The 120,368-nt window shown below is 47.3% G+C and overlaps 1 protein-coding gene across 8 annotated transcripts; it reads right to left on the minus strand.

The window, feature by feature from the left end:
- Positions 1–24,076: 24,076 nt before the first annotated feature.
- On the minus strand, positions 24,077–88,474 carry CYSLTR2 (cysteinyl leukotriene receptor 2). Of its 8 annotated transcripts, XM_035704453.2 has the most exons (6): positions 88,012–88,474; positions 57,133–57,271; positions 53,985–54,066; positions 37,009–37,309; positions 30,706–30,777; positions 24,077–27,688 (listed from the first exon to the last, which is right to left on the minus strand). In XM_035704453.2, the coding sequence occupies exon 6, from the start codon at positions 27,646–27,648 to the stop codon at positions 26,650–26,652; it is 999 nt and encodes a 332-aa protein (XP_035560346.1). In that variant the 5' UTR covers positions 27,649–27,688; positions 30,706–30,777; positions 37,009–37,309; positions 53,985–54,066; positions 57,133–57,271; positions 88,012–88,474; the 3' UTR covers positions 24,077–26,649. The 8 variants fall into 8 exon arrangements, with proteins under 8 accessions (XP_035560346.1, XP_025334115.1, XP_048955314.1 ...); XM_025478330.3 differs by lacking the exons at positions 57,133–57,271; positions 88,012–88,474 and adding an exon at positions 54,478–54,775; XM_049099357.1 differs by lacking the exons at positions 57,133–57,271; positions 88,012–88,474 and adding an exon at positions 36,430–36,474 and having other exon boundaries at positions 37,009–37,085; positions 53,985–54,238.
- Positions 88,475–120,368: the final 31,894 nt, after the last annotated feature.

A 120,368-nucleotide genomic window follows, 5' to 3' on the forward strand; every position in this document is an offset into this window, starting at 1 on the left:
GAGATGGGGGAAAAGAGAGAGGGAAACAAACTATAAGGGACTCTTAAGGGCAGAGAACAAACTGAGGTTGATGGAGGGGGTGGGCGGAGGAGGGATGGGTGTTAAGGAGGCACTTGGGCCCAGCCCTGAATTCTACTCCTGAGACCAGTATTGCACTGCATGTTAACTAACTAGAATTTAAGTTAAAATTTTGAAAAATAATAATAAAGTAAGAGCCTCGGCCACATCCAGCACACCCTACCTGGGAACGGATGCTGGAGCCAGGGCCGGGGATTGCTCGGGGCCCGTTCGTGCTTTCGAACACATGATCCAGTTTTACAGCTTCAGGTGTGCCAGTCTCTAACCGGGAGCAAATGGGGTACTTGAGAGCCATTCAGTCGGGGCAGCGGGCGCGGGGGACGCAGGGTCCGTCTGGGCAGGTGGCCGGCCGGGGAGCGAGCCAGCGGGGAGCTCCAGCCTCGCCCCAGGAGGACGGCGCGGCCAAGGGCGGCGGGAGGTGTCAACTCGGAGGCTTCCTTCGTGGACCCGTGGACGCCGGGGACACTGCACATCGAGGGCCTCATACATGGTCCTTGTCATTGTTTTTACGTTTCTGATGTCTTCAAAAACTTGCTGCCCTTGCAATGCTTTCCCATTCTGCCTTCTGCACAGGCCCACCCGTAGACTTCATCGAGCTTTCCTTCCGGATTTTTGTGTCACGAAAGCAGTAGACACGTCAGATGTTCTTTCTCAAACTACATCTGCCCCCCGACCCCGGGAAATCCTGACACCAGCTCCCCCGCTCCCCCCATCACTGGTTGAGAGACCCAGGGGGTCGCCGCAGGCTTTGAATCAGGGGAGGCTGTTTGCAATATTATTTGATTATCTTGGGATCGAACTTATGACACGAGGCTTGTGTCCAAGACAGTTTATGAGCCCCCAGGTCTTCATTGTTCCTCCACCTTCATTTCTCATTTCTGGGGAGATTGCGTTCAGGCCGGCCGTGTCCGTCGTCCCACTCTGGGCCCGAAGAGGTTCCGTTTTACACACCGTCCAGATGAGCCCTTGTCACTTTCCGGGCTGACACTCCACGGATGAGTCAGATCCTGGCCCGAAGCAGGCGGCCCCTGCAAACGGCGCTGCCTCCAAAGGTCAGGCCTCTCCTCGCTAAGGGACCCTGGCTCAGATGCCACCTAATGGCGAATTTTGTGAGTGAAAAACCAGCTCTTGAAAAGCACTTGAAAGGCGTCCTTGGAGAGGAGACCCTCCGCTGATGTGAGTCATCCTGGATGAGAGCGTGATACAGATTTACTCGTCTTTGTAAAAGAAGACTAAGAGTTTCTGGCCAATTGGAGCCCGGCTTTGGAAAACAATTCCATTCTGTTTTCTTCAAATATAAATTTCAGGGTTTTCTAAACGTAGGAATGGCTTTTCTTTTCAAAACCCACCCTGGCAGAGATAGGACCGGCCTGAGCCAGGGGAGGCAAGGGTGAGTTTGCTGAGATTTGTCAGGACTGTGGAATGTGCCAAGTTCTGTTGAAAGCACTAGGAATATCTCCCTCCATCCTTACTTCAATCCTGAAGTAGGCACTATAATAAAAGCAAGATCCATCCTTATGATTTGCTGCCGTTGTTGTGATTGTTATTTTGTGAATGAGGGAATCAAGGGTCAGGTAGTTCAATACCACTTAGCTAGTCAGTGGAGACACTGGTATCCTGGCCCAGGCCTGTCAGGCATCATTAACTGCATTCTTGCCCACTCCACTCTGGAATAATGCCTTCACTTCTCTACACCTGCTGGATTCCGACATTAGCTCATCCTGCAAATATCTGTCAGGGCCAAGAATGTGCACTCTGTTGAGTACTGGATGAGCCATGATACAGACACGGACCCTTCCTTCACAGAGCTTATAATCTATTGGGAGAGAAAGGAAAAGGAAATAAGAAATTGCACTATTGCTTGGCAAATGCTATAGTGAGCACGGGGCAGACAGGGCCATATATATAAGTGGTTTATGGCATAAACTTGGGGCAGTCAGGGTGGAATTTCCGGAGATGACCAAGGTAATTCCTATAAAATGGGTAGGAATTAGGCAGGTGGTAGGGAAGTTGGGGATTAGAGAAGGACATTTCAGGCAGAGTAAGCAATAGATGAGGAACCAGAGGTCCCAGGTGGGCACTGAGGAGTGGAAAACACTCTTATGATTGGGGAGTTTCAGGGAGGGACCAAAGAGTTGGCTCATTTGGAGGCTGACTTTTGTCTTCTGTGTCCAGCAAGGTGCTAGCTACCTCATTCAGAAAAGAACACTGCTTTGCAAAGGCTCTGAGGGAGGTAAGAGAAAGCTCCACTCTCCACCCTCCACCCTCCAACCCCCACCCCCACTGTGTGGCCTGAAGTGGATGTATAAGTGCTGTCCCGGGCTCTCTGGAAAGCTCTGAGAAGCCTGGTAATGATGCTCTGTTACAAATCTCCAGGCTCAGCCATGGTGGACCTGGTGGACTGGCCAACATCGTGTGGTCCAGACATCACAGCACCACATGTTATATATATCTTGGTGCAATCTCAAAGCCAAAATTGGGGAAGATGAATCTTGTTTTCTCATTAAACATGACTGCAGAGAAGAAGGAAATCACTTAATGGAACGGCCGAAGAGAATGCTCCCTGCTGTGTGCTGCTAGTACCTTCCACAGATGGTGTGGACGAAGCACGGGCTCTTCTCTAAAGGGTGAGACTTTGGGAAAGCCACCTTTCCCTTTGTTTCCCCGTAGGACTGCCCTCCTAATGGTATTCAGAACAACTCTGTTAGTTGGGTGCTTATTGGACAAAGCCATTTTACCAAATTGTTAGTAAGCCAGGAGGAAGGTTCCTCGCAGACATGCAGTGTATTTAGTCAACAGGGCTTGACTTCACACAATGACTGGGCTGTTGCCTGGTTATTTGGGTCTCTTCTGTTTGCTACCTGCCTAATTAGCTCACTTCACATGGGCCCTGGGAGACACTTTGGACTTTCTTTTTTCTTTTTTTTTAAATATTTATTTTTTTTATTTATTCGTGATAGACAGAGAGAGATAGAGAGAGAGGCAGAGACACAGGAGGAGGGAGAAGCAGGCTCCATGCCGGGAGCCCAACGTGGGACTCGATCCCGGGACTCCAGGATCCCACCCTGGGCCAAAGGCAGGCGCTAAACCGCTGAGCCACCCAGGGATCCCCACCCCCACTTTGGACTTTCTTGTTAGACCTTCCCAACTTCAATCTGGTTCAAGTTAAATGATGGTTTCATAGTCTTCTGAATCCTAGCCTGGTGTTGTTTTGTTTTTTATTTGTTTGTTTTTTGCCTTTTTCTGTGTCTCTTAACCCAATCTCCCTTCCCAGGTCCTTTCTTTCCTCATTGAGAAATTGTCTCTCAGAGATCACATTCCTTTTTTTTAAGTCTTTGTAGCAGCATGGGAGTCTTCCATCAGGGGCATGACAGGGGCCATGTTGCAGGTCCAAAACAGGGAGAATTGCTAAGACATCTGGCTATGGAATGTGGGAGGACCTGGCACCATTTTTCTCCTTCTGACTCATATTTAGCATCCTGCTAAACCGCTTTCACAGTGGGGTGGTTATCAACATGGACTCTAGCTCTGCAACTGTCTAACTCATTGAATAATCTTAGTGACTTAACCTCTTTGTGCCCCGGCTTCTTCATCTGCAAACTGGCATCTTAATGGCCCTTGGTTCATGGGGTTGTCCTGAAAACTAGTGAGCTCCAGCTGTACTGCTCTGAGATAGCGCCTGGCCCAGAGTCAGCACTGCTGAGTGTTTGCTGTCTTTTGGCCAGCTACCATTCTCTTGTCCGATTACTTCCTGTGGTCCCTCCAAACACAAACAAATCATCATTTATTTCCCCCATGTCTTATCAGATAACATTTGTCTACAAAAATGAGTTGCCAAGGGGTTCACAGTGTTTATTTGGGAAGTGGCGTTCCCTCACAGTGACTTCCCCAAGACTCAAGAAAGCTCAGAGACAGTAGGAAAGACCATGCGGGTGCCAGCTCCCCACTCCTTCCTCCTACTTGCCAGATTTACACTCTAGTTTCTCTAAGGCCACCTTCCAAAGGCCCAACCGAAGACATTTCTGGTTATTGTGCCCATTTCATCTTTAGTGTTAGTTCTGAACCCTCTCAAGTAATCTCGAATAGCAGATGTGACTGTATTATACAGCTTTCTATTAAAATTTGTAATTTATGCTCATGGAGACCAATATTCTAGTGTGCTATTTTACAGGTTTTGGTTCTGCAGTCTGCTGCATTCATTTGTGGGTTTCTGACTGGAATTGGGATAGATGTCTTGTGGAGGCTGAGCAAAATCAAGGCCATCCCACCCAAAGTTTAGCATTAGCACAAGTACAGCCATCTTAGGGCCCTGTGAATAAGAGCTGAAGTTTATGGGAAAAACTGCAGAATGTCCTCAATGTCCTCGGCAGGTAATCCCATATCAGAAAGACAACAGAGCCCACGCCCGTGGTAGAAAGTCCCATATTAGAATGAGAACAGAGCTCAGTGCCCTTGAAAGCCCCATATCAGAATGTAAACAGAACCTGAGAAATTCCTCCACCCATTCTGAAAATCCCCTAGACCAGCCTATAAAAAACCCAGCTGTAACCCACTTCAGGGTCCAAGTCCCTGCTACGCTGTGTCAGGTACACTTGGACCCAAGCTCGAGCTTGCTAATAAACCCTCGTGCGCTTGCATCGGTGTTGGCTCCTTGGTGGTTTCTCGGATTCGCAATCTTGGGCACAACAGTCTCTGTTGGTGTTTTCAACATAGTCCATAAACCTGAACAAAAACCTGACATAGCACTGCACACCCATTTCCTTCTCTTCAGAAATGGCTTTGTGCAATAATAAAATGCTATTGTTTCTTAGTGATTTATTTGTGACAAAAGAGCCAAAAAAAAAATTATATCCTGCTGGAGAAAGATCACATTTGCCTTTAAAAACAAGATTCTATTTCTTTCAGATTTAATATCGTTTGATTTGTCATTTTCTTTATGGATATTTGCATTTTCATCTTTGTTTTTCTGAATTCTGATATTCTGGTTCTCTCTGTTTATAGTGGAGATGAGACTTTAAGGCAAAAACTTTCAATACTTAAGCTCAGCTTTACTTTTATCTTTGCAAAAGTGGAAGAGATAAAATGGCTTTTCCAGTTGCTGGCTCCTCCGCCCTATAGAAGGGACCACCATAGACTCAACTGGAATCCATGTCCTGGTGATTCTGCAGGTAAGAAATGATAAGAGTAGGTAATGGCATCTTTGTTCACTGCCACAGCTGTTTGGCAACAAAGATAAATGCTCTGAGCTGTAAAGAGGAGTCCTTTAACACAGTGGATGTGACATCTGAATATAGTTTGCCCTAAACACGCTCTCTAGGATTGAGTCTCCTAGGCATTGGGTGGTTTCAAATTCATGACACTACTTTCTGTCATTGGATGGGAAACTAGGGATCTCATATAGGGCCTCTGTGGCAAAAGGTCTCAGAGGTCTCCTCCTAGTGATATTACAGACCTCTATGCCTCTGCTTGGGGTGGTGGTGGCCCTGGGTGCTCCTTGATAGCACTATGCAGTAGGTAGAAGCCATTCTTCTTCACATCCCTCTCAAGGGTCCTTCGTCCCAGTCTGGCCTCCCCTCAGTCCCTGTAGAGTTGGGGCTGTCCAGAGCTGTTTATTTTTGGGCCTCACCCTTGGCAGCTCTTACTTCTTTTTCTTCTTTCTTGCTGCCTTGGAGAGAAAAGATAAATATGGAACATTTGCTTTGACATTTAGTTCCATTTTAAAATCTCAGTACTTATCATCTACATCAATGATTTAAAAATTACTTTATTGATTTTTTCCAATAAAATAAAATATGCATAGGAATGCTGAAAATTAAAAAATACTAATGAATGAAATCAAACAATATTTAAACTAGTGGAAAGGCATATCACGTTCATGGATTAGAAGACTCAACATAATAAAGATGTCAGTTCTCCCCAGACTGATTGATGAACACAATTCCTATCAAAATCCGAGCAAGAATTATTTTTTGTAGATATAGACAAGTTTATTCTAAAATTTATATGGAAAAACTAGAATTAAAATGACTAGAACAATTTTGCAAAAGAATAAATTAGGAGTCACTCTACTCAAGTCTAAGACTTACCACATACTATAGTAATCAACACTGTGTGGTGTTGGTGAAAAGACAGAAAGATCAATAGAATAGAGAATCAAGAAAGAGACCTATACATATGCTCATCTGATTTTTTTTTTTTTTTTTTTTACAAAGGATACAAAAGCAATTCAATGGAGGAAGGACAGTCTTTTCAACAAATGGTACTGGAGCAATCAGTTAAACATCTATAAGCAAAAAAAGAAAGAGAAGAAGAGAGGAAGGAAAGAAGGAGGGATTGAACCAAACATCATGCTTTAAATGAAAATTAACTCAAAATAGATCATAGATTTATATATGAAACATAAAACTATAGAACATTTAGAAGAAGACATAGGAGAAAATCTTCAGAACCTAGGGCTAGATATGAAGTTCTTAGACGTGATATCAAAAAGCACAATTCATAAAAAAAAAGATCAATAAATTGAACTTCATCAAAATGAAAAACTTTTACTCTGCAAAAGACTCTATTAAAAGGATAAAAACAGAAGATCCAGTCTAGAAGGAAATATTTGCAAGCCACGTATCTGACAAAAGATTTACATGTAGAATAAATAATCTCAACACTGAAGAATACAAAAAATACATTAGGAAAATGAGCAAAAGACATGAACAGACATTTCACCAAAGAAGATATACAGATGGCAAATAAGAACATGAAAATCTGTTTGCTATAATTAGCCATTAGGGAAATGCAAATTAAGTATCACTACACACCTATTAGAACAGCTAAAAAGAAAAAAAATAGTGATATCAAATGTTGGCAAGGAGGCTTAGCAGCTGGATTACGTGAACATTGCTGGAGGAATGCAAATGATACAGTCACTCTGGAAAATAGTTTGATGTTTTTTTTTATAAAACCAAATATATACTTACCTTATAACCCAGGAACACAAACCTAAGGCATTTATCCCAGAAAAATGAAAAATTATGTCCACATAAAAATTTATACATAAGTGTTCGCAGAAACTTTATTTGTAATAGCCCCACATTGGAAACAACCCATATATCCTCAGGTGGGTGAATGGCCCAACAAACGGTGCTTTATTCATACCCACCAGGGACTACTACCCAGCAATAAAGAGGAATTAGCTAGTGCAACAGCTTGACTGAATCCCAAGGAAGTTATGCTGAACAACAACAAAAAGCCAAAAAAAGAAAAAAAAAAAAAAGCCAATCTCAAGAGGTTACATATCATATGGTTCCATTCATATCACATTCTGGAAATGACAAGATTATAGAACAGGAGAGGAGATTACTGGTTGCCCGGTCAGGCCGTGGGAGGATGGGCAGGAAATGGGTGTGGCTATAGAGGGGTAGCTGAGGGATCTTTGTGGTGATGGAACCACGGTGTATCTTGACTATGATGGTGACTACGCAAATCGACACACGTGATAAAATTGCGTAGAACTATACACACACACACACACACACATGCACTTGCAAGTGCATATAAAACTAGTGAGAACTGAATACATGAATTGTGCCAATGTGCAGTTCCTGGGTTTGATATCATACTACCATTACGTCAGATATTACAATTGGGGGAAAGTAGATGAAGGGAACACGGGATTCTCTGTATTATTTTTTGCAACTTCTGATGAATCTGTAGTTATTTTCAAATAAGTATGAAAGGAAAAATACTGGCTCAGAATAACCATTCATACAACATACAAGTATCCCTTAAAACTGTGATAATTTCCTACCTCCTTTCAATTCCAGCCTGCAGAGAAGCCAGAGTCTACTGGGTAAAGCTTCCTTATCTTGTCTCTCAACACAAACAAAAATATATGGGTTTCTGTTTCTTTGGATGAAGGGGGCAGGTGGTTTTTGCTTGTTTTTGTTTTGTTTTGTTTTGTTTTCGCTTTTTGTCTGTTTACGAGCATACATACCACATGCATTATTCTGAAACTTGTTTCTACCCTTAAGAATATACCTTGGGCAGGGGCACCTGGATGGCTCAGGTGGTTAAGTGTCTGCCTTCAGCTCAGGTCATGATCCCGGGGTCCTGGGATGGAGCCCCGCATAGGGATCCCTGCTCAGCGGGGAACCTGCTTCTCTCTCTCCATCTGCCTCTCCCCCTCCTTGTGCTCTTTTGCTCTCTCTCTCTGGGTCAAATAAATAAATAAAATCTAAAAAAAAAAAAAAAAGAATACACCAGGGATGTTGGGTCAATGTACACACGCGGGTCTAGCTGATTATGTTTAATGGCTGCAGTGTTTCGGGCATAATAGCTATGTCACTGTTTATTCAATTGTTCTTTTAACAGTTAAATTTTTAGGTTGTCTCAAGATTCTTGTCTGTAGCAATAGTGATACCTCCGCTTTTATTTCTGGTAGGCCAGATCCCCTACCAGTGATTTTCAAACTCTGTTTTGGTAGTGGAACCTTCTTTTTAAGGTAAATCCTACCATAAAACTCAATAAATTAAACACAGACACCTGCTCTGGTTGAATGGGGGTGGGGAGCTAGGGAGCTAGGGGCCCCTGAAGCACCTTTGAACCAATAGGGTTTAGGAAACGAAAACAGAAAACCGTAGTCTTATACCTGGGCCGTCACCTGCTCTTCTCTGACCTGAATTCTGATCCTGTCTATATCCCCTACTTCTTTCTGGGGTCCTGTTTTCTCTTCTTATTACTACTTTTTTGCCTCTGAGGCTCAGATCCTTTGGGTTCAGCCTTCTGATTCCACGGGTCCTGCCTCCACCCAACCAGCTTGGACAACCCTCTATCATCGTCAGCCCGAGCCAGTCTTCCACTTGCCACGACTCTTGGGCCGCCCTTCTTGGGAGGCCAGCCTCACAGCCAAAAGAGTTCCGTAGCCTGCCTTTCTCGTCCCGACTTACTGCTGTCTCTCTGCCCACCCGCACCCCATCCTGGTGTGACGGGCCCAGCATGCCTTGCCGTGGAGCCCCCCTTTCCAAGGCTGGCACCCTGGCTCTGTTCTCTTCATCCCCTCCTGCGGGCTCTTCCTCGCTGCTCCTTCGATTGCTCTAGTCTCTATCTCCTCAGTCTTCTCTCCTGCCTTAAATCTCACGCAGGCACACACACAGCCTGGAGAAAAGCCAGCAAAACTGCCCCATCCCCTCCGTGCAAATGCCAAACAAGTCGCCTTTGTGGCCCAGAATTCATTCCCAATCCCTGTCTCTTATCTCCAGTAACTTGCCGGCCACTCTCACCTTGGCTTGCTGGCTGTGTCCCCAGACCTCAAATTTCACTTGTTTAAGCAGAGGACACTTCGCCTGCAGACGGGCTCCAATGTTCTGTCTTCACCCCGTGATGTCATTGCTTCTCCTGTCGTCTCTTTAAGTCCATAACTTTTTGTCCTCCAACTGGCATGCAACTTGTCCCTTACTCCTCTTTCCCTCCACGGGCCTCCTAGCTCAGGTTCTTAGGACTGTATACCAGCCCTGGCCACAGTCCTCAAATTACTCTCCAGCCCCCTGCCTCCTCCTTTGTTCCTTGATGACGCCCCTCCACACCTCGCTGCCAGTATCATTTTCCTAAAACACAGCTTTCAGCAAACCCTTAGTCTGCTTGAAAACTTGCAGCCACTTCACCCCCTAAAGGAATAAGCCGGACTTCCCAGCTTGGAGCTCCACCTCCCTTTCACTGACCCCAGTTGGCTTTTGCAAACTGGATCCCCACTCTCCTACAAGAAATGAAGCAGATACAGCGGCATGCCCCCCACACCCTCACATATGGGGCAAATTCTCACCCTGGTGCCCTCGCTTGAGCCTGTGTCCTCCACCTGGAGTCCTTCCCCATGTTGACCTTGGGTTCTTCAATTCTGGGAGATCCTTGAATACCCCTCACTTTATCCTCATTGCCAGATACCGTCCCTGACCCCATGCCTGTTTGGTGTGTCTCTCACTTCCCACAGTGCAAACACTGATGAGGTCTAGCTTCTCCGTTTCAGCCTGTCACACCCGTGTCCACACCCGTTACAGGTTCCTGAGGTCAGGAACCGCACCACGCAGGTTGCGGGTTGACCAGCTCGCCCAGCACGGCCCTCCACCCACAACCAGCGCTCAGGGCCTAGCTCTTGCTCACTTACGTGCCTGGACGGTGGCCACCACCTCAGGGCTGACTGCTTCGTCCTGGTTCAGGTCTCCTTACACGTGAGGCCAAAGTCACATGGACTTTAATGGAACCACGGAACATTGGACTTAAAGGGATTAACACTCGTGCTGATGAGGCTGCTTCCCAGAAGTTACTTACACCTGTTCTCCAGAAGCACGTGGCGCGGCCGGATGGGGAGCCCCATCTGCCCAGCCTGAGACGTGGCGCCCCAGCGTTCACCCGGCCTGTTACAGAAATCTGCTTAACGAAGATGTATGACTAAGGGCGGCACTTTGGGCAACCGAGTAAGACAAAGGCTAAGGAGTCAGCTTACCAGCTGTGAAGCAGGCCGTTGACATTTCAGCAGAGGCGAGGAGGGAAGACCCAACCCCAGACACGAGAGGGGCCCTAGGAGGTGGCAAAGGCCCACCCTAGGGGGGCCTCTATCTGGTCCCGTCCCCCAGTCCTGAGGGTAAACAGCACTTTGGTGTCAGAATCCAGGAGGGGTCACCACACCACAGTGTCTGAATGTTGCTCCCATCCATGCAGGTGGTTCTGGTCATCCCTGGCAGGTCCCTTTGTCGTCGTCATTGGTTGTCCAGTCAGGGTGAAATATGTGGATAGGGTGGACCCAGGCGACTCTTCTAGAATGGCCAGCACCCAGTGAGGAGCCTCTCACACAGCCTTTCTGTGTCTGTTGCACTATGGCCCTAAATGTGGGTATGAGGTAGTGGGGGGGGGGTCCCGGGGAAGGAGAATCCCAAGCCGACCCCCTGTTGGATGGGGAGCCCCATGTGAGGCCTCCATCTCACGATCCTTATGGCCTGAGTCCGATCAAGAATCGACGCTCACCCAGCTGAGCCCCCGGGCGCCCCCGGGCACCTCTGTCTGGATATGCAGGACTTTCTGTGGGCCGTTCGCTGACTCACTTCACCATGGAAATAAGGGCCCTGAGGCCAACGGGGCTGTACCCCAGAAGAGAGCCCAGAGCTACCTCACGGAGGGTGACGAGGTCTGTAAACCCACGCAGGGGGCGACAGGCCTCAGGCCACGCAGCCCTCCGGAAGGCAGCGCCACAAAGCTGGGGGTCGTCACTGTGTCACCCCAGGGCTCGCTCAGAGACGGCAAGGGGAGCCTGGCCTCACCCGAAGGGAGTCAGAAGAGTAGTTGCCCCTTTGGCCCATTGCAACAGCCACCTGGCCGACAAGATCCAGTTGTTTGACCCCCATTTTCCGAGGAGGGAGGCAGAGTCCCCGTGTCAAGGCCGCAGGGCCGCTCAAGGGCAGGCCCACTCCACACAGGAGGCTGCCTCAGGGACTCAGGGTTGCCCTGCTATGGAGATGAAGATGCAACACCTGCCAGAAGAGCCCGCTCCCCGTCCCCCAGCTGTGGGACCTCGGGCCACCGGCCCACCTGCTTCCTGATGCTTGGATGGGTGGATGGGTTGGTGGATGGATGGGTGGGGGTGGGGGGGTGGATGGATGGGTGGATGGGTGGGTGGATGGATAGGTGGGGGGGTGGATGGATGGGTGGATGGGTGGGTGGATGGGTGGATGGATGGCTGGATGGGGGGTGAATGGGGGGTGAATGGGGGTGGATGGATGGGTGGATGGGTGGGTGGATGGGTGGGTGGATGGGGGGGTGAATGGGTGGATGGATGGATGGGTGGATGGGTGGTTGGGTGGGTGGATGATTGGTTTGAAATAAGGAACAAGTCCTTTCATCCCATAACCAGACATGTCACAAAAGGCAAATGTGGAGACAGAGGCAGCAGCTTCCACTTGAACTGCACGGCCGTGGAGCCAAGCCCCCCGTCGAGGAGGAGCGCGGCCTTGGAGGCAGAGCAGGGACTGCACTGGGCCGCGGCTTCGGGGGGGTGCATCCCGCGGGGCAGGGACGCGTGACCCGAGTCAGCGGTGACCCCCCCCTTGGCTGGCGCGGCCTTCCGAGGTGTGGGAGCTTCTGGGACAACCAGCGGGTGTCATTCGCCGCAGGTGGGCACCGGGGACATCACTGACCGCCCGGCCACCAGGAGCTGCCGGGGTATCTGGCCTGCAATTCTCCGTGGGCCCATCAGTGCGTGTAAATCGACACACACGTCCTTGGGCAAGTGTGACACTAGGTCGCAGGACGATATGGCTCTAGCTCTGCATCCAGGCAAGCCAGCGGGCGGCTGGTCTTTTGTCCGGATGCACTTTCCAGCACCACCGTGGGCCCGTCTGGAGAAGCCTGCTGTGTCTGCAGATCACACAGCAGGACGCGGGGAGCGAGGTCCGGGGACCCCGAGGGAGCCCTGGGGTCGGGCTCGCGCCCAAGGCCTCGTCCCCCAAACAGGACAGCCCAACAGCCTCACCTGGAATGGAAGCACCCGGACAGGAGCCTCCTCTGTCACAGCGGGGAGGACACGTCTGGAAAGGCCATTTGCAAGGTGCCCCACAGAGAAAGACCCCGCAGCGCCAAAGGCACCTTTGAAGCCGTTGGCAGGTGCTGGGGGCTCCTTGCGAGTCCCCGGGGCGGGGCCCTGTCCCCCTCACCCCAGCCTTCGCTCCTCCGCCCTCTTCCATCAGCTAAGACGCGGCTCTTCCTGTACATCTGTGTGCCACACATTCCGGATCCGTGTTTTACTAGAGGGTTCTCTCCCCACCAGGCCGGCCTGGCCTGTGGAGCAGTGTCCCTCCAGGAGGCCCAAGTGCAGCCTTTTAAGGTGCAAGTCAACGGGGAGGAGAAAGGCAATTGCTTTCTGGAGCTATGGGCCCGGTGGATGAGGTTAGCAGCCAGCCGGCCCTGGAAGTATGAAAATTAATTAAATTCAACCTATTGAAGGCCAAGAGTCATTTCAGATAGGGCGTTATGGTAAATAACCCCTTACATACGTAAAGGAATTGGTTTAGTGCTACCGATGCCTTATTTTTGAGGATGGCTGAAATGCAAATTAATTAATTAATTAATTAATTAATTAAATAAAACAAAATAAAATAAAATAAAACAAACGAGTTTATGGTGTGAATGGTACTAAAGATAATAAAGTGCTGCCCCGAAGGCCCGGATCGGTGAGACTCCTGCTTCTCGTCGCCGGGTTTGTTCGCACAGTTCAGCCAGTTGGGGTGCTCTGACCCCCAGAGCTACACATGTCCCTGCCTACGCCGTCACTATTGCTGCTGTCACAAATGACCACAAACCCATTAACCACACCGACTGTTGCTCTCTTTTGCTTCTATACATCATAAGCCCCCGAAATGGGTCTCACTGGGCTAAAATCAAGGCAAGGCTGTGTCCCTTTTGGAGCCTCCAAGGGAGAATAATGTCCTTGCCTTTTTCAGCTTCTAGAAGCCATCGACATTTCTGGCTCATGGTCCCCGCCTCCTCCTTCCAAGCCAGCAGCATCACAGCTTCCAAGGTCTCTCTCATACTGACCCCTGCTTCCGGGGAAATTTCCAGCAGCCCAGGCCCGGGGTGGCTGAGTCCTTCTACAGTGTGACAGCTCCTCCTGCAGCCCAGCGGGGCTCCGGCAGCAGCAGGGCTCCTTCGGCCCGGGGTCGGGGACTTCGGGTACTCCTGGTTGTCCCCCGTCAGGCCCCAAATAACCTCACCAGGGAAAATATTAACATTTCCACTTTTAAAATGAGAAGGGTGGGGCCCAGAAAGGTCAAGTCATTTGACCTGAGCCACAGGTTGAAAAGCCCGGATTCTCAAACCCAGGTTGCTGTGGGCCCGAAGCTCATGCATGCCATGCTTCAAAGCAGAGAAGGGCAGTTCTTCGTGGATTTTTGAGGCTCAGAGGTGGGAAATGGAGCAGCAGGATGGGCCCCCAACCAGGAGAGGCCCAAGGGAGGGTTCCCCGTTGAAGGCCGCCTCGTGTGGTCACTGAAAAGTCTGCTGCCACCGGAGGAATCCCGACCCTGTGGGAGGGCAGCAGTGCCTGTGGGTCCTCCCCACGGAGGGGAGCGGGGCCCAGGCCTCCCGGCCAGGGAGAGGGACCCGCAGAGGTCATCCCTCAGGCCCCAACCGCCCCGAGCTAAGCCAGAGAAACGTCCTTCTGAGCTAAATTAGTTCCCTTCCCTTGACACAAAGAAACACAGAGAATATTTTTCAGAAAGCAGTGGAGAGTGGAGTTTGCCTCTTGCAAATCTACGAATTGTGGTTTTCTTTCTCTGACCTAAAATGTCTTTTTTTTTTTTTTTTTTTTTTTGCTATAGCAGATGTCAGGAGGCCGTGCAGAAAAGTGAGCCTGTGCAGTCCCAGATCTGTCTCTGATTAGATGTGTGGGTTTTGGTTTTTTTCTGAAGCTCTTTTTGTTTGCTGTTTGCTGGAAATCAAACCCCTTATCGTAGGGGTCTGTCCTGAAGATTAACGACAGCGTACAGAAGAGGCAAGTCCGTGCTCTTTTGAGCTCTGCAATCATGTTGCTCTTACGATCCCCTGACCCTCCTACAAGGTGTTGAAGACTCAGAAAGCTCTCTTTATGCAGATTCTCTCAACCAGTATTTACCCCATTAAAAACTGTAATTTGCTTTTCAATGAAATTTCTCATTGAAATAGTCAATTCGTTAGAAAAAGATAGCAATAATAAGCCTGTCGCATGCTAATGTGAAAAACAGATTTTTATGACAAATAACTATATTTTCAAAATTAAAAAAAAAAGCCTGGAAGAGTGACAGTGTTTTCCATTTTTGCAAATCTCTTTAATATGTGACATTCACATGCAGGTCCTCATTCAGACTGTTGTGGTGTCGCATATCGTGTAGCATCTAGAAGACTCTTCTGCACAGCCGGGAAAGGACGAGAGTGAGAAATGCTGGTAATGTCTTAGTGTTCTACAGAAAGTTTCAACCTAGACCCTCAGTAAGGGATAGTGATTACACTCCTCCCTGAGTGAGTTCATCCCAAATTTCTGGGTAGCAACTCCGGCCTGTCATATGGGATGCTCTAGGAGGGAACCTGGTCCTTGGAGAAAGTTCTCCCAAGAGGGTTATGGGGATTATTACTCAGCATGTGAAGAACCTGATGAAAAGTGTATTAAAATATGAGATGAGGGGGATCCCTGGGTGGCTCAGCGGTTTGGTGCCTGCCTTTGGCCCAGGGCGCGGTCCTGGGATCCCGGGATCGAGTCCTGTGTCAGGCTCCCCGCATGGAGCCGGCTTCTCCCTCTGCCTGTGTCTCTGCCTCTCTCTCTCTCTCTCTGTCTATCATGAATAAATAAATAAAATCTTTAAAAAAATAAAATAAAATAAATAAAATAAAATAAATTATGAGATGAGTCTGACTTCGCACAGTAGGACAAGCCTGAGTTCAGGGGCCTCCTAGTGTATCCCAAGGTGTTGTCTGTCTTTTGGAGATTTTTAAAAATATTTTGTTTATCTATTCATGAGAGACACCCAGAGAGAGAGTCAGAGACACAGGCAGAGGGAGAAGCAGGCTTCCTGCAGGGAGCCCGAGGTGAGACTCGATTCCAGGACCCCGGGGTCACGCCCTGGGCCAAAGGCAGACCTCCACCGCTCAGCCCCCCGACCCCCCCACCCCATCTGTCTTGCACATACAAAATCAAGAAGTTCCTCAGAGAGCAACTAGTTAACCAAACCCTTTATTTCAAATTTACATAGTCTGTCTTCCAGTGACTTCCAAAATGTTTCTGTTTCCTTCCTGCTTTTGATGATGCGCCGCATGAACCTGTGTTTCCATCTCCTCCCCAGCAGGCATCTGAGCCTGATGAATCCTTGTTAATGAACTTGCGCCTCCTGCAGAGACCTGTGAGACTCCCCTGGGCTCTGATTGCCCCGCGGCTGCCCAGGGGTCCCCAGGCTTCCCCAGGTGCCCAGCCAGGGGTAGGGGTGGGGGGGGCACCAGCCAGCAGAGCCAGCGCTTCGGCAGTGGGCTTCCTCCTCCTCCTCCTCCTCGGCTGCCTCCTGGCTTCCTGACAAAGTCCCCTCTTCTCCTCTTCTCCGAGCCCTTGGAGGCTCAGATCTTTTATTTATTTATTAATTTTAAGATTTTATTTATTTATCCATGAGACACACACAGAGAGAGGCAGAGACCCAGGCTGAGGGAGAAGCAGGCTCCCTGCAGGGAGTGGATGCAGGCCTCGAACCCAGGACCCGGGGTCACGTCCTGGGCCAGGGGCAGGTCTCCACCGTGGAGCTGGCCCGCCCGCTGTGACCCTCAGTGCCCCGGGCTTCCTCACCCAAGTCACCAAGGTCAGGCCAGCGGCCCCGAGGGCTGGGCCTGAGGAAGGAAGAGCCAAGCGAGGGAGGCAGAAGCTAAGGTTAGGTGCCTCATTCTTTCGTAGTCATCCATTTGCAATATGCATTCAGGGGTCCCTTTGTTTCGGGGCCTTTCTTGGGTTGGGCCAAGCCACGAATGAAAGTAGTGAACCTGCCCTGCTGGAGTTTGCAGTATTTTGGGAAAGGCGAGCCACCAACAAATAAATACATATGCTGACACCAGTGATAGAAAGATACTGTAAAGGGGGGAGGGGAGCCGGATCTAGGGAGGGACCTGATGGAAGGGAGGAGCAGGGGCCATCTTAGGTAGTCCAGTCGGAGGAGAGCTTCCTGGGAGGGGCAGCCTTTACGTCAAATGATAAACGAAGGAAGAGAATGGTCCAAGCGAATACCTGAGGGAGAGATTTCCAGACAAAGGGAACAGCTGTTGCAAAGGCCCTGAGGTGGAAGTGTGCCTGTTGGTGTTGAGCAGAAGCAGCCAGCCAGCCAGAGAGGAGGGGATGGGGTGGGGGGTGGGGGAGCAGGAGCCTCCGTCACCAGGGAGCTCTTAGGCCATGATAAGCTGTGGGGATCTGAACCCAGGACTTCCGATTCCAGTCACGGTGCTCTTTAGGTTGCACCACACGGCTTCTTGAAAGAGTTCTCCTAAAAGATGGCCCAGTTTTGAAGGTCAGCAAAAGCGATGGTTTGGACTGTCTTGACATGCACTTCCCTTCAGTTCAGTGAAAGCCAACCAACGCTCGGAGGGAAGGTCACCTACGAGATCAAGAATACGAAGGACAAAGCTTCCTAACACCTCCCTGCTCTCCCCATCAGGGTCCCCCAGGTACCGAGTTCATGTAGCCCATGAGGAGGGAGGAATCTGCCGTGAGGAGAGCCCAGAAGCACCGGGCCGAGGAGGGGCACGCTGCCCCAGATGTCTTGCTGGATTCTTCTATGGACTGACCCACGTCACCCCCAAAATTAATGTTGAGGCCCTAACCCCCAGTGCGACTCTATTTGGAGATTGGGCCTTCAGGGAGGTAATTAAGGTCATAAGGGTAGGGCCCTAATCTGATAGAGGACTGGTATCCTCATAAGAAGAAGAAGGAGCACCAGAGAGAGTTCTGTCTCTGTCTCTCTGTCTCTGTCTGTCTGTCTGCCTTTCTGTACGTGCACACAGAGCAAAGGCCGTGTGCGGACACAGCAGGAAGGTAGCTCTCCACGAGCCTGGAAGAGAGGCTTCATCAGTAACCAACCCGATGGCGTCTTGATCTCGAACTTCTAGCCTCCAACAGTGCGAGAAAATAAAAATGTCTAGGTTTGGAGCTCCCCAGTCCGGGGTGTCTTCTGTGGGAGTCTGCGGACTCGTGAGCTCCTCCACGAGTCACTTCTGCTTCCTGTCGCATCACAGGCCCTCGGCAGGCCTGGCCACGGCCTACCTCCCCCTCATGCCGGAAGAGGAGCGTTCCCCCCGACGCCTGGCAAGGGCAGTGTTGCCCGCAGAAGACTCAGTGTGGAATCCAAGTGCCCGTGGCCCTATGTCGTCATCTGTGGACTGGAGATGATCACACCAGCCCCACGGGGGAAGACTTACGTATAAAGTACAATTGGGTAGATAGTTGCTGACATCATCTACACATCAGGGTTGCAGGGGCAAGGATATAAGGGTGTGCGTGGACGATCCCTCATGGGCCATTTTTCTCAATAACGTACGCACAGAAAAATGGTTGTGAAAGCATTTCTGGAATGTCGCATTTTTAAATGAGGAGGGTTTTCTTCCTGTGACGTTAATGACCTTGTGACCTGTCTGATGTAAATGCACTGATTTTTGTTAATCATTATCACCTCTTAAGTATCGTCTCTTGAGGTGTTAAAATATTTCCAAAACTCTAATACGTTTGTGAATGTAACTGAACATTTAGAAGCGTTGAATTAGGTTTGTGGTGCTTAAATGTTTAGAAAGAATTACTTTATTAAATTTATATATTTGGACTCATTGGTTATGTACGTAGACTGAGGATATTTGGGAGGCCGTTGATTATCTAATGTTCCAAGAAATGATAATCATTGAATAAATGTGAGATTACCACATTTTGCACCACCCCTAACCCTAGCCTCTCGTCTAAGGTTGTGAATTTTAACCATCCCTACAGAACAGGTGGTCAGGACTGAGCTTAGCCAGGTGTGGGTTATTCTTGCTTTCTAGCACACATCTTAGATAGTCTGACCTATATCTTTTGAGATTATGCCTTGGTTCCCATATTTCTGGAAGTAATAACGTATATTTATGTAAGAAGCTGTTTGTAGACGGCTGCATTTGAGAGGTTAAGGAGACCCAGAGTCGCCTTGAGTCACATTGAATTTGGCTTCCACGACTTCGCTTCTTATGCAGAGAATTAAAGTCCTTTTTTCTGACAGCCTCTGGGGGGCCACCTGGAGCCGTTCCAGAATGCTTGCTTGTCCCTCCTCACAACGGCAGAAGCCGTCTTTTGGACTCCGTTCTGTCCAGCGCTGCATCATGCTCAGCATAATCACTTCATTCTCTTACGTAGGAACATGAGTATGTGTTTTCAGAACGCTCAAAATAGCACAATTCAACGTGAAGAACAAATGAGGGACAGACTCATAATTAACTCAAAGTAAATAATTAATGGAAACCCAGTTGACACAAAACATCTAGTAGCACATGATAGCTTGCACTTCTGTAGGGTTTTTATAGACTCCAAAAGGATTGACGTGTGTTTACATATCTTATTTTGTCCTTGTCACTACTTCGCAAGATGGGGCAAGTATGTCACTCGCATGTTACAGTTGAGAAAACTAAGGCAAAGATAGCTAAGTGCTTTGGCCGAGGTCACATAGCTGGGAAGTGTCGGGCCTGAGGCTGAGTCTCAGCTCATTGGACTCAGTGTCAAAACATTCTATCCTCTATAAGCATGCTTCTTTTTCAGATTTGTATTTTCCTTTGACATAGAACTCAGATACTCAAGAGCTATTTTGGCATATATTCAAATCTGAAATAGAAACCTGATCCGGAATAATGATTTGCTTCTTCCCAAAGAGAGCCGTTGGAGGTCTGCGACATTCTGAAGAGTATCTGAAAATTTACACCATCAGGAGCACTAGTGAAGCTTTTAACAAACGCAGATAATCAAGCATAACTATAAAAGTATCCAATAAGAATCTCCAGGTGTGGATTTGTTTGTGTGTGTGTGTGTGTGTGTGTGTGTGTGTGTGTGTCTGTGTGTGTGTTTGAAAAGCTAGAGAATTAACTCAGCCCAAACTAACAAGCACAAGTTCAGATGTGGCCAACCTTAGGCAATCTGAGGACTGGTGAAGAGAATCACCGATTTGCAGTGAATGGCTCCTGTGCTCAAAGACTTATGCCATTTTGGGGTGCGCTTGGGTGGCTTAATCTGGTAAGTGTCTGCCTTCCACGTGGGTCATAAAACAGGGTCTTGGAATTGAGCCCCATGTTGGGCTCCTTGCTCAGCAAGGAGTCTGCTTCTCCCTCTCCCTCTGCTTCCCTCCCCTGGCAACCTCCCCCCCCCCCCCCCATGCTGGCACGTAGGCTCTCTCTTTCTCCCTCTCAAATAAATAAATAAAATGTTTAAAAAAAAAAAAAAAAAAAAAAGACAAGCCATTTCCATGCCGGTAAACCTAACAAAATTAATCTGTACTTATCTCATCCAGCAGCGAAAACAGAATGAATCATACATGATTGAAGATAATCAAAAATAAATTCGGCCTGGCAGTAGGGCATTGTTCTAGATTTATATTGAAGATCTGGCCTACGTGTTCCTTATAGAGTCATGTTCCTCATACGCAGATGACTCTAGTCATTATATTGTCTTCCTCCGAAGTCTTCCGTGAGTCCCCAGTGCCTCTTGAATCATGTTCACAATCATCCAAGATACCACCCAATTTGCGTTTACAGCCCATATGCCCCACGAATCCCACTCTAGGAACCTGTCCACATCAGAGTGCTTTCCATTTCAAAAAACACTAGATTTCATTGGGTTGAGCCTTTATCTGTGTCCCTCAACTGAAATGTCCTTCCCCTTTTCCTTCCTCAATGTCTGTCTGCTAACACTCTGCCATTTCTTTGAGGGTTAAGATAAATAGCCCATTTTCTACAAAACCATCATTTGAACTAGAATTCTTTCTTCTCTGTGTTCTGTTGGTGGCTCACCCTGGCCTACAACATCCATCAGTTTCTGACTTATGTCTCGGAGTTAACGTGGTCTGAAAACAAAAATCAACTAGTGAATTTAACTTAATGTGGTCTCAGGATTGGAAAGCATCCAAAGACCTGGCAGAAAAAGCATAAAACCTCTCTGGAGGAAAGCCACATACGCCTCGAAAAGTTCCCACTCAAAACATTCCAAAGAACAGGGCCCCGGAGTCAAAAATCACAAAACATACCTCATCACCATGGATGAGAAGCAGCAAAAATGATATGCATCAAAGTAATATTTCAGAATACCAGAGACCGAGAGATCTCAAGACCAAGCAGAAAGAAAGTCAACTCACTTACGAAGCAGTATCACACTCCAGGTGAGTATGGTACGTGAGAAAACAAGGTGTAAGTGGCAAGTGTAATGGCTCAGAGCGTGCATCCTGGAAGTGCACTGGTTGGGTTTCAATACCGGTTTGGCCCTTTGCAAGTACATTTCGGCAAGTTGCTTCACCTCTCTGTGACTTAATTTTTTCATCCATAAAATATGATGAATAACATCTTCCACTTCTTATCCTACCAGAAAAATGTGCACATATTTCTTAGAAGAGTATCTAGCATTCATAATGGTAGCTATTATTATTAAAGCAATTAGGCAGCTGACTTCTCATTAGCAACAACAAAAAAGCAGAGGACAGTCAACCTAGCCGTCAACCTAGACTCTTGATATACCCATATATTTATCTATATCTTTGTTCACTATTCCTTCTTGTATTTCAGATTGTCTATCTGTTACCATTTTCCTTTTGACCAAAGTACAATCCTTTAAATTTCCTTCTGTGAGCACTTGTTGGTTGTTAACTCACTAAGTATAAATAATATATGAAAATCACAGTGAAATATGAACACCATACATACGGTGTATGTGTAGATAGATACATGGAAGTTCTCCTACACTGCTGTCTGGGGTTCAAATTGGAAATGCCAGTTTGGAAAAGAGTTGGATATCACGGGATGCCTGGGTGGTTCAGCCATAGAGCGTCTGAGCCAGGATCAGATTGTGACCCCGGGATCCTGGGATCAAGTCCCACATCAGGTTCCCCGCAAGGAGCCTGCTTCTCCCTCTGCCTGTGTCTCTGCCTCTCTGTGTGTCTCTCATGAATAAATAAATGAAATCTTAAAAAAAAAAAAAGTTGGACATCACATAAAATTGTTGATCATGAACACATTCCTAAATATATAATCCAGACAAGTTTTTACATGTGTGCAATAGAAGACGTGTATGCAAGTATTCGTAGAAGCATTGTTTCTAGTAATCAAAATCTGGCAATCATCTAATGTCTCTGTTAACAGAAGTATGGATAACTAAATATTATGCTCTTAAAATCATCAGGATAATGATTGAATTTCAAAAAGATAAAGCTGATTGGGGGAAAAAAAGATTGCCATATTATTCCATTTCTAGAAAGTGCAAAAACATGCAAAACTAAATTCAGTTGACCCTTGAACAGTGTATTGGGGGTGCTGACCTCTTGCACAGCTGAAAATCCGTGTATGATTTTTAACTCTTTTAACTGCCTCAAAACTTAACCAATACCCTACTGATAACCACACCACACTTGGAACACAAAGATCTTTGGGGACCAGGAAGCAGGAGAGGGGCCAGGAGTCCCTGAGCTTAGAATTTAGCTTCCTGGGCATATTCATGCAGCTAACAACCCTTCTGAGACCTTTCCAACTCGCCATGTAAATTAGCCTCCATTCCCAGCTGTGTATCTTTGAACTTTCTGTGGGTTCTTATGTCAGTGCCCTATTCTGTGCTTATTAGAGCTTTCAAATACGCACTAGCTTTTTAACAAGTTCTCTATTGTTAAAATTCTCCTTGTGGCCTTTATTAGCTTTGAGTAGCTGCCTCTATCTACTTGGGGACAAAATGTCTCAGAGGAAGGATCTCTTATCACCATATCTCCCACCTAAACCCCATCCTTCCCTAACAAGGTCTCTATTTTCAAGCCCTTTTCCAGGAAGAAAGCCATCTCCCTTGTCAGTCTCCCCTCCTACACCTGTTTTGGGCCTGTTTGACATCATCTTTGCCTCAGAATAAATTGTGGGTCATCTTAATTAAATTCAAAACAGAGAATTGGTCTTTCAAAATAGTTACAAAATTTACCAGCATTGCTTCTTAGGTCCCCACTGAAGAGGCATGGTTGTCGTACCATAATTCCACTAAAGCTGACACAACAAAAACCCTTTGTCCCAGTTGAACAATTTATGTACGTGTTCGAGGGGCTACTAGTCTCTCAAACAAAAAGAACTGTAACTAAAACTTCGGGACACTCTTGGCTTTCACTTCGGTAAATAGGGGGCTCCATTTTGTTTTCTTCCTCAAGGACAACATTCTTTACCAGATGAGATGTTTCACTCTGACTAGAGAAAGGGAAAGTCTTGGAAAAAGAAAAAGTAAGTCATTAAGCATGCTGTCTCTCTCACTCACACACACACACGCACCATAGGTTTAAAGACACCATAACCCACAATCGCTGCATTACTGTTCAGCCCGTGGATCTTGGTTGCTCGCACCTTTATCTGGGCTATCTTGCCCTTGGAGAGTTGTTGAGATTTCTAATCACCCTTGGAAAATCCCTATGACTTTACAATACAAACTCATACTTTAGCTTTCACCCTCCTTCTAACACATCATTCTCTCACACTCCTGAGCCGCTAAGGCTGCTGCATAGATACCAGCCATGATCGGTTTGGATGCCTGGCTGGCTGGCAGTTCTTCTCCATCTCACTTGAGTGCAAGATATGGGGCCTCTGCAAGTCCCATTTCACCCTTCTCGCAGCTGAGATGACAGTAGGTTTAACCCTACTGCAGGTGTAGACTCTGACCATCCTTGCTCCATCGAAGTAATCCCTTACTTGGTCTAGTTTAGGAGCCGGTGTGTGTAATCTGAGTAGGTCTAGCCAAAAGGCAGCCCAATGATCTTCGTTAAATGCTTTGAGGAGATACCCTGTTTCTTCTCCTGGGTGTAAGGAAGGAAGCATGTAGCCTCAGGCTGCTTGCAATCGGCTTGTTCCCATGCGGGGATTCAGCCATCAGACCAGCCAATACCTAGAGAAGACTCACAGGAGCCCCAGCTGAATGGGGTCTGAAGCCTTACTTCTCTCTGGATGTTACAGTTATGTGAGATAATGATCATTTAAGCCGAGTTGGGTTTTCTGCTGCTCGTGACTAAAATATATCCTGATATACTAAATCATCTCTGATCCCAGGAAGTGACTCCCAACATCCCAAGAGGACCTCCCCTCTCACAGAAGGACTGGGTGGGCCTCCCTCAGTGGCCCAAAGTCTAGCCATTTCCTGCTTTCATTCCTCCTGCCAATGTTCAGTGCCCATTAATGGTGGCCTTTCTTTTCTGTCTCGTTTCTTAAAACAAACAAACAAAAAACAAAACCCACAGAATTGATGCCATTTTTAAAATTTAATTTAAACTTAATTTTTATTTCAGCAATACATATTTACAAGTTAGATGGCTGAAAAGTCCTTAAAAGGAGAAGAGAAATCTCCACCTTATTGTCCCACCCCAAACTTTCCAGAGGCCATCCCTGTCCATCCTTTTCACCGTGTCTTCTGGATGGTAGCTCCTGTTGCTAAACAACATTTTGATATAGCTTTTATCATTCTCTAGCTTTAGTTGTTATGCATTTTCTGTGATGGAAGATGGAGACCTAGATGACTTACACCCCTCCCCCACATACATATCCTCTCATTTCCTAATAGAAATTATATCACAGTATTTTGTTTTTACGTTATTCCACATTATTCACAGGTGAGCCATGTAGTGTACTACGATTACATTTTTGTTCTTAAACAATAGTTTCTTTTTATGAGCATTCAATGAACGCTGTGTCTTTTCCTTTGTTTATTTTTCTATGTATTTTCACTAGTTAATCCCAAGTGCTTCAAAAAAACATATAAATCCCTCTAATGTGGCAAATCAATTAGTTTCTTGTTTTTCTGCTACCACCAACATCCTATGTTGTTCACTTTTCTCCTGTGTTGGATTCCTTGTTTCCTAGATGTCATGTTTTTCTCTATCTTGGCTTAATCACTTATTTTGGAGGAGCACATCCTCCAGTTGGTTTCCAATAAAAAGTGCAAGGGTAATAAAAGCGTTTACACCTTTCTTCCTGAAAACGTCTCTATCAACCCTGTCATTTATTTGTAGGTATTTTGTAGGTATGTTGTGGCCTTTGTCCACCCCACCCCACCCTCCACTGCCCCCAAAGTGGAGTGGTCATTGTGCATAATTAAGAGTGAGGCTCTAACAGGCTGACTAGATGCTCTCTGAATAGAAGGGATTGGTTGCGGTATGGACTTCTCTGCCAGGTAGATAATAGGGCAGGTGCCAGCTTTTGTGTTGGGAAATCCTCAACAGTCTGTATCTGTTAGTCTTTCCCTTGGATTGGGTTGTTTCCCCACAGGAGGATCCTGCAGGCTCCTGTTTTGACAAGATATGAGTCTGACAGCATTCTGACATCTGAGTAAGGGAAGCGTCCTGGGGCTCTTGTTTACTATAAAGATGTTCCCTTTCTCCCTAGCTTGAGAACACCACCTCCCTCCCACACCCCACTCTGCCTGAGGTCAATGACTCCAGAGAGAAAATGAGGAGGGGAAGGTGCCTGATGGGGAAAGGGAACTTTTATTCAAAGTTTCAGCCAATCTCCCAGAAGGTTCGTAGGGGGAGCAGTGGAGTCAGCACCCAGCTAACCTTTCTCCACAGATATCTTTTAAACTCCTACCACCTGTGTGAACTTGAACAAGTTTCTTAATTTCTCCAAGCTTCGGTTTCTTCATCGGTAAAGTAGAAACACAAGGCTTCAGTGTAAGGGTTAAATGGAGTTACTGAATATGAAGTGTCTGGCACAGTCTGCCCAGCATGGAGAGGCCATGCAATTGTTGGTGGTACAGTGGCCAGGGAGGTAGTAGTTGGTAGTCTCACTAGCTCTGCTTCAGTGGATGGAAAGGACCCCTTCCCACTATCCAGTTCTTTTCTATACTCCCTCAAAAGGAAAGCCACCCTATTCACGTGCCACCAAAATATTAGTAGAATTGCAGGGGTACAACCACCTTTGCAACTTGTCCTCTACCCCACCCTCTCTCTCAGTGCCCAACCAAACGCTTAGAGCAACCTCCTCTGTTCTGGCTCCCATCCCAATAGATTAGCATGCACGATTGAGACCTTCAGTGAAGTCAGTCCCAACACAAATCACAAGAGTAAAATTGACCCTCTCCTTTCTACCACTTGACACGTAATCCCTCCACTCCCTAGACAAGGCCCTGGTTCTTCCTCCCACTCTTCCTATTCCTTCTAGCCCCCAGCAAGAGAGAGGCGAAGGGAATCTTCTTGCCTGCAGTGTGCTAGAGCCTCTCTCCCAGTGCAACATGAAATTTCTCTTTCTCCCTACTTTTTACCAGCTCTGTCTTGCCCCAGTCCTTCTCTCCCCTTTTCTCTCACTGTTCTTGTTTGGGACCTTGACTCTGCTTTGACAAAGGGCAGCCTTCCTCACAAAGTCTTTTCAGTGAATTCTTAGGATGTTTTTTTCTGGTCTGCTCTGGAACCTCCATTAGCTTTGTTAACTGGCTATGCAGCTTAGCCAGTTAGAAGAGGAGCTGGAGAAGCTGGGGAAGTTGAGTTTATCTTAAAGTTACTTTAGAATACCTGATGGGACCAAGATCTGGTACAGAAACTGATGAAAAGGAGCACACAATGTGCTGAGCATCTTTTCCCAGTCTGACATGTGAGGTTGCAAGACTAGTAGAGATTTTGTCTGCTATATTTCTCTTTTTGAGTCAATCACTGAAAACACATCTAATGCAATGTTTGAAGTAGGACTTATCAACAAAAGTCATGGTCAGTTAAATGTTAGGAGTGGACCTTTGTTGGAAACAGTTAAATCCATGGTCATTTGGAGACTATGTGATGAATGAAGGTGGGCACAAGGATGCAAGAACAGGTTCTACCTGGCAACCCCTTAAATTTGTGTTTCCCTCTTCAACCACATGCAGACAGGAAGGCTGTACTTTGTCTTCTGTGCCTTCCCTTTTCTGAGTATCAACCTCAGTCTGTCCTTAAAATTTTCCCCAGCAAAGTAATAGAGCAAAGGATTGAGGCAGGTATTGGCTGCTGCCAAGGCCAGTGTGACGACTACAGCTTTATGCAGGTCCTCTTTGCATGTATTCACTTTCCACTCCATCAGGTGGAGAGTTCTCAGTATGTGATAGGGCAGGAAACACAAGAGGAAGATGATCAAGGCAATGATGACGGTGATAAGTGCCTTCTTGTGAGAAACACGCAGCCCTGATTCTGGGACCTCTACTTTTAACAGGGCTCGAATGATCAGCAGGTAACAAATGCTGAGCATGCAGAATGGCAGCAGGAAGCCCATCACCAAGGCAATGTAGTTCATGGTCTTCAGTTTAACAATTTTATTGATATTCAGCTCTAAGCATAATACGGCACTGCCCTTCTGCTCAGAGCCATTTTTCAGAAGCATTACTGAGGAAGCCATGATAAGGATCCATATGATCCCACACAGAATCCAGGCACTCTTGATGCTGGTGACATGGAGAAGCCGGAAGGGGTGAACAGTTGCCAGGAAACGCACAATGCTCAGCACAGTCAGGAAATAAATGCTGCTGTACATGTTGACATACATAGAATAAGACATAATCCTGCAGGCCAAGTCCCCAAATATCCAATTGGAGCTTCTGATGTAATAGTCAGCTCTGAAGGGTAGTGTACTTGTGAACAAGAAATCTGAAATGGCCAGGTTTAGCATGAAAACATTCACAGAAGTGGACTTCTTATAAGATTGCAGGAAAACATATATGGAAAAGCCATTTCCCAAGGTTCCCCAGACAAATATTACCAGGTACACAATGGGGTAAAAATCCTTTTTGAAGTTTTCAATTGTGCAGCTCCCATTGCTGTTGCTACTATCAAAGGTGCCATTGGGTTCCATTTCTGGCATGGAGGTGAACGGAGGCAAGGACAGAAGTTTCTTCTCTATGCTGGATTAAAAAGAAACAGACACAAAAAGTTACTCCTCACTCACTACTTACATCTTTCCAGGTTTTAATGAAACAGGGAGAAATACTGGCTTATCTTTGCAACTTGAGTCCAAAAATATTAGCAAAGTTTTTACTATATCCTCCATTATATTTCATGATAAATTTCTAGAATGCAAAATAAACATTGATTTATTTCATTGAAACCGAAGCCTCAAACTTGGGAGACATTTGGTCCAGTGCTTGTGTTAATACTACAGTCTACACTTACCAGACAACAGATGTCTCATCAGAATATTTGGAAGAAGACAAAAGCACAACATTTTTAAGTGCTAAAACAAAAGTCTACCAACCCAAATTTCTATATCCAGCAAAAATACTTTTCAAATATGAAGGAGAAGTCAAGACGTTCTCAGATGATGGAGAACTAAGAGAATTTATTGTCTGCAGACCTACCCTAAATGAATGGCTGAAAGAAGGCCTCTAAACAGAAAGGAATCAATAAAAGAAGGACCCTAGGAACATTAGAAAAGAGGCAGAAAATGAAAAGCAAAAATATGGGTTAAGTACAATAGGATTGTCTTCTCTTTTTGAGTCTAAGTTACATTTGATTATTGAAACAAAAACTCTAACCTTGTCTGATGTGATTCAATATGATGCAGGGGAATTTTTAAAGATAATTTTATTGTAAATGGGGGAGGGTAAAGGGACACAAAGGAGGTAAGGTTTCCACAACTTCACTTGAGTTGGTAAAATGATGATGCCAATAGACTGTGGTAAATGATGTATGTGTAATGTAACACCTAGAGCAGCCATTAAAAAGCTATACAAAGAGATATGCTCAAAAACACTAGAGCCAAATCAAAATGGAATTCTGAAAAGTGGTTGAATAACCAACAGAAAGATAAGAGAAAGAAAATAGACAATACAAGCAGAAAAATACAATCAAATAGCAGGCTTATCCCTAACAAACCAATAATTACATTAAATATAAATAGTCTAAATATACCAATTAAAATACAGATTGGCAGACTGGAATTATATATATATATATATATATATATATATATACACATATATATATATAATATGCTGTATATAAGAAATTCACTTCAAATAACAGTACTGGCAGGTTGAAAGCAAGAGGATGAAAAATATTTATGTCATGGAAATGTAAATCAAAGAAAATCAGGAGTAGCTCTCAATATCAGATAAAGTAAACTTCAGAACAAAAAACAATATGAGAGAGGGACATTATATAATGATAAAAGAGTCTATCTATCAAAAAGACACACCAGTTCTAAATGCGTATGCCCCAAACAACCGAGTTGCAAACTATATGAAGGAAAAACTGATAGAATCAAGAGGAGAAATATACAAGTCCATGGTTACAGTCAGTAATTTCAAAATCCTGTCTCAATAACTGATAGAACAAATAGACAAAAACTCCGCAAGAATTGGATAAACTCAAGTACAACATCAACCAATGGGACCAACTGACTTACCTTTCACAAAAATTAACTAAAATGGATCATAGACTAAATGTAAAACTATAACGTTTTTAGGAAAATAAAAACCCAGGAGAAAGTCTCTGGGATTTAAGACTAGGCAGAGAGTTCTTGGACTTGACATCAAAAACGTGATCCATGAAATGAAAAATTGATAAATTGGACTTCATCAAGGTAAAACAACTTTTCCTCTGCAAGAGGTTCTGTTGAGAGGATGAAAAGACAAAATATGGGCTGGGAGAAAATATTTGCAAACCACAGATTTGACAAAAGACTAGTGTCTAGAATACATAAAGAACTCTCGAAACTCAGCAGTAAAAATAAATAAATAAAACCCAACCAAACAAAACCAAACAATCCAATTAGGAAATAGGCAAAAGACACGAAGAGATATTTCAGGCGTGTGGGTAAAATACAAGCACATACAAAATTGTTCAATAGCACCAGCCACCAAGGAAATGCAAACTATAACTACAGTGGGATATATTTACACGCCTACTAGAATGGCTAAAATAAAAAATAATGACAACATCAAGACATTCTAGTTACCGGTCAGACTTGTAAATCTGGTAAATAGTAACCATTGCTTCCTAACTTTCTAACACCCATTCTATCACCTATTGTCTTGAGTGTTGTTTTTCTTTAGGAGGAAAAGTCCGTAAGGAAAAGACAAGGGGAGGCCGGTAAGTCTGTCCTCCAACCGCCCCAGGGACTGAGTGTTCAGAAGGACTGGCATTCTTTAGACAAACTCTGGATAAACTTTGTGTAAAGTCATCATTTCAAATATTGGAATGACTTCCTCTGTCATATTTTTGTGATTCCGAGGTCTGCTTTGTTTAGTTTTTTCAAACCTAATTTGAGGCAGGTGACCTTTGCCCAAATTTCACAGATGGAAGAGCAAATAAGCTCCGTCCTTACAGCACCCCAGCACTCGTGGGGTCCATCCAGCTTCGAACTGTACCTCTCCCAGGGCCACGAGGTGTCTTTCAGCTTTCCTCACTGTAGAGCGCCTATGCCACTGGCACAATTTCACCAGGGACCATGTGGAATTGCAGTGGCCACTTTGGGGAACTTGTGACATGAACAAGGTTGTTTGCTTGAGAGGCGCTCTAGGAGAAACAGTGAGGAAACCGTCAAGAGGACATTGTCTAAAATATTCTTTTTGTTGAATGTTGGTGATACCCCCTCCTTTCCTTCCATTCTTTGGGGATTAAAAAGTGCTAGCTCTTTTATCAGGTATTGACAAAATTGACAAGGCCTTAAACCAATTTTAAGGTCAATCCTTTTCAGGTATATATTCAAAATCTGTTTTTCTAGATATAAATGTTTTTCAGGTACATGTTCAAAATGTTTTTCTAGATATAAATATTTTTCTTCCTTTTCTTTTCGGAGGGAATATAATTGTCCTTTCTTAGTGTTGAAGTTATATTCATCTAAAGCAGTTTCCTCCTTCTTTTTTTTCTTCTCTCAATCCCTCTTTCTTTTTCCCTCTCTTGGAAAATGAATGATTACCTGCTCAAAAGAGTCCTTCACTTTTTATGTGCGCATTCTAGGAATGTACAGTCCAGATAAACAGGCAAATGTCTGAAATAAAGGAAGACAGAGTTATTAAGATGTATTTCATTTTGTGGATTTACGTAATAGCTTTTATTATTACTGTTGTAAGAAAAAAGAAAGGGCATTGTTTTCAAGTTAAAAGAAGATACCATTTTTGGCATGATTCAGAGTCTCCAAAAATTAATTTAATAAATTAATAATTTAATAAATTTAATGTCAGCATAATATTTTGATGAACAAGGCAGGGGTTAAATTTCATTTGATTAAACTGAATTTCCTGCATGGGTTTTACAAATATTTTTTGGGGGGGTTTACAATTTAAACAATATTCCACTACTCCATTACTTGTTTGAAGTTTTAAAATATACATATAAAATTGCATTTAACTAAAATAAGTGATAACAATGAATGCCTTTTTAAAAGTTTAATTTTATGACATTCTTACTTGGGACAAATCATAAGAATTTAATGTTTTAACTAAAATTTAAATTTCCTAATTCTTAACTAACTTAAAGACCTTAGACAAATAGTTAATAATCTTTGGATGCTTAAATGATTTCTGAATAAGGAAGAGATACAGAACAGTGGTTATTCAATATAAGGAATTGAATGAATACAATTTTTTACTTTATTTTTTACAAGGGTAATAGATGAATACAATATGCTTTTGAATTATATTTTTTAATTATATTATACTTTAAAATTATTTACAGTGTATGACAAATACTAGTAGACAGATAAATATCTAAATTCTTCTTTATTTTCTTACCTCTAACTGCTCTTATGCTTGATGAAAAGGAAGGGTGATTATTTTGGTCAAAGATGATAATTAATATAGACAGTTAATACAGAGAAATACAAATATGCATACAAGATAATGAACATGATTTTCTCATTTATTCAGAGAATAATTTAATACACACATTATTTTATTTACTAGATTTAATTTTAAAACTATAGTTCAGTACTTTAAATTCATTACTTTTTAGTTTATTTATATATTAGTGAATGTCTAAATGCATATATCTGAGGGCATATTACTAAATATTTTACTATAGATTATTAAACATGAATAACGTACAAAAAGAGTAAAATTAGAATTAGAGTCCTTTTAACATAAAATAATTAGGTTATTTTTTTACTCAGGAGTAAAGATATCTTTTTGTCAATAGAATATTCTATTCAAATTGAACACCAATAAAAAATAAATTTAAAAAAAGCATATTCTGTTTAATTTCAGTGCTTTTGACATACTTTCAAATCCTTTTTTAAAAGCTTCCTTGCATTCAAAATAAAGTTTCTAATAATCTTTGTTAATTGCTGAGTGCTTTTACAATGTTGCCTATAATTATTTCTTGATTCTAGATACTTATGAGTTATATCTTGTCTCCTTAAACAACTATTCCTGATTCTTTCCTCCCCAAATTCAGGTCCCCAAATTAAATATAAGGTTATCAATACATCTTTTGTGCCTAAACCATCTTGGGGTTTTACTACAATGGACAAGGGGTAACACAAGCTTTGTTCCTTCATCCTACGAAAGGAAGGAAAAATGGGAATAATTAGATTTCTAAAAATCCTTTGAATTTTAATGAATCTAAAACCAGTATGAGGGTGTTTTTGTTTACCGAACAAGTAGTAAAAAAGCTGATAAATTAGTCCCCCAAAGTTGATTATACTTAGGTAAAATGTACTAATATAAATATCTTTCAAGGATTTGAAAGGATTTGATACTTTTTAGGTTTAAAAGAAGCATGTTCATGTTTAAATGCAAAGATTCCTGTAACTGATAGGAATAAAAAGATTTCTTTCCCGCAGGGTTCTAGGTTTACAAACCCTTTCTCTGGTGTGGTCATGACAACTGAACAAGCACTAGACTTTCTGACTCAGTTACATGGGAATCATCAGAGACCAACTTCTGATTTCACTCTTTCAGTAGACCTGGTAGCCACAGTATAACGGTCTTGTTTAGAGCGATAACAGCTCTGAGCAAGGCTGACAGAAGCCTTAAGTCAACTTAGTCAACGTAGTTCTATGTTCTCCACTAAATAGTCTCCCTGTTGGAGGCACCTGGCTGGCTCAGTAGGCGGGGCATGGGACCCCTGAACTCCTGAGTTCAAGCCCCACGTTGGGTGGAGGGACTACTTAAAATAAATAGTTTTCCTATTGTACAGACTTTCCTATTGATAGAAATGACTTGGGACTTTTCAGCCAATCACATAAGCTCCTATACAATTTTGTTGGTTTCCCTTAAAACATCCTTTGCTGTAACATTAAACCAAGCTACCTCCTTTCCTCATCTGTCAAAAAATAAAAAAGAAAGAAGAAAGAAAGAAAGAAAGAAAGAAAGAAAGAAAGAAAGAAAGAAAGAAGAAAGAAAGAAAGAAAGAAAGGAAAGAAAGAAAGAAGAAAGAAAGAAAGAAAGAAAGAAAGAAAGAAAGAAAGAAAGAAAGAAAGAAAGAAAAAGAAAAAGAAGGCCATGATTGGTTATCTTAGTGACAGAGGTGTCCATACCTTGCACGGGCCTTCTAGATTCTCCTTTGGATATCCCTGATTTAATTCTCTTGGTTGGTTGGTTCATACTTAGAAAAACCTAAAATCGCCAAGCAGACTATGCTATCGCTGACTTGAATTTACCCTTGAAATATAACCTTTACTCTATATAAATAAATAAAATTAATTCAGACGACAAAGTTAATTGCCTTTCCCCGGACTTGCTGACAAAAGGATGAAAGAACAAATATTTGTACGTGGAATATGATTTTGGATTCATCCCTGAATTCAAAATACCTTAGAAATAGAGATTGCCTGACACTGTAAGACTCTCTATAAAGTAAATAATGAATCAAAGAACCCTGAGACATTTTGCTGTTACCCAAAGAAACGGCCGTAATAAAAGTAGAGTTTAGCCAGGCTCCTTCATGATACTACCTACAGTAGCAGAGATAAACTGGCAATGGTATTAAAACAACACTGGAATGGTCATTTGAAGGCTATTGCTAAGGCTGTTCCCACGCTTGCCCTACCTGCCATCAGCACGATTCTAGCAATCTGTAAGGGCAGAACATGGACAACCACAACCCCAAGGCTCCTTTGAAGATCTCCAGGTCTATGAATGTGTTCTGGTCATTGTTTCTACTCGGAGTGTTTTAAGGCTTTTCTTTGCTACAGAGCCCTGGCCGTACGGCAGGGGGAAAAATTGCTTAATTTGGAAATCCCCACTTTTCTCTTCCGTAAGAGACACACATTTCACTGATTCGGTCATCAAAGAACTGTAAAGCTTTACCTTTTATTTAGAAACATCACTGTCCTTATCCACAAACAACAGGGAAAGTAACAAGAACTAATGGAACCCTAAAACCCTCAAACTTCTAAGGATTGAAGTATTTCCATTGGCCTTGATTTCAGGCAATGAGATCAATCCCCCCCCAGAACCCACAAATCATCTCCTCCTGAGTACGTAACAAGCTGCCTTGTGCCTTTGGGAATTACCTCCAATCCCTGATCCTATCTTATTGTGATCTAATGTGATGACTACAGGAAAGTCGTATTTCCAAAATATTCTCCAAAGCAGACTTTGTGTGGTCTTCTGGAAAAGACGTCAGGAAAAAACATCTCTTGACCCTAGGCGGAGAGGACCTTATTGCTGTCTTTAACAACTGACAGTGCATGAACACTCCAATACTTTAATTTTTGGACTCATGTCTCCCAACAAAAAAAACACATGAACTCCCTCCCAGCTACTGGAAGCCCATTTCTTGAAAGACTTCAAACTGAAGATTTTTAGAAATTCTCCAGAAGCTGTGGATTTACAGAAGGCCAGATTATTTTTTTTAATTTTTTATTTATTTATGATAGTCACACACACACACAGAGAGAGAGGGGCAGAGACATAGGCAGAGGGAGAAGCAGGCTCCATGCCGGGAGCCTGACGTGGGATTCGATCCTGGGTCTCCAGGATCGCGCCCTGGTCCAAAGGCAGGCGCTAAACCGCTGTGCCACCCAGGGATCCCCAGAAGGCCAGATTATTGACTCCCGAAGCAGACAGCTTTCACACAAGACAGAACAAAATTAGTTTTCTGATTCTTTAGCACTCTCTTCTTTCCCTTTACTACTCATTTTGTTCATTACCGTAATTTTACCCTATTAGCTGATATGATCTCTCTTATCTTCATCCTGTGACCCATTACTGTCTCTGCCACTTAAAAGAAAACAAAATTCTCTGGGTTGTTTTTTTCTTTTCTTTTCTTTTCTTTTCTTTTCTTTTCTTTTCTTTTCTTTTCTTTTCTTTTCTTTTTTCTTTTCTTTTTTTTTTTTTTAAGTAGGCTCCACACCCAGCATGGAGCCCAGTGTGGGTCTGGAACTCACAACACTGAGACCAAGATCTGAGCTGAGATCAAGTCAGATACTTAACTGACTGAGCCACCCAGGCTCCCCTCTGGGTTGTTTTTTCCTTAGATCATAGCTACTTTCCTGAATTTAACTGCTCACTGACAAAATTCAGTAGCTAAAAACAAGCACACCAAAAAACAAATAAATAAAAAATCACTTCAAGATGTAAATGTTCTCCTATATATCCCTTCTGATATTTAAGTTTCCCTCACATAATTAACTCCAATTTCAGTCTTATAAAAATTGTACATTGCCCCCTGTCAACAGAATGCTTCTGTTGAAGTCCTTACAACCCTATCAGCAAAACCTAACACTTTGGGAGTGAGAACAGAGATTTCCATTCAACCTGGATAGAAATCATTACCTTATTTTCTTCCACAACCTTCCAGCCTGCTTTGCAGGACCTATTTGACTCCACCAAAGAAATCTATCCACTTCAAGGGACTCTCCACCACAGATGCTCAAATAAAGAAAAAAGCTCATTCCTGTTGTGATAAATGATTCTTGAATTCCAAGTACCACTAGTCTACTTCTTTTGTGGACATCGGGCCTACATCCACCTGCCACACACTAACGTATCCTGTGTATTCAACAAGACCATCATTAGAGGATGTCAGATGTTTAAAATTATCACTCCCACAGGAATCATGTTTCCCTAAAAAAGAATACAGACAGAGACATCTGAAAGAGTCAGGCACAGGCTGATTGAAAGAACTCTCAGGAGAGATAACCGACCCTCTGGCACGCACACTGTGCAAGCAACAACTACCAGAGTGGGAATAATGCAACTGGAAAATATCACTCATAACTTGTCTCCGGCCCTCATAAGAGTCTCACTTATTTAAGGTGTACAGCTTCTGTTCTGGAAGCTGACAAGACTCTCTCCTTGATCAAACTCTAGGCAGGCTCCTCTGAGTCCTCTTCTTGACTAGGCTTCCACGTTGGCCTATAAAGACTTGAATAAAGGACTAACAGTTATTTAACAGCTCAGGGCCACATCTGTAGGATGCCATAACCTCCTCTTCTTATAGAGCCTGAAACAACTCGAGGCTACTGGAAGAATTTACTGTTTGTTCTAGCCAACACCTAAGGGTAGGGCTCCTGTCTCCCAGCCTCTCTGGAAGGGTAAGATCCTAAGCTTTAAAAGTGTCAGCAAACTGCACAATTCACATGGGCCAACCTCCCTTTTCATTTTTTATCATTTTTCACTTCCCTGACACTGCTGAGCTCCTGTTTACCCACCCACCCCACCCATTCCTTCCTTCTTCCTTAAAAATATCCACTCACCTCTGTAAAAATTGAAGTTGAGTTCAGTTCATGCCGGACTCTTTACTGCAACAGTATATTACTCATTAAAATCTGTCCTTCCTTTAACTAGTGCCTGGCTGTGTTTATCTTTGACAGAGCCCAGGTTTAGAAAATTTTATACTAAAGTAAACACTTATTACTGCACCTGAATAAATATTACATAACAGCCTCTGACTGGAGGTATGGGTGAAGGGAAGCTTCCTGGATGTTTAGAAAGGACAGGAGGATTTGGGGGACATGTTTCCATTATCTGAGTATGATAAAGTGGGTCCTTGTTTTTCAGGGTCTGCTATAAGAACTAATAACCATTTTTGTTCCTGTGAAGTCCTGCTTCCTTGATTCTTACCCCCAAATCATCTAATGCAAGCATCCTCTTTCTGAGATGTCCCATTTTCCCTTCGTGCGCATTCCCCCTTGACATGACAAGTCAACAGACCCAACTTTGTTCAACTACTGGTATATTCTCAATGGCCTTCGGCTAGAAGACAGTGACTCCCGAGAATCTGCATAACGATCTAAAGAATAAATCTATATGGTAAAACAGTTAAATGAACCTACCCAAAGAGATGGTTTGTAAATATATTTCTGATGCAGCAAGGATGTTTTTCAATTCTCCTTCAGGCACTTATGTGAAGCTGTAACTCAGAAAACACGGTTGACATGTAAATAATGTCAAAGAAAGAAAAGCTTTTTTTCTTTAATTCAGCACTTCCCAAAGTATCTTCCATGAAATATGAATTCCATAAGATGCTCTGTAAAAGACAAGGCTTCCATGTTTAAATCAGCTTGAGAAATACCGCAAGCTCTAGTGTTCCTCTCTTGGAGATTCGTAATGCACGTTAAAGGCTCTCTGAGGGTCCTGCAAGAAGATAGAACCAAAAAAAAAAAAAAAAAAAAAGAAAAGAAAAGAAAAAAAAGGCTGATTTATACACAGCATCCTTCCTTTTTTTTTTTTGATCCTGAAAACTTTTGTGCACATTAACACATTCTGAGAACTATCAGAACCCTATCAGCAAAACCTAACACTTTGGGAGTGAGAACAGAGATTTCCATTCAACCTGGATAGAAATCATTACCTTATTTTCTTCCACAACCTTCCAGCCTGCTTTGCAGGACCTATTTGACTCCACCAAAGAAATCTATCCACTTCAAGGGACTCTCCACCACAGAGTCTTACTTGGGAAATGTTGATGTTATTATATAATTTTTCTGGAACAAGGTTTGGATAGAAGAGAAAGAGAACTCCCACCTAATGGGCCAGTTCGACTAGCAAGTGTTCTAGTGTTTGAGTCAGAGAGTTCTAAACACTCACTTTTGGATAAATTAGCATTTCTGAGCATCCATTACTTCATTTGTAAAATGGAGATTGTATTCATTTCCTCGGGCTGCCTTAACAAAGTTAAGAACTAGAGCCTTAAACAACAAACATTTATTCTCTCATGGTTCTGGAGGTTAGAAGTCTGAAATCTGGGTATCAGTAGGGCCAGGCTCTCTTAGAAGCCTCCAGGTATGAATTCTTCCTTCCTTTTCTAGCTTCTAGTGGTTACCCATGATATTTGGCATTCCTTGGCTTGTGGATGTCTTATTCCAACTTCTTAACTGTGCCAAGGTATTTTCTTTTGCGTCTTCACATCATCTTCCTACTACATATCCTGTGTTGCTGTGTCTTCTCCTCTTCTTACAAGAACACAAGTTATTCGGGTTAGGGCCCATCTTCATCCAGTATGACCTCATCTTAACTAATTATATCTACAAAGATCCCGTTTCCAAATAAGGTCTTATTTACAAATATCTGGGATTAGGATTTGGACATATCATTTTGGGGGACATAATTCAACCCACAACAAGGATATTATATAACATTGATTTCACGGGGTTGTTGTAAGCATTAAATGAGAAAGAGAGCGAGAAAGCATGCTTCGCACAGTCCTTGGCAGTGGGTAAATGCTCCCCAGCTGTTCCACCCTCATGAATGAATGCAGGAATGACTTAGCTCCAACATCTGTCATCCCACTGACCATGAGGATGAGTTGATGACCTCAGTTCTCATGTTCATACGAAGTGTAACAAGTAGACTCCTCTTCGTATTTGCTAGAAAAGCATACTGTACAGAAATACTGATAACTCTTGGATTATTTTGACATGCTTATGATGAAAATCTCTCAAGACCATTTCCACTACTTTCTTTCGGTCTATTCCTACCAGGCAAGCTTCTAATAACTCATCTGCTTCATCAGGCCTCTCTGGGAAGGTGGACTTTGAATTGTGAACTGGAAGATTACAATAAAGGGAAAGTAGGATCTCCCATTATACGTGTTCAAACCAGAATAACCAGAATTCTGGGTTAAAAATTATTTCCCTATGAGTTTGACTTGTGTAAACTGATTTCTTTAGGCCTAGGAGTAGACTGACAAGATGAGAGTTCTCCAATGCAGAGCTGAGGGCCACTCCTTTTTGAGAGGACTATAGGGCCTTCGTTCTGATTGCATGAATAGTGGCTTTTGATCTGTCTCCACAGCAAGTCTCGGGTTTCTTGCTTGGATTATAGGGAGAATGGTGAGGCCGTTAGCTGGGATCAGGAGCACACACTCTAGAGCTCAGGAGACAGGTCAAGGCTACAGATACAGTTCAGAAAGATCATCACACAGAGGCTAAAAGTCTGTAGGCCTAACTTGGGAAAGGGAATACAGAAAAACAAGGAAATTGGAGATAGCGTGTTAACTCGATCTTATAGAGAATTAAAATTTCTACTGGTTGGCAGGGCTAGGGTAGAAGGACAAAGAGATGAGGCATGAGAAATAGGACAGGTATGTGACCAGCCAGAGGAATTCTCGTGGGTTTCATTACAAATGGCCTTTTTTTTTTTTGGATGGAGTCCTATCCGTATGGCCATATAGAACCTACTGTAGTCTTAAGGTCCCTGACTTTAGAGCCAGGATTCTGATAGAATCTTAGGGAAAGCTCATATCTAAGGCCAGGAAAGAATCTGGAAAAAGTAGAAATGGATCTAAAAGCAATCAAGTCCTTAGACTTTTTGGCCATGAAGACCACTTTTCCCATCTCAAGACCAACAGGGCTTGTGCATTGTGATGAGAAGGGCAGCCGGGGAAAGTTGGGAAGCAGCCTGTGCTCTGCCCTAGGGTGTGGCAAGCCTTCAGGGACACCAACAGCTATAGATGCTGAGGAAAATCTCTTATCATAGGTAGGCATGGAGTCCAGCAGGTACAACCACAGACAAGAAGTCACCAGAAAAGTTGGTAATAGGTGTTCCACTAGAGAGGGGTGTAGTGGGGACAAAAAATGGACCTTACAGCAGGGATTCCTTGAGCAACTGGGGAGCAAGGCAGGACTCATGGGGAAGTCCATCTGAAAGCTGCAAAACCATTTATGGTGAGGCCACCGTGGAAAGACAGGGTCAGTACAGACAGGCCCTGAATCCTGGAGTCCCTGAGTCCTAGGGAGTCCTGGGTCTTAGAGTCCCTGAGTCTGGAGGCCCTGGGTCCTAGAGGCTTTGGGTTTGGGAGGCTGTGATTCCTGGAGACCCTGAATAATAAAGGCTCTGAATCTTGGAACCCCTGAATCCTGAGATCCCTGAATCCTGGAGGCCTGGGTGTTGGAGGCCCTGAGTCCTAGAGGCCCTGGAGTTTGGAGGCCCTTAGTCCTGAAGGACCTGAATCCTGGAGTCTGGAGGCCCTGGGTTTTAGAGACCTTGAATCCTAGAGGCCCTGGGTTTTGGAAGTATTGAGTCCTGGAGGCTTTGAGTCCTTAGAGGCCCTGGGTCTTGGAGGTGTTGAGTCCTAGAGGCCCTGAGTCTGGAGGCCCTGGGTCTTGGAGAGCCTTTGGGCACAGAGACTTAGGCCAAGGATGCTAAGACAGGGGTCCACTTTCCTTAATGAGATGAAGACCAAATCTTAGGAAAAAGAGAGTTGTCCAAATTTAGAGTCAAGGCACAAAGTCAGGATCAGATCAACCCCCAGGGTGACCTGAGTTCCAGAGCTGCTTCCATTCCTCTGCCTGAGATTGGGATTGGTTCTGGGCCCTGCGGGGGCCTGGAGGGGTGTGAGGGTGGTCGGTGGCTGACAAATGGCCTCAGTTGCAGGGATAGAATACCCTAAGGAAGCTGGAGCTTTGATTCCAAGAGCACCTTAATCCCTGGAAAGCTTTAGAAAGAAAACACACGCTACCCTTCCTAGAAGCCTCATGTAGCTGACAGCCACAGGCTAACCGCAGGCCCAGCTCAGTTTCAAAATTCCATTTAGCTCAACACTTTCTCTTGAAAATCCTTTAAAACGTTTTGATTGCTCTTTCCGGCCCATATAAAATACAAAATACGTCCGACCACATCGCACTTCAACATTTCAGACTGTTTAAAAAAAGAAAGAAAGAAAAAGAAAAAGAAATCGCCTGCTATACGTGGTTTTAAAAATCAGCCAGACCAATTAAGTACGTGACAGGAAGCTGAGAAATACACGAAGAAGTAAATTCAGGGAAAACCAGGAAATAAATTGACAGCCTAATTTCCACCGTCTTGGCGGAAGAGGGGAAAGAGCACGTACACAGCTTCCTGTACTGAAAAGGGGCCAGGCACAAAGCAAGAATCAAGGCTTTGTCTCCTGTGGATTCCACGTTTCAGTTATGAAGAAAACCAAATATGTTGCGAGGCCGGTTAAAACCTGATGAGGATGAAGAGCTTCCCCTGATGCGTAGCATGTTTTCAAGGTCAGGGGCGCCTGGATGGCTCAGCAGTTGAGCGGCTGCCTTCGACTCAGGTCAGGATCCTGGGTCCCTGCCCCTCCCTCTGCCTGTGTCTCTGCCTCTCTCTTTCTCTGTGTCTCACATGAATAAATAAATAAAATCTTAAAAAAAACAAAAACAAAAAAAACAAAACATAGGGCAACTTAAAAAAAAAAGAGTGTTCTCATGATCAGAGCAAAGCCGTAAGCGTCTAGAACATCGCAGAGATTATTTTCATCTGAACTTAGATAAATACCTTTTCTTTTCTTTTTTTTATTAAAAGGTTTTATTTATTTATTCATGAGAGACACACAGAGAGAGGCAGAGACACAGGCAGAGGGAGAAGCAGGCTCCCTGCAGGAAGCCTGACGTGGGACTCGACCCCAGGACTCCAGGATCACACCCTGGGCCTAAGGCAGGCGCTAAACTGCTGAGCCACCCAGGGATACCCTCCCCCCCCCCCCCGTTTTCTTTTTTTTTTAAAGAACAATGTATTTTTGGACAGAGCCTAGTGACCCCCGTCACCGAGGACCCCCCCAGCCCCGCCCCTGCCCCCATCCCATCAGCGCTCAGGTGTGCTTCCCCTTCGGGTGCCGAGATCTGGGCCGTGACCTGTCTCAGGACCTGCACACCCCGACACGACAGCCCCTGGGAGGGACAAGCGATGCGCCTTACACCACCAGGTGCTGTGGGGTTGCCATAAAGCCCTCAGGATCAGGGAATCTTCTGGATCGTCTTTACAAGGATTTCATGGTGGGCTTTTGCCCAGCACCCAGGCGGCCAGCACCGGGACAGGAGACTGCCACCAGGTGACATCCCGGGTCCTCCGCTGGGCCCCTGTCTCTGGGGCTCCTCACTCCCACGTGGAAAATCCTTCCAGCAAGCTCCCCTCAGTCCGCTGGCTGCCTGGCCTCAGGGGCTCCCCGCTTACCTGGCTTCCAGCTCCCCACCTTTGCCGGCCTGCCGGCCTGCTCCCCCGGGGTCACTCAGTCCCCAGGCAGCCCCAGGGAGGCCGAAGGGGCTACTTTGTAGAGGAGGAAACATGCAAAGCTATGGGATCCCGGGGGGCCCAGCTCCCGGCTCCCTGGCTCAGGGCTCCCTGGCCTCCCCGGTCTCCCCGGCCTCCCCGGCCTCCCCGAGCCACAGAACTAGGGCCCGCGGGCCTGCCCGGGAAGAGAACACAACCTCAGACCTAGAGGAGCCCCCGGGTGGGGATGAACCAGACAACTCGAGATACGAGCAAGGTGAGGGGGCCCTCGGCACGAGATGCCACAGGGCGCGGCCCTGGGGACACGGGAGGCTGTGGGGTACCCGGGGGAGAGGCTGGCTGTGGGGAGGCCGGGGGCTCGGGCACAGAACAGGACGCAGAGCACAGGGCAAGCTCGGGGAGGCGAGAGATACAGTCCAGGTGAAGCACGAAAACGAGGATGAGGTGCCCCCGGTGGGTTGAGAGCGACCTCCCTCCACAAGGGACGCCAGGCCTATTCTGAGGGCGGTGAGAGCCCTGGGATCGCGGAGGCAGATGGTGTTTTAGAAGCAGGTGGCAGCAGGTGGAGGATAGTCGGGAAGGGGGCGAGCCTGGCTTCCGAGAGTCTGCAAGGGGCGCTCCTGTGATCGTTCAGGCGGAGACAGTGGTCACAGCTGGATGGGACTGAGAGGTATAGAGAAACATGAGAGGTGGCCCGAGTTGCGGATGGACCGGTTACGGAAGGTGCCCCAGTCAGGGCAAGGTGGCGGCGGGGAGTCTTCTAGGTGTTTTCTGGGACAACGTGCTTTGCACTAATAAAAAAGAACATAAGAGAGAGATGCTGTTGGGGAGGGGGGTTGAGGGGGAATGAGTTCAATTTGGGACACTTTGAATGTGAGGCTTTCGTGACACATGTAAATAGAACTGTGTCCTCGTGGTCCAGAGCTGGGGGGAGGCGTGGGGGGACCCTGATGAATTTCTGGGTCATCAGCACTTGAAGGTGACTGAAGCCAGAAAAGTTGGATGACTTCCCACAGGGGTGTGAGGACAGAGAAGAGAAGAGGGTCAAAGACAAGAGCCTGGGGTGGGGGGCACATGGACAATGAAGAGACGGGCAGAGAGCAGGAGCCTGGGAGGGACGGTTGACCAAGGCTGGCCAAACCATGAGAGACCATGAGTCAAACCACGAGTCAAGGATGCAATGTCAAGGAGGCCAGGAGAGAGACCAGCTGAAGGAGCAGGTGGTCAGCAGGGGGAAGAGTCTCAGGGGACCAGAGGGGTCGGGGGAAGCCCAAGGCCAGGAAACCGATAAGGGTGCAGCAGTGGAGAAGGGTGTGGTGCCGGAGGAAGATTTTGAGTCAGGGAGGGAAGATGCACGTCCTCCTTCCTCTGGAGACACCTTGACTGTTACTCTTAGCCAAACCCCCTCCAGTGACTCTTGTCCCTTCTGATCTTCGCTGCTCCTTCCCCTCCAAACTTCATCCACCTGGACCTCAAGACTAGCCTGTACCTTGTACCTGGAGTCCAGCAGACCTGGTCTGACTCCCAATCCACCACTTTCCAGCTGCTTGACCCTTCCTCTCTGGCCCTCACCTTCCTCACTCTCAAAATGAGGCTAAAAAAGATGGCCTGTGGGACTGTTTTGAGTTGTAAATGATAGAGTGTGCTCACACCACACAGCAGGGGGTCAACCAGACGCCAGTTTTCTCTTCTCCTACCTAATAATGTGACCCCATTGGAATTTTTGGTTTTGTGTGTCCTCTTGCACTTAACCCCCCACCCGAACCACTGGGTTCACTGTTGTCATTTCTGTCTCATCTTCCTCTTTTTAATTGACAGCCATCACCACGTCCCCGGTCCCCACCATCTCTCGAAAGCCCCCTCTGAATCAGGCAGGACTAGGATCAGGTCATCTGTTCCTGTCCAACAGGCAGTTCTACTGTTCTTTCTCAGACTTCCTTCTCAGTTACTCTAGAATTTGATCCTCAGATCTTATCAGGGAAACCTCCACTTCTCTGTCTCCTGTGGTTCCGAGGGCTTGCGGTTTTCCATTTCCTGGTTGTTCAGCCCTTCTGAATCCACTGTTAGCTCTTTACCTGAGTGTGGACCACAACTGGAGCCCCACTGTGGCCCTCAGCTCAGTGCTCTCTCTACTCCCGCAAGAACTCCCCCACCGTGGAGACTTGACTAGCCCACCTCTGGGCCTCCGCCTCCCAGATGTCTTTTATATGTGAAAATATCACATTTTCGCCTTATAACTTACAAAGGATTTTTTTTTCAGGTATCTCATTCGCTCCACTTGGCTATCTTTTGAGATAGGCTGAATTGGCATTTTTATCTCAATTCTACAAATAAAGGGAAAAAAAATCTCTGGGATCTAAAAAATTTAAGTTTGTTTTGTTTGTTTGTTTTTTCTGAATTCCAACCTAAGCTATACTCTTACATTTCTAGTTGTCTACAGGGAAGCCTTATTTGGAGCTTCTGTCTCCACCTCAAATCGTACGTGGGTCCATCCTCCCTCTCAAATCAATCCCACTCCGCTGGTGTGATGGACTGGATGTCTATGTGCCCCCCCAAGGTATATAGGGAAGTCCTGACCTCCAATATGACTGTATTTGGAGATAGGGCTTTTATAGAGACAAATAAGGTTAAATAAGGTGAAGTCAGGGTAGAGTTCTGATCCAATAGGACTAGCATCCTAGGAGAAGAAACACACTCTGCCATGTGAGGACACAGCCAGATGGTGGCCGCTTGCAGGCCAAGAGGAAGGGTCTCAGAATAAAATCCATCTTGTCAGCATCTTGATCTTGGACTTCCAGCCTCTAGAACTGGGTGAGAAATAAATTTCTGTTGTTAAACCACCCAGCCTGTGGTATTGTGTTATGGCAGCTGGAACAGACCAATATAGCTGGTGACCATTTGAGGGATGTTTTCTTTAATTTTTCTCTCTCTTTAATATCTCCCATCCAAGCAATGGACAGAGTTATCTCCATTATTTTTATATGACGTGCCTTGAATTCCACGCCTACCCTCTACGTACAAAATCACCACTGTAACCTTGGATTTTGTCTAGAAACTTAGCATCTCCCGACCTTAGCGTACCATTGGGAGATTAAACCAGTTAACACATCACAGAACCATGGGATTTGATGGTTCAGGTGAATTCACAGCCCCATCAGACCCCTCCCTCTCGCCTTCACTTAGGTCTACATCCTCCCACCATGTCACTGTGGGTTTGAAGTTCTTCATGGCATGAGGCATCTGCTTTAATAACCACCCTGCAGGTCACAACTCCCCCCAACATAATGCTCTTTGTTTCCTCTGACAACTTTAGAGTATAACCTGGGTTTTCGCCCTCAGAGCTACGGAATACTATGAAATGGCAAATAGAACCTTCTTTTTATAGCTCATGGAACTATTCAGAGGAGGGAGTTGGGGTAAGGTCATGGAGTCAAATCTGCTACTTATAAGCTTGGGAATCCCATACAAGTGATTTCTCGTCTCTGGAACTCACTTGCCTTGTCTATTAATGGCATGATGAGTGGGAAATATTTCACCCGGTTTGGACACTCAATGATGTAACTATTATGATTTAACTTCAAGTTTGGGGCCTTGAGAAATTGATTTATTTTTTAAAGATTTTTAATTTATTTACTTGAGAGAGAGAGGAGGCGCAGGGAGGAGGAACAGAGAGAGAAGGAGAAGCAGACTCCCCGCTGAGCAGGGAGCCCAATGCAGGGCTCGATCCCAGGACCTGTGACCATGACCTGAGTAAAAGGCAGACCCTTAACCGACCGAGCCACTCAAGTGCCCTGAAAAATGATTTAAAAGGTGAAAAGGCTCTCAGGGCATTGGTAAAAATATCAAAACAAGGCTGAGAGATACTTAATCATATATATATATATATATATATTTATGGCGTCTGTGTGGCAGGGAGGCAATGGCAGGGCAGCAGGTGAGGGCAGAGACTCCACACGTGAGCACTTGTTCTTTCACCAACTGGCGTTGTGACCCTGGGCCAGTAACTTTCTCTCCCTGGGCCTCCACTCCTCCTCCATCAAGTGGGGGGCAGTGATAATACCAGTCATTCCTTCCCAGGGTGCCTGTGAGGATGAAGGTGTGGATGCATGGACGGTGCACAGGCCAGGGCTGGCACGAGAGAGAGCACCACGTGGGAGTCGTTGTTAGGGCAAAGGATCTCCGACTAAGACCTGAATGTGTGCAGAGAACCAACCCTTTGGATCAGAAGGTTCTACAACATGTTTGTCCCTCGAAATCCCAGAGGCCCCACAGTACCCAACGGATCCATTCCTCGAAATAGGGAAGTATCATCGAGTCCCTGATTCTTGACCTGCAGGACTGCTCAGTCCTTCCTTGAAACTGGCCCCAAAAGTCGTGGCCGACACTTAAAGCCTCGTATATGTTCTGGCCTCCTCGCGATGGTCTGGTACTTTTCAGATTTTTTCCAAAGGGTTAAAGTAAATTAAGTTTTAGAGACGCAAATAGAAATACAGACAGAGGGGGGGTCCCCGGGTGGCTCAGCGGTTTAGCGCCTGCCTTCCGCCCAGGGCGTGACCCCGGGGTCCCGAGATCGAGTCCCGGGGTCCCGAGATCGAGTCCCACGTCGGGCTCCCTGCAGGGAGCCTGCTCCTCCCTCTGCCTGTGTCTCTGCCTCTCTCTCCAGGTCTCTCATGAATCAACAAATAAAATCTTAAAAAAAAGAAAAGAAAAGAAAAGAAATACAGACAGAACTGAGATTACCACATCTTTTGAATGAGGAACTGAGCTGCTCCCCAGGCTTCACCATAGATGGGGGGCAGGTGGGTGGCACCCACAGGGCCCCGATTCCATGGAGCCAGCACTTCGGAGCATTCTCTTGCTGCCATCCCTCCTCCGCCCTGTGCCCCCCCAAGGTGCCTCAAAGTGCAAGTCCCCAGAGGCACCTCCAGGCCAACGGGCCTTTGCCTCCCGAAGGCCCCTGGCTCCCCCTGGCCCGGGAGCTGAGAGGTCAGCGCCTAGGCCGATCTGCTGTAACCCGGGAAGGCTGATTAGCGTTTGCAGCTCTGGAAGCTCCCCGAGGGCAGACTCCCCGAGAGGAGGCTCCAAGCCGCTTAGTCTGCTCTGCGGAGTCTGCCTAACGGCCTGGGGCCGGGGGCTCTGGAGCCCAGTCCTGTGTAAGGCCCGGTGATGCACCCCACGGGTGATCGGAGCCTCCACTCCCGGAGCTTTGCTATTCAGGTTTCGCCCTCGGGTCAGGACTCCCAGATTTGGAAGTAGCGAAGCTTCCAGAACCCTGCCCTCCCGGATCCCACCCACCTGAGCCTCAGCGGGCAGGAAATTCAATGTGTTGCTCACCAGATGGCTGCGGGTGTCTGCGGTGGCCTGAAACCCCGAGCAAGAGCCCCTGGGCCAGCCCGGCTCCCAGCCCCGGGGTGGGCCGGCTCCTGCGGGCAGGTGTCGCGGGGCGCAGTGGGTCTCTGGCCTCGCTGGGCCCCCGGGCCCCCCTCATTGTCTGACCTGACTGGCTGCCTTTGTAACCACACCTGCAGCCCCCGTCGCCGTCTGTCCTCGGACTCCAGCAGCCCAGCAGGACCAGTAGGGAGGGTACGGCGGACTGGTCCCTCTCCCTGACTTGCCTGCTCCCTATATTCCAGAATGTTCTGAGGCAGTTCAAAAAACCCCAAAATAAATCCTGCATTTCGTTCATTTGGTTTCTTCTTTTAGCTCTAAAGACCTGACACCTTATCATATTAAAGTCTCCTAATTAGAACATTTTCTTAAAATCATAGCAGTTGGGTTGTCAGCTTTTCGCTAATTTGGCCCAGCTGCCGATCCTCATGTGCCCTTCAGTCTGCGTCTGCCTTCCTCTCCTTCTAGTACTTTCCCCGACTCCTGAGGGCTCAGGGAAGCCACCAGAGCCGTCCTGGCCAGGCCTCTGCCCAGAGCTGCTGGGCCTTCGTGAAACATGGACTGTCAGGCCCGGCTTGGGGATGGGGCTGGGCGGCAGCACCCACGACCGCCGCCTTCTTCCACGGAAAGGGGAACTTCGCTCAGACCTCAGGACGCAGGGAAAAACGACATCCACCACCACAAAGGCACACGGACAGACGGAAGAGGCACCTCAAGAAAATGTGTGTTGCCGGAGCCGACATTAATCAGGGCAAAGGTCTGCGTGGATGAAAAGCGACCATTTCAGAGGAGTCAGATGTCAGACATCAGCCCAAGACACGTAGATTAGCAAAAGTTGTCTTTTTTCTACCCTTTGCCTTTTCTCCATGGTTTGCTTGATTGCTTTTTTCCTCTTGTTTGTACGTTCTCCTGTGAAGCTCCTCTCTGCATGGTTTTCCTGTGCAAAAAGATGCCTATGGATTTTGAACACATTTGGAGATAGTTGCCCCTTAAAACTGGATTTTTTTCACAATTTTGAGGGTACAGATGCTTCCAGAGAACAGTGTATCTCCAGGAGCATAGCAAGAACTGAACCCTAGGAGAAGGTTGGCATCTGAGCATGTGAGGGGGCCTCTCTCTGCCCCCAAAAGTGAGATGCATGGCATTATCTCTGACCTCCTTCTTCCCACCTCTGTCTCTGCTTAATCTCCTTCTCTTGTCCTCCAAGGTTGTCCCAAAGCTAACTTTTCTTCCATGTTCTTTCTCACTAGGGACACTCAACCACTACAAGAGACGAAGACAAAATTGAACACAAAGACCTGAGTGTGTGAGGACTTCTCTGAGCCCCTTGAAGATATGACTTCATTTGTTTAAGGATTATTTTAACTCAGTGCTGGCTCTTCTAACTTCTTAGCTCTGGGTTGTTTTTGGTTTGTTCTTTTTTTTTTTTTTTTTTTTTTTAAGACTTCGGTTATTTATTCATGAGAGACACAGAGAGAGGCAGAGACACAGGCAGAGGGAGAAGCAGGGAGATAGATGCTCAACCACTGAGCCACGCAGGCGTCCCTTAGCTCTGGTTGCAGAGAACATATGAACCGACGTCACTGATTACGGATTGAATTTTATAAACTTATCTCAGCAATTTTTGGCCCCAGCGCACTTCACCAGTGTATCCAGGAAGATTGGCGGTGTCTGTGACTAACCCAGTCTCCGACCTCAGGAGGGCCAAGGGGCCACTCTACGTCTGTGTCTGATTGTCCAGCCTTCTCACTGCAAAGCCAGAAGGCCAGCAAGTGTCATTTCAGGAGCCGTCACCCAACAGAGCTCAATAATTTCTTAGAAGCGGTGTCAGCGTTCAGACTATCCTTGCCCACAAAGTGACTGCACATGACATGACCCAGAGGCTTGTGACTCAGGGGCTCAGCAAAGTGCCCTCATTCAGATGAAGACTCCGTCTCCTTCTCTTCCCTCCCACCAAGGCATTTCATATTCTGCTGTTGAATTCACGTCTTAGAGCCAAGAAATCATTTACGAAGGGGGCTTGTGAAGCATCCTTCGCATCTCGGGAGGACACAGAGGCGCCGTGGTATCACAGAAAAGCTTTAAACCACAAGAGGAGCCAAATCTCAGCTCTACCCCTCCTTGCTCACTGATTGAGCATTAACAAGTACTCACCCCCTTAGAGGTTTCCAGAAGCCCAAGGAGGGGACACCGGGGAAAGCCTCCCACCCAGCTGTGCGGACCTGGCACTCAGGCACATTATTGTGCTTGATGCCACCCTGCCTGATGCCAAGGGGAGAAGAGCCTGAGGACTTTTTAGTGTGCCAGGTGGAGGGTAGCTGTGTAGGGCACTGAGAAACAATAAGAAGAGGGTGCTTTGATGTGTCTGGGAAAACGGGAAGCCGGGGGAATTGTCCGGGAGGTTCCCCGGGAAGCTGCGGGGGGCACGGGGGCCACGGGCATGTGTGAGCTACAGAGGGGAGGGCACGGAGCAGCAGGAAGGCCCGGGCTCACCTCCCTGCCGGGCCTGCCCTGCTGCCCAGGGTCCCCCCACAACCCCGAAGCCCACCTGGCCTCAGTACCCCCCTCTCCCCGCCTCCCACCTCCTTTCATCACAGGGCCCAGTGGACGGTGGCCCCGGGACAGGTTGTCACCTTTCACCTGCACAAGGGACACAATCCCCTTAGTGGCTCCCTGCCACCGCTCTTGCTGTTCTCGGTCCCTTCTCTACCCAGTGGCCAGAGGGACCTTTCCAAACTGTGTATCTGACAACCCTACGCTTCGGCTTCAAACCCACTATCGCATCAGAATCAAGCGTGACTCCAGGCGGTCACAGTGCGGATCTTGTCACCCGGCGTATGTCTCCCACGAGTCCCCTGAGATCCACTCCAGCCCCATGGACCGGCCCTCCCCTGCGCATCCACCCGGGGCTCCGGATCATCTGGCCACCGCTGACACAGCCTCACGCTTCTTTCTAGACGCCACTTCTACGAAAAAGCCTGCCCCGACCCCATCGGGCCCTGGGCCGCCCCCCGCCCCCATGGCCTGTAGGCCCGCACCCCCGGGCACCCATCGCTCCTCTCCCCACCCACCCCTGGGTGGTTCGGCCCACGGCGGGGAGGCCCCCCGAAGGCTGCGGTGCCCTGGGCCTTAGCACAGCGCTAGCGGGTCAAGGGTCATTGGCGTCCCCCACTCCTGCCTCACACTAAATGTCCTCCAGGGAAAAAGACAAAAATTCCCAATGGTCTTTTGCAACAAAATAGTGTTTATTTTTCATCACGAACTGACTGTTTCTGAAATTCAAATCTAGGTTCTGGGGCAGGAGCACAGAGGCCGCGGCCGGGGTGGTGGGCAGCAGGAGAGGGCCCGCCGGTGCTCTGCCCCGAACTCGTGGACAGGGACACTCCGGGCACGAGGAGGGGTGGCAGCGGTTGTCCTCGCAAGTCCAAGCAGGTTCCCGGTAGGGATTTGTCTGCTGCAGGCAACAAGGACAGTGCCTTCCATTGTCTCCAACAATTGGTAAGAGAATAAAAAGTGTTGTCAATGCAAAATGAAAGGAAATCTACTTCCTTTAAGGAACATGCGACGCCCCAGTGCTTTGTGCACCTCATGGCTTGTGTGCGAGGCGAACCCGGCAAAGGCTGTCTCTACGGCCCCAGAGGGGGACACTGACGTGGGACACAGTCTTTTTTTATGATAAGAAATTGTTGTTTCTATAATGTACAATGAAAGGGGTGCCTGGGGGCTCAGTCGGTTAAGTGTCTGCCTTCAGCTCAGGTCAGGACCCCGGGGTCCCGGGATCGAGGCCCGCCTCGGGCTCCCTGCTCGGTGGGGAGCCTGCTTCTCCCTCTGCCTCTGCCTGCAGCTCCTCCTGCTTGTGCTCTCGCTCTCTCTCTCTCTCTCTGTCAAATAATGAACAAAATCTTTTTTTTCTTTTTTTTCTTTTTTTTCTTTTTTTTTAATAAACCTCTAAAGCAAATAGGCTCTGCTCCCCTCCCTCTCCCTCCACTTGCTTCTTTTCTCTGTCCCTCCCCTGGCCTGTCCTCCCTCCGGTCCTTTCTCCTTCCTTCTTGTTCTTCAAATCTGCTTCTCCCTGTCCTTGAAACCTCTCTTTGAAACATTAGAGATGCAAAAAGCTTTCTTTCCTGACCCTGGATCTTCCTAAGGACCCTTCCAATTTGGGGATTTCTTTGAGTCCAACTCAACGGCTCCAGCTTCCGTTATTTTCTTTATCAAACGCATCAGCCCATTCTACTGCCAGGTGATGGATCCGATGGAGTTTTCCTCTAAATACTGTCAGACGTTGTACCATTTGCTCCGTGGATGAGTTAATATAAAGAAGTTAATAGGTGCAGGGACACCTGGGCGGCTCAGTGGTTGAGCGTCTCCCCGCAGGGAGCCCGCTTCTCCCTCTGCCTGTGTCTCTGCCTCTCTCTGTGTCTCTCATGAGTAATTTTTTTTTAACGTTAGTTGATTCAACAGAGATAAACATGAGCCATTAACTAAATTCCACATTCATTGATAAATTAATTTATTTCTACTTTTCCATCTATTCTTAATGGAGCCCATGGACTAGGGTTTCTGCAAGGACTCCATCCTCAGGCATCTTGGTCTGTAGAAGGGTGGAGATGTGCACCTGAGTAACTCCAGTACGAAGAAGGCAGTGGTCAGTGCCCTGAGAAAAATCACGGATGCAGTGCTGGAGGTTCTCACATAAATTTGACAAGGCGCTATAGCAAAGCAAAGCAGAGCAACACAGACAAATGCTGGCCTTTCTCTGCACTATCCAGCTTGGCTGCTGCACTAAGCCGAGCCTACTGGTAACGGTACAAGCCCTTGTTAGGCTTTTATCTTCTAGGCTTAGTCTTGGAGGACTAGTGTGCCTCAGGTGTCTACTGTGTAAGACACACTTGAAAAATGGGAGTTCCTCAGTCTGGAAAACACATAGGGTACTAAGAATGCCCAATGTTGGGACACCTGGTTGGCTCAGCGCCTCCCTTTGGCTCAGGTTGTGATCCTGGATTCCTGGGATGGAGTCTCGCATCCAGCTCCAGAAGCATGGAGCCTGCTTCTCCCTCTGCCTGTGTCTCTGCCTCTCTCTCAGTCTGTCTCTCATGAATAAATACATACGTCTTTTAAAAAAAAATGCCCGATGTGATCCTGACACATAGCCATGAACACATTACAAAAAGATGCTATTTTTCTTCCAGAACAGGTGTTGTTTGTGTGCTGTTGGACCCCTTATGACCTCAGGCCGACAGGAAGGGAGAATATTAACAGATGCTGGGCATAATTTTGATTCATTTGGAACATTCTGGAGCCTCAACCTCTCTAAACTTCTAACCAATGCACTGGAAACAAGTCCATCTCTTCAAAGCATTCGTAAATTGAAATTGGTAGGTAGGTTCTCAACACAAGAGTTTCTGTGGTTACGGTGGATGACAGAAATTCCTAGAGGTTTTGTTCATTTTATACTTCCCACAAATTACTTCTACAGTATTCAAAGGGAGATTTGGGTGGCTTGCCTGAAATGGTACCTGTCCTTCCCTTAATATGTATTAATCTCAGGTATGTGTCAGAGACAGGAAAATATTTCAGGTGACTTAGGTCAGCTATTATTATGCTGGCCACCGGTTGGAACAACCTGGACAATTTTTTGAACAAAACAAAAACTACTACAGTTGACTGGCTCATCTCCAAAAGCTAAGCTTCAGTTATTCTAGGGATACTTTTTGGTTTCCTCAGAATCAGGTAATCCTGGCTGAATATACAGCTAAACCACCGATTTGGGTCCCAAAAGGGGTAATAAACAGATGTGTACATATCACACACTCTCTCCCTCTCATTTCATCTCCGAGTAAAACCACTGACACCTACATTCTCAAATTTAACCTCCTCTCCCCCCCACCAAAACCTTCTCTCCCCTGAATGGGAAAAAAAAAATACATTTTACATAATAAAATGACCCGGTCTGTGAAAGATAGGAAAGATGCTATATGGTCAAAACCAGAGGAATGCTTGAGTGAGGTCTGGTAAATCTCCTCAATGCCACAGTATCCAGCAATTTACAATGATAATTATGAAGAATTTATAGCAATGTACAGTTTATGCTCTAATGGAAACAATGCACATCAAGTAATCGTACTGTATGGACACACGTGTGGAAATCAAACTAAATTATAAGCAGACATGCAAAAAAGAATGGAAAGAACTACCCCCCAAATATGTCAATAGACACTAGCTCAGTAGTGGTTTTTGCTTTCTTCTACTTTTTTTTGTACTTTCTCAATATCTTTCAAATGTCCACGTATCTGGTAGGAAAAAAATTTATAGTAGAACAAAATTAACTTGCTTTTCAGAAGGCGTTCTTCCGACCATGAAGTAATCAGCAAGGTCTGATCCTCAATAACAAATTAACAAAACAAAGATAAAAACAAACGCTCACCAGAGAATGTTTCTGGGCTTCGGCTGCTTGGTTTCTGTCTCCTCTATTCCTCCTGCCTTCCTCTTCCAAGTAATTCAGCTTGCTTATTTAAAAGAAAAGTGAAACAGCAAATTTGTTTTATGAAGAGTTTCAGCTAACAGCAAGAGAATAAGGAACTTTGGTCAGCTGGTCTGTCTGTGCTTTATAGAACTTGGTGTGGGTGTTGGTCTGGCTTCCTTCTCAAGGGAGAATTATTTCAGCTAGGGACCACATCTAAAAGGAAGAAGCCTGATTAACCCTGTCCCTCTAACAACTGTTTTTATCAGCATCTTTCACAACAGATCCTGGAAATGTGATGGGCTAGACTCAGGGGGGTATTAAGTGACTATTAGTTCTCCTAAATGGGTTTTGTTTCCATGACAACAGTAACAGCCATGCTGCCTTCGCTTTATAGGTATGGCATTTTAGAGCTGTTTAGAGCACTTCCCATCACCCACTTGCTTTTCCAACTTACTTGCGCATGGGCAGAGTCCTTCCCCATTCTGCTGCAAGTGCTCTGCTGGAGGTCACCTGTGACCACCTCATTGCTCACATAAAAGGTCCTTGCTCAGTCCTCATCTTCCTTCCCCAATTCATTGCACTATTAACCAATGCCACTTTCTTTAAACTGTCTTCGTTTTGTTTCTCCGGCTCTCCTCGTTCGTTTTCTACCCCTTGGGTTGCTTCTCGTCCTCTTTTCTGGTGCCTTTTCTTCTACTCCTTTTTCTAAATGTGAGTTTGCCCCAGAGGTCGGTCTTCTGACTTCTTGCTACCATATTCTCTTGCTTTTATATAAATTGTCCACATCCATTACCATATTTAATATGGCCCCTCCCAAGCATGTACTCACCCATCTACCCCATCTAATCAAATGGCACCACAATGATTCAGCCAGTTATTCTATCTCTAAGCTTAGAAGTCATTCTTAACTCCTCTCTTTCTCCCACAACCAAAATCCAAGGCAACCAATTCTGTTTCTTCTACCTGCAAAATTTGTCCTAAACCCAAGCATTTTTCACTTCCCCTACTCCCATTAAAATCTTCATCATTTCTTGGATAGAATGCTGGAGTAACATTTGGCTAGAACTAAAAGACATCCAAATTGGTAAGAAAGAAGTAAAACCATGTCTGTTTGCAGGTGATGTAATCTTATATGTAGAAAACCCTAAAGATTCCACACAAAAAAGTTATTGGAACTAATAAATTCATCAAAATTGCAGGATGCAAAATTAACACAAAATTTTTTTCCATTTTTTTTAGCTTTGTAAATGTCAGATTTATTAAAGTATAATTTACATACAATAGAATACAATTGGATGAGTCTGAGAAGTGCATACAGTCTTGGAACCATCACCAGTCGTATAAGTTGCATCACTCCCAAAACTTCCATCAAGCCCCTTGGCAGCCAATGTCCTTCCCCACCCCCAGGCACACAGAAAGTCCAGTAACTAGAACTCAGTCCAGGTACTACAACAAAGAAACCTGTCATTTAAACCACCAGCACAAAATACATTTCTATACACTAACAATGGACAATTCAAAAGGAAAATTTTAAAAATTCTAATTATAACATCAAAAAGAATATATAAATACAATAATTAGGAATTAGCTAAGGAGATGAACGACTTGTACACTGAAAATTACAAAATACTGCTGAGAGATTAAAGAAGACATAAATAAATGGAAAGACATCCTATGTTCATGGATGGGAAGATTTAATATTATTAAATATTAAAATTAAAATATTAAAATACAATCCCTATCAAAATCCTAATGATATTTTTCTAAGACATAGAAAAATCTATTCTAAAATTCATATGGAATCTAAAGGGACTTCCAAATAGCCAAAATGATCTTGAAAAAGAACAAAGTTGGAAGACTGATATTTCCTGATTTCAAAACTTACTACAACACCACAGTAATCAAAACAGTGTAGTCTTGGCACAAAGAGATATTTAGCCTAATGAAGTAGAATAGAGACCCCAGAAATAAACTCTCACATATATGGTCTAAAAACTTTTAATAAGGATGACAAGACCATTTATGAGAAAAGACAATGTTTTCAACAAATAGTTCTGGGAAAACTGGATATTCACATGCAAAAGAATGAAGCTGGACCCTTACTTAATACCATACGCAAAAATGAATTCAAAATGGATCAAAGACCTAAACATAAGTGCTAAAAGTATAAAACTCTAGAAGAAAATATAAGGGAAAGCTTCATGGATTTTGCAATAATTTCCTGTATATCACACAGCCTTTAAAAGAAAAAATAACAGACACATCTGACTTTATCAAAATTATAAACTTTTGTATATTAAAGGGCACATAAACAGAGTAAAAAGGCAATCCACCAAATGATGAAAATATTTGCAAATCACACATCTGATAAGGGGTTAATATCCAGAATAAAAATAGAACTCCTACAACTCAACAACAACAAAAACTAACAACTCAATTGAAAAATAGGCAAAGACTTGACAAGATATTTCTCCAAAGAGAATATATAAATGGCCAAGAAGCACATGAAAAAATGCAAAGTTATATATCGTTACAGAAATGCAAACCACATAAGATACCACTTCCTATGCATTAGGACGACCACTGCCAAAAGAGAAAAAAAAAAAAGTGTTGACAAAGATGTGAAGATAATTGGACTCTTGGGCATTGCTGGTAGGATGTGTGTAGTTTCTCAAAAAATAAATAAAAATAGAATTATACTCCATATGATCTGGCAATTCCACTTCTGAGTATATACCCCAAAGAACTGAAAGCACCCATAGCATACCCAGGTACAGTTGAAGAGCTATTTGTACAGTCATGTTCTTAGTAGCATTATTCACAGTAACCAAAAGGTGGAAGCAACCCAAGTGTCCATTGATGGGTGAATGGATAAATGGATAAACAAAATATACTATGTACGTACGATGGAATATTATTCAGCCTTATAAAGGAAGGGAATTCTGATCCATGCTACAACATGGATCAACCTTGAAGACATTATACTAAGTGAAATAAGACCATCACAAAAAGATAAAAACTGTATGATTGCACTTATATTGAGGTATCTAAAGTAGTCAAATTCAGGAGCCCGGCCCAGCAAGATGACACCATTTGCATTGTTGCATACCTCCTCCAGGCTGGCAGCTCTGACTGGGCTCCCAAGTGGCTCTTCAGCATGATCAAGGTTCTGCATTCAGAAGTCACCACATGACCCACCTGTGGCTAAGAGCTGGATTGACCTTGGTCACCTCCATCTTCTGGCAGATCTATCTCATCAAATGACATAATGAAGATATTATAGAGTATTAAAGATGAACTGAGTTGGAATAAGCTATTGAAATACTAATGCTATTTGCTCCTTAGCATGATTAGAGTTCCTTCGGACTCACCAATCTGTTGTGTTGTAAATGTGAGAGAAAAAGTTATATGTGAATGTACGTCAAATCAGCATCTGTGTTTTGCATCATTGAATGAAAACAAAACAAAAAAAAACTGTATTCTTAAAAAATTTTAATTAAAAAAAAAAGTAGTCAAATTCATAGCGGCAGAAAGTAGAAGTGTTGCCAGAGGCTAAAGGAAGGGAGAACGAGGAGCTCTTTAACAGATATGGAGTTTCAGTCTTACAAGATGAAAAAAGTTTTGGAGATGGATCGTGATTGTGCAACAGTCCGAATGTACTTGATGCCACTGAACCGTACCCTGAAAAATGGTAAATTTTACATTATGCATATTTTACCACACTTTTTAAAAATAAATTTAATTTTTTTAAATAAATTGGAAAAGTCTTTAAAAAAATGTGTGCTGTATAACATCCTACTTGATTGTCTTCCCATTTCTACTCTTGTCATTCTACTGTCAAGTTTTTTTTAAGAGGAAACCAAATCATGTCAGTCTCCTGCTCAGAACTCTGAAATGACTTCCCAACAGTCTCAATAAAAATCCTTGCAATCAACAAGAAAAATATTCCTTAGAGTTGACAAGGGCCTGACCTATCAGCCTGTCCTGCATATCGCTATGACTTCTTCTCTATCCCTGAGGACTTTCCTGCTTCTGTTCCAGGCACCTGCACCACAATGTCCCTGCCCCAAAGTCCTCATGTCATTTGGGTCTCTGCTTCAATGCCACCACCCCGGTCTCCCTTTCTGAAAGAGCTCCCCCCACATGCTCTACCCCGTCTTCACCTGCTTTACTTCATTTTGTAGTGCTCGTCACCATCACTACTTCTTTAATATCGTATCTCTGTAAATTGTTGAACCCCCCTGTTTGTGTAGACTTCTCTGGCTCCTGGGGCTCTGGCCATCTCAGGTGTCTGCAGCTGCCCGTGTCCTGGGCCCACCCTTGGCTCCCTTGCACATTACCAGGAGCTCCTCACTTAGGGTTGTGGACCCTCCACCTTTCTGGTCCATATTCCTGCCCCTGCCACCCGTTGCCCTTGGCCACCACTAGGACAGGACGGCACCACAAACTCTATGCTCTGACATTTCTGGGGAAGTGGTCCCACAGCCTCTGGGGACATCCGGCTGCTGAATCCTCAAGTCCCCTGAGCACAGTCTAGGCAGCAGTGTAAGAGGAGTTTAGGTCTATGGACTCCCAGTGCCCTCAGGACAGGAAGGGCTGGAGGAGGACCAGAGAGGGTCCCCCAAAGCCTGGCACCAGGGCAGTGGCTCCTCGTGCCCATGAATGAGTGCTTTGCCTTCACGGACCCGCACCAGCCTCCCTTTCAGGTCACATTTCCTGTTCGTGACTCTCTTGCTCTCTTCCCGTGTGCCAAACTGAAATGTTTGTTTAAATCCCGAAATAAAAAGCACTATTTTAGGACCTGAGAGTAGCACAGAAATGATAAGGAATTTGGTTTTGTTGGACAGAAAACAGCAAATGGTTCCTTGAAAATAAACAAGGAAGGCTTAGTTTATTTCACATGTTTATAGTTTTTTGCTAGATCCGTAACTGACCTTATAAATCATGATTATTCTGAAGAAGCAGAGGCTCGGACTTGCTAAGGAACTGAGTCCTGGCACAGAGCTAGTGCTACATACAGCAGGCCCAGAAACGGGGCAGAGGCCTGAAAAGCTGCTAACAGCACCCAGGGCCTGCCCATCTGACCCTACTCCAACCCAAAGGCCACAGGAGAGACATGCTGGCTCTGGATGTACCCTCACCCTGGGTCTCCTCCAACCCTGGAAACCACTGATTCTAGCATCCTTCCCCACCCCTCCCAGCATTGACCCTGGCCTAGTGATAGGAGCTGGAATGGCAAGTCCTTCCTCAACCCAACCGTAGGTCCCATAGGTGACAAAATCTTGAAACTTGGAGGGAAAGAAAAAAAAGGTCTTCCTCAAAAGCTCTGGCCTGCTGCCGCTGTGAAGATGAAGAGGAAAGAGGCTTCTAGAACCACTGTATGAATGTCCCACAGCTCTCCAGCAACACTGTGGACCGGACGGCGTAGTGATGGGACCTTCATACCACAGAACCAGGAGTGAGTGTGGGGCCTTATCCGTGCTGCTTCTTCGTGGAGCCGTGGCTCTGCCCCGAGAACAAGATTTTTTCCCAGGCCTGCGACTCTGCTTCTAATATTTGACCCGTGTGGATATTAACAGTATACAAATATTACATTACTATGCTCAGAATAAATTACTATTCTTCAGGGGAAAAAAAGAGTTTGAGAAACAAAGTCTACAAGCAATCATACAGCTTTCCATTTGCCTCCCCCCCTAAATCTAACAAACAGACTTATGTCCAGCTCATTAAAATAAAAACAGTGAAAAAAATTTAACCCCTCATGCCCAGAACTAATGCTTCCATATCAGGTTTGCAAGGAACAGAATAAGACGCTCCTCCATGGTTAGAAAGATTGAGGAGGGAAACACCTCTTTTTTCCCCCTTTACCTCTGAATCTATAAACCTCTGGTACAGGCAAAAAATTTCATCAAGACTTTCTTTTATTTCTAAGAATTTCTAAGAATTCCAAAGGCAGGCAGTCACTTCACTGCAAAGGGACGGTGAGAAAGACCAACCACGAGAGACTCTGAAGTCTAGGGAAGGAGCTGAGGGTCGCTGGAGGGGAGGAGGTGGGGGACGGGGTCACCGGGTGCCGGGCGTGAAGGAGAGCAGGTAATGGATGGAGGGAGCCCTGGGTGTTAGGTAAGACTGAAGAGTCACTGCCCTCTTCCTTGGGAACCAATAATACACTAGATGTTAATGAATTAACTAGATTTTATTTTTTTTAATTTTTTAAAAAAATTTACTTATTCATGAAAGGCAGAGACACAGGCAGAGGGAGAAGCAGGCTCCATGCAGGGAGCCTGATGTGGGACTTGATCCTGGGACTCCAGGAACACGCCCTGGGCTGAAGGCAGATGTTCAACCTCTGAGCCATCCAGGAGTCCCAGATTAACTAGATTTTAAAAAAATAAAATAAAAAGAAGGCTTGGGGTAAAGCTCCAGGCACCAAAAAGAGCTAGCTGCTCCCAATTAACTCCTCCAACATGCACATTTGCTCTTGTTCTGCCTATAATGGGCCTTCCTGCATAGTCCATGCTTGCTTCTCTATGAATATATATACTAATAATTTGCTCATATCTATTGGGCACTTGCCTGGCACTATGCTTAATATGGATTATCTCATTAATTCATAAATAAATATTATGTGTGTGTATAAAAAATAAAAATAAATAAAAAAGAAAGAAAGTCTATCTTTGTACCGCTCTGCATGATAACAAAGACAGGAAGCCTCCCTGTAATAGGAGATTTCCAGGATGGCCAACGAAGCCATTTGTTTAGCGTGGAGGCAGAAAAGATTTATGGCTTCAAGCAGAAAAATAAAACCCTGAGAGAGCCGAGAAATAGATGAACACATTTTTTTCTAATGTCTTGTTCCTGACAACCCTGAGAAACAACGACAGCAGAAGTCAGCCTGTGCGGTGTGCACCAAGCTTTATTCAGCACGCAGAGGGTTTCTCCGGAACCCCTGCTCCGTTGGTCCCGGGAACAGTGAATTAGGGAAAATCAGGGTCGGTTCCCTGCGGTCACACCAACGGGTCGGTCACAGAAGCTTTTACTTCGAGCTTTTCAGGCCCCAAGCTCGAATCTGACAGGTACGTTCTGTAAACACAAACCTGGGATTCCTCAAAAGTCAGCTACTTGATGGGATGAGCACTGGGTGTTATGCTTATGTTGGCAAATTGAGCTCCAATAAAAAATAAAAAATAAAAAAAATTGCAAATAGGATTTCTTCTTGAAAGACTCACAGCATTGGAAATAAATAATTATAATTTAAATTAAAAAAAAAAAGTCAGCTATGATGCGAGGATGTCAGAGAAAGTAGCTTACTTTCCTAAGGTGAGATTAAACCCCGAGGGAGCAGGCCTGCATTCAGGTCACTAACGGGGGGGGGGGGGGGGGGGGGGGGGGGGTTGGGGGGGTGGAGGTGGGGCTCGAAACCTTGGGGGATTTAGAGAGCCACAGAGTTTATGGGAAGGCCCATTCTATGGTAGGACAGATAAAAAAAAAATTACCCAGTGTAGTGGGCTGACTGAGGGCACCAGAAATTGTCCACATCCTTTTTAAAAAAAAAAAAGATTTTATTTATTTATTCATGAGAGACACACAGAGAGAGGCAGAGACACAGGCAGAGGGAGAAGCAGGCTCCCTGCAGGGACCAGAGGCAGGAATCGATCCCAGGACCCCGGGGTCACACCCTGAGCCAAAGGCAGGTGCCCAACCCCTGAGCCCCCCAACCCCGTGCCCCAATATGTATCCTAATCCCCAAGTATCCTGGATCAGAGTAAATTGGGTTCACAGTGGCTCAACTGCTTACAAATCATCATCCTTGGATAGATGTTGACACAGTTCAGCAGTCCTGCCGCTTACTCCACGCGCACACGGATGAACAAGGCCTAAGTACACAGAAGGCAAAGCCGGCTTGGCTTCCTGGGGCCTGGAAGAAGGTGGGGGGATCCGGCCGGCAGCTGGCGGGGGACGAGTCCCCTGCACCTCGCCTCCCCTCTAGGGCCTTCTTCCTTCAGAGCCGCCACTGTGCAGGCATTGCTTGTTGGGGGACGAAGAAGAACCTCACTAGCTTCCCCTCGCGCCCCCTGATGATGACCGGCCTGCTCCCCAGCACCCAGGTTTCAAGGTTTACAACCTAGAAGACCACCTACAAGGCGCACTTGACCGTTGAAGTGCTTCCCCTCGGCAGGGGCCTCTGCGTGCCTGGAGGGGTGACCAAACCTTGCCGTCTAGGGCAAACTGTGACTCGGCCGAGAGCGTTGAGAGTCTCCTGGGTTACCCAGGTGGGGCCACGACCAGGTCGCAGCCCCGTTCGAGAGAGCGGGCCCCAGGACTCTGGACACAGGCACCCGGAGGAGGCGGCCTCGGCCAGTGGTGGCAGCGGAGCAGCCCGGGCCCCGGAGTCCCTGAAGCCCACCCAACGCTGGAAAAGGCCAGGAAGGGCCTCCCCGGAGCCCCCGATGGAGCACCTTGATTTCGGACCTCTGGTCTCCACACCTGCCAGAGGATGGATTTCTGTTGTTTCAGGCCACCAAGCTGGTAATCGTCCCTGCAGCCCCGGGAACTCCTACACCCAACCTTCCCTGACCCCAAAGACCTGCGACCCAGGGAGCAAGTGATGGGTCAACCGACGGGTCTAACTCATCCCTAGCGGATTATTAATTTTATTTCATTTTTCCTAACACAGCAATCCTTCCGTTTTAATGTTTTGATTTTTAACCTCGTACTGAATCCTCCCTTCCAAGAAACGACTTGGCTTCCCGAGCTGCGACGGCTCTCCAGAGAGGCAGCGGGGCTGGGGGAGTATTAAGGGCCACCCCAGGCCAGTTTCACTGGGGGGGGCGAGGCGGGCCTAGAGATGGGGAGAAGCGGGCTGTAAGCGGGTCGCGTGGCCGCGTCCTCCAGCCCTCACCCTTCCCCTTGGCAAAGTGGTCTTTTGGTAAGGTGAGCGAATGGTTGGTGACGCTTGTTGCCGAGTCCCGACTTCCGACAGGAGCTGCCTCTCCCTTGCACGATTTGGGATTTGCATGAGAGCGAGAGCCTGGGGACTCCAGGTCTAGACTTTAGAGGCCCAGTCAGCAGCCTTGGGAAGGAGCCGGTCCCTTCCCCGTGGTACCACTGTTACAGTTGGGTCCAGCCTGAGCTTACTGGGGGGGGGGGGGGGGGACGGCGGGGCAAGGGCAGGGGTCAGACACGTGGAGAAGAAGGCCAAAGTTGCATTTCTGCTCTCCACCCCCCAGCAGACCCCTTCCTCTCCCTTTCGGGCCACCCCTCACCAAGACCCATTAAAATCCCTTGCTGCAAATCCTGGGCTCTTCACTGGAAACACACAGTCAAGGCACTTAGGATAAAGCAGGGCCTAACGGTGCAGCCGCTGAAACAGAGGACACAGAATTAGATGCTCAACAAAATGCACGGAAGAGACTTTCAGCTGGATCTCAGCGCTCTCCCCCTGCCCTCCGTGGCTTTGGCCCAGGCAGTGAGCGCCTTCTTAATTGCCGCCTTGGCCTGAGTGGCAGGTGGCCAGGTGACAGTCCTGGGGAGAGCCACGGGCTGCTCCGGTCCGATCTCGGCTGCGTAGTTGCAGGTCTTAGAAACCGACTGGACCCTCTCCAGGTGGATGGGGAGGCAAGGAGGACACACAGACGACTAATACAAGGAATTTCTGTCATGAACTCAGGTTCTTGGCCCCCAAATCCATCGTAGTGCCATCCCCTAAAAGACAACATTGTAGTGCTTTCCCTTCGAAGCATTTTTCTGTCCTGTCACTTGTCTGAGTGTTGTTTCCTTTGATGTAATTGCATCCTGCTCTCCTCCCCGACCACCTTAACACGTGTTCCCACTTGGGGATAATTTTTTTTTTTAAAGATTTTATTTATTCGTGACAGACACAGAGAGAGAGGCAGAGACACAAGCAGAGGGAGAAGCAGGCTCCATGCAGGGAGCCCGATGTGGGACTCGATCCCGGGTCTCCAGGATCACGCCCTGGGCCCAAGGCAGGCACCAAACCGCTGAGCCACCCGGGGATCCCGGGGATAAATATTTCAGTGATTTTGCTCTAGTCTGTCAACAGGAGGCACGACCGTTGGAGGAATAAACTGCTTTCAGGGTTCCGCCTGTTCCCCTGATGCGTAAAGCTCCTCCCAAATTCAGTGTGATCGACCACGGTGGACACTCTGGGTTAGTTGCCACAGCAGAACAGACAAGGCGGGGGGGGGTCTGGGGGGGCCTTTGTAAACACGAGGCTTAACATGGTGGACGGTGGAAGACTTGAGAAAAATAGCAAACGTGCTACCAGAAAACCCTAAGGAAGGTTCTGTTCTTGCCTTCCCCGGGTCCAGCCTGAGTCTGAAGCCAGAGCCTTAAGAACCCATGTAGGGGGAGAGGGTGGGACTCTCCCGACCCCCTACCCCGGGTCCAGGCTCTGTGCCCCCCCCCGCCGCCCCAGGGCCTCCCTGAGAGAACCTTTGAGCAATTTCCCCCCAGTTCTGGGCCAAGCAGCAGAAGCGGGGGTGTCGCCGCGATGTCCCCTGTGCCTGGCCAGTGCAGGCATTTGGACCCCAGGCCCAGTGGCAGCAGGGCAGTGGCCTGGTGTCGCAGGGGCCTGTGTGTCTCCTCCCCTTCAGAGACATTCAGAGACAGGAGGATGACCCCGGTGAGCACCAAGCCTTCAGGATATTGGGGACGTGGTGGGGGCAGGGGACGATCAGGGTCAAGGTCAGGAGGGGAGGAGTAGCTGGAAATAGGCTGTCACCGGCCGAAGACCTTGGAGCCAGAGCGCTGGCCTGGTCCCTTTAGCCCTGAGGGGCCCGGGCACCCTGGGCAGTGGGGCCTGGGCTGGCCCACCCCAGCCCTGTTCTCCGCAGTGGGGTGGCAGGCTCCGCCTTTGGGGCACCCAGCTCCTGGCTGGATCTGGCCCAAGTGGCAAGTGGAGCGTGGGGGACAGAGCAGAACCGACGGTCCCCGGGCCGTTGCTCCTCTCCGTATGGCACGCATACATTTGGCACCACAGCTTTCTTGTTCTCCCAGGCTTCTCTGTGCCCCAACAGCCCTGAAAGTGGGGGCCGTGTGTTCCCCTCCCACTGGGCATGCTTGGAGGAGGAGCACCAGCCAGTGGCCCACGAAACCTGAAACGCAAATGGGTCACGCGTTCAAGTATCCGAAGGGTGCTTTGCAGTTGCCTTAAGAGCCGGAGACCTCAGGGCCCCAGGGAGCCCAGGAAATCGCATTACCTCCTCCGAGTCATTAGGGAGGGCCAAGGAACCAAGCCACTTAGGAGCGGCCCAGACAGACCAATTCACTTTGCTTTTTGCAGATGAGCCATGAGGCTCCTGTTGATGACCCCGGGGCCCAATTAGCACCGGCCTCTGCTCCAGGGGGGAGGGGGGGGTGCCCCAGAAGGGAAGGAGCGGGGCCCCGCACTCCAGCCTGGGCTCCACCCCGGTGGTGTGGGGACGGGTGGGTTTGGCAAAGGAGCAGATGCTGCAGAAAAATAAACAGAGGGGAAATGCGGCCAAGAAGGCATGCGGAGGGCCAAACTGTCCACACTCCGGGAATGTCAGTGTTTACACGCTCCTTCCCCTGGTCTAAGTAAAGAGACGCTTCTGTTTTGAACATGTTAGGTCACTAGGAGCCTCGAAGCTTGCTGTGAGGCTGTCGTCTTTCCTCTCTGTGTAAAATAGCAGAAAAGAATAAGCAAATTCCTCCTCTGGGCCAGAATGAGAGCACCTCCCAGGTCTATACTGCGACGGCCGCGTAGTAGATGCTCAATAAGTACGTGTGCACGGATGAAGAAAGAAATGCCAGAAACCTTGCCAACTTCAAAAAATGCATCTAGGATCCTCTGTTCCTTCATGCTTTTTTTTTTTAATCCATTTGTTCAACAGCCAGTAAGCAAAGTTGTGTCAGTCCCACGCCGGGTGGAGGTATAGGACGATACCTAACAGGTGGGCCTGCTCTCCAGAGGGTCCCGGCCTCGCGGACACGGGCGGTTGGCGAGCACGGCGGAGCACGGGTGCCGCGGGGGGCTGCGGGAAGGGCTGTCATCCTGGGGCCCAGCTGGCACTGCAGGGGCCTCTGCCCGAGTGCCGACCCTTCGGGATGTGAGAATGATAAGGAGGAGCAGCTGCATCGGCCACCTGCGGCCGAGGGCGCTCCCTCGAGTTGCCTGGGAGCCGAGGGTGGACTTCCCTCCACCGCCCTCCCAGGCCGGGCCACAGCCAGCACTGCTGTCCCCCCTGGGCCCGGCCAGCTCTTCTTCTGGCCCCGGGACAGAAGCAGCTGGCCCAGGTGGAAGGAGGCCCCTCACGGCGGAAGGGACCTTGGGAGAAACGCGGGGTGCTCTGCAGGAACCACAGGCCTGCCTGGGCCTCTGGCCCCTGGCCTCGCCGTTTCCAGCTCTGTGTGTCTGGGGGCGGGTGACTTGCCCTCTCTGAGCCTCTTTGCTCCCTGTGAAATGGTAACAGCGGCTGAGGGGGGTTGTTCTGCAGGAAAATCAACTTAATGCCTGTGAAGCGCTCAGCACAGGAATTGGCGACACACGGCATTGGGCTAAGTTTTGGGAGTGGAGGGAGAGATGGGTTGAAAATAGAGCCTACTCTTCAGGAGCTGAAAGAAGACACTTTCACAAAAACTATACATGCGAGGGAGCATAAATGTTCCATGGGGGAAAAAACCCCAGATGAATGAAACTCCTTTGGTGTTGATTATCTTTTAGGCAGGTGTGATGGTCAATTTTATGTGTCAAACATAAATTATTTGATCAAACACCAGCCTAGGGGTTGCTGGGAGGTCTTTTTTAGATTAACACTTTAATCAGTAGATTTGGGGTAAAGCAGAGAGTTCCCTAGGCCTTAACCAGTCAGGGAAAGCCTCAAGAGCAAGACCAGGTAAGGTTCCCCCGCATAGAAGAAATTCTTGAGACCATATTCTAGAACCCTACCCGACTTTCTGGCTGGCCTGCTGCCCTGCAGAATTTGGACTCAGGACATCATCAACTCTTACCAGAATTTCTAGCCTACCGGGGTTTTGAACTTGGTCCCCTCATCTGCATGAGTCGATTCCTTAAAATAAATTTGTGGATTTGTCTGTGCATATGTGTAAAACTGTATTTATGGATATTTTAAAATATCTGACAGTGCTAAATCTTCAGAAATTTAAATGACGGCTTTTAAACAGTCACGTTTCCCTGGTAAATCAAGTCCCCTCTCCTCCAGGTAACTGTTTGGCAGCTTTTCCCTCCTCAAACCTACAAGAAATCCTCCCCTCACTTTCAGCTTGTGACCTCATTTCACGGTCAGGTGAGAACCGCCTCCTCTTCCCACTAACAAACCCAGAACCTGTGTGGAGACCCACGAGGGAGTTTTTGCCTTCTCAGCTGATACAGAGGAATAAAAATTCCTGCTCTTCTCCAAAGCGAGGCCCTCTCCCATGCTCTCCGGCCAACCATCGCACCCTACTCACCCTACTCCGGCCAACCATCGCACCCTACTCAAGCTCTTGCTCCTACAGCATGAATTTCTTCCTTGCTGGATCATTCCAACCAACGTATTAATATGCCTTAACATGACCCTTTTAAATAGATTCCTTGGCCCCAGGCCCCTCTACTTCTCCATTTCTTTGTTTTCCTTTAGAGCTAAGAAATTATCTTTTTCACTCTATCCCCTCATCCTCCATTCTCTACACAGCTCCCTCTTCCAACCAGACTTTCGTCCTCATCAACAAAGACTCTTAACGAGACCACCAGTGACATCTGTTTTGTCAACTCTGGTGGTCAGTTCTCTGTCCACGTCTTCTCGGTCCTCAGAACCACGGCCGTTAACCGCTACCTCCATAAAACACATTCATCCTTATGTTTCATGACGCCACAATATCCTGGTTGTCATCCTGCTTGAGTGGCTACTCCCTTTTTTTTTCCTTTTTTAATAGGGAAAGCCTTAAATATGTAGAAAAGTAAACAGGATAATATAATGAATTCCCATGTTCTTATCACTTGGCTTCAACTCATGACCAATCTTGTTTCATTTATCTCCTACCCAGTTCCCCCTCCCAAATTATTTGCAAGTACCAGAAGGATTATTTCACCCATAAGTATTTCTGTTTCTCTAAATAAGGACTTTTATATAACAACAAAACACAACCACATCATTATGGTCATGCCTAAAAAAATTAACAATTCTTAATATCATCAAATATCAATGGCTACTCCCTCGTAGCTTTTTGCTGGCTCCCCTCCTCTACCTGACCTCTAAATGTTGGCATCTCAGGCTGTGTCCTTTGTTCTTTTCTCCTTTTTTTAATTTTTATTTTTGTTTCTTTTCTCTTTTTTAAACTCCTTCCCTAGGTGATCTCACCCAATCATAGAGCTTTGAAGGTCAGCATATGTCTGTGACTCTCCTGAGTCCGTTTTCTGTGGTTGATGGCTTAAGTTAAATTTCTCATGAGAACATCAGTTTTGATGTGACAAAACAGGATCTTTGATTCTTTCTCCACCCATATCTACCCCAAAACTTTCTCAACTTCCAGCTTTACCTATCGTAATAAATGATACTACCATCTATATTTTTTTTGCTCAGTCAAGAATCTGGCAGTTATCTTTGATTTCTTGATTTCACTACTAACTCATGTAGGGACTACTATTTAGCTCCAGTGTTCTCTCTTCTTGCATAGTATAGAATCTTTACTGGGCACATGTGCACCCGGAATAAAGATGGCACTTCTCAGCTTCCTTTGCACCTAATGGTGGCCCTATGACTTGGTTCTGACCAATTGCATGTAAATGGAAATATCACAGGACCACTCTGTCTCTCCTTCATCACATTCTCTATTTTGATGTCTTGAAGGCAGAGGCTGCTTTTGACCACAGGGAGGAGGGTCCCACCCTAAGATACCCTAATAGTGAACTGTTAGTATGTGTATCATTTAGGGTCCAGTCTGGAGGTAGAATTTAAACAGGCAAGGTGTAATATAAGGAATTACTAACTATTTATAGGGGATTGGATACTAAAAGGGGATAAAAGAAAACTCTAAAGAATACCTGAGGGCTGAGCAAGAGTAGCCAAGGAAGGAAAAATTTGAAAATGGGGGAGGGGGTCAGAAATTGTTGGAAAAGGTATGCCAAAGCCCACTAGAGGTGGAGAAGTTTGCTGGGTTACCTTAGGCTGGTTACCATAGAGGAGATTCACAGCCAGTGGGCTGAAACTAGTGGGTGGGAAACTGTGAGCCCAAATTGGACATGGGATGCCCAAATGCATGCCACTGGAAGTTACTTTGTAGGAGCAAGAGGAAGAGAAAGAGAAAGAGAACCATAACCAAGAAGAGTAGCTCTTTCTTCCTAGCATATCCCTACAGTACCATCTACTGACAAAGCCAAGATCACACCAACCAGCAAAGGAAAAATGTTTGCAGAATCCAGCTCCAGTGCCACCAACAAGGCAATGAAGAATGGATTTGGAGTTGAGAAGCAAAATCTGTATGGTTTGCTAGACTGCACAACACAGACCAAGAGGCTTAAACAACAGACATATATTTTCTCAAGTCCTGGAGGCTAGAATTCCAAGGTCAAGGAGTCAGCACATTTGCTTTCTCCTGAGGCCTCCCCTAGGCTTGCAGATGGTCCCCTTCTTGCTGCACATGTATCCGCTGGTGTCTCCTCTCATGTAAAGACTCCAGTTATATTGCATTAGAGCTCCACGCCTATGACTTCCTTTAACCATAGTGACCTCTTTAAAACCCTGTCTCCAATTATAGTCATATTGGGGCCTAGGGCTTCAACATACGAATCTGGGGAGAACAGTTTGGTTCAAAATTCTCCATCATTTGGAGCCCCAAATTTATGTCTTTCTCACATGCAAAATACATTGCTCCCATCCTAGCAGCCTCCCATGGTCTTAACCCATTTAAGCATTAACTCCAAGTTCAGAGCCTGCTCTAAAGGGCACCTCAGTCCAGCGTGAGACCCAATGTATGACGCGTTCTGTGGCAAAACTCCTCTCCACTGTGAACCCGTGAAGCCAGGCGAGGTATGTGCTCCTGAAACACAGTGGTGGGACAGACACAAGATGCACCTTTCCATCCTAAAAGGGAGAAATTGGAGAGAAGGAGGGAAGAATTGATAACTGGCACAGTGGCTGCACCAGCCCTGGGTCTCCTACAAAGACTTTGACTTCAGTGAAAAAGAAGGTCCCGTCCTATTCTTTTGGATACAGCAGAACTTAATCTGAACTAAACCAAAACAAACCATAAAAAAATGGTAAAATTTGTCAGCAAATCGTATTGGCTTTACCTCTGAAACACAGCTCACCATCACCTCTGTGCTAACCTAGTCTGACACACTACGATCTCTCAGCTGGTGCGATGGTTAATGTATGTGTCATCTTGACTGGGCTGAAGGATGCCTAACTATGGGATTAAACATTATTTCTCCACGCGTCTGTGAGAGTACTTCCGGGAGAGGTTAGCATTTGAACTGGTGGATCTGAGTAAAGATGACCCTCCTCAATGTGGGTGAACATCATCTGAGGCCTGAACTGAATACTGATCATCTCCCCATTCCGTGCACCTGGTTCTCAGGCCTTTGGACTTGGACTGGGATCCACGTCTCCCAGTAGATCTATTGCTTCTGTGGTTCTCAGGCTTTCAAACAACACTCCCAGCTCTCCTGGGCCTCCGGCTTGCAGACTGCAGATCATGGGACTCCTCAGACTTTATAATGGGGTGAACCAATTCCTTCTAATAAATATCGTTATATTATATATGATATCTCTCTATAAATCTCTTCATATATCTCCACCCCATTGGTTGTGTTTCCCTGGAGAACCCCAACCAATGCAGCTGGGTTATAGTAACGACCTCTGTCCTGACCTTCCTGTTGCCACTCTGGCTCACTATAATCCATTCTCCACCCAACAGCCGAGTGATCTTCCCATTGCATAAATCTGATCATTCCACCTCCTTACATAAACTCTTTAAACATAGTGATTGGCATAAAATCCAAAGCCCTTCAAGGTCTTACATAATCCAACCTGTGCTCGTCACTTCAAATCTATTTCCTTCAACTCTGTTCTTCTGGCACTATTCTCTGGCCGTACTAGGTGCTTTTGGCCTTTGAACACTTCACGTTCCTTTTTACCACAGGGGCTTTGCTGCCTGGAACCCTTTCTCTAGATTTCCATATAACTGTTTTCTTCTCAACCCTCGGGGGTCACAGTTTCTGGAGTGAGCCTTGCCCTTTCCTTGTTTGGAGACATCCTCCCTTCTTCCTGGAATGCCTTCCCTCTTCATTCCAGCCCCACAGCCTCGATGCCAACATCAGCAAGCAATGCCTCATCCCCTGGCAATGCTGTCCTGGGTACAGCTGTACAGGAAGGAAATGTATTCATGACTGAAATGAACTTCGCAGGCCACTGCTACATGCGAGGTTTGAGGTAGGTAATAAAGGTCTACAGAGGGCAGCCCCGGTGGCGCAGCGATTTGGCGCTGCCTGCAGCCTGGGGTGTGATCCTGGAGACCTGGGATCGAGTTCCGCGTCGGGTTCCCTGCGTGGAGCCTGCTTCTCCCTCTGCCTGTGTCTCTGCCTCTCTCTCTCTCTCTGAAGCCATGGCCCGGCTACTAAGAGATGGGCGTTTTTGCCAGCTACTTAACAAACATGGCCTTACTTAATTCTTTCAAGAGCCCAGTGAAAGAGGTGTTTCTGGCCTCATCTCACGAACAAGGAAGCTAAGACGCAGCGCTGTGCAGCAACCTGGCCGAAGGTCACATGGCTAGAAAGTGGTAGATGTGGGTCTCAATCCTAGTGTCTGAGTTCAAAGGCCAGTAGGGGTGCACGTGGAAAGCATGCGGCCCAGGGGTCTGGCACACATTAAGCGCCTCACGCTCATTGCTGCAGCAGCCGCCAGAACTACCCAACACACACACATGAAGCAAAACCCGAAGCCTTCACTATGGGGCCCTTCGTTCCCATTACTCCTGCTCCATCAGCCTCCTTCCTGCAGATGCACCAAATCTATTCCTGTCTCCAGGCCTTTGTACTTGCTTCCACTTCTGGCTGGAACACGCTTCCCCCATGTTCTCCAATGGCTTACTCCCCCATGGCACCCAAGCCTTTGTTCTCCCCCTGCCTTGGAAATGCTTCCCAGAGCATCTAGGAGTCCCACATGCTGTCAGCCCCTTACCCAAGTTTATTTTTCTTCATACCACTTTTTGGTCTTGATACCATGTTATAGATCTGCTGACTTGTTTATTCATCTATTCGTCTGTGGATCGGCTTATATTCTACAAGAAAGTAAGCCCCATGGGGACAGAAGCTTTCTGTGTTTCCCCAGAACTTAGAATATTGCTCAGCTCATAATAAGTGCTCAATAAATTGTGTTTCAGTAAATAATTGTAACAAATGTATTAAAATGCAATACTTTGTAATTGTGAGTTAAGTATTACCCTACTGTGAGAAAAATTATTACCTGGTGTTATAATCATCCGGAGAAGGAGACCTGTCTAATCTAGAGCGGTCATGGGTGCTCACGTGGCTGCCCCAACTTTGAGGAATGGGTGGCGCTAGAGGAGTGATGGCAATGCCTCGACGCTGCTTGGGAAGGTCCCAGGGGAACTGGGGGAGGAGAGGACCCTGAAGGGAGCCCACCAGGGCCTAGAGCCTGAAGGTACCTAGACCTCATCCGGTGGAGAGAAGTCATCATTTTATAGCCGAGGAAACAGAAACTTCAGCAGACTCCCTGACCCACCCAATGAGGCAGAATGGAGACTAGAACCTGAGTCTTGGCATTTTCACTTAGGTTTTCTTTTGTTTGCAAAGGGCCTGTTAGATTGCAGGACTCAGTTTTACACAACTGACTCCAACTGGCCTAAAAGTAATCCTGTGCTCCTTGCCAGAGAGTGGCTTAGAAACTCAGGCCCAAGCCAATCAGCACAAGGTGTTCAGACAGTCACAGGTACTGGCTCACACGTGGACAGGTGATAAAATCTCAGGTTCATGCGATGGCAGAGGAAGTTGTTCACCGGATCCTGGGAAAGCTTCCTCACTCTCCACAGAGGACCGCAGGGAGAGATCCGGAATATTGTCCTGGGTGGCTGTGAGACCTCCTGTTCTCCTCAACGTCATGATACCAGCCTGAGGATGAATCTGACATCTGGAAGGAGAAAAAGCCAAAAGAATCTCAGAGAAATGGGACAAGAACACTGATTGAATCGTGTTTGGTCCCACCAACCTCTGGTCTTTTTCAGTAACGTGAGTTACTGAATCTCTATATCATTTAAGCCACTTTGAGTTGGGTTTTTTTAACTTAAAAAAACCCAGAAAGTATCTGATAGGCTCAGTGGCCTCACCTGCAAAACATATAATAATGTCTACTTTATGAAATTATTATGATCATTAAGTTAAATAATGTATATGACATTCTCATAATTTATAATATAATGTCACATCATAAACTCAAGCCAAATGTTATTATTATTCTTATTACTGCCAGGTATTTTAACAAAATGAAAAAAAAACAATTACGGAGTTGAATCGGAGGCATCGAGGGGTGAGGGATATCCAATAATTCCGGGTTAAAATGTAAGCTGTTATTTTCATATCTCTGTCTTTGTCTCTATTTTTAGTATCATTTTACCAACTTCTCCCTATTTCTCCCACTTCCCCACTCCCAGTCCCCAGCAACCAATTTCCTACTCTGCTTCTTTGAGTCCAAGTATTCTGGGGGGGGGGTGGGGAGGAGACCGATAAATTAGAAGCCTCACAGGAGCTTTGAAAGTATGCAGGTAAGCCCCTCTTTCAGGAAAATACAGATGAGCCACGTTGCCTGCTCTCTGGGCACTGAGCCCGCGGGGGGCGGGGGGGTAGCCGTGCTGAGTGCTGACGTGGCCCTTCCCAACTACCGCTTTGTTTGCTCTAGTTTAGCGGGTCTCAGACACAAGCCCGTTGGGCTTCAGAGTGACGTAGCTCAAGAACCAGCTCCTGTCCTGGGAGTCTTAACAGCTGGGGCCCTGGATGTGGAATCCAAACCCTTCACTCTTCCTGGAAAAGCAGTTATGACTTCCCTCCTACTTGTGTGGTGTGTGTTGAGAACAGAGTCTGTGGTGAGCGTGTGTGTCTCAGCCTTTCCTAACCCATTTTGATGTGGATATTTTCTCATTCCTCCCATGTGTACAGGTCACTCGGCTGGTTTCTAGATCTCTCCGAGGGACCTTCCGTGAGTAACTGTACATTCAGTGTATCCACAGAAGAGGGCGCTCAGAAGCCTTCGAGGTTGCCATCTTGGTAGCTTCCAATTCCCCTTGAAAACTTTGACTTTTTCATTCACTCAAGTTGGAGGGTAAGCATCTCATTTGCTGACGAAGATGGATGCAAAACCTTCATTTTTTTTATTTTTATTCATTGAATTACATATTGAGGAACAAGACAAGAAAGAGTATTGGATGGGAGTGATAAAGAAATCCTTACCCAGTTCCATCAAGCCCGGAGATTAATTGAAATATTACATCTTGCCAATAGACTCGCAAGCTGTCCCTTCCAGCTCCTTTCTTTTCTACCTCCTCTTCCTTTCCAACCCTTCTTACCTTCAGTATAGCTGTCAAATCCCCTAGTTTTATTCATGAATGAGGCACAGTGCACGTAGGCTTCTCTTATAGAATCCTTAACAACACCATAAGCCACAGATTTGGCTAAGTTGGAGAACCGAAGCCCCGGGTATGTGTGTACAAGGTGGTTTATCTGAAAGTTAGGCAATACAAACTGTCACGATTACAGAAAGTCAAGACAGAAGGAAACTTATGAGCTGGTTACCTCCCCTTCTTCCACAGCACAAACCCCCTTAGTGATCGCTCACATTTGTTGACCAGTCTAGTGCTAAATGCCTCCAGGGTGGCATTTCAATCTTTCCAGGAGCTTGAAAATAGCACTTACCGTCCACAAATATTTTCCCAACATTCAATCTTATTTTCTTTCCTCTATCTTATATCCCTAATCCAGAAGTTCTTAGGGCTTTTCATTTATTCCAAGATCTCCTAAGGCCTCACAGAACCTCTGGTTCCACCACCAGGCAAATGAAAAACCACCAGCAAAGTTCATGTGGCCGGGCCAGCAGCCCATCATAAGTGGGTCGGGAATCCTTCAGGAATCACCGATTGGCCTGCGGCACAAAACATAGAGGACAAAGCCTTATCCCATTCACACCCTTCCTCTGTTCACATCCTTCATGGTCTCCGAACACAGACCTGAAGACTTCCTCCCCAGGGGCCCATTAGGATAGAAATGAGAGTCCTGGAGCAATCTTTCATATTTCCAAAAAGCTAATGGAAAGTGTAACACTCACTTGGGCCTCAGATGATAAAACATCCTTCACCTCCCTGAACAAGTAAGGTTAATGGCTGGCCATGAACTCTGTGGATATTGTGTGGGCTAGTGGCTTCCGCAATTCCAACACCAACTCAACAGCTTTCTCTGTGCTGTTCTTATCCTTATGTGATACAAGTTTCACCGAGCCCTGTTCCCACCTATTAATACAGGGCCACGATCCTGAGTAAAGGGCCCCCCTTTATCTCCTGATTCCCGGGGGGATGTCTAACAGAGATTTAAGTCTCATCAGCTGCCATTTCCAGTCTCTCTCTTTTTTTTATTATTAAAGGTTTTGTTTATTTATTCATGAGAGACACACAGAAAGAGGCAGAGACACAGGCAGAGGGAGAAGCAGGATCCCTGCGGGGAGCGGATGTGGAACTCGATCCCAGGACCCCGGGGTCACTCCCTGAGCCCAAGGCAGACGCTTAACCACTGAGTCCCCCAGGTGCCCCCATTTCCAGTCTCCTCATCTGCCCGGGCTCCCTTTGCTGGTCAGGGCCAGCTGCCCCCGTGGGCACTTCCACTTCAGAAACCCTACCAGGCGCTGGGGGCTCTGAGGAGCTGAGCAGCGTGGTGGGCTTTGGCATAGACACAGGGAACGTGTCCGTCTCCACACGCTATTAGACAGATACCAGAGGACACTGCTTAGACCCCGCATCTGAACATCTTTCAAGGTTGGCCCCCAGTGTCCACCTCCCGGCCAGCCCTGCCTTCATCAGACTCAGACACAGGAGGCACAGGCCCCGGGCCACCCAACACCATGGTGGGGCTTCGGTCTCGTTCCCTAGGACACAGTCTTTGTGGCAGGGCAGGCCTACCTTCCTGGTCCCCAGGGCAGTTCTCTCTGGGGAGGCTCGCTGAGCCCCCTTGCAAATGAGCCCGGTAGGGGCCTGTCCCCCCAGGCCTCCGAGTACACCGGGTGCAGGCCAGGCTCCCGCCACGTGTGCATCGCCCTGTACAGGCTGCTCCTGTTGCTCTTGTCACAACAAAACTGAGGGTTGGGCAGACTAAGAGGTCTTCCCAAGACTCCACGGCAATGCCTTGGTTAATTTGTAAAATACGTCTGTTCATTACTTTAGACGGCTTCGGAGTAGAAGGTTCGTGAGAACTAGAGGCTTGAGACACTGAAGCACGGGTGGGACGGGAGCCAGCTGGGTGTCGCGTGACCGTCGCCCCCCCCGCCGTCCAGCACGAGACCCCTGCTCTAGGGCTGGAGGCCGGTGGCCCTCCTCGAGCCCAGCTCCCCAGGCCCGACCCCAAGAGGGAAGCAATGGCCTGCAGGCCGCCGCGAGGTGCCAGGGTCTGCTCAGATGTGGTGGCTCGGAGATCAGAGCCCGGCCCTCGGTCCACCTCGGGTAGGAGGCCGATGAACCGCAGGTGAGCCCCCCCGCCCCCCACACACGAAACAATTCCAGGTGAAGAATGTTCAAGGCCAAGGCGAGGTGGGCCATTCAGAATCCTCGCCACCGAGCTGCTCGGACACGTTGACTGCGAAGGACGAAAGCCGCCTTCTGAGCTCGCAGAGGGGGCCGCCGTCGGGGGGCCGCCGGGGGGCTGGGGCGCCCGCTGGGAAGGCCGCACGCCGGCTTCGGGGGAGGCAAAGGGCCAAGGGAACCAGGCCGCGTCTCAGGACGGCCCGGCCGGGCTCTGCGGCCGCCACCCCGGGGCCCGTCACTGCTGGACACGGGCCTCCCCCACGGCCACGGCCACCGAGGAGCCACCCAGGAGCCTCCGGGCTGCCGCCGCTTGTGTCCGCCCCTCGCTGCCAACTCGCAGCCTGGAGGAGCCCGCGGTGGGCCCCACGGCCTCCCGGGGCTGCGGAGGGCCGGGAAGAAGAACCCCTGTGTTCCCAGCCGGCCGCGGAGAGGCCGTGCTGACGCCCAGCAAACGCAGCCAAGGGGGGGTCTCCTGGGACGGGGCCTCGGTGGGCCCGGGCCGCCACTCTGGCAGCCCCATACGCTGGGGGCCGAAGCCACCGCTCCTGTCCCCTCAGCCCTGGAAGCTGGCGGCCCAAGAGCCAAGGCGGACAGGCCCGGTTCTCCTGAGGCCTCCGGCCTTGGCCCTGCGGTGCCCTCAGTGGTCTCTCTCCGGTCACCGGCCTCCCTCGCTGTCCCTTTGTGCGTCCGAATCTTCCCTTTTCGAAAGTCAAACGCGTTGGGACGCACCCCGAAGTTCTCCTTGTAACTTAGTCACCTCTTTCTTTATGGGCCTTCTCGGTCTACACCACCTTCTGAGGTCCTGAGGGCCAGAGCTTTGGCATAGGGCGGGGGTGGGGGGCAATTTAGCCCAGGACACTCTCTCAGATGGAAGAGGGAGGTCCAGGTCCCCCCCTGCGAGTACAAACCGACACGCCGCATGTGTGTTCCAATACAGGAGGGTTCACCTAGTGGAAAGGCTCCAGCCGAAGCCCGCAGCGAGCAAGTGCAATCGCGCGGCAGGCGGTGTAGGCCCCGGCCTCTTAGTCCCGGCGGCCGGCAGGAGGGGGAGCGCCCGGGTCGCCCCTGGCCTGCACCCCACCGCGGCTTCGGCCCTAACGCTTGGGGACACTGTGCTCTAGGCCCTAGTTAAGTAGGAAGACGCGCTTGCTGCGCGTGGCGGGGGCTGGTCCCCGTGCCTCAGTGGCTCTGCCTGCATCTCACAAAGGTGGCAGGGCCCCCTCAAGCCTGTCTCCTGACCTGGGAACACAGGGTTAATATGTTGACCCTTATGTTTAAAATCTGCACAGTGGACTCTGGAGAGAGTTTCCAGCACTTCCTGCAGGGCGGGGGGGGCGGGGGTTCAAGCTCTTCCTGGCTGTCTTCTCACGGGAAAGTAGGGACCACAGTAGGTCTCCTGAGGCTGCCTGAAGATGGGACGGGCCGGCCTTCAGAGTGGCACGCACTAACTTGGCACTTAGGAGCATTATAATTTCAGGAATGGGAAAAGAGGTCCTCCGACCTCCCTTTGGGCTTTATCTCATCCTTGGGTGTGAACCTTCAACCAGAGAACTTATTCCCCACCATCCCTTTGCATACCCCAAATTTTTGCCAGAGTTTAAGTGATTCACACAAGTATTTTCAATCCGTGCACGCTTCTCTGGCTCCAGGGCCAGGTTCTGAAGCTGTCACGATCTAGCTGGTGAATATATTTGCACGTAAACGTTGAGTTGCTGCAACCAAATAGTCAACTCCTGGCCCAAGGAAAGGGGAGGACAGAGCCTTGCTCCTTTCAGAGAGGAGCGCACGGAAGGGGCCCGCCGTGCCCAGAGAAGGGCTACGCAGAGCATTTCAGGCCTCCTTACAGAGCAACGTTTTGTGTCTTCCCTGACAGAGGAGAGGGATTGGAGGCCCCGGAGCAAGAAGCTGAAGGGAAAAGGACGCACATCCTTGCTACGTGAATATTCCAGAAAGGCAAATAGTTAGGCCACGTTGGTTGGCATGGAAGCTGCCAGTTGGCCCCTCGCCCATGAGGGAAGGAAACCCCCAAGACCACAAAATACAAAGTCGTCCAGGAGAAGTGATCACATGCCGCCTGAGGCCTAGGGGGTCTGCTGAGGAGAAGCCAGCGAGGCCTGGCACCAGCCTCCACCACACAACAGACAGCCGTCCACGTTCAAATCCACATTGCATGGCGGAGAGAACCGTGTGTGGTAGGGTCTTCGTTTGGCTTTGTGTGTCTTTGTCCTCCGAGACCTCAGTAAGGTGGAGTCAGGCAAGTCCACGGCCAGGGGCTCCAGGAGGTGTGGACACACCAAAGGCTGGGGGAGGAGTCGTCTCACCGTCCGTCCCCAAGGATGCGGCGTCTGGGGACTCCTCATGGTGAGAATAGTTTCTGCCTTTTCAACAATACGTTAGGGGGGCACCCGGGGGGCTCAGCTGGTTAAGGGCCTGACTCTTGATTTCTGCTCAGCTCCTGATCTCAGGGTTGGGAGATTGAGCCCTGCATCGGACCCGTGCTGGGCGTGGAGCCTGCTTACGGTTCTCTCTCCCTCTCCCTCTGCCCTCCCCGCCCTGCTTTCTCTCTCTCTCTCTCTCTCTCTCTCTCCAAAAGGAAAAAAAAAATGCTTTTAAATAGGTGGGATCCCTACTTACCTATTTAACTTATCCTTGTAGACCTCCAAGGAAATGACTAGTCCTCAAGGTCTTAATCATCTTCTCTGGGACTTTTGAGATTTGCCCTTTATTCCATTTGCTTTCCTTAGAAACCTGCCTTGGTGTCCAGCTTGGGAAGTGGACAAAAATTCTCCATTTTGGAGCCTAGCTGATTAGCTTGTGGAAGAGAAACACAGCTTTGGCACCTGATGCCACAATCTTGGTTCCAGCCATGATTCCTTTTTTGTTATTTATTGACGTGGATGAAAGGTGATAGAAGAAAGAAAAAAATTGAGCTTCAGAGAAGGTAACAGTAGTGTCTGCCTGGAATGCTCTTCTCACTGCAGACGTGACTTTTTTTCCTCATCCTTTAAACCTCACTTTAAATATCACCTGCCCCGAGAGCCTCCCCAATCACCAGTCTACTGTGCATACCCCCTGTTGAGGGAGGACCAGAAGGCAAGCTGCGGACCAAGCAGATGCACCACGACCCTCCCCGCGCCCCTCCCCGCCCCCGGTGGGATAAGTGGGACATTCCTCAGGCACTCCTGGCTGCCCTAAGCAGTTTTATCAATAACCTAGCTTCCAGGAGGAAATGCAGATGCAATTAAATGTCCTTATAACCTGCAGCCCATTGACAGATACTTGAAGTGGGCAGAGTCCGGTTCCTCCAGGAAGCTCCCAACTGTCTTAGTGTCAGTGCCTTGCTAGAAGGAAAACCCCCTTAAGTTGACAATGGCAAGGCCTCTAGGATTTTGTGAGTCCACTTTACCATATGAAAATCCTTTTGAAGCCTCCCTTTTCCTTCCCTCCCCCAACTCCCAGGGGTCTAATCAACCTCCCCTCCCAGGCCTGGGAAAGCTGCTCTTCCTGCCCATGGGTCCTGTCCCTGGGCTTTAATAAAACCACCATTTTGCACCCAGACATCTCAAGAATTCTTTCTTGGTCTTCGGCTCTGGACCTCACCCCACCCCGCCTCCCCTAGATTCCCAAACTACGTCACCCCTGTGACAGGTAACGGCTGGGCCATGGTCCCCAGATGCGGTCCAACACGACTCTGGGTGTTCTCCTGAGGGTGTTTCTGAATGAGATTTACATTTAAATCCAGAGGCTTTGAGTAAAGCCCGTTGTCCTCCCTGAAGTGGGTGGGCCTCACCCAGTCAGTGAAAGGGCCAGAGGAGAACACTAGGCGGGCCACCCCCCACACCACCACCCTGAGCAAGTGGACGGTGCCAGCGGACAGACTTGGGTCCTCACTTGCAACGTCTGCTCTCTCTGGTTCTACGGCAGACTGCCTTGGAACGCCAACTGTAGTTGTCTGACTTGAGTGTCCAGACTGCTGGGCTCCCCCATCAGATGGTGGACTCACCAAGCCTTCACAGCTGTGAGCCAATTCCTTAAAATAACTCCGTCTCTATACAAACATTTGTCTCTCTGGAGAACCCAGACACGCCACACACGTACACATCATTACCCTTTCCTGGGTCTCGGTTCATGACCTTCTGAGGCTCGCTGTCATGTGCAGCCAGTCTCCTCATTGTCTCACCTGTTCCTGTAGCGTCTCTACTGACCGTAAATCCCATGAGGCCGGCAGATGTGCCCTGTTTTCCCCCGGCTTCTGAGAAGCACTGGGCACGCAGCAGACGCTAGTAAATCTTGGTTAAATGACAGCCTGGCTAGGGTCTCCAACAGACGATGGGCTAGGGGTTCTCCTGTGTGCAAACCACAGTTCTAACGGGGGTGAGCATATTGTGTTAAAAACGCTCACAAGCACAGTAAGACACCCCCTCGGAGGGCTAGAAGCGCACACCAAAAAAACCCAGATGATAATAAGATTTGGCAAGGATGGGGAAAATAAGAACTCTCATACTTGGCTGGCAGGAATTACCCAGCTACTGTGAAAAACAATTTCGTAATCCCTTGGCACGTTATCGGTTGAGTTACCCTGTGACCTGAGAACTTCACTTCACTTTCAGAAGTGAAGAGAAAGTGAAGAGAAATGAAAATGTCCTCAGTAAAACTTCTGCCCCAATCTTCATAGCAACATTATTCTTAATGGTCAAAAGCTGGATATCACCCAAATGTCCATCAGCTGATGAATGGACAAGCCAAATGTAGGATGTCTGTACAGTAGGGTATTACCCAGCAATTAAACGGGATGAAGTACTAAATACATGCGACAGTGCAGATGAACCTCGAAAATATTTTGCTAGTGAAGGAAACCAGACCCATGAGGCCACTTATTGTATGTTGTCCATGTTGCCCCTAATAGGCAAAGCCAGGGAGACAGAAAGTGGATTAGTGGTTGCCAGGAGCTGGGGGGAAGGGGAAATGGGGAGTGACTGCTCCTGAATGTGAGGATTCTTTTACGGGTGATAAAAGTGTTCTGGAATTAGTGATGATGGTTGCACAACCTTGCATACGTACTAAAGGCTTCTGAATTTATGCTGACTCATTGAATCTAAATTTTAAAAAATAATAAAGGCCACTGAATTATATGTACTTCTAAGTGGTGAGCTTTATGGCGTATAGATGATACATTTTAATTATATATATGTATCTTAAGATCTAATTTATTCATGAGACAGAGAGAAATGCAGAGACACAGGTAGAGGGAGAAGCAGGCTCCCTGAGGAGAGCCCGATGTGGAACTCGATCCCCAGGATCCCGGGGTCACGCCCTGAGCCAAAGGCAGATGCTCAGCCACCCAGGTGCCCCTTCTTTTTTTTTAATGCAAAAAAAGAAAATGCAATCAAGAAGTGAGCTCTCATGGGCTAGCCGTGGTGCAGAGTGCAGCCTCAAGGGGAGCAGCGTATGCAGCATTCCAACCACTCCCTTGAATTACCTGCACTGTGTGAGCAAGAACATCTCTAAGTGAGGGTTATATTTATAATCATAAGGATAGTAATATTAATACTGTTCTTTATTTTTTTCTTTTTGGCATATAAATATGCTTCTAGGTGATTTATCGTTCTTAAAACTCACTTGGCCATTATTTAAGAACCTGGAGGCGTAGCCCCTTTCAAAACCATATGTCAGAAACCACCATTTAGTATGTGCAGGGTCAAAGATGGCTAGTATGAAATGATACACTTCTGGCTGCCATAAAAAATAGAATAAAGCTCCCCATGTGTCAACTTCCTGGAGGAGCGCTGTAGACCGTCATTCATCAGGAGTTCAGTCTCAACCACCAAAGCCAGATCCTCTTCTTGTCGCCACCCTCTCAGCCGCATGCTCGGGCTACTTCTGGTTTCTCTTCCTGCTGCTGATACCTCTCCATGGTAGCACGTCTGTCCTTCAGGAGGCATTGAGTGGGAGGCACTCTCCTGGATGCTGTGGTAACCCACAAAAGAAGCCATCAGCAGCTCACACCCCAGAGTTACCTGCCTACTGTCGAGGAGATCCTCTGAAGGGGGAGAGGGTTACTCTGCAGAGAATGTGCTAGACCACATCTCACACCCACACAGAAGGCCTCATATGCTTGGGGTGTCTGCTCCTTTTCACTGAGAATTTCAGAAGAAAGTACAGCAGCACATAGGAGCCCCTTCCACCCCTGGGAAAACCAAGTGCAAAATCCCTCCCGAAGGAGAGCAAAGATTAGCCTGCCAAGCCTATGGCTACTTCTGAGCACACGCTCATAAAGTCTATTTTTGCCCGATTGAGAACAAACAGCACCTGGTCGGAAGACTATGTTCTTTAAAGATAAAAATCAGTCAACTCTGCAGCCCTTCACTTCCTAAAAATGAAAAGTAGGCACTAAAACCCCATTTTGAGTGCTATTCTGGAGCAATCCGTGGAAGCCCAAGGTTTATCAAGTACACTAATCTTGGGTGATCTTCTGACCCGTGAGCAGGACTGTGGGTACCAGGAATAGTATATGGGAGGACCCACCACATTTGGAGGAAGCTTCCCACCAAAATAAATGAGTAGAAATAGATCTAGTTTACTACATCAGTCCCTCCCCTCGGTCCTCTGATGATGATGAACAGCTTGCTGCAGGAAGGGCAGTGGGAGTCAGCGTAGTCAGTTCAAAAGCATGAATATGGGAGATTCTGAGTGTGGTAACAAAGCAACAGACATAAGGGGCCAGTGAGTCAGTAATGTTTATATTAGAAATTGAATTCTCAGGATGTGTGGGCGGCTCAGTTGGTTAAGTGACTGACTTTTGATTTCAGCTCAGGTCATGATCTCAGGGTTATGGGATTGAGCCTGCATGGAGCCCCACGCTTGGCATGGAGTCGGCTTGACATTGTCTCTCTCCCTCTCTCACTGCTCCCCCCCTTCCTCCCTCTCTCTAATAAATAAATAAATCTTTGAAAAAAAGAAAAGAAAGAAATTGAATTTTTGGTCCAATGGGCCTAACAGGTGCCTCCTGAACTGAAGCCCTGAATCTGATCGCCAGGAAACATCAGCCAAATTCAAACTGGGGACAGTCTACAAACTCACTGGCTTCAACTTCCAAAAAAAAAATCGATGTCACCAAATCCAAAGACAGACTCAGGAACAGTTGTAGGTTAAAGGGAGACTAAAGAAATGTGAAAAACGCCTTGGATTTTCTTTTGATATTTTGAAGTATATATTATTGGGCCAGTTGACAAAATATTTATAAGGTTTGTAGATTAAATAATAATATTTTATCCATGTTAATTTCCTAGTTTTGATAATTGTCCTGTGGTTTTGTGGGAGAACTCCTTCAGTTGAGAAAATATACACTGAAATATTTAAGAATTAAGAGACACCTTGTCTGTGTCTTATTCTTAAATGATCCAGAAAAATAATGAGAGAGAAAGAAAAAAGAGGAGGCTTACTTCATGAACAAAATCATGATTCTGCTAGCAGGGAAGATGGGGAAAATGGATGTTGGACCTCACAATAAGCACACAGAGCTTAATGAGGTGGGCTATTGTTGCTGAAAAATAACTTGGGGAAATTCTACCCTAAACTATTAAAACATGCAATTATATGGAAGCAAAAATTTTCCCATGTCCTAGAATCAACCAGAGGCATTAAGCACCCCTCATTCAGAGAGTTGCCATCAGTTGGGGTTATCTTTCCACCTCAGGGCCTATGAGAGGCACCAGTTCAGAGCCAACCATACTTTGCTGCCCCACCCCGCCCCACACCCAGTGACTATAAGAAAAAGTTTAAGACCTAAAGGGGTCTTCGGCTTTTTGACTAATACCGTGTTGATGAAAAGAAGCCATTTACTTCTGTTCTCTAAAACCAAAGATAAGACTCCAAGAGAAGCAGCTACAAAGGTTAAGGAAGACTACAGGAGGGGCAGGATTGTATTTTACTCCCTGGTTGAACATCCACTTACCTAATTGTGGTCTACTCTGCCTCTTTTAGTTGAGCAAGAAGAAGAGAAACTTCAGGATAATGGCAAGATGGAGAGGGCTCTCGCCAGTGGAATAGCTTGTACACCATTTGACAAGACAAAGATGTGTATGTTTCCAACAGGTCAAACAGACTCCAGTGAAAATAACTAGATTTGAGTCACATTTCTGATACCAGATCAAAGATAGTTAACCTGAAGGAGATAATAACTCCAGGATCAAGAGGTATGGGATGGAGCATCTTTGGTATGGACAGGGGCAGTGAGATGGGGGGAAGGAGAAGCTACAACAATTTACAAAACCACGTAGTCTGGAATTTTCCCTATTAAATCAAATCTGATCTTGTGAGGGGCATCAAACCTGTGCTCAATCACATTCATACAAACCACATTTAACCCCATAAGCCCTGAGAACCAAGACAGGTCTAGTTAGTACTAGGAAGACGAAGGAAAAAAAGCTTAGAACAACTTTTGAGGTAGAAGTTTGGAAATGAATATGAATGAGCTTAAATATCAAAATGAGACTGTTCTAAAACTAGATGCCTAATGAATTATAAAAATCGGTGGCTCAGTGGTTGAGTGTCTGCCTTTGGCTCAGATCATGATCCCGGGATCCTGGGATCGAGTCCCGCATTGGGCTTCCCGCAAGGAGCCTGCTTCTCCCTCTGCCTGTGTCTCTGACTCTCTCTCTCTGTTTCTCTCATGAATAAATAAAATCTTAAAAAAAACAGAATTATAAAATTCTACAAAGATATCAATAAAGAGTAAGCTACCCATTGGTAAAGTTTGACAAGGCTGGTTGGACAAAATTATTAGAAAAAAATTTTTAAACATTTTCTGTTTTAATCACATGAGTTTAGACTCTTAAATAAACTGGCTATATATAGAAACTAAAAAAAGATAAAACACTGGTCTTGAGTCATAATCTGTGCAGATGTACCTCACACCCTTCCCTTTCATCAGCCCTGTCCTTGCGGTTAACCAACCAGCAGACTCTTCCAGTTACTATGTTAACAGAAGGACAACCAACTTTCCTAGGAAATTTCAAGGGAGTGAAGTCATAAAATCAACATCAAGAGGCCCCTGAAGATGTGTTCCTCAGGGTCTGTTACTGTCAAGTCTCTTACTGTTCAGCATTTGGTCAGTGAGCTGATGCCAAAGCTGACCTTCTGTCCACTGTGAGACATGATCCCTGTGACCCCACTTTCACTTTCCCCACTTTCAGGAAGCCACCATATTATTCCAAGTCTATTCTTGGGGGAAAGAAGAAAAGAAGGAAGGAAAAGAGAAGTTAAATATAGCAATAGTCAGAATATTATTTCATTTGCCTTGGGCCTCCTTTTCTAAATTTGGTGGGGTGGTTGACACAAGTCTTGATATATTTTCTGGTTACAATTCTAGTTACCATTATACTTATTATTTCCAAGGAAGACACCACATAGGACAGAGGATGGAAGGAAGGGGAGGGCCTAGGTTCGAAGGCCAGCAATCCCATCCATTAGCATTACGACCATGGGAAAATTACTTTTTCTGTGTTTCAATGGCCTTATCACAAAAAGGTTGTATATACCCCCACTGAATTGTCGTGAGGCTTCGAAGCATTGTCTTGTGTGAAACCCTGAGCACAGTGTCTGGCACATCATAAATACTTAATAAATTTTGGCTGTTGTTATCATAATAATTATAATTATTATCACCTTAAAAAGTATAGGGGCACAGAGTGGGAGTAGGAAGGAATGGAGGCAATGGAGGAACTGGCCACTATCTAGCCTCTCCACCAGAGGTCCTGGAGTTGATGGAGGGCAAAGACAAGGTCCAGCCTGCCCCACAACCAGGGCGTCAGGGGTGGGTAGACCAGAAGGTGCCTGATGAACTCTCATGCTGCATTTTATTGGCTCCGGAGAACACGGAGACATGCGCTAGGCCAAGAGACTCTGGCTTGGCCTGCAGTTCACACATTGGCTAGGAGGTTGTAGAAACACCTAGAGGACAGGCAGGCAGTGTGGGCAGGCTGGAGACTGCCACCCCTTTCTGGTTATCTGGGTCTGGGCAGCCATCATCGTCTCCAGCTGGAAGGGGATGAGCCTTGGTGTGACAGCTTAGTAACTGTCAGGACTCCTTTCTGGGCACAAAGTTATTTCACCTCACCCATGGGAAATTCTGACACACTGTCAGAAATGAGGGGTTGAAGGGCTCCTGACGGGCTCAGTCAGTAGAGCATACAACTCTCGGTATCAGGGTCATGAGTTCAAGCCTCATGTTGGGCATAGAGCTTACTTATTAAAAAAAAAAAAAGTAGAAATGAGGGATTAGGGGTAATCAAAAGTTAAGAATAGGAAATTGGAGGTAATTTGAGAAATGTATTTCAGAGAAGTGCTTTCCTTGGACGGCTCTACAAAAGGTACAGACGCTTGTGAGGTTAACTAACACGGTGCTCAACATCTCCAAATCCACTCTCGGGCAAACGTGGGTATGAATCTCTACCGTGCCCCTTGGAAGCTGGATACCTCGGAGCTATCTATCCACCTTAAAATTAGGTTTTCCCCATTGTAATAGAAACTGTGAACGGTACCAAGCAATCTCAAAGGGTTATTTTAAGTCATGAATGAAAGAACTTATAAAATAAATCTGGCATGTTGTTGGAGCTCAGTGTTACCTATTTTCGTAAGTGACCAAGTTTCTTTGTCATATCCCTTTCCTACAAAAGATAAGTGACTGAGGATTTTGCCAAGAAGCCTGGCAAATGCTTTACTCTTTCACAGACTTTTTCAGCTCAGGATAACCTCCAGGTTTCCAGCTAAAGCTTTCATGTAAATATTTTCCAAGTACAATGTCGACAGAAAGGCCAAGATAAGGAGTTCACCACCCAGATGCCCGTGATTCCCAATTATATCTCCTGCATAGGCCTCTCCCTGAACTACTGTGGATTTTATTATTCAATTTCCCACTCAATATTTTTACTGGATGTCTGAAAGACGTCTTAAATTATACGTGCTCAAAATCAAACACCTGATCTTCATACAGAAGTCTGCTCTTCCCGCAGCCTTTGCCACTTCAATTAATGACATCTGTAATCTTCCAAGTGCTCATATGAAAAAGCTTGAGATATCCTTGATGCCTCGCCTTTTGATTTCCAATAGATCAGAAATAATGTTCACTCTGCTTTCAAAATACATCCCGAGACAGACCACCTCTCACTAGTCTTCTAATACAACTTAGATCCAAGCTAAAAATATCTCTTACCCATGTTGCTGCCATTGCTCCTTAGCTGGACTTCTTGCTTCCACCCTTGATTCTTTTGGGAGTTGAACTGTGTCCCCAGAAAAGAGAAATTAAAGTCCTAACATCGGTATCTGTAAATGTGACCTTATTTGGATATAAGGTCTTTGCAAACAAATTCCTTCCTTGCTCCTTCCTAGCTCCTGGTGGCAGCATCCATCCTGACATTGTTGGCTTGAAGCTGAAATGCTCCAATCTCTGCCTCCATCTCCACACAGCCTCCTCCTGTGCATGGCTTTTTGTGTGTTAAATCTCCCTCTCCTTTCTCTTATTAGGATGCCAGTCATTGGGTTTGTGTCCCACCTTAAGTCTGGGCTGATGTCATCTCTAGATCTTTAACTTAATTACATCTGCAGAAACCCTATTTCCACATAAAGTCACATTGGCAGGTACCAGGGTTTAGGACGTGGACCTATCTTTTGGAGGATGACACCAGTCAACCTGCTACAGTCACTGAGAAGTGGAAAGGCCGGAACTCAAGCTCAATTCTGATGGCAGCATTCCAATTCCATATTGCCATCCCTAGTGATCCCAAAGGAATTCACATAAGCCACTCTAGACTTGTAACTGGCTTGAGAACAAGTGTCTCTTCAGTCATCTTCTTTTCCTAAGAGAAAAGTTTTATTTTAACTTTCCCACAATGTATCTGGAGTCAGATGGAATGTAGTCTCTGAATCTTTATGAGAGTTTCTTGGGAAATATGTGGAAGATTAGTCCAATGCTAAGCATCTTTGGCACCGTCTGTCTTCTTACTAGATGTTGGAGATGTTCTGAGACAGAGTCCCAGTGCGCACTACAACAGAGCTTCTAGCAACAGCACGTAGGCAAACATTACATTTGTAAAGATGCTCCTCCAAGAAGAGGGTGATTTAGACCTGTCTGTAATGTTTGAATTTTTTAACAATAAGAATGCATTTGGGTTCTGTGTAGCAAAGGATTATTTCAGCACATCTGGGTTGTCTAAACATGTATATTTCCCCAAAATATTTGGCCCTTATTCAAGTTCTAGGAGATAACCTCTAGGTCATTGGAATATCCTACTTAATAAAATTATCTTTGTTTACCTAGGTTTCTTGGGCTATACCAGACAGTTATGCTAACAATGTGACTTATTGAGGGCCTTGGGCCATATGGTATTCCCTTGATCTCTGGAGGGCCTGGGTTAGGTCAACAACATGCTCAGTCATCCATGCATATGTAATCGAACCCCAATAAAATCTCTGGACTCCAAGGCTCAATGAGCTTTCCTTGTTGGTAATACTTTGTGTGTATTGCCACACATCGCTGCCTGAAGAAGTAAGCACACCCCACTGGGATAGGACAACCGGAAGCTTGTGCTAGGTCCCTCCTAGACTTTACCCCAAACGCCTTTTTTCTGTTGTTGATTTTCATCTGTATCCTTTCATTACAATACACACCAAACACAGGAACCATTGCTTAATAAAACTCCATAATTTTTTAAACAGTGCATGGGTCCTTCGACATTCAGTTCTGGCAAACTCCTGTTGAATTATAAACTCCAACACAGTACAGATTGTGCCTTTCTACATTCATCTTTACTCCCACCTCCCCACAATACTCATATGGAGCTTTGCATGTACTAGGTGTTCAGCAGAACAAATGGGGATGACATTGAAGTCTGAGACCAGATTGAAAAATCTCCTATAATCGGAGCTGACTCATGGGCCGTTGGTGAGCTCTGCTATAAATTTTTCTGAATGGAATTCAATTCACACAATGACGATCACCCAAGGTTGAATGATGGGAGCCCTCATTTGATGGTTTTGAATGATAAACTCACCTAAGATGGCTTTCCTCCTTGAATCCTCCGTTCCCTGCCCCTGTGGCTTGGCAGACAATGCTTAAAGCTTGGGCAAGTCTGGCATGTTTGAACTGATCCCAAGGTGGTAGGGAACACACACTCCCTCTTCCCTTCTCTATCAACCAGGAATCTGTTTGCAATGCACAGTATTTGAGTTTCAGCTCCTACAATTTCTGACACATTTAACACTGCTATGCTATTATGATAAATGGGCGGTCTCCCTGAATTGGGAGGTTTGGTGGGAAGGCAATCCTGAGCCTGAGCAACTTCTTTCAACGGCAGCCTTGAAAAAGATGCCATGACTCCACAAGAAGAGCAGCAAGGTCCTCACAGGTTTATTCTACAATTAAAATTTTAGGGGACTCCCAGGTTGGCCAAAATCTTAGTCTCAGCAGAAATAAAGCTTGTTGAATTGCTGCAAATGTTAAGGTCTACTAAATTGTCTAGAACCAGCATCTCTTCAGAGGTCTCTGTTTTGTTTGCTTTGAGATAGAATAAAATATTCTCAACACATAATGTCAAGGAGCAAGTTCATGGGCAACCTGGCCAGTGTGCACTCAAACAGACAGTGGAAGGACTTAATGTAGGATTGAGGCTTTACTCCACTGCCATCCAGAAATAGCTGAATACTCTGCACTGCTTGCTTTTGTTCAATGCATCTGTTTGTTCATCTGTTTGTTTGTTTTTTGTTGCTTTTGTGTGTGTGTGTGTGTGTATGTGTATGTGTGTGTACCAAAATCTGCACCAGCAAAGTTTTTTGGGCAAAAATTTAAAACAAGCCAAAATGGGTAGACCAACTGATTTTTTTTACAAGGATGCCAAGGGAATTAAATGGGGGAAAGAAAAGTCTTTCTACCCAATTGTGCTGGGGCAACTGGATGCCCATAAGCAGAAAAATGGAGTTAGACCCTTATTTCACACCATCACTAGCAAAAACTACCTCAAATGATTAAAGGCCTAAATGTAAGCCTTAAAACTATGAAAGTTTTAGAGGGAAACATAGGATTAATCTTTGTGATCTCGGATTAGGCAGTGGTTTGTTAAATATGACACCAAAGTACACATGACAAAATAAAAATAGATTAAAAAACAAGATATAGTCAAAATTAAGACTTTTGTGCATCAAAGGACATCAAGTAAAAGTAAAAAGACAGCCTACAGAACGAGAAAAAAATATTTACAGATCATGTATCTGATAAGGGACTTGTATGTATAATACAAAAAGAACCCATACAACTCAAAAATAAAAAAATACATGAGCCAATTTTAAAATAGGAAAGAGACCCGAATAGGCATTTCTCCAAAGAAGATATCAAATGGCCGGTAAACACATGACATATTTTCAACATCATTAGCTATCAGAGAAATACAAATCAAAGCCATAATAAGACAGCACTTCGCATCCACTAGGATGGCTATATTCAACAAGTCAGATAATAAGTGCTAGTAAGTATACGGAGAAATTGGAGCCCTTGTACCCTGCTGATGGGATGTAAAGTGGTGCGGCTGCTTTGGAAAATAGCCTGACAATTCCTCAAATGTTTAAATAGAGAGTTACCAATTACCTAACAATTCCATTCCTAGGTATATATCCAAGATACATGAAAACATACATCTTACGGTCAGTTTGGGCTGCTGTAACAAAAATACCATTGATTGGATGACTTAAACAACAGACATGTTTATTTCTCATGGTTCTAGAGGCTGGAAATCTGAGATCAGGATACCAGCATGTTTGGGTTCTAGTGAGAACTTCCTTCCTTGTGTTCAATTGGCACTTTCTTGTTATCTCTCCACTATGTGGAGAAAGAGAGACAGACAGACAGAGCCTGCACTGGAGTTTCTTCTTCTTATAAGGGCACTACTCCCATTCATTAGGGCTCTACCCTCATAACCTAATCACCTCCCAAAGGCCTCACCCCCTAACACCATCACATTGGGAGTTCAGGCCTCAACATATGACTGTAGAGGAACACAAACATTCAGCCCATAACAACGTACATCCACATAAAAATTTGGACACAAATATTGATAGCAGCATCATTCATGATGGCCAAAAGGTTAAAAAAAAATTACCCAAATTCATCAATTTATAAATAAATAAAATGTGGTATATCCATACAATGGAATGTTATTTGGCAGTTAAAAAAAATGAAGTACTAATATATGCTATTCTACATAGATGGATTTCAAAAACATGCTGGTGAGAAAGGACCACATTCTGTAAGATACCATTTAATATGAAATGTCCAGAATAGGAAAATCGATAGGAATAGAAAATAGATTAGTGGTTTCCTAGGGCTGGGGACAATAAGGGGATAGTGGGAAGGGTGATGGCTAAAAGATGTATCATTTCTTTGTTAAGGTAATAAAAAATGTACAATTTGGGGAATACGCTAAAAGTTATTAAATGGTGTACTTTAGTTTTTTCAAGATTTTATTTATTTATTCATGAGAGACAGAGTGAGAGGCAGAGACACAGGCAGAGGAAGATGCAGATTTCCTGCGGGGAGCCCAAGGCAGGACTCGATCCCAGGACCTCGGGATCCTGACCTGAGCCGAAGGCAGATGCTCCACTGCTGAGTCCCCCAGGTGTCCCTAAATGGTGTCTTCTAACTGGATGAATGGTATGGTATGTGATTATATCACAAAAATATTTTTAAGACTTTTTCTCAAAAAAGGATAAAGATTGAGCAAATTTTTCTGAGAGACAATGACACACACACACACACAAATCACACATCGATCAGTCCCTCCCTCGTATGTCCCAGCACTTACTGAGCATGTCTTTGGTGCTCGGCAATTCTCACTGGACACTAACTCTGAATGGACACTGATCCTAGTAGGCCCCAAACGTCACTGAGATCCATCAGTCGAGGCAGTGGCTTTCAGAGGTCAGATGAGCAACGACAGTTTGGTTCAGGTTTACCTCCCGGTGGGGCCAGTGGGGTCCGGGCGCATCCCGTGGCTCCTTCCCATTTCCAGAATGCATAACTGGGATAGGCACCCACGGCAGCTGGCAAAGCCCCACATGGGTGAGGTTCTGGACTGAAATCCGGGTGTATCTGCCTCCAGAGGCCTGGGTTCTCTGCACCATGCCAATGCCATGACTGCAAAAAATCAAATTACTGACAACAGGCAGCCCTCAAATTTATTCCCAGTTTCTGCGTAACGAAGTTAAGGCTGGTAATCTGGTTTCTCAGCACAGAGCTGATCAGAAGCAGCAAACTGGGAGGGAATACAAATTAAACAGAGACATCCTGATGCCAGCCGGGAGGAATGAACACGGACAACCCTGATGACAGAGCCTACAGGCGGGAGCAGGGAGCCCTCCTGCAGAGCGCGGCCCCCCGTGGGGAGGGGTGTCCCGGGTCCCGGCACCTGCTAGGATGAGGCCGCTGGGCATCAGAACGCCCGACTCCGCGTTGACTTTCAGGCTCAGTGGGTTGGGAGGGGGCGGGGGGGGGGGGACCTGAGGATGCGCGTCTCTAACAAGCTGGGGGGGAGGTCCTGACGCTGCGGGTCCAGGGACACACTCCGAGAACCGCTGGCCTGTGTTCTAGCCCAGGGCCCTCCAGGTATTCCCAGGAATCGAATCCTCTCGTAAAAAGAAAAGATGCTGGGTGCCTGCGTTAGAAGGCAGAGGCGTTCGGCGCATTTAAAGTGATTTCAGTCACAGCTAAGTTAGGAAAAAGCTTATTTGGCGCTGAAAACGAGGTACGGTTTGGAAATTGGGGGAGCTGAACCCTAAGGAGCCCTGCGCACAGATCAGCCGGGGCGGTCAGCGGTCTTCCTAACCTTGCTTGTCCCCCTTGGGTGGCCTCCCCCACAAGGCCTAGTCCCCCGTCTCCAAACCTCGCTCTGTCCCATTCCGTGGCGCGCAACTGGATATCACGTTATCCTGTATTTATTTGTTGGTACGTTCGTTGTCTTTCTCCCCACAGAACGTAAGCCCCTTGGTGTCCTTTGTTCACCACCAAACGTCCAGAATCTAGAACAGGCCTGGTACTTCCTGGGGTCTTGATAAATCATTATTGAACGAGCAAATGCAAAAAAGTACCGTTTTGCTCTCATGGTGGTTAAAGGAATGCTGTGTGTATGCCTCTGTGTGTGTGTGTGTGTGCGCGCGCACACGTGTGTCCAGGGCACGTGTGTGTAGTGTATGGGGTATGTGCGGGTGTATGTAGGATGGGGGGGGCATGTGTGAATATGTGCAGGGCACCTGCACGCGTAGGGGGTGCATGTCCAGGGCACGTGGGTAGGGGGTACAGGTGTGTGTAGTGTGTACGTGGTGTGCAGGTGTGCGTGTGTGCGCCTGAAGACAGGAGGGCCCCTGTTGGGCGGCTACGACTCAAGGATAGAGACCGTCCTCCCTGCACCTCCTTTGAGAACACAGAACTTGAGGAGCACCGCGGCTGAGGTGCAGCCATTGCCTGTGAGAAGCTTCTTTCTGGGGCAGCCGCGGGAGCGGTCCTGCCTGGTGGGGCGGGCAGAGGCGCGTGTGGGGGCCCGCGCTCCCTGGTGCCCGGCGCCCAGCCCTCCCTCCTGGGTGCCGCTGCGGAAGGGGGGCCGGCCCTGCCCCCCGACTCCCGTGGTCAGCCAGGCCCAGAGGAGGCAGCAAGAGCATCCTGCCCCCCTCCCCGTCTCCGCCAAACTACCCAGTGTTTCCAGCACACTCTCCAGAAGTTCCCACCTTTCTGACAGAAACGCCGCACCACAAAAGCCGGGAGCTCAGCTGGTCCAGCTTCTTGACCACAGGGCGGGTGAGGAAGCCCCAGGACGGAGGTCCCTCACACAGCTTCCCGGCAGATCCAGGCCTGGAATTCGGCCCTGCCCACAGGGGAGCCCCCCCCCCCCCCAGCAGAGCCTGTGAACAGGCTCTGCTATGTGATCGGCCTCCAGAAGTACCAGAGCCCTGGATGGGTGAATAACTCACTCTCCTCTGTCCCTACACGTGCTCCGCGACGGGTAGCATGCTTACGGGTGACGCACGAGTATTTCCGTTGAGGTTAGAGAAGAAGACGTGAGAGGGAGGTGACAAAAGGAGGTTTAGGCCTGGGGTGTCTATGAACTTCACGGGGCCGGCCCTTTCCAGGGTCTAGGCATTAATGGTTTGAATCAGGGAACCCAACTCGACGGCGACTGTTGAGGACTACCTCAAGCTAACCTAAATCACGAGAGCACAAGGCAATGAGTTTTTAGGGTGCCAAAGGGACCGGCTATTTGAATCCGCGAATCAAGCAGTCCTGTCCTATGGGAAAAGCTAATTGGGAAGCCATACCTATGAACCGTGAGTCCCTAGAGGCCCAGCCTTGGCCCTTATCACCATCACTCCAACCCCTTACGGAGTGAATGGTCACTCAAGAAGCCATTTCTTCCTGGAAGCTACACTCCAGGCGGGCCGGCACACTTGTCCTTCTTGTTCACTGCTGTATCCCAAGCACTCAATAAATATTTGTTGCGTGACTGGAGATGCCAACACTCGTACACGTGGTACCTCTTGATCTGATGCTCATCATAACCACCTGTCATAGGTACAGCAGATACGATAGTCATTTAACAGAGAAGGATTTGGTGGCGCAGAAGTTCGGTGGCGTGAACAAGGTGACAATGCTAATAAAAGCACAGAGCAGTGAGTGGACGCGGCCTGGATCTAACTGTTGGCTCCATGGTGGATATTTCCATAATGCTAGTAATGAAATTTCTCAGTGCCAATTGAATTAAAAAAATTCATGATAGTGGTAGCTGGGGGAGAGACGGGAAATAAGGCAGGGGATGTACAGCGGCTGCGCCTTCACCTGTCGGGACAGAACAACGGCTACCGTCTGACACTGGCGAGTCTGGAAACAGCAGCGCGTTTATATTCCTTAGAAATATGGGGTTTGAACTACCAGAAAAAATAGAAGGGGTTGAGAAGGGTCGAAGGTGATTGCCTTCAAGGAGCAGACGTCAGGAGGTGGGAAGACAGAAACGTGAAGCAGGGCACCGTTGATACTAGTTTTAATCTTTTAGCACCATTAGGCTGTGTGCGCGCGCGTGTGTGAATGTTTGTGTGTCTGTGCGTGGACAGCCCCCTGATGAAAGTCGACACTGCAAAGGCAAGGCCAGGGGATGTGGTGCATCATGAAGAGATGCCCTTTGCAAATCCTGGCATCAGCAACACCTCTGCAGGATCGAAGATGCAAGCTTAGCTATTTGAAGTGTCCCCATGTGACCCCTCCTTCATCCCAAACACTGAGTTCAGTGCAATGCGTCATACCCGCAGGCCTCCCTTCAGGCCCCTCCCTGGAGGGCCACCCGGGCAAACAGGGGCCATTCATTCTGCGTATTCAGGCAGTGAAGGTTCCCCCCAGAATGAGGTGCCTGTGCTTTTCGGGTGCTGATGAAAGGTGTCTCCGAAATCCCCACGGACAACGGATTTTGGTGGCTCGGCCCTTCTGGTGTTTGCCAAAGGCAGCTCCCGGCTGCCGACTCACAATCTGAAGCAAGTTCCAGAACCTTCAGGTTTACAGCATGATTTGCTGGCTCAAGTCTCTTTTGCCTTCAAAGTCTCTTCCTCCACAGGGCAGCCCGGGTGGCTCAGCGGTTTAGCGCCACCTGCAGCCCAGGGTGTGATCCTGGAGACCCAGGATTGAGTCCCACGTCGGGCTTCCTGCGTGGAGCCTGCTTCTCCCTCTGGCTGTGTCTCTGCCTCTCTCTCTCTCTAATAAATAAATAAAATCTTTAAAAACAACAACAACAACAACAAAAACAAAGTCCCTTCCTCCACAAAAAAAAAAAAAAATTAAGCATTTAATCTGATGACCACACTGGTATAAAGATGAATATCACGTCGCTGGATTCACTGTTCCACACTCATTAACACGTGGGCTTTTCCTCTTCTGCTTTGAAGAGAAATTGAAGTGTCGCCCGGGCCCCGGGGCCCCTGGCCCTGTGCCTGGAGCCGAGCCTGCAGGCCTAAGGCAGCGGGGGGGACCCCCCGAAGGGCTGTGCCACTCTCTGCAGGTCCTGAGAGAAAAGTGCCAAAAGCAAAGCAATGATAAAACCCAGACCAGACCGAGTACAGCCACCTATTAGCCGGTCTTTGTCAGGTGGGTGGCGGGGCCCCGGGGGTGGGGGTGCGGACACTTCCTGGGAGGCAAGCCTCTCAGCTCCATGACCTGGCAGCGGCCCCCAAGGTCGGGTGTTGTACTGAGTCCACCCAGCCATCGTGGCAGGGCCATGGGGCCATCAAGCCTGCTCTTTCTGCCTGCCCGTGGCCTGCTCTGGGTGCCCTACAGCCTCCCTCTGAGACCTCCCTCCTGTGGCCTCCCTCTGAGGCCTCCCTCCTGCAGCATCTCACTCTGCTTTGCCTGGAAAGGAAGCACCAGTGGCAGTGAGTGTGAAGCCAGCGTCTGAACATCCGTAGAGCTTGGTGGGTACAGGGTCCTTGTATCTACAAAGACCAGAACCGTGGAGACAGGTCTGCCTCATGGGGCCTGTGCTCCCATTCCAGCAGTATCGTGAGGCCACAGGCCAAACCTGCACCCCGGGTGGACGGTTACCCTCTGAGAGACCAAGCTCAGATGACGGCTGGCCAGCCAGTAATTCCACCTCACCTCCTTTTCCTCAGCCCTTATCCATTTCTATGCCTAAGAGGGACTCAGGTTGGGGGGCGGGGGACAATTTGTATTTATATAGACTCCCAGCTCTAAGTTAATTAATGAAAACACTAAGCTACCCTGACAAATCTGTCCGTGAAAGCCAGGAAGCTAAACCCTGGTGCACTGTGTCAGAAATAAATTATTTGGGCTGCGGGAAAATTCTCCCAACGGGCCTCCTAAACCTCATGACCTGAAGCAATTCTCCTCTGTAGGAAGACCCACTCATTTATCCCAACATGGTAAATTCTCCCTTCCGCTCTTCCTGCCCTTCCATCCACCGTCATACCCACGCCCTCTCCCCCCACCCAGCCAAGAAACACTCCTGGATTAAAAGAGAAAAATGTCCTCAGTAAAGGAGAGACTTTTCCCACAGTAAATGAGAGACCATGCAAGGATGGATACCCAAGCTGGCGAGACACCACCCCCCACACCCTTTGGGCTTCTAGAACAACATACTGGAAAGTTGAGAAGAAATCACCCAGTGAAGCAAAGGCAGGCCTGGGGCAGAAGTCGAGGAGAGACCAGAAAGCACCAAGAAATTCATGTCCACAATACGTACGGAGACCGGGCCCCACGCTGTTCATGAGTGGTGACCTCAGGGAGATAGAAAAGAAGTCAGAGACGGAGACACCTCCACTTGGTTTTCTTCTGGGGTTTTGCAATATTTGTCAAACAAAGAGCATGTATTTGTTTGAACACACACAGGATTATAGAGAATACCTTATTATATTCAGCTGCTGCATAAAGGAAATTAAATTACAGCCACGGGAAACCTCCAGGAGGGGAAAAAGAAAAAAAAAAAAAATGATGAGAGCAGAGAAGCCAGAATCAAAAGATTTGAATCCTTGACTCAGCTTCCAATGCCTCAGATTCTTCATGTGAAAAATGGAGGAAATTGTAGTGTTTATCTGCCCTGGTCACCCCAGGAAGGTTAAGGGAGATGAGTAAACAAAAGTGCAGGAGTTTTTTTCTCCCCCGCTTTAGACCCCTCATCCCCAGGCCCTCTAACTTTATGCAATGATGGAAGCTTCAACGCCATGTCTCCAAACACAGTTTGTCAAGGGACTTGCCTTCAGGCTATGTCCCCGGTAGTGCCAGGCCACCCGCCCCAAGGAGCCGCCAGGCACACGTGAGAACCCTCCAACGGAAGTGTCAAGTCCCCACAGTAGTTAGGACAGAGACCCCCAGAAGTGAGCGGTGAAGATTTCAAGATTCTGGTTGTGGCTAATCCCTAGTCCACTTCCCCCATCCCCTACCCCCCGCCCCCAGATTACTGTGCTCATTTAAAAATCAAGACAAAAAGAAGAAAAAGGAAAGAAAAGAAAACAAAGTGTTTTTTCCAAGTGTTTAAACTGCAATGTGAGGGTCATCTTTACTTGGTGCAAGCGCTACTCAGAAACAGGAAGAGTAGGTACAGGGTGGCTATGCCATGATTGGACTCAGAGCTCGAGGGAGCACGAAACCATACCGCTAAAGGATTGGAGACCTGCTGTCCTTCACATTCTAGGGTGAAATAAAGGATTTTTCCTTTTTTTTTTTTTTTTTTTTAATTGAAGAAGGTGAGACAAATGGTGCCAGAGGTGGAAATGGAGAGGCAAAGACTGAAAGGAAATAGTCATCACATCAGAGAAGAGAATGGACAGCCCTCAGGACACTCATTAATGAAAAGTGCATGTATTATGTGTCATTCGTCTTTTCGGGAGGAGAGGGCAGGTTCTTTTTGGGTAACTAAAGGACTTCCTGGTTGTGCTGCATTATTTCCGGATATGAAGGATAAACCATAGAAACCATGGATGGATGTGAAAATTTGGACATCCGTATCCCTTTATGGGGTTGCCAACGAGATATCCCATTCTATTCGATCTCAAATAGATAAAGAATAATTTTTAGTATAAGTACGTCCCATGTGTTGCCTATTAAAAAAATCCTTTGTTTTGTTTTTTAATCTGAACTTCAAATTTAACCGGATTTCCTGTATCTTTATTTGCGAAATCTGACAACCCCACTATTGCAGAAAGAATAAAAACTCTCATCAAACTTGGCACGAGGATGGCATTTAGGACTTAAGAGAAAGGGCAGTGAGAGGTCATCCAGCGAGCACCACAAAGGGGTTTTATAGAGGATGTTGGAAAAACATGTGGTAACGCACCAGCTTCTCATTCTTATGAAAGGCTGGCATTGTTTCTTAGCAGGATGGAGGCTGCCCTCACTCACCCGGGTTTACAGCCAGGCTGGAAAACTCTCCCGGAATAGAACTGGTTTCTATGCCAACAGTCTGCCAAACACTCAGGTGTGAGGTGTGCAGGGCCTAAAGTAGGTGCTCAATGAAGAAGAGCATGTTGGGTAAGAGATGTAGTAGATGGAATTCTCTAAACTTTAGCCATCCTAAAGAATGGGTAACCGTTCTAGAAGACTAATTAACAGGTCCTATCTGCACTCATGGGCCACTGTTCAATTTTTTTAAGTATGAAAATAGATCTTTGGGCAAAGTCACTCTGCTGGTTACCAGCGGATCTAATGAGAAGTTCCTGGGCAAGAAACTGTTGTGCTGCACCATAAGCCTTGGCACACATTTCCATTCCAGAATTTGCTCTCTTGCACTTGACAGCTGAGACTCTCATTATTACAGTCAAATAAAACCACATTATTTTTCCACATCTTTGCATGCATTGTATGCACGACAATTTACATGGCCCTCATTTTCCAAATCTTTGGTTCATCTGAGTTGATTTGTTTTTTTTTTTTTTTTGAGTTGATTTGTTATGGGAAATTACTCTACTGCAGAACCATGCCAGCCTCTCCGTTTATTTGCAGCTTATGAATATCCGAATGAGGTTGGTCCTTGCCTATTTAGATATGCTTGAGGTGGCGATTTTCATCCCTTGTCTTATTTCTCATTTATCCTGTCTCCATCAAGTGACGGTAGGACCATCAATTAAAACTTAGCCACAGATTGAAGGGGGGGGGGGGGGGGGGAGGCAATACACTTAGAGAGTTACCATGAAGTGTGAAGTCTGTTTATCTTGTCGTGTTTCTGTGTCTCTGATAACATTTGGAAGCATCCCCAAACTTGCATGTTTTAAAGCCTATCTCAATCCACAAATGAATCTGGGTCATGAGCAGAAGATCTCCTACCAGAGAGGGGGGATAAATGCATAAGCCCAGGCTGTGCTTCCCATTTTTCTTTCATGCACCACAGGTCATCACCGAGTACAGGTCTACTGACCTAGAAGCACTGTGAAGTGCTGTAGAAAGGCCACCCAAAGTGTGTCACCAACCATGACCAAATTCCTGATCACACTCATAATTTCCTCACTTGCATAGATGCAAAAAAAAAAAAAAAAAAAAAAAATTTGTGGGAACTCCAGGAGCTACGAAGTGTCGAAACTCAACCTGTCATTCATTAGATGTGTGATGAGAAGAAGGACATTCTCTGATCAGAGAACACGAATCTGTATTTACCTGGAAGGTACATTTTATAAACTCGCACAACCTGGGATGGAGCTGGGACCTGAAATACTTTCTGAGTAACCGCCCTATAGCAGATCTTGAACTAGACGACCGGGAAATGATGAATTAGCCTCTCTCTCTTTCTTCCAGTAGCCGTGAGGTGCAAAGTTCAATAATTATAGCACAAGGCCAAACATGGTACATGCCCTAAAATAGTACAGGATGTTATAGGATGAAGAGAAAGCAGAGAGGCTTGTCCTAGGGAATAATCAGGAAACAGTACGTGAGCCTGAAAGACTTCGACAGACCAAGACAAGGGTCAGAGCAAGTCAGGCACAGGGTGCGTGGGGACCCACTCCTTACCAGCCATTCAGGGCCCCAAGGCAGACACCCTCCCCCCGAAGCCTGTTAGGATTTCCTTCAGGGAGGAGAGAACACAGCCCCCCTGCTTTGCTCTCCTGCAACTCTTCCTCTGTTTCCTCACAGCGCTGATGTGGGGACGTGTCCTGGCACGAGGATGGGGCAGGGGGTCAAACGTGGGATCTGGTACGGGGTGCATGTGTGCTGGTGGCTGGAGAAGGGGCTGTGGGAGGCAGCCCAGGGACAGAGACGCCACAGGCCATTTCCTGGGGCAGCTGGTTTTAGGAACACAGAAGTCGCAGATGTGGAGAGTGGCCCAGGGACACAGCTCTGCAGGGCCTGGGGGCTGACCTCTGCCCCCCAGGAGCCCGAAGGGGCCACTCCCACCACGGCCGGATCGGGGACTTCTGCTCACCCCCCTGCTCTTGCTCTGGCCTTTGCCGGCTGACAGCCGTGCAGTTGTCCCCAGGGTCACCTGCGACCCGACGGCGACATGCCCTGGCATGTTTCCTAAAGATCAGGCCTCCTGGAAGGGGACGCTTCCTTCTCTGTCTCCCTTGAGGTCCTGAGGGCGGGTCTTGGTGCCCCGCTCCTCAGCCAAGGCCAACACCAACCTCCAGCCGCTCCTGCTCCTTGTGACGAGTCAAGCGTGTGCCCGACGGAACCCGCCTCCGGCTCAGAGCAGGGTGCAACTCCTATGTCAATGTTCTAAAATGTGCAAGAGGACACATAATGGTTCGGGGTATTTGGGGGGTTCTGGGGGTTCTGACCCTGGAGGCCCTGGGCCCTCAGAGCCTCTCCCAAGTCACGGAGCTGAGCTTTGCACACCCGGCGCCTTGAGGTTCCACGCGTACTCTGCAGAGGGCAGCATCGCTAAACGGTTGTGAGGCTGGAAGAAGAAGGGGGGAGCTCTCTTCTCCCAGCTCTTTGTAGGCGAACCTCCCTCTGGGGCCTTCAGACCTTCTTAATCAGAGTGACAAGCCTCGGTAGCTGCGCGACCTCCGCGGAACTGTGAAAGGCCTCTGTGGCAGGTCCGAGTTCTGGGGCTCACACAGGGTTATTTTTGCTTTTTTTGTTTGTTTGTTTTTTGTTTTTGTTTTTTGTGGGGTTTTTTGTTTTGTTTTGTTGTTGTTTTTGCTTTTTACTAATTTCTGTATTTGCGGAGTCGCACAGTTCCCAGCCGCAGGTGGGCGCTCACAGAGGGTTTGGAGCAAGAACAGGGAGACGAGTCCCAGGTCCAGGGAAGCCCGGGCTGTACCCACAGGACAACCCCCGCGGGCGGGGAGGCTGGTGGGGTGCTCCCCGGGCCCTGAGCCCCGGCTCCCACTGCGCGGGGAGGGCCGGGCACACCTACCACTTGGAAGGACTCTGGACCAGGACGCACGTTGACCCAAATAGGACTTCAGCTGTTTACAAGTTCTCTCGGGGACTCCAGGCAACGATTTTCTGATGTGTTCCTCCAATAAAGGTCCTGTCATTTCCTTATTGTCAGTTAATTATTGCCAGGCCTTGAATAGATGGCCGAAAATTTGAATTTACAGCGGGGGGGGGGGGGGGGCGACACAGAGACAAAGAATCCTTGATTTGGGTGGAGCCGAGAGGTGTCAGCAGGTGACAGCTTCTCTCAAAGAGGACGCGGAGACGGAGTTCAAAGAAGGATGACCTGTGCCTCTGCCTCGGAGGCTGTGCGGTCCCCTTTCTGACAAGCGCAGCCTCTCCCCTCAGATGCCTCTCCCCCATGGCTGGCCTCTCCCCGCGCCCCACCCTCGTGGCAGCCTCGCCGCCCCCCCCCCCCCCGCGGCGGACCCTCCCCCGTGGCGGCCCCTCCCCCAGGCAGCCTCTTCCCCTGGCGGCCTCTCCCGAGGCGGCCTCTCCCCCTGGCGGCCTCTCCCGTGGCGGCCTCTCCCCCTGGCGGCCTCTCCCGTGGCGGCCTCTCCCGTGGCGGCCTCTCCCCCTGGCGGCCTCTCCCCTGGCGGCCCCTCCCCTGGCGGCCTCGCCCCCTGGCGGCCTCTCCCCCTGGCGGCCTCTCCTCCTGGCGGCCTCTCCCCTGGCGGCCTCTCCCCCTGGCGGCCTCTTCCCCTGGCGGCCTCTCCCCCTGGCAGCCTCGCCCCCTGGCGGCCTCTCCCGTGGCGGCCTCTCCCCCTGGCGGCCTCTCCCCTGGCGGCCCCTCCCCTGGCGGCCTCTCCCCTGGCGGCCTCTCCCCCTGGCGGCCTCTCCTCCTGGCGGCCTCTCCCCTGGCGGCCTCTCCCCCTGGCGGCCTCTCCCGAGGCGGCCTCTTCCCCTGGCGGCCTCTCCCCCTGGCGGCCTCTCCCGTGGCGGCCTCTCCCCCTGGCGGCCTCTCCCCGTGGCGGCCCCTCCCCGCGGCGGCCTCTCCCTGCCCGGCCTCTCCCCCCCAGCCCCTCCCCGCAGCGGCCCCCCTCCCGCCCCAGCTGAAAGGCCTCGGCTTCTCTCTCTGCGGGAAAGCTGCCCTCGGACCAGGGGTCACACGCGGGTGCCGGTTGCGCCCAGGAGGGAGCGGGAATATCTGCTGAACTGGACTTGGAATGAAAGGTTGTGCTCCGGGAGGAGGAATTGCAGCTGGAGGGAGGGGAGGGCGTGGGCTCCGCAGCCTGGCTGACCCCCAACCCGGGGCAGGTGTGAGAGGAGACCGTGGCCACCCCTCGCCCCTTCCCCCGGCTGCCCTTCGCCGCCACTGCGCCCCCAAACACAGGGCCGGTTACAGGGCACCTGGTGCTTTCGAGGAACTGAAAATTACAAACGAAATATGTAACACAAGCCACAGGCTGCTTCCACCGCCCCCCAGGCCTCTTGATTTTTTTTTTTTTTTCTAAAATTGGGAGCGTCCCAAAGTACTTAGGTGCGTGTGTGTCTGCAGGTGTGGATGTACATGTGTATGTACGTGTACACGTCTGTATATGCCAGTGCGGTGCACATGCTCATATTATACACACGTGTGTGAGCACAGACGCTTAAGGATCCCCCTGACTGCGAGACTACACGGCCCACCGCGTTAGGAGCCGAATAACCTGCCAGAAAGACCCATCGTCACCACACCAAGGGCAGAGTGATTGATTCAGTGCCCGTATTCAGGCCACGTGTCCCCAAGCCAACAAGACAGCTGGCAGCTCTCGCGGGTTGGCCACGTGTAGTGAACAGCAGCCCTAGAGGGACAGGCAGAGGAGAAATGAGCCGTGAGGGCAGCGGACTCCATGCATGAAGACACCCTCCCTCTGGTTTGGAACCTACAAGACACAAGTGCACCCCTGCCCCCCCGCCCCCCCCCCCCCGCCCCCGCCTGGTATCCTGGGCCTGGCCGTGCCCTTTCTCCCTGTTCTCAAGGAGACTAGACTATGACGCCCACCCACTGCCAAGTGGCTTATCCAGGCCCTGGCTCACTCCAGACTAGACCCCCGGCTTCCTGCTTCCAGATGGCAACACCAGGCCCCTGGTATCCAGGGCAACGGGCTGAGTATTTATGTACCAGCCCCCCCTCCCCAACACACACACACACACATACAAACACACACACAATGCATATATTGACATTTTAATCCTTGATGCTGCTGTTAGGAGGAGGTGGGGCCTTTGGGAGATGTCACTTTTCCTATATGGTGGTGAGGGTGAAGCCCTCGTGAACGGGATTCACGGCCCTTATAAAAGAGACCCCAGGAAGCTCATTGCCCTTCCACCGTGTGAGCACAGTGAGAAGAGGGCCATCTGTTAGCTGGGAAGCATGCTCTCACCAGACACTGCACCCTGATCTTGGACTTGCAGCCTCCAGAACTGTGAGCAACGAACTTCTATCATTGAAAACACTCTGGTTGGGCAGCCCGGGTGGCTCAATGGTTTAGCCCACCTTCAGTCCAGGGCATGATCCTGGGGACCTGGGATCAAGTCCCACGTCCAGCTCTCTGCATGGAGCCTGCTTCTGTCTCTGCCTCTCTCTCTCTCTCTCCCCCCCCCGTGTCTCTCACGAATAAATAAATAAAATCTTTTCAAAAAATAAATAATAATAAAACACTCTGGTCTACGATCCAGATCAAGCGGGTGTGCATTAGGTAGGGGCTTCAGGGTCCCAGAAACCAACGCCATCACTCCAGGACTGAAGAAGAGGACCGGGACACCAGGAGCTTGCAGAAAAGCTTATTGTTAACTGGACGACTCAGCCGTAGCCCACCTTGAAAACGGAGGCGTAGCCCGCATGTTCTGGAAGTCAGGAGGGTGCGAGGGAGGAAAGGCAGAGAGGGCGACCACGCGTGTTCCAGGAGTTTCCTACCGGCCTAGCTTCATGCCCCGTAAGCAGAGGGTCAGCCCCAGAAGTGCCAGAGGGGTCTCCAGGGGGGACTCCGGAGGTTAAGACCCACATCCTAAGCCTCAGCAGCAGCCAGGGCCTGCCCAGAATGACCTGTGCGCCCTCCGCCCCCCGCCCAGCAGCTTCCAGGAGGTAAGACTCAAGGAGGTTTGCTGACCCTGGGTTTCGAGGCTTCAAATTAGTGGAAGAGGGAAAAATGTTACCCCCAGACACCCTCTCTCCAGAGGAATTAAAACCTAGGAAGGAGCTCCAGAGTGTGCCACGCATAGCGAAGACCTGACACGGCACAGAGCTTCAGGTCAGCCTTCCGATTCGTGCTTTGTGTTTTTCAGCTGCCTGTGGTTTCTTCAGACCAGATGCTCAAAGGGAGCCTGAAGTTCAAAGAAACTCTTAAGTTAAAACTAACTTAATTTTACCACATTTAGGAAAATTAATGTGTGTCTTACACTATTCTCAGAAGGAGACAGAGAAGGGTGTTTCTTAACCCACCCTCCAAATTATAAAGGGATTGAATTCACCAAAGACCAGGAATCTCTCTCTCTTCTCTTCTCTCTCTTTCCCTCCCTCCCTGTCTCTCTCTCTCTCTCATACACACACACTATATGCTATTTCTGAACTACCTTTTCATATATATACATATATATGTATAGCGTGTATGTGTATAATATATATTTTTATGTACTTAAATATAATATATTTAATTTTTATTTTTAATTATAATTTAATATGATTTAAATAATTATTTTAATTTTAAATTATTTAATATAAGATAACATATAAAATATTTAATATAAAATGTTATATATAATTATATAATACACATAAAATCTGGAGAGAAAGGATGCTAATGAGCAGCACCCTCAGTTACTCCGACAGCCCATTTTGCATCATTATCTCCCCTAAACCTCATAGAAAATCACGTGAGGAATCCACAGCTTAGAGAGATGATGGGCTTGCCAAAGTAATAAGAGCAAGTGGGATCAAACCTAGATGTGCTGAGCCACAAGCTCATGATTTTAACTGACTCTGCTATGCCAGTTCCCTGGACTGGCTCATTAAGTGTTTGTTGAGGAAATTTAAAAAAAAAAAAATCCATGAAGAGCTTCAAAAAGAGGAAAAAGACATTGTACCCTGTTGCCATCAGCCTCTGATAATAAATATCACTGGTAAACGCATGATCTGTGGCTATAGTTAATATACGATTTCCATATGCGTCTTTTTTTTTTTTTAAGATTTTACTTATTTATTCGTGAGAGACACACAGAGAGAGGCAGAGACACAGTCAGAGGGAGAAGCAGGCTCCCTGCGGGGAACCTGATGTAGGACTGATCCTGGGACCCCGGGGTCACGGCCTGAGCCCAAGGCAGACGCTCCACCACCGACCCCCCAGGTGCCCCTCTTTCGTTGTCCCTGCCAGTGGGTCAGGCACTGAGTCTCATGAAGGATGTGATCCCCCTTCGGGAAGGCTCTCGCCAGGGCGGATGTATGAAGCAGTTCACCACTCTGCAAACTTGAAGAGTCTGAGCGTTGGCCAGACCGCTACTGAGGAGCTTCCTCTTTCCTGATGGCCTGGCTGAGAGCCCTCCCTCCGGGGAGCCCAGCAGCCTGGCTTCCTGGCCAGATGTTCCTCCTCAACACCTGTAGACCTTAGGAAACCAAGGGTGACCTCAGTAGGTGCGGCCTTGACTTCCTTCCCAAATCCGCCCTTGAGATGTGGAAACTGAAAGAACAGCCACCCCAGGACCATCCACTTAACGAGCAGGTCAGGGAGGGGAACTTCCTCACCTTAGAGTCAGCAAGTCAGATCCCCTTTCTCCTGCCTCGTGGGAGAACTGTCTCTCAGCTTAAAGAACCAGAAAAACGTATGTTTCTCCTGAGTGTTAGTGTGTGTTTCTCTTCTGGGCACCATGAATCTTGTAGCTCATAGAATTGCCTTCTTTGCTTTGGATGCTGGGAAACTCAAAGCCAAATATTTTGCCCACGTCCAACCCCTTGTACGGCACCCTTGGGGCACGCGTTCTCTGTACATGCTCTGCTCTTGTGTTCATCCTATTTCCCTACCCTTGTTTCCCTTTTGCCCTAATTGCTTCATCTCTAAGTGATGTCCTTTATCCCTGTATCAGAGTAGGCCAGCTGCGGTCACAAATGACCCTAGATCTCAATACAGCAGAAGAGGGTGACTCCTCACTTACCTGAGGTCTAATATGGATGTTACCTGGTGGTTCCCTTCCAAGTGGGGAACACAGGGAACTAAATTCTTTAGCTCTGCCGTCTTCGCCATGTGGCCCTACGGCGGCTACCAGAGGTAGAAAGATGGGAAGCACATCAGACGCTTAACTCCTTCAGCCTGGAAATGACAACACACCATTTCCTCTCACGTTACATTGGCCAGAACTAGTCACCCAGACGCAAAGTGCTGGGAAAGATTGTTCCCCATCAGGCAACTACTTTCCTAAAACAACTCTACCTAGGAGGGAAGACAACTCCTCAGTGGTCAGCTACCATCTCTGACATTTTCCCTAACTTCCCTGTGGAAACGAGAAAATTAAACTAAGTCAGTAGACTTTAGAGAAAAAAAGGATTTATCTCTTTTCCCTGCCAAAGAATAGTACTATTCATCAAGAAATAACCACACCGTGAAGACCTGCGATTGGACTCTCTGCTGGGTGCTAGAGGTGGTGCAAAGCGTGAGCCACAGCTCTCATCTTCAAGTTGATTGTGAGGTCTCGTGCACACCGTCCACACTTCTGTTTTCATGGCTGGAGGTGTGGCAGCCCTCAAAATCATTCTGTGGGGGAGACATCACTCCCCCCGGTTGTCTTCGCTGCCCTCGCTGAACTCTGTAAAGAAGAGGGTGGGATGCAGCAAGGGGCTAGCTCTGTCTGTGGAATAAAAGAAGGCCGTTCAGTAGCCACCTCTGAGGTGGCTGGGGATGGGGAGGGGTGAGGAAGGAGGCAGGGACTCTTCATTTCTAGTCTTCCCTCTCAGATGGCCTTGGTTAAGGGCTTAGTTTCCTCCAGCCTGGTTTCCTAGTTTGCAAGTGGGAGGTGATGATATTTGCCTTCCTTGCCTTCAGGATTAATTAGTGGTTGTGTGGCACTTTGAGCCTACAGATGAAAAGCTTTTATGTGGGCCCGGTGCACCATCATACCACAGTCGTCACCATCACCACCATTACCTCGTGTCCTAAGGATAAAGTGCTGGAATTCCCACACAAAGTTTCCGAGAGAGACTCGACTTTTCTAACTTTTTTGACCTCCTCTTCTATGCTTTTTTTTTTTTTAAGGATTAATTCACTTTTCCACTCTGTGATCCTGTTGTCAAGGACTGAGAAAGTGAGAGTGGACCATAATTTCTCAGAGAACCGTGTCTCACACACCCTAACTTGACGGTGCTTTCCTCCCAAAGCTAGGCTTTTCGGCTCTACCCCAAATCCAGATTGTAAGTGATGTCTCAGAAAGGAAGGAAGAGGACATTTGTAGATAAACTCTCTTTAAAAATCTCAGAACCAAAAAATAAATAAATAAATAAATAAAATTAAAATAAATAAATAAATAAAAAATAAAAATCTCAGAACTCCTTAAAAAATTGTTTTTTTTTCTCCCAGAATATCTCATAAATAAATTGACCTTTTCTGCTTGCTAGATGACATTGTAAAAAAAAAAAAAAAAGAAGAGAGAGAGAGAGAGTTATTTCCTTTCAGTTCAATACTCCGGGCTGATCCCATATCCTTGGGAGCTTCTTAGTCTCTGAACTCAACAGCAGTTCAAAGTCTGACCTCAGAACTAGTGTCTTTTCCTCGGGAGATGGGGGGGCTTTGAGTGACCTTCTACTACTGAAAATGGGAGCTGGGACCAGAGGTTGTGGGGGGTTTCCAAGTGATAGGAGCAGAGCCAGGGGAGTAGGTTCAGGTTATCACAGAAGAACTTTAAGTTTCCCCGGTACGTGGATTTTGTGTTCCAGATCCAAGACCAAGGGTGGTAAACTCAAATGGTGACCTTCCTATACGGTTCTAGCCCCCGGACCGAGTTCAACTGGAGCCTTGATACTTGTGGGAAGCCCTTAAAATGGACCCCTTTGCTAAGCCAGCGGAAGCCTCTTCTCTTACTGGTGCAGGTGCCACTTCCTTTCACATGAGCGCTGACATGGGAAAGCTGGTCAGGGTGGGAAGGGCTGGAGTGACTCGGCTACTCCCACGATTCTAGCCTCAGCTTATCTTCAAGTGAACAATGACACGTTGCACAAGGGGATCCAAGTTTTAATTTTGGATTCGTGGTGACTCACATGCTTAGTCAGGCAGTAATATTAATACCAAACATGTTTATGGCTCTTCCCGTGTGCTAGGTATTGTTCTAGTCCCTTTGTATGAAATCATTTAGTCCTCAGATGGCCTTAGGAAGCAACTTCTGCGACACCTTCTACTTTAGAGGTAAGGAAACTGAGGCAGGAAAGGTGTAAATGCCTTATCCAAGGTATCGTGACCGGAGGCAGAGCCAGGATGTGAACCTGTAACTGCAAGGACACAGGTTCCAGAAGGGCAGAGATTCTTGTCTCTTTAGAGCCCAGAAGTACTCTTGGCATAAAGTAGAGTTCTATAAAATATAGAACAAAATATTTAGGTGTTCCAGAAAGAAAAGGCAGACTCAAGGGAAAGGACGAGTTATAAAAAAAAAAAAAAAAAAGGAAAAGAAAGGACGAGTTTATCAAGGAAATAATACAAGAATACTTTCCAGACCTGAAGCGCCTCCAGATACAGAAAAATGAAAGCGAAAAGGCCCAACAGGACATGTCACCGTGGAGCTTCAGAATACCGGCAATAAGGAAAAGATCCTGGAAGTTTTTAGAGAAAACTAAGAAACAATGGCACTGGATTTCTCAACAACACCAAAAGCTAGACGATAGGAAGAAAATGCCTTCGGAAGTTTGAGGGAAATTTTTTTTCCCAACCTAGAATTCTGTGTCTAGCTAAGCCATCAATCAAATAAGCGGGTAAAATAAAGTCATTTTTGGGCAAGCCACGGTTTTAAATTTTCCCTCCGCCAACTCTTTCTCAGGAGGTTCCTGAAGGACATGCCCTGCCCAAGCAAGAGATGAAATGGCAAAACAGGGAGACGCAGGGAAGCAGGGGCTCCAGCACAGGGCGTGGGCAGAGGGGAGTGCAGGCCGGCGTGGACTCAGCTCGGCGGCGGCGGATCCAGGCAGCCACCCGTCCAGCCTGGAGCAGCAAACAGGGGGGCTCTGCTCAAAACAACAGCAACAAAAGTCATAGATATGCACACTCGTGTAAACACCAAATATTGATTTAACCCCAATTTAAGAAATGCCCATACTGGGGGGTGGAGAACTAAAGTGAGAACTAAAGTGTCTCTTTCTACAGTAAACAAGTAAACAAGTCAACAGATGATGCTTATAATCAAAAAATTAATAAACTGCGAGGTGCCTGGGGGGCTCAGTTGGTGAAGTGGCTGCCTTGGGCTCAGGTCTTGAGCCCAGGATCCTGGGCTCCAACCCTACATGGGGCTCCCCACAACGTCACTTACAGATGGGGGAGCCTGAGGAAAGGGGAATCAGAGTATAAGAAGCAGGATCTTCACTGATTGTGGTTAAAATATGTCTTGTGGGATGCCTGGGTGGCTCAGTGGTTGAGCATCTGCTCAGGCCATGACCCCGGGGTCCTGGGATCGAGTCCCACTTCGGGCTCCCTGCGTGGAGCCTACTTCTCCCTCTGCCTGTGTCTCTGCCTCTCTCTGTGTCTCTCATGAATAAAATATATATATACAATCTTGCAAATTTAACAAAAAATTTTATGACCATGAAATCCTGTGTGTAGGGCCTTAGAAGGGCCAGTGCAAGGGAGGCACCCGGCAGCTGCAGCTTCATTCCCTCTGACTGGTGCTCAGGCAGAACACTGTGCTTCAGGCCTTCGGCCCTGACGTGTCACGCACTGACAACCTCTGCCCAGAGTGGGGAGGGGAGGAAGCAGGCCTGGGGAGGGGGAGGGGGAGCACTGGCACCTGTCTCCCCAGGGCTGACAGTGGCTTAAGGCATGTGATGTGAGCAAAACGCAAGGGAAAGAGCATTTCCTGGGAAGTGCCTTCTCTGCCAGCTGGCAGGGGAGGGGTGCGTGTGTATGTGTGTGTGTGTGTGTGTGTGTGTGTGTGTAGGTGTGGGGGGGAAGGGGGAACTACACCGGGTGTTGAAGGGAGTCAGGAAAGAAAGGAAACCAGTTCAACTCTTCGGGGCTCTCATACTTAACGCGTAGGCACCAGACAAGGTCTCTTCTTTACCAAAATCTTTGACCTCACCAGAAGGATCGATGAATTGGTTTCTTACCATTTCTTCTAAAACCAGTCGTCTCTCCCTTATCCCCAAGTGTTTTTGCATTCTGTGGATTGTAACCACAAGGGCTTGCGACACACTGTACTTTGGATCTGTCTCTTCCACTATCAGTGACACATGCAAAGGAAGTAGAGACTGACGTAACTGGTAGGCCCAGCAAAATACGATGAGAAAGATGATTCAAGGCAGAAAGATCACCGTACACTCCATAGCCAACACAGATTATTCTTGAACGTCTGTTTACTTCTGGGTCTTGAGGAAACAAACATTTATAGCGGCCTATCTTGTGCCTCTCGCATGATCTCCGTTTAGGGGGAGGCGTTATTATTCATATTTCACAGAAAAGGACACAAGCCCATAGTGGAGAGGTAACCCAAGGAGGTTGTGCAAGGCAACACACTAAGGGTTCCCGAGTCATTTTTTTTTTTTACCACCCCACACGGATAACTGAAAATCACCCATAGCATCAAGTCCCCCCGATGGCCAGCATCCCCCGCCCCCGCCCCCGCAGGGCTTGGTCACACTTAGGGCATCTGCACCGGTGAAGGCCAAGAACCTAGCGCAGCATCATTCTTGCCCTTTACAGGGCTCCTCGGTGCCTGCTGAGTGATCCAGACACCAGCTGACAGATCTTATTATTTTCCAGATTTGCCATTACCTTTAGATGCAAACTCTAGAGCTGAGAAAGCAGGCCGCCAAACTTAGTTTATAAATACTGTAAACCTCCATATTTTCCAACTGTACATTAGTGAGCACGGTAGGTTGATAGTGCTAAGTTGGATGAGTAAAAAATAAAGAAAGAAAGAAATCCTTTCATTTTTTTGAGCCACTGCGAACGTATAGGGGCATATTGTTCACACTGTACCCCAGGAAACAGTCAGCCAAACGCTTGCTTCCTGCCAGGTCATGTATCTGAAAGCTGATATTTCTCGCTTGCGTGCCTAGTTTCAAAATGAAACCGGAACATTCCTAGCCTTCAGGCAGCTCTGGTAGCCACAGCCAGCCGGAGATCCGACGATCACAGTAAAATAGGATGAGAATCTCCCAGCAGCTACACACAAATATGGAGGGGGGGTGCATATACATATACATATTTATTTTATTTTACTTTTAATTTTTTTCCATGAGGCACAGAAGGAAGAGAACCACAGCTGCAGTGACCGAGTGAGCTGCCTTCTGGCCCTGAGACTGCAGTCAGGGCCCGCGGCTGGCTGACAGTCGAGGCTGTGGCTGGAGGAGGGGGTCAGTGGCATGTGCCCTTTGAGTCTGTCAAAACTTTAGAGATGTTTCTGGAAGACTAAGCAGACCTCTTTATTCCCTTTAAAAAAAGAAGTATATAAAATATAGGGCAGGGGATAGACACTCCAGTAGGGACATCCGTATGGGTGCCCGGCTGCTGCTATGACAAATGAGCGTAGCTTTAGGTCACCACACACATTTTTTTTTAACCTTAAACACACATTTTTTTTTTTTTTTTTCAGTCTTACTGTTCTGGAGGTCAGAAGTCTGAAACAGGCATCACTGGGCTAAAATCAATCTAGAGAAGACCCTCCTTCCTTGCTGTTCCAGCTTCTAGAGGCAACACACGTTCCTTGTCTCGTGGGCCCCTTCTCTCTTCAAAATAGCAACAGCGATGGGGGCCCTCATATATCCACTCCAACCTTGGCTTCGGTCCTCACGCCTTCCGCTCTGACATGGACTCCTGCTGCCTGCAGAGACCCCTGTGCTTCCCCTGGGCCCACTAGACAAGCCAGCATAATCCCCCATCTCGCAGCCAGCCGCTTATAACCTCAACTCCATCTGCAACCTTCATTCCTCCACTGCCATCCAACATAACATGGTCACAAGCTCCAGGGTTAGGGGCACAGACATCTTTGGGGTGGAGGGAAGCCTTAATTTTGCCCACTCTGTGGCATAAGGGGCTATTACTGTGCCTGGCACGTAGTCAGCACCCAATAAAGGTTTGCTATTTTCGTGGTTGTCTGTGATGCTGAAGACACCCGCCTTCTTCTGTAGGAGCAGGGCAGTGGGCTGGGCTATATTCTTGTGAGGAAATGCCCAAGATATTTTCTATGGCAGTGTTCTCTAGTTTTGGCTTGTCTTACCCTCCACAGCCTGTGGGGGGACACATATCCCTGATTAGGAAGCTCCCTCACCCCTGGCAAGCCAGTCACAGTGACCCAGGGTCATCATTCCATGTCTAAAGCTTGAGAAACCTTCCTGTGTAAGCAATGCACGCCTTAGGGCCTCACGATGTAGTTACAGAGTCCTCTGACCCCAGTTATTGGAATTTTCTCCTGCAGACCACCTACCTTCTGGTGCATCCACTCAGGATATATATATATATATATATATATATATATATATATAGGGGCATATTGTTCATATATATATATATATATCCTTTTTTTGAGAGAGAGAGAGAAGGAGAGGGGGTAGGGAAAGGAAGAGAGAGTTTTGTTTTGTTTTTTTAAGATCTATTTATTCTCTGTGAGAGACACAGAGAGAGAGGCAGAGACACAGGCAGAGGGAGAAGCAGGCTCCATGCGGGGAGCCCAATGAGGGCCTTGATCCCAGGACCCCGGGGTCACGCCCTGGGCCGAAGGCAGGTGCTCAACCACTGAGCCTCCCGGGGTCCCCAGAAGAGAGAGACTCTTAAGCAGGCTCCACGCTCAGCATATAGCCCAGTGCTGGGCTTGATCTCGCAACTTTGAGGTCACGACCTGAGCTGAAATCAAGAGTCAGATTCTTGACCAACTGAGCCACCCAGGGCCCCTCATTCGGGAAATTCCAAACATGTATCGTGTGTGAGGTGCCAGAGACCCGAGGAGGCTGGGTGGCCCTACCCTCACCCCTCGGCGGAGCCCCGTCTCCCTGCAGAGGTGCCCTGGGAGCCGCCAAGAGCGTTCAGAGGGCAGCTGACTGACCCCGGGTCCTCCGAGCCTCGCTTCACCAGAACAGCTTCGGTTTTTCTGCCTTAAGATACGGGGGTGTGTGTACAATTCTGCTGCAAACCAGGATGGGCTTCCTGGAAGCGGGCCCATGGTGGACGCTCCTAAGTAAGGGAATCTCCGGTGTAAAGGCCACAGGCCTGGGGGTCAGGGGGGCCCTGGGGCCTCCTGAGTCCTAAGCGGGGAAGCCTCCGCTTCCTGGGCAGGCTCCTGGGCACAGAGGCTCCACTTCCCCTCCTTGTCCCACTTCGGGACCACATGGGGCCCTCCCTGGTAGCGAAGCCCTTCATCGCCATGGCTCCCAGGGCCCCTGTGCCTTGCCGCCTTCTCCGGAAGGTGCCCGGCTCTGCCCCTTGCCCAAGCCCTACGCGGCCTCCCTTATGTGGAGCAACAGCGTGTCTGAGGCTCCCACGGCTCCGCTCGGGCCTGAGGCATTTGGAATTGCCCGAGCTGTCTCATCACGCACCCTCGACGACACCTAATGACACCTTACATTTATGGTTCTTTAGAGTTCGCAAAGCTCTTTGACATGATCGCACTTAATTTGAGCCTCAGACGCCCTTATGAGGTAAGCGAGGCGGTGACTTTTATTCTGGTTCCGCAGAGGAGGAAAGCGACTGGGGACAAAGCCAGCAGCGCCTCGCCCAGGGCCGCAGGCCCCGAGTGGCCCGGCCGGCCTCCTCGAGGGGAGGGGAGGCCTCCGTCGAGCGCTGTGGCCTCCCTTCCCCACACCACGGAGAAGGCTGGGGCCGGCCTCCTTTCTGTTTCAGGAGTGGCCTCCACCAAGGAGCAAGGCGGCCCGGCTGACCCTGGCCACGGCTGTCAGAGACGTGCTGTGGCCTCCTCGTGGAGCCGCACGTGGATGTTGGAGCCTCAAAGCCCAGTCGGGGAGGGTGACAGCGACGCCGAGACCTTGCCCTTCCTGGGGGTCCCCTTCTGTCTTCACCTAAAGGAAGAAGGGGGAAGCCTGTTGGTGTCCTTGGTGTCCTTGGTATCGTTGGTATCATTGGTGTCCTTGGTGTCATTGGTGTCATAGGTGTCCTTGGTGTTGTTGGTGTTCCAGGTGCTTTAACTTGAAAACAGAACCCGCTTTGTTGTGAAGAACAGTGGTCTTTCCATGAAATAGGGCCGCCATTGGGAGCCCAGGGGAGATCGGAAGCTCAGCGACATTCCTCACGGCGCACACTTGACCCATGAGGGAACAGCATCTCATTTTTCTGGTAACAGAAATAAGCTCTCAGAGCCACTAAGATCACGAGGCAGTCAGCCCTGTCTTCTCTGTTGTCCCTTCTGCTCTCCCTGGAGAAGGCCGTGCAATATAGGTTGTCCTCAGGGCTTCGCAGGCGCGTGGGAAGTACTTAGGATTTGGGGAAAGTGGTGTTTGGAGGTTATTTGGGGGGGCTGTTGTTTTTGTTTTTTTAATTGGTACTAGAAGAAGAGACTGCTCCTTCAGAGCCAGGCAAAAGGAATGGAAACTGCAGGAAGGGAAAGTGGTCTCCACAAATGCCAACCTACCTTCAGATCAGCAGCTTTCCCTTTACTGGGTTACCCCCCACACCCTCCCAGGGACAGCCTGAGAAATAAACACTTTCAAACTTGAGTACCCAACAAGAAACACGCCTGACTGGGGCGGGGGCGGGGGGTGCGGGGGGGACACAGATTTGTGGTTGCGCGGTGTTGGATTAGGAAACAGAGGTCAGTGTGAATTGGCCATGATTTAAATAAACGTATATCCCAATGCCCCCCACCAAAAGGGCCTAGAAGCAAAGATCCCTAGGGCCTGGAAGCAATGGTCCCTTGTGGCGGCACATGGACACCTTTGCCTCGGTGCTGGTTTCTGAATCATCCGGTGGCTCCTTGAGAAAAAGGGACAGTTTCAGAGCTGAGGGAGGGAAAGCACAAACCGAGCCTGTGCTACACCGGTGGGCAGCAAACCCTCACAGCCGCGCGGGCACGTGGGAAAGAAGGTCATGCGAGGACATGGATTGAGCCTTCAATGCACATCGCTAAGTGAAAGAAGCCAGTCCGATTCCATTTATGTGACATTCTGGAAAAGGCGCAACTGTGGAGCCTGTAAACAGAGCAGTGGTTGCCAGGAATTTGGGGTTGGGGGGGAGGAAGGAGCAGGTGAGAAGCAGAGGGGAATTTTAGGATGGGGACAGTGCTCTGCAAAGTAAAGCATCCTTCCATACTATGAAGAATCACCTGGAGGGTGATGTCTTTTCCAACTTCAGATTTTTATTTTGTACTGGAATTTTTTTAAAAGGGAAGAACATCCATCACACTTATGTGTCTGTGTTACAGAACAGAGGAGGAAGCGAAAGCGGTGTGTGGATGCATGAAGTCGGTAAGTGCACATAACAGGTAATCACTTTGATTGAAAAGAGTACAATAAAGCTCCACATTTTTAACACGAAAGTTCCTGTCTCCGTCACGCCTTGGCCCTGCTGCCACAGACTTCAAGCCTTGTGATGCCTACAGGACCCACGTGGCACAGAACCTGAGGCACGTGAGGCCAGAGCATCCCCAGCAAGGCCTTCACTGTACTCCGAAATCTCAGGAACTCACCCACAGTCCCTCCGAGGAGGAAGACGTTTTGATTTAATGTGACCAAGCCAAACAGGCCACATTGAATCTTAAGAACCCACCGTCTGTGTTCCCGGTTGTCAGAATTACTGCAAAATATGGCAGTAAAGATGCCACTGGCCCTTGCAGTGGACGGAAATTAAAGCCTGATGCCTCCTGCAGGGTATGTGCACACGCTCACACTGACACACACATTTCCCCCTTTCTTTCCCATAATACTCAATTCTAAGATAAACTCTGCATTGCACAATTTGGGTTTTTTTTTTTTCTTTTCTCTTTTTGCCTAAATAAGGAGCATGAGACCAAGTGTACGATAACTGCAGACTTAGGCAGAGTCAGTGTTTGTAAAAACCCCTCAAAGCGCCTCTTATCACTGTCAAAATAGATAGGTCAGCAGCCCGAAGAGGAAGTCAATCACAGACAAGGAAAGATGATCTTTTTACACTGGTGTAAACATCCTTTCTTTGCCAGGGCCTCTTATTATCATCACTTTTCCTTAGCTGTAATAATAAAAATACCTTTTTTTTTTCATGAGCTGTTCTTGCTAATTACCCCCAGAGAAGAGATAGCATTTATCACTCTTTATTTCTACATTAAAAAAAAAAAAAAAAAAAGAGGATATTAAGGGCCCTTCTGCCTTTGTGGTCACAACCTCATTTTCCATCTCTTTTCAAGGTGCCGGTTGGCAACTGCACCTCATGTCTTCCCTTGGGCGCTCCCTTCACCAGCCCTCTAAAACGCTAGCAGGATCTTTGCTTTGTTTTCCTGATGACTCAAACAGCTTATTAAAAGTGCAGCGAAGTCAGCTCAAGCTTGCATGTGTCGACAGTGGACGAAACAGAGACAGGAAGTTTTTCTAACTAGATGAAGGCTCACATTAGCCTTGTGGCAGGGTTCCTTTGGCCACAGATTCTTATAGCTCAAATATTTACATTTAAATGTGATAATCATCTTTAAACAGTTCAAGCAGTTCAGGTTTGCATACAAAGCAACCAGAAAATGGGACTGATAATTGGAAACTTTATAATGAAAGAAAAGATGACCCTCTGCATACTCTGCAGGACTAGGAAGTGTTGGCAAGGGAGGCACTTCAGGGATCATGGAACTGAATCCTTTTGTCTTACAGATGAGGAAGCTGGAGCTGGGAGCTTGGGTGACACCTAAAAAAGGCAATACCGACATGGCCCTGGGTTATTCCATTAAACCATTGATTTAAATTATTTTGGGACATTTGGACAAGACAAAATACGTCTGTTAACTACGTTGCATCCTTATTAGGTTGTGGTGCTAAATATCACACACGATGTCCTAGAAGGAAGTTTGCAGGACAGAGCTCTGAGCAAAGAGCATATGAGTCTAGGGCTTAACAATGATTTCTGAGAATACATTTAGCCGTTCGGTGTACGACAGTTCGGTGAGGGACTCAGAAGAAGAGAACCAAGCTTAACGTTTTCTGATTTCATTGAAGAACAGATAGCAGTTTGGCCAACAGAGAATGCAATCAAGTATTGCTGGGAATACAATCTTTTCTGCCCGTTGCTCTTGGTTTCGGCAATCCTAGTTTTGTTTTTTTCTTTTCTTTTTGAGATGTATGTTTATATGTAATTAATGTATAAACATGCATTATATGTAATGTATGTTTATATATAAGATTGTACTAGTCCAAGGCATACAACGTGATTTGATGTATGTGTATCTTGCAAAATTATAACCACCCTAAGTTCAGAGAATATCAGCCACCTCACATAGTTATATTCTTTCCTATGATGAGAACTTTTAAGATCTACTCTCGCAGCAACTCTCAAATATGTACAGTACAGACTTGTTAACTATGTAGTCCCCACACATGACATTCCCAGGATTCATCTTAGAACCCAAAGTTTATACTTTTTTACCATCTTTACCCAATTTCCCACCTGTATCCCCAGCTTCTGGTAACCACCAGTCTGGTCTCTGTATCTTTGAATTTGGTGTCACTAGAATCCACCTATTAGTGAGATCATACGGTATTTATCTTTCTCTGACTTATTTCACTTAGTGTAATGCTCTCAAGATCTATCTGTGTTGTTGTAAATAGCAGAATTTCCTCCTTTTATGCCTGGATGAGAGTCTATTTGCGTGTGTGTGTGTGTGTGTACACACCATATTTTATCTCTTCATCTGTCGATGGATTAAGGTTGTTTCCATGTCTCGGCTATTATCAATAATGCTGCAAGGAGCAAGGGGTGCACCAGGTATCTTTCTAAGGTACTAATTTCATTTCCTTTAGATAAATGCCCAGAAGTGGAATTGCTGGATCATATGTTAGTTATGATTTTTTGAGGAACCTCCATACTTTTCTGTAGTGGCTGCATCAGCCTACATTCCCATCAACAGGGCACAAGGGTTCCTTTTTCTCCACATTCTTGCCAATACTTGGTATTTCTTGTGTTTTGGGTAATCGCCATTCTAACAGGTGTGAAGTGATTTTTCATTATAGTTTTGACTTGCATTTCCATCATTAGTGATGTTCAGCACCTTTTAATGGACTTATTGGCCATTTGGATGTCTTTGGAAAAATATATGTTCAGCTTCTCTGCCCATTTTTCAATTGGATTGCTTGGGTTTTTGTTGTTGTTGTTGTTGTTTGTTTTGCTATTAAATTAGATTAGCTGGTTTCAGCAATCCTGAGTTGAGATACCACTGAGTAGGAGGTTTAATGGGAAGAATTTAAGGCAAAGAGACCCTTGTGGTTAACAGGCCTGTCATTCTAGATAGAAATGGAAAGTGGGACTTCCTAATATCAAAGCTACACTAGAGGATAGAAATAGTGGTCAAGGGCCCTCATCTGCATCTTCCATTAACCTAATTATCATTAA

The sequence above is a fragment of the Canis lupus genome, chromosome 22 (genome assembly GCF_003254725.2).
Source record: "Canis lupus dingo isolate Sandy chromosome 22, ASM325472v2, whole genome shotgun sequence".
Taxonomy (NCBI): Eukaryota; Metazoa; Chordata; class Mammalia; order Carnivora; family Canidae; genus Canis; species Canis lupus.

Bases quoted from the DNA above. Each gene is read 5' to 3' on its own strand.
- CYSLTR2 (XM_035704453.2), bottom strand. From the start codon at position 27,648: ATGCCAGAAATGGAACCCAATGGCACCTTTGATAGTAGCAACAGCAAT.